Below are 126,182 nucleotides of genomic sequence, written 5' to 3'. Positions count from 1 at the left end.
AAGACATTGAGAATCATGAGTATCTGGCTACTGGTACACTGAGAGTGTCCTGCTGCCTCCTTAAACTTAAATGAAACTGTGCAGTGGCACACGCTTGTAATCCCAGCAGCTTGGGAGCTGGAGCAGGAGGATTGCAAGTTCAAAGCCAGCCTCAGCAATTTAGCAAGGCTCTAAATAACTCAGTGAGGCTCTGTCTCTAAATAAAATACAAAAAAGGGCTGGGATGTGGCTCAGTGGTTAAGCACCCCTGAGTTCAATCTGCCATACAAAAACAAACAAACAACAACAACAACAAAACACTTTTTAAATGGTACTTTCAGTTCCAACATGAGGACCATGTTGGTCCTTCCTCTTGGACCACTTCTCTCTCACCAACTCCAACTCTAATTACAAGTTATCTCACCCTTCAAGGCCCAGCTCCATGTCCCATCCTCCAGGAAGCCTTCCATCCCAAGGGAGAAAAGCATTGTGGAGTGGCCATCACAGATTTGGATAGCAAGGTGGAAAACGATGTTGGCTTGGTTGCTGATAAGATCCGCCCCCTTCCTATCACTCTGCCAAGATCCAAAGCTGATTAGGCAGCTCACCCAGGATGAGCCCGACAGCTTGACCCTTTCAGCAGCACCCCGTGGATCCCAGGGCCTTGATTCCACCACCTGCACACAGAGACCTACATGGGGAAAAAAAAAGGGAAAGAATTTGCATAATAGACCTCAAACTTAGACAAAGCACCTTAGAAGTCAGCACTGGACTTCTTGGGTCCCCAGCCAAGATTTTGAGCCTGGCTCATTTGGGGGGTGAGGAAACAGGGCAAAATAACCTGGCAAGACCTTTTCTGTGAGGTGAGGGCAGGTACGTTAAGGGGATGTGTGTAGAGGGCTGTCCACCTGCTAGACCCCCTCGAGGTCTTGTCCTGTGGGATCATCCCAGTCCCAGCTGTCTGCTGCTCCATCAAGGGGCTTTGAGGCTCATTTCCAGGGAAGGGACATGGCATAGTCAAACTGAGTGAAAGCCCCTCTCCCCCAGGGACCCGGGAGAAGATGAGTGCGGAAGGTCAGGGGTAGGAGCGGCAGGAGGTGGAGATGGTGTCCATCTGCACTCTTTGGGTGTGTTTGGAGAGGGATGCCCCAGGACTTGGGGGTGGGGGTGAAGGGAAGAGAGATCCATGGGCAACAGGAAGTGTGGCCTGGGTGGAGGGACTTGCAGATGGAGAGTATGAGACTGCCTCAGGCCTTGTAGTGTCCCCCACTTCAGATTCAGGTCCTAAAGCCTCCCCACCTGGTCTCTTCTGTCTCCCTACCCCCAGAGGAGGGCTGACTGTCCCTGTTCCACTGACCAGTGGATTCCAGAGGTCTGGCAGAGCACACAGCACCCTGTTCCCCAGCAGCCCTGTCACCAAGTTCATCTTGTCACTGCATGGATGCAAACAGTCCTCCTAGGTTACCTACCGTTCTGGGAGATCCCCCTTCCCTAACAAGGGCCTTGGTCATCCACATGGGGAGAACTGCCCACCAATGGCCCTTACCATGTCATAGACAGAGCCTCTCAGAGAACCTGACACAGGACCAGAAAATGATGAGAAGAGAGGGCAATGCAGCAGGTGCGCTGGGGGAAACTGAGGTACAGTGGAAGAGGCTTCTTCCTAGTCTCTGGATCTTACTCCTATTGTAGACAATAAGCTGAGCAAGAAATTGGGCCAGTCCCTAGAGTCAGTGTCCACTGGCTAAGTGCCCAATGTGAGGTTAAGGTGTGGGTTTAGCTGGATGCGATGGTGCACACCTGTAATTCCAGCGGCTCAGGAGGCTGAGGCAGGAGGATCACAAGTTCAAAGCCAGCTTCAACAATTTAGTGAGGCTTTAAGCAACTCAGTGAGACCCTGTCTCTAAATAAAATACAAAATAGGTCTGGGGATGTGACTCAGTTTTCAAGTGCCCCTGAGTTCAATCCCCGGGACCCCTCACCCCCCCAAAAAAATTATGGGCTTAGCCGGGCATGCACCCATAGGCCCAGCTGCTTGGGAGTTTAAGGCTAGAGGTTTGCTTGAGCCCAGGAGCTGGAGACCAGCCTGGGCAACACAGCAAGACCCTACCTCAAAGTGGGTTCCTTCTTCCCTCCCTCCCTGTGGGACTAGGGATTTAACCCAGCTGTGCTCTACCTCTGAGCTACATTGCTAGGAGCCACAAGCAAATAATATGATGCATGGCACTTTCGGTTGTAAGGCACTACATCCTCAGCCCTGTTTTTTATTTTATTTCGGGATAGGGTCTTGGCAATTTTCCCAGGCTAGCCTGCACCTGCAATCCTCCTGTCTCAGTCACCCAAGTAGCTGGGATTACAGGCATCCCACAGAGGCTTATCAAAATGTACTGATTTCTAAAGCTGGGGCCTGCAAGTTGGGTGGTGGTGATTCTGCGTCCTCATCCAGGGGAGGATGCACTTTTACCATCTGCCAGGAGGTGGCGACAGAGAGCGTGCTTTGAATTCAGCACCCTCCTGCTCAAAGTAATAAGTAAAATTTATTTCCTGCATCATGTGAGAGGTGTCTCCCTCAAACCCTGTTACAACAGAGGTACATTATCTGCTCGGCATGAACAAAAAAATGTAAATGGGAATAAATAAATCCTTTTGGGGGGCCATGCTATGTTTTCAGATTCCATGCCTGGGGACACAGGGAGGGCAGTGACACACGTTGTATGTGTGTGTAATTACATGTGTGCAACCCGAGGAGCCCTAGGCCAGGAGAGGACAGTGGGCAGAGAACCAGGTTCCAGAAATACTTCCAAGCCTAGACTCCTGCTCTTCACCTGCTGGCTCTGCGGATGTCCCCTTGTGAAGGAGAGGACAGAGGGGGATTGTGGACAGCATCTCACCAAGGAGCCGTTCTCAAGACACCCCGTGACATTACCCAGGTCCAACATTATCGTGAGGGAGGTGCCAAGTCTTGTGGGAAAGTGGCCCAGGCACAAATGCAGTAGTGGAAGTTGTTGCACTGAGAAATCTGAGAGATGCACTGGCAAATCCCCACAAATAGAGATGATGGGATTGTCAGTCTGGGCGAGAAGGCCAACCTTAATGAGGGGTAGAGGACGAAGGATGTGTAGTGTAGGAATACAGTGTCTAAGGAGGACCCAGAGTGCCCCCAGAGGGCCCACGTGTTGAAGGCTTGGTCCTCAGCCTGTGGCACTATTGAGTAGCAGTGGGACATTTAGGAGGGGAGGTATTGGAGGGGAGAAAATTAATTCACTAGGAGCCATGCCCCTGAAGGGAATATAGTCAGCCATGATGCCAAGCCCTTAATCCTCACCGAGAGGTGGAGACTGACGGTAGAGCAGCTGGAACACGGTTGGCAAGAACAGGCCTTGGCAATACAGAGCCAGCCATGCCAGGAAGGGCCTGGGGAGCTGAGAGCAGGGCACGGTCACCAGTTACCTGGTGGTGGCCTGGCTTGGCCTGTTGAGCAGTGAGAAAATGGAAGTAGGGACAGATGCGAACGGAGATCACAAGGCTAACTTATCAAGGACACTTTCCAAAACCTGATTAGCATAAATTTGAATCTGTTTCTTTCTTTCTTTTTTTTTTTTTTTTTTTTTTTTGAGGAGTGGCACTGGGGATTGAACTCAGGGGCACTCGACCACTGAGCCTATTTTGTATTTTATTTAGAGACAGGGTCTCCCTGAGTTGCTTAGGGCCTCACTAAGTTGCTGAGGCTGGCTTTGAACTCATGATCCTCCTGCCTCAGTCTCCCAAGCCTCTGGGATTATAGGCATGTGTCACTGTGCCCAGCTTGATTAGCATAAATTTGGACCAATAGGGTTCATACTTTTCCAAAACCCGATTAATGTGCATTTGGACCAACAGTGTTGACTCAAGAGCTTTATAAACCCCTTGACTGGCCCATTCAAGCAGCCACCTCTATTAGTTTCCTGCTCACCCACTAGAGTTCTTTTTCTTTCTTTCTTTTTACATATTTTGTTAGTTGTAGATGGACACAATAACTTTATTTCATTTATTTATTTTTATGTGGTGCCGAGGATCCAACCCAGTGCCTCACACATGCCAGATGAGCACGCTACCACTGAGCCACAACCCCAGCCCTTTTTTTCTTCTTCACACTTGAACAAATCCTACTCTTCCACTCACTCATCCTTGTCTGCGGATTTCCTCTTTGAATTTGTGAGACAAGAACCCAGAAAGAAATAGGCAGTGAGCTGTTGGGGTCTGTGACAACACTGGAGGGCATAGCCTGCCAGTAAGAGCTACAACCTGCCACTCTCCGCTTTGCCATCTGTGACCCTTGGAAATGGCAATGACAGACATTCCCTGCTTTGATTAGTTGATAACACTAAAACAGGCTTTCTTGGCTGCAGAGGCCTGTGATTTACTCAGACCCCACCTGCCAACAAAGTGGAGAATCTAGTTTCATCTCAAACTCCAATTTCACCAGGCCTCTTATCTTTCTGTGAGTAATCCTCCTTCACCACATGCTTGTGCCATGATGTACTGGGCCACCATCTGGCCAAAGCAACAGGGCCAAGCAGACATAGACTGACATCTCTAAAACCATGAGACAAAGAAAACCCTCATAAATTGATGGTCTCTGGCCTGTTGTTACAGTAATGGAAAACTGACCTTAACAGGGACTATGGGATGGGTTACCCAGCATAGAATAGAAAATGTGAATTTGCCCAACAAAGGATAGAAGTCAAGGAATGTCCAGTGTAGAATAACCAACAGGCACACCCATTGTAGAATAGAGATGCTGAAAAAAATTAGTGGACAGAGCACAGGCATTTCCACTTATTCAAGAGGGGTGCATTCCAAGACCCTCAGTGCCTGACTTGGATAATACTAAACCCTAGAAAGTACATATATACCTATGATCAAGTTTAATTTATAAATTAGGCACAGTAAGAGATGCAGAACAATTATAATAAAATAGAACAATTTTAGCAGTGTGCTATTATAAGTTATGTAAACATGGTCTTTTCTCTCTCAAAATACAGTATGCTACAATGAATCCTTCTTGTGATGATGTGAGATGATATAATGCCTGTGTCATGAGATGATGTAAGATGAATGACATGGAAATTGTAACATGGGGCTAGGTTACTATAAAAAGATTACTTGAACACAAGCACTGTGGAACCCATCAGTTGATCAGATAATAGATGGCCACTAAGTGACTAACGGGTGGGTAGCATATACAGCATGGATACACTGGACAAAGAGATGACTCACATTGAGGTGGGGAGAAGCATAATGAAACAATTTAAAACTTCAGAATCTTTTAATTTTGTAATTTTCTATTTATATTTTCAGACTTCAGTGCACTGCAGATAACCAAAACTTCGAAAAGAAAAACTGCAGATAGGGGGGTGAGGATTATTGTAGTATTATGCTTAGAGTCCAACAAAAGTTTTCATCTATTTAGCATTTACAAGTTAGAGAAAATCAGTTCAGCAAAGAGGGCTTGGGCTATCTCTCAGTGGTAAAGTATGTGCTTAGCCTTCATGAGGCCCTGAGTTCAATCCCAGGACCAAAACAAACAAATATAAACAAAAGAACAGCAGACAGAATAATCAAGGAGAAAATGGTCCGGGTTGGGATGGAGTGGGACAGCTCTAGCTTTCATTATTTCGCCCAGAACCAAGTGCAATTTAAAGCTTATGAATTATTTATTTCTGGAATTTTTCATTTAATATTTTCAGACCCCAGTTGACCTTGGGTAACTGAAACCAAAGAAGCAAAACCACAAATATGGGGGGGAAGGGTTGATTGTATACATGAAACTTCCAACACAGGACAGAGATGTTGAACAAACAGGGAACACTAGATTTCATGTATCTTCCAATGTCGAACTGAAAACATAGCACATCTGATATAGAATAGAGAATGAGAAATGCTGGAAATGTAGAAAAGAAATGCTGAATAGACAACGAAGAACAGAATATGTGGAAATTCCAGTGTAGAACAGAGACAAGAAAAAAATGAAGGCTGGAATATATAGAATACCCAGCGTATAAGAGAAGATGTTGGCTTTTGCTCTGACTAAGATGGCAACCCTGGAGGGTTAGGCAGAGGAGGGATGTGGTTTGGCTTAGGTATTAACAGGTGCTCTCAAGTAACTTTGGAGAAAACAGCTGTGTGGGACGTAGGTGGGGAATGGAGGCTAGAGACCAGGGAAGAAGTGACTGGAGTAAGTGAAAGATGAATAAGATGGAGGCTGTGAAGGGGCCGAGGCCAAGTGAGACTGAGGTTACACTTGGAAGGTGGAGCCGTCAGCCCCATTCAGGTGTGGGGTGAGGGAAGAGTTGAGGCCATCTTTGGAATTTGTGGCTGGACAGGTGGAGATGGAGCTGCCACTTTTGCAATGGGGAGGCAGTGAAGGGGTGAGCCCAAGGGAAGATGTTGAAGTTTGTGGGGTCTGGGGGGCCTGTGAGGTTCCTGGGGACACACACAGGAGTGCCAAGTGACACCTGGTCTCATGAGCCAATGCTCATGGAACTTTTCAGAACCTCAGTATCTGCATCAATGAAATGGAGGGACTCGTTCTACCACCCATGATGCTGGAGGCAGTGTATGAACCAATGCTCTCACCTCCAAACCTGCAGCAAATGCCCACTTCCTCCTTTCTTTGTCCCCCTTGCCTGGCACCCTTTTCCTCTTCTTTGATATTGTCCCCAAATCCCAGCTTCCTTGCATCCTACTTGCATACATAGATGCTGTAATTTGAATGTGTCCAATGTAAGAAAAAAAAAAAGAACATGTTGGGTTGTTTTGTTTTGTACCAGGGACACTTTATCACTGAGCTACTTCCCCAGCCACTTTATATTTTATTTTATTTTATTTTATTTTTTTTAAAGAGAGAGTGAGAGAGGAGAGAGAGTGAGAGAATTTTTTAATATTTATTTTTTAGTTCTCGGCGGACACAACATCTTTGTTGGTATGTGGTGCTGAGGATCGAACCCGGGCCGCACGCATGCGAGGCGAGCGCGCTACCGCTTGAGCCACATCCCCAGCCCCTATATTTTATTTTTGAGACAAGGTCTTGCTAAGTTGCTTAGGGCCTTGCTAAGTTGTTGAGTCTGGCCTTGAACTTGTGATCCTCCTGCTTCAGCCTGAGTTGCTGGGATTATAGGCATGCACCACTGCACTTGGAATGTGTTGGAAATTTAATCCCCAATGCAGTATTGCAAAGTGGGGCATCATGGGAGGTGTTTAGGGGACAAGCACTTCACTCTCATGAATGTATTAATGCTGATTAGAAAAGGGCTTGAGAACTGGGAGCAATGGACACATCTGTAATCCTAGCTACTTGGGAGGCTGAGATTGGAGGATTGCAAGTTTGTGGCCAACCTGGGCAACCGAGTGAGAACCTTTCTCAAAATGAAAAAATATGGAAATAGAAAAAAGGGCTTGAGGCTTTGAGTTCAATTTCTTGGTCTTGCTCTCACCTTTGCCCTCTCTTGACCTTCTACCTTCCACAATGGATGCTGCAGCAAAAGGCCCTCACCAGATGCAGCTCTTGAATCTTGGACATTCTGGCCTCCAGAACAGATAAATCTCTGTTTATTATAAATTACCCAGTCTCAGATTATCTGTTATAGCAGCACAGAACAGACTAATACACTGGCCTTAGGGACATATTGTGTTCCTCATTTGGGACTTGGGAAATCTCAGTGACCTTCAATGGTACAGTCACCCATCTTCTCTCAAAGGCTGATCTATGTGCAGAGGATCAAAGTCACACTGAATCCTCTGCAAACAGATATAAATGAAGACAAATTCACACAGTGACAAGATAATCAGATATATGGGGGCCTCCCTCACACTCCCATATAAGCCATCAGACACCCAGTCATATCCACAGATATGTTCTCTCAGGCAGATATTCTCAGTCATAGAAACACAGATGGCAGGGCTGGGGGTGTGGCTCAGGGTTAGAGCACTTGCCTAGCGTGTGTGAGGCACTGGGTTTGATTCTTAGCACAGCACATAAATAAATGAATAAAATAAAGATCCATCGACACCTAAAAAAGAAAGGAAGAAAGACAAGAAACACAGATGGCAATACTCAAGGTATGTACATTTGAAGCCCTTCCTTCTGAGCCATGAAAGAGACCATTAGATTCCTGAAGCTGACATTTGACATCCTTAATCCAGCCATTATGAATCTGACTTAGCTCTTGCATTTCCTATTATATAAGCCAAAAATTTCCCTGTTATGTGTCAGCCCTTTTGAGATGTATGTTTTGTAGAGCACAACTAGAGACCTGAACGAAAGAAATGAATAAGGCATTTGCTAGGTGAAAGGACTCTTGGAGGCACTACAATACAGGGGATATTTACAAAAGTCTGGCATTAGATAGCATGGTCAGTGGCCAGTTGTACTATAGCGCATACAATAGTTTGGGCGGCAAATTTAACTATGGCAGATATACATTAGATTCAGGAATCTGAGTTTAAGCACTTAAAAGTCTGGTTAGCGGGAACTACTGAATATTCTTGATCAAGGGAGTTCACCTTTAGAATTGTCCCTCACTGTCCCAACAGTGCAGGGATAAGTGAATGTTTTCACTGCAGACCTGCGACATAGGTGCAGGTGAAGAGACTGAGGTCGGTCATACTGGTGTCCGGTCCCCAATAGTCCGGACTAGGACAGTGATCCCACCTCAATCAGTGTATTAGAACTACAACTTCCAGCCTGCAACGCGAGCGACCTCTCGTTCCTTCAGGATTTGCCGGTTCTGGGCCTGCTGATTGGTTACATGAGCTGCTCGTTAGACCACAATCGGGCTCTGATTGGTCGAGTTTCTGCGGCGTGCCCAGAGCCTCAAGCTTGTGGGTTCCCCAGCTGTGCTCCCCAAGGCAACATGGTGAGTGTCCCTCGGCGTGGTGGGCCCTGAGGTACGAAGTCCCGCTAAAGAGATCCAGGGACACACCTAGGGGACAGGATCCTTTGTGGAGATTGAGACTCTGGGGGCCAATATCCTCTCTGAGGGCGCGGGTCTCACTGCCGGCCCTGGGAGTCAGCTGGGGCGGTACTGAGCGCCCCCGAATCCCTGAGCCCTCTGAGTGTTCTGGCAAGCCTCTGGGGGACGCTTTAAGGGCTTGGGTCCTGCCCAGGGGGAGTGGTCCCCAAGAGGAGGCTGGGGACCCGAGTACGTTCAGAGTCCCTCTAAGGTGGTCTGGGGTCCCACTGGAATCCACTCTGGGGACCGGAATCCTGCGAGGGAGTATGATCTGCGCAGACGGGCTCCCTCGGGGACCCCTTGGCTATGTCAGGGGCTTGGGGAGCCCCCGAGAGGTGGGTCTGAGTGGCCTCAAGGCTGGCCAGGGTCTCAAAATCCAAGACAACACAGTTGGAACCCTTAGCTTCGGGCGGCTCTGGGTCCATCCCATTGAGTGTGTGCTTTAAACTTGGCCCAGCATCTGCAGTCCAGGTTGGTGCCAGGAGGAGGGCGAGACCCCTGTGTCCCTAGCACAGAAGGGAAATGGGACTGTAGGGGCCTAGAGGGTGCCCTGGCTCTGTTTGGGGTATCCCTGAGGAGGGGCACTGTAGTGAGCCTGAAGGAGCATTGATGAAGGCGGGTGTGGGAAGTGGGGCGTGGTTCCTGGCCGGGTGCTGGACGCTGGAGGAGGTGAAGTTAAAGGAATGGAATGGAGGGAGGTCGCTTTAAGTTTGTTAGTCTTTTATTCGAGGATTGTAGATTCAGGGAAGGGCTTTGAGTAGGGGAGGGACATGGACTAGGAAGGCTCCAGAAGGTCCTTGGAGACTTCCGCAGAGCATTAACCGTGTTGACCCCATTGACCCCGAGAGACAGGGACTGCTGCAGGGTGGGGCTGTGAGAAACATCCCTGGCCAGACCTCCAAACTTAGTGAAGAGATGCGCGCCTCCTTGCCCTCTTCTCCCCTTCTTTCTGCCCCAGCTACACTAGGATGCAACGTGAACCAGGGTCCCCTGTAGGAGGGTAGTGGGTCAGCGATGAAGAGCCCTGGGGTCAGGGAGGGCCTGTGAGACCAAGTGGTTAGGCGCAGGGAGAATCAGGAAGAGAGCTGTGGGTGAGGAGGGATGGTCTCCAGATGGGTTCACCCTTCCTTGCAGGCTGCATAGCGGAATTGGGATATTGATTGTAAGACTGACACGGAAGCAGGGTCCACAGGAGTGATGGTAAGGTTACAGGCTCTCCCGCAGAGGATCTGGAGGAGACACTGATCTTTGAGCTCAGCAGAGAGGTTTGGTCTGGAGGTGTCTCTGAAAGGGGGTCGTGCTGGGTGGGGTCTATGGATAGAACCCTGTTTTGGGGTCACAGGGGAGTGCGGCAGAGAAGAAAAGATGGCTGGGGTCTCCCCAAAGCCCTAATGTTTAGATAGCATTCGGTGGGAGGTACGGGAGGATGGAGCTGGAAGGAGTGGGGGAAGAGGTACTAGGAAGGGCTGGGGGGGCTGGAGAGGTCTGGCCCACCAGGTTGAGAGCATCCGGTGGACCTGCACTTATGGTCACTGGAATAGGTTGGAGCGCGAGCAATGAGGATTTGTAGACTAGGAAAATGTAAAAAAGGTTTCGGGCTGGGGTTGTGTTTCAGTGGTAGAGCACTTGCCTAGCATGTGTGAGGCACTGGGTTCAATTCTCAGCACCGCATATAAACAAATAAAATAAAGATCCATTGACACTAAAAAATATTTTTTAAAAAAGGTTTCGTGTCTCAGCTTACCTGTGATGGAGAATATGACTATTCAATTGTTTTATTTTATTTTAAATTTTATTTATTTTTAAAATTTGGTGCAAGGATTGAAATCAGGGTTTTACTCAGCCCATGCTCTAACACTGAGCTACACCCCTAGACTCAAGTTGGTTATTTATTTATTTTAATTAATTAATTTTTTTGCAGTGCAGGAGATCAAACTCAGGACATCACACATGCTAGGCTAAGTTGGTTATTATGATGGATTTCTCAGCAGTCTTTCTGAATGATTGCTAGATCTGGTATTCCCCACACTAGAGCTTTCCCTATTGAATTCAGCTTCCTTTTCTGAGACCGTGGTGGGTAGAGAACGAAAACTAAATTTAGCTTATTTTTATCTGATCAATTAGTTTTAATATTAAGGCATCTTTATTTCATTTTAGATGTTGGTTATACCAGAATGCTAGTAGTCAGCTCTCCAGAGCACATAATTTTATATAATTACATAATTACTGATAGCAAATTAGTATTTACTGTATTCAAGGAGGAAAACTCAGCTTCAGAGTGATAGGTACAGGAAAACATGTTTTGGATTATGCTTAAAAGGTTGTCATTTAGAACATAGTAAGAAAATTCCTAATTTCAAAAAATAATAAAATTTTTTTAAAAATAAAATATTTTAAAAATTCAAAGGTGGGGGGTACGGGGGTATAACTCAATAGTACAGCCTGCCTAGCAGCATGTATGAGGCCCAGTGTCTGAGGCCTTATTTCCACCCCACCCCTCACCCCAATGAACCCAGGGGTACTCAACCATTGAGCTACATCCCCAGACTTTTTTATTTTTTATTTTATTTGGAGACAGGGTCTTGCCAAGTTGCTGAGGCTGGCCTGGAATTTGCTGTCTTCCCACCTCAGCCTTTGGAGTTGTTGGGATTATGGGCGCACCTGGCAGTATGTTATAAAAATATATATGGACATGCATATTTCTGTCACTTAAACACATAACTTAAGCAGTAACCAGAAGTGTAGAAGGCTTTCCAAGGAGGTTGATTACAAAGGGAGGGAGAGGAAGCGAGGGCGCTCGGTGGTTTAAGGTGAAGAGACATAGAGACACCGTTGGTGCCTAGCCGGGAGCCCAGAAGGCGGTGGAAGAGGAACCCCTTAAGGCCGTGAGGAATAATACATGAAGCAAAATTGGAAGTACTCCATTTCCACAGGAGCAAATGGACCCAGAGAGATTAATACCTGAAATTCATAGCAGGGGCCGAAGGCAAACCCTGAGCCAATCCATCTTCCCACCCGTGCAGCCAGGGCACTGTGGGGGCGGGGCTGTCTGCACTCAGCAGAAGCTTTCCAAGGTTGAATCTGGGTGCATCCCAGTCCTTTCCCCAAGATGCCACCTGAGCCAGGCCTCTTGCCTGGCTTTCCTATAAATAGCCTGCATTCCCTGGGAGGGAGCTTGTGACCTTCTGGCAAGCACTATCCATCATGTCCCCTCCCCCCAGGCAGTCCTCGGAGTGCAGCTGGTGGTGACCCTGCTCACAGCCACCCTCATGCACAGACTGGCACCACACTGCTCCTTCGCACGTTGGCTGCTCTGCAATGGCAGGTGAGCCCCACCCGGCACCCAGATGTGGAAGGAGCCCATAGGGTCGTGCCCCCTCTGAGTCCCCAAGCCTGGACTTTATATTCCACTGTGTTTTTTGAGGTGAAAGGTAACAGCTTTATTGAGGTACATCTGAAGTACAAGGAACAGTGCTGCTGTATCCATTTTGACAGATGGGTACACTGAGAAGCCATTGCCACACCCCACATCTCCTCTCCTTCTACCTTCCTATAATCCAGCCTTCTTTTTCCCTGAGATTAGAGTCTCTAATCCTTTCTGAGAATCTGGTGGAAACTAAATTATCTCCCTGGAGTTAACCTGTGGATTCAGGGTGTCCAGGACCACCAGGTTCACTGGGCCTGGATCTGTTATGGCACTCAGTCTGTCCTTCACCATCTTCTGGGAAGAGCCTTTTCCTAGAGCACGCCCACCCAGCCCTACAACTCTGCTCTCTCGTTTTGGGACTCTCTGCCCCAGTCTCCCCTTGAGGAGCTTTCCTGACTGCCTGTCTGCCCTCAGTCTGTTCCGATACAAGCATCCGTCAGAAGAGGAGCTTCGGGCCCTGGCTGGGAAGCAGAAGCCCAGAGGCAGAAAGGAGCGGTGAGTGAACCCATCCCCATGGTGCCCCAGCCCTGGGCAGTGGCTCCTGCCCACAGCTTCTGGCTGTGGGGACACAGGACCTCCCTGCCACACTTCCATGTACCACTATGGGCACAGGTAAATCAGTGGACTACAGCCTGGGGACAGGGTCATGGTCAACGCTGAATATTTATTAACATTTTTGCTCTTGGTCAACCCTGTGGGTGGGAGGGTCCCACACCCTGATGTGCAGAGGGGACCTAAGCTGGAGGCTTCTTCTGAGTTCTGAGGGTGGCATGATAGAGCCTTTCAGGGGCCATGTGGGATGCCACTCTCACCTGCCCTTTGCTCCCTTCTTTGTTTCCCTGTCCCCAGGTGGACCAATGGCCTTAGTGAGGATAAGCCATTGTTGGTGCCCCGAGATGCCCCATTCCAGCTGGAGACCTGCCCTCTCACCGCTGTGGATGCCCTAGGTAAGAGCCCAGTCCTGGTCCCCAAACCTCTGGGGTGTTGGGAGGGGGACTACCTGGCTGGGCTGAGCCTAGTCTCCCCACAGTCCTGCGCTTCTTCCTGGAGTACCAGTGGTTCGTGGACTTTGCGGTGTACTCGGGCGGCGTGTACCTCTTCACCGAGGCCTACTATTACCTGCTGGGCCCAGCCAAGGAGACCAACATCGCTGTGTTCTGGTGCTTGCTCACTGTGGCCTTCTCCATGTATCCTTCCTCCCAGTTCCCAGGGTGGGGGCAGGAAGGGGGCATGTGGGAGCAGGACCTGAGCTTCTCTGCTCCCGAAAATTAGTATGTCCATGATTACCTGCTGTGCCATAAACATCCCCCAAATTCAGTGACATAGAGCAGCCACCTTGTGCTGTGGTAATGCCCATCTTGCTCCATAGGCTTTACCTGTACCCAAAGTGGTACCAGAGATATCAGGAAACCAGGAGGGACATTTTGCTTGAAGTTGGTACATTCTCATCCCAGAACTTTCTACCATACTCTGTGTCAAAGCAAGTCACCAGGCCAGCTCCATTCTGCAAAGTTTGTATGAAGCTTCATAGAGAGCAAACATGGAGACCCAAGTCTGAGAAAGTACAGAGGGAATATCACTCAGTGGAGGGGGCTGTGGAGACAGAAACTAGTCTTGGAACCCAAACTGGGTCCGAATATCCCCCTGGGTTGCTATGAGGGCAGGTTGGAGACCCATCCCTCAGAACTCTGAGCTTTTCCAAGGGACATGGATGTTCCCGCTAGGAAGGATGGGTAAAGGAGGCAGGGTCACCTGGAGGGGGAACCTCACAGCCTTTGTGTGTGTGGTGCTGGGGATGGAACCAGGGCTTCCTGCATGCTCGCAAGTGCTCTACTACTGAGGCGCACCCCAACCATGTGCTGATTATTTCTAATTAGCTACAGGTAACTCTGTAGTAAGTACCCCCGCTCACATGCTGATCTGTGACCCCAAGCTCTATGCCACTCTTAAGGAGGATTTGTGGAGAGTTATTTGTGCTCTGGAGTTGGGGGACCCTGGCTGTAGTGGTGGAGCAAGGGTGCCAGCCCTGTTCAAAGCCGCCTTAGCTCCATCCCCAGCAAAGTGTTCCTGACCGTCACCCGGTTGTACTTCAGTGCCGAGGGTGGTGGTGAGCGCTCTGTCTGCTTCACCTTCGCCTTCCTCTTCCTGATCCTGTCTATGTTGGTGCAGGTGGTCCGGGAGGAGACCCTTGAGCTGGGCCTGGAGCCAGGTAGGTATAGTCAGTGGGGGCGACTGCCTCTGTCACTCTATGGAAGCTGCCCAGCCGTGTATTTAGCTGGCTTGCCCGTCCAGCACTTTGAGGATTTCCAAGGCTGGAGAAGTCTCCACCAGCGACTGCAGAGGTTCATGAGCCTCACAGGCTTGCTCCTGAGTACCCCAGTAAACTTTGGGGACCAGAGGCTGACCCTCTCACTGTCTCTGATGGAAGCACCTGACTCTAGCCCTTCACATGAGTACTTACTTTTTTGTTTTTTGGCATGTGTGGGGGTACCAGGGATTGAACTCAGGGGCACTCAACCACTTAGCCATATCCCCAGCCCTACTTTGTCTTTTATTTAGAGAAAGGGTCTTGCTTAGCACCTCACATTTGCTGAGGCTGGCTTTGAACTCTTGATCCTCCTGGCTCAGCCACACAAGCCACTGGGATTACAGGCCCAGCTCCCAGCCCTTTGTTTATATTTTATCTTTTTGAGACAGCGTCTCACTAAGTTGCTGAGACTGGCTTTGAACTTAAAATCCTCCTGCCTCAGCCTCTCAAACTGCTGGGATTACAGGCATGTGCCACTGGGCTTGGCTGGAGATTGTTCTTTTTTTTTATTTATTTTTTATTTTTTTAGAGAGAGTGAGAGAGGAGAGAGAGAGAGAATTTTTTTAATATTTATTTTTTAGTTCTCGGCGGACACAACATCTTTGTTGGTATGTGGTGCTGAGGATCGAACCTGGGCCGCACGCATGCCAGGCGAGCGCGCTACCGCTTGAGCCACATCCCCAGCCCCTGGAGATTGTTCTTTGATGCTACATTCCGTGTAGGGTTTTTTCGTTTGTTTGTTTGTTGTTTTTTTTTTTTTTTTTTTTTTTTTTTTTGCAATACTGGAGATGGAACCTAGGACCTTGCTCAGGTTAGGCAAGCATTCCACCACTGAGCTACATCCCTAGCTCTTTTTATTTATTTTGGGACAAGGGTCGCTTTGACCTGAAACTTTTGATCCTCCTGCCTCAGCCGCTGGTGTAACTGGGATTAGAGGTTTGTGTCACTGCCTGGCCTGCAATGTCATTTTTTTAAATATATATATTTTTAGTTGTTAATGGACCTTTATTTTATTTATTTGTATGTGGTGCTGAGAATCGGACTCAGTGCCTCATGCATACTATTCTAGCGCGATAACACTGAGCCACTATCAGCTACAAAGAATTTCATTTTGTTGATGTTCTGAGATTGTTTAATCAGGACTTTATTGCCTACCATGCGTGAGGCCCTGGGTTCTTTATCAGCACCATACACACAGAGAGAAGTGCATTTGGGGTTTTGATAATGTTGCAAATGCACATTGCCCTTCTGGAGAAGACGTAGGAACATGCCTGGTACCCCACATCCTCGCCACGCTGATTCCTGATTCCGTAAGCTTATTCATCTTGGGAGATCTGATGAATGAAAATACACATGAGGTTGAACAGCTTTTCATATGTTAAAGAGATACAGTAACGAGCTGCCTACAACCTTTTGACCAACAGACCACATGTATAACATTGGTCCCATAAGATTATATCATCTGGTAGTAACATGGAAGCCTTCTCAGTTTAGTAAGCACACTCCTCATGCAAACCCCAGGATAAAACCATCTAATAATGCATTTCTCAGAATGTACTCTCTGCTGATAAGCCACCCATGCCTGCTTTTGAAAAGATCTGAAATATCTGATATCCAGATATCCTGAAAAGATCTGTTCAGTTTCTTTTTGCTTAGGTTATTATTATTATTATTATTATTATTTTGTTGTTGTTTTGGAATTGCTAGGGATGGAACCCAGGGCCTGGTGCTTGCTAGGCCAGCAGTTTACCACTGAGCCCCAGCCCCAGCCCTTGCCCAGTTTTATTTACTAGGTGTTGGTCCTTTATTTGACTTGAAGGAGTGCTTTTACTCTGTGATGGTGTCTTTGGGTGCACAAAACTTTTCCATTTTCGTGAAGTCAAATCTGTCTATATTTTCTTTTGTTGTCATGCTTCTTATTTCTTATCCAAGAATCCTTGAAAAACGCAATTTTATTAGGCTGTGTGTGATCTTTTTACTCTCTTGTTGATTTGTAGAGTTTTCTTATTTATTCCAGATACTGATCCTTGGTAACATGAGTGCACATACTTCATCGTATCAAATATGACACACCACTGTTTGAAGAGTAGTGTAGATAGCTGTTGCTGGGACAAAATACCTGAGATAATCAACTTAAGGAGAGAAGCTTATTTTATTTTGATTCATGATTTCAGTCTAATAGTCATTTGTCTGTTGTTGCTTTGGGTCTGTGATGAGCGAGACATCATGGCAGAAGCACGTGGTGGGAGAAAGCTGCTCACCTTGTGGTGGCCCAGAGCAAAGTCAGAGGAACGAGTCAGGTCCCAATATCCCCTTCAAGGTCATGCCTCCAAAGAGCTAACTTCCTTACAGTAGGCCCACCTTCTTTTTTTAAAAAAAATATTTTTAGTTGTAGATGGACACAATACTTTTATTTTTTTTATTTAGTTTTTTTTTTTTTTTATGTGGTGCTGGGGCTCAAACCCAGTGCTTCACATGTGCTAGGCAAGTGTTCTACCACTGAGCCCCAGCCCCCGCCCAGTAGGCCCATCTTCTAAAGGTTCCACCATCTCCCAATAGCACCACAGGCTGGACCCACGCCTTTAATATATAGGCCTTTGAGGAAACTTCCAGATCCAAATAATAAGAATGAGGTACTTATAAAAGATCAGAAGGAGTTACTTAAACTGTTGCATGCCATCAGTTGTCATGTATATCAATTTCATAGAAGTTAAAACGTGGAAAAGAATAATATCTTGGAGTTGATTAAATTTCCAATTTATGTTGTGTCTATATCCTCTATAGTGCTTCTTTCTCTCTTAAAATATTTTTTCCTCATACATTTTATTTTGAAAAACTTCACAAATACAGAGAAACCAGACATGGTGTTGTGTACCTCTAATCTCAGCTACTCAGGAGACTGAGGCAGGAGAATCTCAAGTTCCAGGCCAGCCTAGGCAACATAGCGAGACCCTGTCTCAAAATAAACATTGAAAGGCCTGGGAATGTGGCTCAGTGGTAAAGCACCCCTGGTTTCAATCTCTAATACTGGGGTGGGGGTAGGGGGAAGAATTGTATTGTACTGAATTGTGGATCCTGTTTGCTTTCTTTTGTTCTTTCTGATTCTTCTCATTTTATATAGCTAGGATCTCTGTAGTTTAGAGCGGTCATGGTATACGTCTTCTTTTTTCTTTTTTTCTCCTGATTTCTCAGTTAACTACTGTGTTAGTTAGCTTTGTATCTCTATGACAGATTACCTGAGAGAATCAACTTTAAAAGGAGGAAAGATTTATTTTGGCTCATGGTTTTGGAGTTTTTAGTTCATGGTTGGTTGGCCTATTGCTTTGGGGCCTGAGATGAAGCAGAACATTTATATATTTGCCCAATCTGTAGAAAATCTTGGGGCCTGAACTGAAATTTTTTTGGTCTAGGAGGTTTTGGTTTTCTTCTGTGGGAGCTCTTCATCCTCCTGCAGATTCCTGCTATAATCCAGGAAGCCTGGACGTAACAGCCCCACCTCCTAACCCCAACTCAATCATGGGTATCTATCTGGTGTATTCTTTTATTTCTTGAAAGGAGCCCTGTAGAACTGGGACATAATGTTGTCTTTGCAGGGCTAGTGATATAGCTCAGTGACACAGTGCTTGCCTAGCACTGGTCCAGGGTTTGATTCCGAGCACTCCAGGAAAAGAACATTATTCTCATGCCTTCCCCAAGGCCTGGCCGCCATGGTGCATTCCTACTTGGGGAGCAAAAGAAAATCAGGGGGGAAAGCAGAGTGGGCTCATAGACTCTGGAATGCCCTCTCTTCCATCCTCTTCTTTTCTTCTCAGGCCTGGCCAGCATGACCCAGAACCTGGAGCCACTTCTGGAGAAGCAGGGCTGGGACTGGGCGTGAGTCCTGGAGACCCGGGGGTGGGGGTCAGGGGCAAGCTGGGAACCCAAAGGCTGGGTTTTGACTCGCCGCGGAGCCCCTCTGATCTGCTGTTCTCCCCAGGTTCCCTGTAGCCAAGCTGACCATCCGCGTGGGGCTGGCTGTGGTGGGCTCCGTGCTGGGTGCCTTCCTCACCTTCCCCGGCCTGCGGCTGGCCCAGACCCACCGCGATGCCCTGACCATGTCTGAGGATCGGCCCGTGTTGCAGTTATGTGAGGCACCTGTGGGTGGGAGGGACTAGGGGACCTGGGGAAGAGGTTCGTGGGATGAAGGAATGCCCAGGCCTCACTCCCCTCCACCCTCTGTGCCTGCCCCCCAGGTTCCTTCTGCACACCAGCTTCCTGTCTCCCCTCTTCATCCTGTGGCTCTGGACAAAGCCTATTGCTCGGGACTTCCTGCACCAGGCGCCCATTGGGGAAAAGCCCTTCTCCCTGTGCGTAGCGGGGGACTGAGAGAGAGGGCAGCTGGAGGAGCCACTCTGAGGCCCAGGGAGGGGCAGGGGGAAGATCTGGGGTATGGGGAGTTGCCTCATTAGGCCCCTCTCCACCTTCACCACGCCCTCCGCAGGCTGTCAGACTCGGCCTTTGACTCCATGCGTCTCTGGGTGCTGGTGGTGCTGTGCCTGCTGAGACTGGCTGTCACCCGGCCCCACCTGCAGGCCTACCTGTGCCTGGCCAAGGCCCGCGTGGAGCAGCTGCGGAGAGAGGCTGGCCGTATTGAGGCCCGTGAGATCCAGCGGCGGGTAGGGAAGCCCCGGCAGGGAGGGAACCTGAGGTTCTGGGTCCCTTGGGGGTGGCGTCACCCTGAACAGGAAAGGCCCCTCCGATTGCAGTCACCAGTTTTACCTGCCCTCCAGGTGGTCAGGGTCTACTGCTATGTGACCGTGGTGAGCTTGCAGTACCTGACTCCGCTCATCCTCACCCTCAACTGCACCCTGCTGCTCAAGACCCTGGGTGAGAGGCCCTGGGTGGGGCAGGGGCGGGACTGCTGATGTGTGGGGGCGGGGACCCAGACAGACCCCGCCTCTTTCTCCACCCATAACTCCCTCCACCCTCTGCACCCTTCTCTCACAGGTGGCTATTCCTGGGGCCTGGGCCCAGTCCCCACACTGTCGCTTGCCCAGACCCCAGCCAACACTGTCCCTGTGAGCCCTGGGGAGGACGAGGCCCAGCAGACGGCAGCCCGGATCGCGGGGGCCGTGGGCGGCCTGCTCACGCCGCTCTTCCTCCGCGGCCTTCTGACCTACCTGATCTGGTGGACCGCCGCCTGCCAGCTGCTCGCCAGTCTCTTCGGCCTCTACTTTCACCAGCAGCTGGCCGGCTCCTAGCCGCCCGCGGACTTCCCTGGACCTCTGAAGTTGGGTCCTGGCCAACCGGACATGGCCTGCCCCTCCGTGTGTGCCTCAGTGTCCCCAGCTGCCAGGTGCAACTGGGACTCCCCACAATCTCTGCAGTGCCTGGGCTGTAGCCCGCTGTGAACCCTCGAAAACTGGCTCCCTAGGGTCCTGGGGCAGGAGAGTTGGAACCCATTGTCCCCAAGTGGGGTGTGTGTGTGTGTGTGTGCGCGCGCACACACACACACACGTGAAGGGTTTGAGTGGTGGGTTGCTCTTATGAATAAATAAAGGAGCGGGCCACTTCGTACAAACAGGACACGTGGTTGGAGAGCTGGGTGTGCAGGGTGATGGCTTCCTGTGAGGCCACATGGTGCCCATCTGGGTGAAGTCATGCAGGAGGCAGTTCCCAGAGGCCTCCCAGGCCAGCTGAAGAAGGGCAGGGAAGGGCCCTGGGGTTGGTACAGCTCAGTGCCAGGCCTTGGGTTCCATCCCAGCTCCACAAAGAGAGAGAGCTGGAGGGAGTCACAGCTGTGAAGAAGGTGGCAGGGAGGGGAAAGGGGAGAGGGACCCAAGGACATGCAAAGAATACTTGGAGGAGGAGGAATGCTCAGGAGAGAGGAAGGGGAAGGGACTGGAGGGAGGAGGTCCCTGGTTCTGCCACTGCCTTCCACAGCTACAGGGGTGACTGCTTTCATATAAAGGTCACCCATAGGCAAGCAGGGATGTTGTAAGGCCACGGTGACCCAGGGGAAAGGACATGGTGCCATACTGTGACTTTGAGGCAGGGACCTGGGGTGTGCGCACTTGTGTATTATAACACGCATTTTCTGAAGCCTCTCTGTATATGTAAAAGGTGAATTAGGAATAAAAAAAAGTCTACCATTTCCTTCTCCAGAGTGACCTAGTGATCGGCTGGTGGCCCCCAGGGCTTAGTGATCGGCTCTTAGTGGGTCCTTCATGGCTCAGCCAACATCCCAAGCACACCCACCCACGGAGCATTCCTGCGCTGGGGCCGCCTGCCTGTTCACAGTCTCCGGGCTCCATTACCTGCATCAGGACTGCCACCTGAAGGGAGAAGCCACCAAAAGGGGGCATCATGCCACTGAGGAAAGTGACATCATCCCCAGGGATCCTTGAGAGGTGCTGACATGCTGTTGTTCCCAGAACAGGACCTGAGAGGAGCAGGGAACACTGCTTTCCTCCAAAATCTGATGACGTGACACTGGCAAAGTTTCAAATTTTGGAGCACTTTAGATTTTGTGAATAGGGAGGCTCACCCAGTGCAGATCTATGCAAATGTCCCCAAATCCCAAAGATTCTGAGATCTGAAACACTTCTGCTCTTGAGCATTTTGGATAAGGGAAAGCTGGGTGTGGGGGAGGGGAAGAGGAGGAGGGGCCGGAACCCTGTGGAACTTGAGTGCATCTTCCTCCCCTCCCAAGGCTGGTGTCTGGTCTGCGTGCACAGAATGACCAGGACAGGGAGGGAGCAACCTCGAGGGGCAGATGTGCATCCTGGCTGCAGATCACCAAAGAGGCAAACTAAAACTAACACATCCCCCAACCTGCAGATGACAAGATGTGTAAGCCAGGGGGTCACATAAGCCCTGATCACTTCTCGTGGGTGCCTGCGTTGAATCCCACCACTCTAGAGAGGTGACCCCACGGAAGGCAGGTCTGTGAGGGACTTGTCCCAGGGAGAATTTCACCTACACGTATAGGAGTCAGGACCAAGAGTGCGTTGTCTTTCCTCCCTCCCTCCTGTTTCCTCCTCCCTTTGCAGGGCTGGGGTGGACAGCCCAAGGCCTGGCTCTTGCTAAGCACTCCCCTAGCAGGAGCCAACAGTGGTACTTTGATGACAAAAAGTTAGAATCCCTAAACACCCAGCTTTAGGAAGTGAATAAATAAACTGGAAATCTACACTGCTAGTAACAAGAACAACTAGTAACAAGGTCAACTGTTCTTACAAGGAAAGAGCTCTAATTAAACTGGGTGAAACCAACCAACCAACCAGGTAGTGTTTTGTGTTTTGGTACCAGGGGTTGAACCCAGGGGTGTTTGACCACTGAGCAACCTCCCCAGCTCTTTTTTGTATTTTATTTAGAGACAGAGTCTCACTGAGTTGCTTAGGGCCTCGATAAATTGCTGAGGCTGGCCTTGAACTCATGATCCTCCTGCCTCAGCCTCCCAAGCTGCCCTTGTTAAACCTAAACTCTGGAGACAGAGGGATCTCCAAAGTAAAAGGTTTGAGTCGGGGAAGATGTTGGAAAAAAGGAAAAGGTCCTGGGACAAGTTCCCCAGATTTCCAGCAGCAAAACTAGGTAGCAATTGAAAAATATCTGTACTCCTACAGCTAAGGGTGTTTTTATAATGAACATTTGGGGAAAGAGAGCATACATTATTTACATTGAGTCTACATTGGCTCAGATAAGAGGGGAAGGATAATAATAAGTGTGCAAAAATTTAGGTAGGGGGTATGTTAGTAATCCTATTACTATAACAAAACACTTGAGGCAATCAACTTAAAAAGAGAAAAGGTTTAGATGGGGTGTAGCTCAATGGTAAAATGCTTGCTTAGCATAAGCAAACCCTTGGTTCCATCTCCAGTGCCACAAAAGAAAAAATAAAAACAGAAAGGTTTATTTTGGCTCACAGTTTAGAGGTTTCCAGCCACAGTCCCTTGGTTCTGTTGCCTTTGGGGCTGTGGTGAGGCAGCACACCATGGCAGGGAGCTTATGTGGAACAAGCGTCTCCCTTCCTGGCAACCAGGAAGCAAAGAGAGGAACAGGAAGAGGCTGGGGTCCCAGTTCCCACTTCATGCCATGTCTCCATCTGCAAGGACTGAATAATGCCCCAGTAGGCCCCGCCTCCTAATGGGTCCACCACCTCCCAATTAGTGTCAATGGGCTGGGACCAAGCTTTCAACACACGGGCCTCTGGGGCACCTCTATCCAGACCATAGCGGTATGGTCCATGGGGAGGTGGGCTGTGGCTTCTGGACTGCTTGGGGTCATAGGCAGCACAGGGTAGCAACACCTTGGGATTCTGGTGGAGTCTGAGTTAAGGTTTGAACCTACATTGAGGAATGTGAACTGTCCTTTTACTGTATTTAGTTCTGTTAATTAATTAACCTGCTCACGTGTTCAAGGTCTGGTCTCCAGTTGGGCAGTATTGGTAGGTGGAGCTAGTGGGTGGTCTTTAGGTCACTGGGGCGTGTCCTTGAAAGGGACTGTGGGATCACCTCTTCTCTTGCCTCTAGGCCCTAAGGTGAGTGGTGCTGCCGCAGGCCCAGGTCAACCTGGCCAACTGCTCATGGACCGAAATCTCTAATCATGAGCCAAAATAAACCTTCTCTCTTTATTAGTTGATTTATCTCATGTATTTGTTTTGGTGACGGAAAGCTGCCTGACACAGCCCTCCTCCAGGGGGACAGTGCCTGACAGCTAATGAGACCTGGAAAGCTGCAGGGCACAGCCTGCTGGGACTGCTCCCACCCCTGTCCTGTGTGGTCCCCTGCCGCCCCTCTTCTCCTGGGCATGCAGAGATCTGGCCTCTGGCTTCAGATGCACGTGCCCTGGGAGTCTCTGTGGCTGATGAAGGGCAGGTGAAGCGAGCAGTGATTGCCATGAGACCTCCTGGTGGCCTTGTCAGTCTGCCCCTGCATACTGCTGCCCTCAGACCTGAGGCCTCTGCTGACCCTGGGTCATGGATCTTGGGGATAGAGAATTGTATTCATGCCCATGAGACTGTGAGGCCATCCTGACATGCTGGTTGGCCACGTGCCTCCTAGGAGGGACAGTGTGTATGGATGGAACCGGGAGGAGATGTGAGCGACTGGTCACAGACGCTGACCTTGTGGAGGCCAACCTGCTTTTTAGTGCAAACCCTCGTGTATCGTCAGTGTTTTCTAGAAAGTCATAGTATATATTGGCAATTCAAACAACCACCATTAAGTAACAAAACTTATTCAGGACTCTTATTCAAAACTTCATTTAACAACTTGTGGGGGGGGGGCCGCTGTGGCTCAGCGAGGGAGCCCTTGCCTAAGATGCGCAAGGCCCTGGGTTCCACCCCCAGCACGCAAAACCAAACCAAAAAACAACCTGCAAAAAAAAATAAAATAAAATAAAATAACAACAAAAAAAAAACACTTGTCAAAAAATAGCTTCAGCCCCTTTGGGGTTCACTGCAGAGAGGGAGAAACCAGAGCCGAAGAGGAAGAAGAAACAGGAGCAGGAGAAGAAGTCACGTTCGTTTTTATTAAATATACTCTCTTGGCACAAATCTTTAAAATATATAAACATTATATATAAACAAAGTGTCTTCATGGCATCAAAATATAACTCCAGACCGGGACCAGCGAGCAGCAGGGAGGGGCTGACCTCAGAGACTCCATTACCCGGCTGGCTGTGTACAGGGGCAGGGGCAGCCCTGCCCAGGCCCACTGAGACAGGAGCCACCAGGACGGGGCACGCTGGGGCCAGCAGAGCCTGGGGACTCTCCTGCCCCTGATATCTCCTGTCCAGCTGTGGCCCAAAGGAGGGCACTGCCCAATTATCCATTTGGTGTCACATGCTTGGGATGGGACCCCAGCCCCTGCACTCTCCTTGGCCCAGGACCTTGCCCGCTCCCCATCTCCCTGGGAGGAGCGCTGGGCCCCTCCTGCCAAGTCTGGGGCTGGACAAGGTTAGGAAAGTGGGTGAGACGTCACTTAAGAGGACAGCCCCTCAAGGCCACCACAGGCTACCTGGGCCTCTGAGGATGAGACTGGAGATGTGATGGGGGTCGGCTGGTAGACACGTGCAGGGAAGGTCAGAGACAGGGTCTTCACACTCACAGGTACAGGAAAAATAACCAAGAGGACAGGAGGGAGGGAAGGGACGGAAGACACGATTGCAAACACATGAGGGACAAATGCGCCCGCTCAGATCCTGTGCAGGGGTGGCTGCTGAGCCAGCCGTGAGAACCCACTTCACCGTCACCCTCCACGAGCCCTGATCACCGCAGACAGGGATTTGGTGTGAATACACTCAGGGCTGGACAGATCAGAAACCAAAACCAAAACCAAACCAAACAAATCAAAAAACCCCATATGTTATTAGGAAAGGGGTGTTTCTGGGTCCCTGTGATACTAGGAGGGCCCCAGGGTGCTGTTCCATAAGACCAGCTGGCACAGGGCTCCCCGGGGTGCTCCCACTCTAGCAGCATCGAGGCCACCAGACACCTCCATGCTCTTTATGGGAATCATGGGCCTTAACTGCTGCGATTTCTAACCAAGTTCCTGCTCAAGTAAGGAGCCAGGGATCACCAATGTCACAACTGGGCAGATTGGGGTGGCTGGTGTGGCAGGAGCTTCCAGGCCTAGAGGGGGTGGCTGGGGTGCTATTGTCAGCAGATACTGCCAGGTTGGGGGTCAGACCCAAACCTCAGGTGGCTTTGTGTCATAGTCAGTGTGGGGACCCTCTTGCGATGGTTACACAGTAAGTAGGCAGCAACAGTAAGAAAGACCTGCTGGGGGCTCCACATTGACCTTGGAGTCTAAGAAGGACATGATGCTCTGGGGACAAGGCTGTGGAGACAGATGAATTGTCACCTGGGAAACAATGAAGGTGGACGGGTGGGGTGTGGTGGGGCAGGCCAGGGGCTGCATTTGTAGCCGCGGCTGAGCACCAGGCTTGTCCCATCCCCGACAGGGACCCATCCTGCTCAGTATGGAGGCCAGGCACAGCACACAGAGCTAGAGCGACACGGGACAGGCTCTGAGCTAGTGTGGACAGATGTCACTGAATAAGCAGCATGTGACGACACACAGCGCCAGGAGGCGGAGCCAGCCACTCTCCACTTTGGGCATTTGGGCAACACCTTTAGAGGCAGCGCCAGCCCCAGGGAAGAGGGGAGGGGACAGCATGGAAGCCCCGATCCACCGTCCCAACATTGCACTTTGAAGGGCCTGCCCGCTTTGCTCTTGGACCTGTGGGCGCCAAGCCCAGGTCTCCCAGGCCCACTGTCTGTTCCACAAAGCGCCACATCGTGGCTCGTGGGGTAGAACCAACCACACCCTTCTTCTGTGGGCTCAGAACACCCAAGGGGTCACTGGTCCACCATCTGAAGAGCAGCTGCCCCACAGAGTCCCCTAGCTCTGCAGGCGCCGCAGCAGGATCTGCATGAGGTCGAAGGTGGTGAAGCTGATGCCCACGGCGATGGGGCCCTTGAGCCAGTTCATGCTCAGGCCCTTGTAGAGGCCGCGCACGGCGCCCTCCTCCCGCACGATGGTGCGCAGCGTGCTCAGGATAGAGGCGTGCGGGTGGCCGGTGACGCCTGCAGTCTGCATGCGCCGCCGCACCACGTCCAGCGGGTACGAGGCCGACTGGCCGATGAGGCCGGCACAGGCCCCGAATACCATGCGCTCGAAGGGGTAGGGCTGCGGGCGGCCGCTGTACTCTGCGGGGCAAGGGGTGGGAGGGGACGTGGGACGTGAGGGCGCTGCGACCCGCAGGGGGCAGCTCGCGTCTGCGCACATCTACGCCCCACCTTCTCACTTCCTAGCCCCTCCTTTTACTTCTTCTTCTTCTTCTTCTTCTTTTTTTTTTTTTTTTTTTTTTTTTGAGGTGCTGGGGGTGGAACCCAGGGCCTTGCACATGCTGGGCAAGTGCTCTGCCACTGAGTCACAACCCCAGCCCCTACTCCTTTGGAAATCAAAACTGAGAAAAGATGTAAAAAATTGAAAAGATTGGGGCTGGGGATGTGGCTCAAGCGGTAGTGCGCTCGCCTGGCATGCGCGGGGCGCTGGGTTCGATCCTCAGCACCACATACAAATAAAATAAAGATGTTGTGTCCTCCGAAAACTGAAAAATAAATATTAAAAAGTTCTCTCTCTTAAAAAAAAGATAGTTTCTTAAAAGAAAAGCACAAATAATCATATAACAAAGTTCTAATGCCCAAAAGGAATCCCTGTTCAGTGTCTAGCAAAGAAAGAAAATGTCACCAGATGAGTCCTTCTTGGCCATCCAGCTCTGTCTGCAACGCAGAATCCCAGGTGGCAGAGAATGGAAGGGACTGTGACTATACCTAGCAGTGTCTCCTGGTCTAAACAAGATGGAGGGGAAGAAGGAACAGCAACCAAATGATAGGGTTTTTAAAATATCTGTAGTCCTGCTGGGTGTGGTGGCAGAAGCCTGTAATCCCAGATACTGGGGAGGCTGAGGCAGGAGGATCACAAGTTTGAGGCCTGCCTCAGCAACTTAGCAAGGCCCTAAGCAACTTAGTGATATCCTGTCTCAAAAATTTAAAAATAAAATAAAAAGAGTTGGAGATGTGGCTCAGTGGTTAAGCACCTCTGAGTTTAATCCCCAGTACCAACAATAACAACAAAAACTTGTTCTATATTTCCAGACCAGCATTGGCAATGGGTAATTAAAACTGTGGAAAGTAAAACCACAAATTCAACTAACCTTAGATTGAAAACATTTGAAAAAAAAGTTGTGTCTGTGTTGAACATGTACAGACTTCTTCCTTATTCCCTAAATCCTTATTTAGGATTCCCTAAACCATACAGTGTAATAACTAGATATGACATTTATGCTGTATTAGGTATTGTAAGTCACCTAGAAATGATTTAAATGCCATAGGAGGATGTGTAGGTTCGATGTAAAAACTAAACTATCTTATATAAAGGAGTTTAGCATCCTAGGATTTGGTGTCCATGGGGGATCCTGCCATCAACCTCCCACAGAAACCAAGGGACCACTGTATTTCTAAAGCAATGTCTTTTCCAAAGCTTCAGGGATGCAGGCCACATTTTTTTTTTTTTTTTGATACTAGGGATTGAGCCCAGGGGTGCTTAATCCCTGAGACACATCCCCAAGACCCCCCTTAATATACCTTTATTTTATTTATTTATTTTTATGTGGTGCTGAGGATTGAACCCTGAGCCTTGCACATGCCAGGTGAGTGTTATACCGCTGAGCCACAACCCCAACCCGAGCCCCAGCCCTTTTTATATTTTGAGATAGGGTCTCACTGAGTTGCTTAACGCAGTGCTAAGTTGCTGAGGCTGGCACTGAACTTGTGATCTTCCTGCCTTAGCCTCCCAAGCCAGTGGGATTACAGGTGTGCCCAGCTGCAGGCCACACTCTTAATGGGAGGCCAGGGAGGAAGAAGAGCAGAGGTGGGAGACACCCATCTCCACTTTACCTGAAATGTTTTATTTTTCTAACAAAAACCACCTGGGAGCACGTAAGGCAAAAATGTGAACATGGCTCACCTTGGGCAGCCCGTGTGAGTGCTGTTATTTTAATCTCTATACTTTTCTGTAATTTAGATTTTCTTGTAATTACCAAAATAAGAAAGGACACTTCCCCTCCATCTTGGTTTTACTTTGGGCCTAAGAAGTAGCCACCAGCACTCTGGGTGACACAATGGCCTTTGCAAAGCTGCTGGTTATTATTATTATGAGGCGTTAAGAGGTTTCCAGTCCCCATTCCTCAATGGTGGATGGATATAGTGTCTCCTCCTGATTTTGACTCTGGACCCCCAGACTGCCCCATCTGGAGGGGCCTTGGCTTCTCAATCCTCTGGCCTTGGCTAAGGTGCTGTCCCTAGGGATCGCTTCCTGAATGGCCCCTGACTGTCTCCAGCTCTCCTTACCTCTGTGTAGGCTCTTGAGAGTCTCATAGGTGAAGAAACTCAGCCCGGCATAGGGGATGACCCCCAGCACTGTAGGTGTAAATCCGTGGTACAGGGTCTTCAGTCCCTCTTCTCTCGAGATTCGGATGAAGACGTGAAAGATGTTGCTGTACCTGCGAGGACAGCGCAGCGAGGAAGTGGCCTCAGGGACATGGCGGGAGCCGCTGGACTCCACAAACTAATTCCTGGCCCTTCCCACAGCTGTCTGAGTCTGGGTCAAGATGATCATGCTTTCCTTCTCTCTCTTTCTCTATTGGAGATGGAACCCAGAGGTGCTTTACCACTGAGCCACATCCCTGGCCCTTTATATTTTTTATTTTGAGACAGGGTGTCACTAAGTTGCGGAGGCCTTGAACCTTCCACCTCCTGCCTCAGTCTTCTGAGTTGCTGGGATTATAGGCGTGGACCATGCATGGCCCAGCCTGCCCTTCTTTTGTTCTTAAACATTTGTCATGTATTTGTGCCCAACTCAAAAGGAAGACTCTTGGTTTGACCCAAGCAGAAAATTACGCCCAGGCTGCCTTTCTGGAACTACAGTCCTGCCCTGTTCAACTGGCTGGGTTCAGGATGGTGATGGTGATGATGATGATGATGATGATTACTTTTTAAGTACTGGGGATTGATCCCAAGAGCGACTATTGAGCCACAATTCCAGCCCCGCCCCCCTTAACAATTTTTTATTTTGAGACAGGGTCGGGCCACATTGACCAGCTGGTCTCCGACGTGCAATGCCCCTGCCTCAGCCTTTTGAGTTGCTGGAGTTCCAGGTTTGCACCCCCACGTCTGGTGAGGGTGACGATTGTCAGTGCAGCGTCCTGTATAGCTGAACACAGAGGCCCAGACCCACAGTCCAGGGGCCTGAAGGAGGAATTCCGACCTGGAAGCCCCATTGGACACAAGTACCCCTACCCTGAGGCTGGCGAGGGGGTTACTGGTTGCAGGACTCACATTTCCTTGGGAGTCACGGCCATCCTTGCTCGGACCAGGTCCAGGGGGTAGGTGAGGGAAGCCGCGGTGGTTCCAGCCAGAGCGCCAGCAAGGAGGCGAGGCCAAGGGGGCAGGGCCCTGGGGACAGGGAGGTACCACCCCAGTGAGGGGACTGTCAATGCACAGAGGCCCGGGGGTGGAGGGGAGAGGGGACAGGGGTGTGGGGGAAAGAGGAGAGGGGGAGGAGGGGAGGAACACAGGGCCCAGGCGGGTTTGGGGGTGGCTGAGTTTATGGGGTCTTTGAGGCGTTATGATTCTGAGACCCTCTCTGCTGCTTCCTCTTTCCCTTATATGAATAAATGACTATGCATCTTTCCTGAGGCTCTGGGGGTACACGATGGCGCCACCTCTGGGTTCTGAGTGGGAGGGAATGGGCAGACTCCCCCAGGGCGCCACCCAAGGGCCTGGCAGGGGCGGGGAAGGGCCTCACTCTCCGCGGAAGCCGTAGTAGCGGCCCAGGATGCGCTTGTACTCCTCGTGCGCGCTGAACTGGATGGCAGCGTAGGGCACCACGCGGACCATAGTGGCCGAGTTCCCGCGCCACAAGCTGAGGAAGCCCTCGTTGAGGTAGGTGAAGTAGAGGAGCCGGAAGGCCTCCTAGGAAACAGGGGAGAGGTCAACATCCCTCTGCCTCCTCGTGCCCTCCTTATGCACCTGCTTGTCAGGTGGAAAGTCCCTGAAGTGCAGAGGTTGGGACGCGGGTTCCCCATCCCCGTGGGAACTTAATTAACTTCTTCTTTTTTGCCCCCAGGTTTGAGGATGGAACCTAAGGCCTCTGCATGTTAGATAGAACTCCTACCATGGTGCTAAATCCCCAGCCCTTTTTTGATTTTGAATCAAGGTCTCACTAAATTGTGGAGGCTGGGCCGGAACTTGCCATCCTCCTGCCTCAGCCTCTGGATTAGCTGGGATTACAGGTGTGCCGCCATGGCACCCGGCACACAGTGTATTTTTGCTGGTGTTGGTCTGGTAGTCTGTCTGGCTGTTAAAATACGTACTTTATCTAGAAGGTAAATGTGCTTTTGCCAATAAATCACACATGAAGAGAGGAAGGGTTGGAACTATCGATCCCTGACCCCAACACCCCAAGAATAGGCCTCTCATTAAGAGGATAGGTGGCCCTGGCTCATCCCCTGAGGTTTCAGGGAGAGGCCTGACCTGGGCAGATCAGAAACTGGCCTGGGGAAGAATAGGGAAGGGAATCAAAGCGGAGAAAAGCACCTTGAGAAGCAGCTGTCCCAGACCACCTCCCTCCACCACTTCCTGCTAGCTCAAGGGGGCTCTGGTGCCCGCCCCAGAGCCATCCATGACCTAGCAACTCACCTTGGCAGAAAATCTTTTTGAAGACACTGGGGGGAAAAAAAAGGACAAAAGAGACTATGAGATGCAAAGGGCGGAACCCCCAGTCTCTGTGACCTTTCCCCTCAATACCAGGGTCTGGTTGGAGCATGGAGAGGGATATCAGCCCCTGAGAATGCTCTTCCCCTGGGGAATCCCCTAGCAGGGTCCCCCCTCTTTCTCCTTCAAGGCTTGTCCCCAGGCAGGGAAGTGGAGCCAGCACCCAGTGCCCCTGCACAGCGAGGGTCTCAGGAAGGGGCTGTGAGGATGACCCCAGGAACCACTCAGCACGGCCACCCTGGACCCCTGTGGGGAAGGCTTCAGCTGTCATGAGGGCCTCGGCCCAGCAGCCCTGGCTCTCAGAACAAGGCCGGAGGTCCTGGGTGGCATTTGCCATCTTCTCCGTGCCCCCCCCAGCCCCAGGAAGAGTGCCCCTGGCCCACCTCTCTCCTGGCCCCATGGCTGCCTGGCTGGCTTCCAACTCAATGGTGCCCTTGGCCACCGGGGTTGTGGGGATCCTGGAGCTATGGCAAGCCATGAGGACTTCTGGGAAAGATCCAGAAATACAGGCCTCAAGGGTCACCAGGGGCCTCTGGTGTGGCCTGGCAGCTTCTCTTCCCTCGTCTCCTACTCCCCGCACCTCCCCACTGTGCAAGGTGTGTGTAGCCTGCTGGTCTCAACGTCATCCCAGCTCCCTGAAGGGCAATAGGATGTCCCTGTGCCCAGGAAGCAGCAGGGCAGCAGACAGGGCCTGCCCCTCCCTCTTGTCACTCCCTCTGTCCTTACGACAGCCAGCCCAGGAGGCTGCGTCAATGCCCTCATTTTCAGACGAGGAGACTGAGGCACAGTGAGGCTAGGGGAGCAGTTGAAGGCGGTGGGGAAGGCCTGGCTCAAGTCTGCAGCCACCTCTCACTGTCCTGCCTGCTGCCTGGCCCTGGGCAGGAACTAGTAACCATTCATGGGAGAGACAGGCCTTATCTCCAGAGGACCCTGTGACTGTTTAGCTCCAAGGAGGGAAGGGGATGGTTTCCATTCTGGGTTGAACTGTGTCACCCCAAAAGTTATTTCCACTTCCAACGGCCAGTCCCTGTCAAGATGACCTTGTTGGGAAACACGGGCTTTATAAATGTGACGGAGGTAAGGTGAGGTTGTACTGATAAGGGTGGCCCTGAATCCAATGACTGATGTCCTCATAGAAGAGAAAGCAGATATAGTGACACAGAGAGGTCTTGTGAAGACAAGGCAGAGACTGGAGGGCCATGGCCACAAGCCAAGGGACCCCAGAGGCTGGAAGAGGCGAGAGGGCTCTTCCTCGGAGCTTCTAGAGGGAGCCTGTCAATACCTTGATTTCAGACTTCTGGCCTCCAGGACCGTGAGAGAATCAGTGTCTATTATTTGAAGCCACCGGAAGTGGTCCTTTGTGATGCAGCCCCAAGAAACAAACATGATTTCTAAGTGGATTTTAAAGAAGCATTTTTTGTTTTCAAAACCATTTGAAGTAGTCTGAGGGGCAGTGAAGGAAGAAGGGCAGACGGTCGCCTGGCAGCTCCATCTCACACGGACAGGTGGACGAGCATTACCTTGGAAGATGATTTTGGTTCGGTCCAGGGGAGCTACTGCCGTCTTGGCGAGAGCACCAGCCAGGGCGCCGGACAGCAGGGAGCTGAGCACTTGCCTGTGGTCTCTCTGTGACAGAACACACGATCAAGGTCAGCAATCAAGGTCAGCAGAGGGCAAGCAGGTGTAGGGTCAGCTTGGCAGGGGACCTTGCCCCAGGGAAGCTCCTTCCTTCCACCCTGTCCAGGTCTTCGGATGCGTAGCAGCCTGAGTGTGGAGGCCCTACTCCGCCCTGGGGTGGCAAGGCTGGGCCAAGGTGGTGGGTCCAGGCTACGTACGTACGACATAATGAAAGCCTCCCCGGGTGATAATGACTGTCCATGTTGGAGGCGAGCTGCTCTCTGGGCCACCTATCGAGGATCCTCATTTTCAGGCCCCCAGCATGTCTCTGTGTGTATGGTACTAGGAATTGAACCCAGAGCTCACAGATGCTAAGCAAGCAATTGCTCTATCACCAAGTGACATCCCCAGCTCATTTCATTTTATTTTGAGGCAGGGTCTTGCTGAGTTGCTGTGGCTGGCCCTGAACAATCCTCCTGCCTCAGCCTCCTGAGTAGTTGGGATGATGGGTGTGCATACCACGCCCAGCTCAACACCAACTCTATATATATAAGGAACATGGCACCTATAAACGGAAACTCTTAAGGTGACTGCTAGCTATGTTTGGGGATGCAGCGAGGTCACTTCTCATGCTCAGTGGAAGCTGCCTGCCTTTGGCCAAAGTTTCCAGCTTATTCCTGGGAAAGCTCTGAACAGGCGCTAAAAGCTTGATGTTTTAACATCCCTCATGTGGAGAGACCCTGCAAATGATAAATGAGGCAATGGAGCTGACATCTAGAAGGTAGGCAACCCACACATGGGGTCCAGATTGACCATAAATATGAGATGATGCTCAGTTTATTTTTTTGAGTTTCCTTTTTTTTTTGGGGGGGGGGAGGGTACTGGGGATTGAACTCGGGGGCACTCGGCCACTGAGCCACATCCCCAGCCCTATTTTGTATTTTATTTAGAGACAGGGTCTCACTGAGTTGCTTAGCACCTCGCTTTTGCTGAGGCTGGCTTTGAACTTGGGATCCTCCTGCCTCAGCCTCCGGAGCTGCTGGGATTACATCCTTTGTTTTTGGATTTGGAGTCTCAGTATGTTGCCACACGGCAGGATCCGTCCTGCAGACCCCTCACCTACTGTTCTTCACATTCTGTTGGGCAGTCCACTAACCACTGAGGGACAGACCTGCCCTGTGCCTCAGCCCCATGTTGGTGACTTCACAGGTGATGCTGGTGAATGAATCTTCCTGTCTGCCTGGCACTCCAAGGTGACATCTGGAATTCGGGGAAAGGTCACGACTGCAGGTGACGCCAGCTCAGCCTTTGACCCCGTGGACTTTGAGAGCTGCTGGTGCAGGTGCCTGGTCAGGCCCTGGGAATGAAGACCACGGGGGTGGGTCAGCCTGTATCTCAGGTTCAGCCAGGAGAACGCCTGATCAATGGATGCCCCCACTGCCATGCCAAACAAGCACAGGGCTGATCCAGTTTCTTTGAGAGGTGACATCTTCAATCAAAGTGCAGGCATCAAAGATGAACTTCAGAACTTGGAGCAAATCCCTCCTCCCACGCCTGTTTTCCCTCATTCTTTTTTTTTTTTTTTTTGGAACCGGGGATTGAACCCAGGGGTGCTTAACCACTGAGTCACACCCCACCCCATTCTTCTTAATGGTATGGGATTGAACCCGGGGTGCTTTTTTGCTGAACCAAATCTGCAGCCCTTTTCTCTCCTTTCTTTCCTTCTTTCTTTCTTTTTTCTTTTTCTTTTTTTTTTTTTTTCCAGAGTCTTGCCGAGTTGCTGTGGCTGGCCTTGAACTTGTGATTCTCCTGCCTCAGCCTCCTGAGCTGGTGGGATTACAGGTCTGCGATTGCCCCCTCCCATTCTTTAATGTCCATAAAGCTGAGGGTGCACAAGGGTCCCAAGGCTGCCCGGACTCCTAGGTCTCCCAGTCCACTGGGGAGAGGCTCTGGCTTCCTGCCAGAGGTGTCCGTGTCACCAATTGGGGCTTTCAGGGAAATAGAAAGCAGTCAGTGTCTTCCATCCCATGACCTTGTGGTGTCCTGGAGCAGCAAGAGCAGAGAAAGGTACCAGATGCTGCGCGGCCCTTGCTGTCTGTGAGCAAAGATGAAACCGGGCACATCTACAGGGTGGTTTGTAACGGGGCGTGGGGGCAGGAGCCCCTGCGGAGGGAGGAGGAGGGGGCCCAGCAAGAGCAGCGGGGGTGGGGCCCATCCTCTGCAGACCAGAGGGGACTGGGGCGAACACCCCTCAAGGAGTCCGGGTCACTTGCCTTTGAAGAGACGGGCGAGGACAGGGCGGCCTCGGCATCCTCACGCAGGCGCACCGAGCCTTCCTTCACACCATTACCCATCCCAGGCCTGCTTGGGACGGTGGAGACTCGGTCCTAGGGGAGAAGGAGTGAGTGGGACAAGGTGAGAAGTGGTGGGTGGGTGACCTCCCCTACCGAGGGCCAGCTGGAGCCTGCGACTCAGCCACCAGTCACCAAGGCCAGAAACATGCCGCGGTCAGTCCCAGTGGCCTTTTCCTAACCTGGTATCTGCCTCCCTGCTGGAGAGAAGATGCCCTCACCTGAATTCTGGTGTTGCCATCCCCTGGGCTGATCTCGCTTAATCATTGACAAGGTCTTTTCCTGTCAATTCTCACACGTGATCACCACAGAGTCTGATTTTTGAACTTGGTACCAGCAGAGCAGGCAGACTCAGAGAGGTTAGGCAGCTGGCTGAGGTCACACAGCTGGAGGTAGAGACTATTGGCTGTGGATCTTTGCCATCATGTCGAGGGGGTGGAGGCCAGGGGATCCACATGCCCAGAGCCACTCAGCACTAATGCCAACACCAGACCAAGCAGCTGGCTCAGGTCCACTTGGATCTGAGAGTCTTCATCCAATGAAACGTATTTAGAAAATTATTCTTTTTTGCTATGGCACCTGGTGGCATATTCTTTGTTGCCAAGTTTACAATAAAAGGCCCTAATACTTCAAGAGTTCTCCCTGGAAATTGACACTGATCTCCCCATGGAAGCCATTTCAAATAATCGCCTGTGGTTAGGATCCCAGTATCCAGTCCAGAGGATTCCAGGACAGATCCGGCCCACCCCACCTCCAGTGGACATCAGTGGCCTCTGGCTATCACCCAGTTCCACCTCCAACTCTGTGAACACTAGTGGTCTTCAGATCTGAGTGCATAGCATGGGTGGCACCTGGACTCGAGGTTCTGGGTCAGGAGACCTGGGCTGGTGATGTGGCCACGTCTGCCCATATGGCGGCATCTGTGGAGCTGCCCTCCCAAGTGGGTTCAGCCAATTGCTGTTCCCAAGCAGTGAATGTGTGTCCATGAGCTGGGTCCCAGCCAAGTGCACCTCCCTCCTGTCCCTTCCACAGACTCCTGCTCTAAGCTCTCAGAAGTGTCCAGCTGTGTGATAAATACAGTTCCCAGGCAGGTGCCCGGGCAGGCCCTGCAGCCCAGACCCTCCGCCAGCTGGGCCTGCTCCTCTGTGAGCCAGAGAAGCCACCAGTCAAGGTCAAGGGCCTGCCATGGGAACTCAGGCAGACAGCTGAGACAGGACCTCAGTGTGGTGACACAGACCAAGTCACTATGCGAACCAGTGCAGAACTACTTGACAATGCTGAGGCTGGCAGTTGGCACTTCAGGTGACAGAGAGCTGAGGCTAATGGGGGGCTCTGGAATATTCCTCAAAGGCCATGTGTTGAAGGCCTCTTCCCAGCTGCTGGCACTAATGGGAAGATGGGGCCAGATGGGAAGGAGTGAGGTCATTAGGGCCATCCCCTTGAAGGGCATATAGGGACCGTGGTCCCTCCTCTTGCTGTTTGTGGCTGCTGTGAGGGGGGTTGCTTTCTCTGTGGTTAAGAGCCCCTGAGTTCAATCCCTGGTACCAAAAAAAAAAAAAAAAAAAAAAAAAAAAAACCTTCAGCATTCTCTAAAGGCCCGTATGTTAAAGGCTTGGTCTCCATCATGGAGCTATTGGGAGATGGTAGAACCTTTAAAGATGGGGCCTAGTGGTAGGCCTACAGGATACTGGGGGGCATGCCCTTTAAAGCTGTTCTGGGAGGAAGCTCCTTCCTCTTCTTTGCACCGTGGCCATGAGGGCATCTCCTTTGCTCCGTCCTGCACTCCCGCCAGAGGCCTGAAAGCAATTTATCAGCCCCATGGTACTGAGCCTTATCTCAGCTCTTATAAGTTGACTAGTATCTGTTATCAGTATTATTTGATATCAGGTAATTAGAAAGTTGACTAACACAATTTCCAATGCAGATGAAATCACTATCGCATCAAGATAGCTGCGCAACTGCTCACCACGCACCACCAGTCATCACAGAAATGACCTGGTGTGGACCGCGGGTGAATGGATAGAGAAATTACGGTATGTAAACACAAATAAACCTAGAGGACACATGCCAAATGCAATAAGGCAGGCACCAAAAGATAAATGCCACATGATCACACTTACATGTGAAATCTTAAAAAAAGAAAAATCAAATACATAGAAAGAGAAGAACTGGTGGTTACCACTGTGGACAGTCAGGAGGAAAGCAGAAGACACAGAACAAAAGGTACAAGTCGCTGTATGTAGGATGAGTAAGTCTAGTTTCTAATGTACAGCATAAGGACTACAGTTAATATAACTAACTATCCTAATGTATACTGCTGATTTACTGAGAGAATACATTTCAGATACTCTTAAGGGACAAATGCAAAAAGTAAATGCATGGGATGAAGGATACGTTAATTTTCTTGACTGGCAGTAATCACTTCACTATATAAATAAACATCATGTTAAGCAGGACTCTGTGGCACACTCCCATAATTCCAGTCACTGGGGAGGCTGAAGCAGAAGGTTCCCAAGTTCAAGGACCAGCCTGGGCAACTTAGCCCTGTCTCCAAATTAAAACAAAAGAAACAAACAAACAAACAAAAAAGTGGGAAGGGCACATCACTCAGTGTTAAGAGTGCTTGCCTAATATGTGGAAGGCCCTGGGCTCGTCCCCAATACTGAAAACAAAAACGTTTTGGGCTGGGCGCGGTGGCACATGCCTGTAATCCCAGCGGCTCCAGAGGCTGAGGCAGGAGGATCGCAAGTTCAAAGCCTGCCTTAGTAATTTAGCGAGGCTTGAAGCATCTCAGTGAGACCCTGTCTCTAAATAAAATACAAAAAAGGGTTGGGGTGTGGCTCAGTTGTTAAGCGCCTCTGAGTTCAATCCCCAGTACCCAAAAAAAAAAAAAAATTGGGAACTGGGGGTGTAGCCCAGTGGCAGAACATGTGCTTAGTTTACGCAAGCCCTGGATTCAACCACTGGGACCAAAAATTAAAAAAAAAAAATGTTGAATTCCATAAATACATCCAATAAAAATATATTTTATTTTAGCCAGATGGGATAGAACATGCCAGTAATTCCAGTGACTCAGGAGGCTGAGGCAGGAAGGAAGATTGCAAATCTAAGGCCAGCCTGGGTAACTTATTGAGGCCCTGTCTCAAAATAAAAATATAAAAAGGACTGGGGATGTAGCACAGTGGTTAAGCGCCCTAGGTCCCATCCCTAGTAGCAGGGAAAAAATTTTATCTGAAACAGAGAAACTAGCAGACCCCCACCTTGACCAAATGATCAAGGTCAACAGCACCAGGGGTAGACAGACAGATGGCATGGACTCCAACACCATGAGGACACAGCTTCACTTCTCTGGGATTCCTGCCCAAGAAGCATCTTACTATAACCATGAAGAAACAGTCAGCAAGCCCAAGGTGGCATGTGCTTCTGAGCAACTGAGCCCTCCTCCCACACAGTCACAGCTGTGGTCAAGGAAGAACTGAGCTATGGTCCCAGGTTGGGGGAGACTGTGGAGACAGGGGGCATGCCGGACCAGGGCCAATACGGGGGAAACGGGGCAGATCCAGGTGAGGTCAGGAGGGCTGTCCTTAGTATCATATCAGTGCTGGTTTTCTGGCTCCAATCATGAAATCGTGGTGATGTGAGATGTTACCCCTACGAGCAGCTGGTCAAGGGCACACAGGGACTCTCAATTCTTTTTGCAGCTTTTCTTACTGTCTTTGTTTGTTTGTTTGCATGCTGGGGACTTTACCCCTGGATACATCCCCAGTTCAATTTTTTAAAATTTGAGACAGGATCTCATTAAATTGCCTAGAGTAGCTGGGAACCAGCCATCCTCCTGCCTCAGCCTTCCAAGTTGCTAGGATTACTGGCGTGCATTACCGTGCCCTGCTCTTATTCATTTATTTATTTTGCAGGGGTATGATGTACTGGGGATTGAACTCAGGGACACTCAACCACTGAGCCACATCCCCAGCCCTATTTTGTATTTTATTTAGAGACAGGGTCTCACTGAGTTGTATAGGGCCTCGCTAAGTTGCTGAGGCTGGCTTTGAACTCACAATCCATCTGCCTCAGCCTCCTGAGCTGCTGGGATTACAAGTGTGCACCACTGTGCCTGGTTTCTTTTTTCTTCTTCTCCTTCTCCTTCTCCTCCTTCTTTTTTTTAAAGAGATGGGGTCTCAGCCAGGCATTGTGGCCCATGCCTATAATCCCAGAGAGTCAGAGGCTGAGACAGAAGGATCACAAGTTTGAGACCAGCCTGGGCAACCTAGTGAGAATTTGTTTTAAAATACAAAGGCCCACTACTGTCATGTATAACTAATTAGAACAAATTAAAAAAATAAAAAGATGCAGGGGTATGGCCTAATGGTAAAGTGTCTGGGGTTCAACTTACAATGCCCAGGTTGGTCTTGAACTCCTGGCCCAACTCCACCCCCTCCATCTCCTGAATACCTGGGAATGCAGAAGCATGCCACCCTGGCCAACTTAGAGCTTTCCTTTGATGCTAGAATTATTTCCAAATAAAAAGTTAAGGAAAAAAAAAAAAAGAACACTTGGAGAAAACTGGCAGTTTCAGGCCATGCCAAGAGTTTTGGGGATACACATTTCAGATATCTCTGGCCACCCAAGGACTGGCCTGCTGACCTGACTCCTGTTGGTCCAGTTGGTTTCTCCAGAGTGCAGTCCGAGGGCCACTGGGTGGTGACTCTGAGTCTGCATGTCTATGACCAGGCCGAGCGCAGAGGGTTAGGGGTGGATGCCAGTCACTGTGGGCAGCTCCTTAACAGGGGCTGAGCGCTGCTTGGTTTCTGAGACCATTACCTTCTTTGGTAGGGTGCCCATTCCCCGTGGCCAGCTCCTCTCCTTGACTGGATTTCCGGAGCCACACAGCTGCCAGGCCTGGGGCAAAAGCCCTCATCGAGGGCCTCTCTCAGCCTCTGCGGGTGGGGTGAGACCAGGTAAAGACATGCTTCTTTTTTAAACATGTTTTTTTTTAGTTGTAGATGGACATAATACCTTTATTTTGTTTATTTACTTTTATGTGGTGCCGAGGATCGAACCTAGTGCCTCACATGCGCTACGTGAGCGCTCTACCACTGAGCCACAACTTAGCCCCAAAGACACACTGTTGACACAGAGCACAATAGCATCTATTGTTTTTTAAGTCCCTGTGTCCCTGCACTCTCATTTCTCCCAGGCCTTAACTAAGGAGGGTCCTGGAACCAATCTCTGCAGATACCCAAGGACAGTGGTGTTATTTTTATCCCATCAGGATTGTCAACATAGCTCCAGTCTCTGGGCTTTGCCAGTTATTCCCCTAATCTCCTTTGCTGCCCCAGGACCCGGTCCAGGACCCCACATTGCATTTAGGAGTCATATTGCCAGTACAGTAGCGACACAGAGGGGGAGTCAGAGGGACTGCAAATTTGAGACTAGCCTAGGCAACTTAGCGAGACCCAATATCCAAAAAAAAGAAAAAGAAAAAATAACTAAGAAAGAAAAAAGGGGTGTCACTCATTGTCAGTACACCCTTGGGTTCAATCCCCAGCACACACAAAAAAAGTCATATTGCCTGGCTTCTGCAGTCCGTTACATCTTGCAGGCCTTCCCTCATTACTGTTTTACAGGTGGGGAAAATGAGGCAGCTGAGGGGCTTGCCGGAGGTCAGAGTGTCCAGTTCGTGCTGGCCAAGCTGGACTGAGGACAGTGGTGATCATGACCACAGCTGAAGATCGGGGTACCCTGGCTGCTCGTTTCTCTCTCATGGTGAAGTCCTGTCTCCCTGCTTTGCGGATGAGACACAGAGAAGTTTGGCCCAGTCCAAGGGCAGAGAGAGCTCAGGTCCCAGTGCCAGGCTCCAAAGCCATGGCTGCGTCCTTCTCCGAGCCCTGCCCCTGCCAGCAGTTCACAGCCACCAAAGCCAGGCTCAACAGGCCATTCCTCCTGAGTTGCTCTCCCAGAGAACTGTGTGCCCCTTAATCAAGGCTGCATTTAACTTAGAGGAAGAGCCAGTTAGGGGAGATGGAAGTCTGGCTGCACTCGGATGGCAACTCGCAAAGTTAGGTAGACACGGACACGTTCAGGGAAGCATCTCTAAGCAGAAAGCATGGCACAGCCTCCGGGCTGAGATGGAGGGTCTGGGAGCCCTGGGTGCCGAGTCTGGCACCAGGGGAGGCTCTGTCCCAGCACAAAGCCTGAAAGAGGTGAGCTGAACATTTGGCAACAGCAGCATCAAGGGACAGGGACAGAAGTCAGTGTCTGGACCATGAAGGTGGAGACTCTGGTCAACTAGTCCCTGCTGACACCCAAGGCTGCCCGCTAGAAGGAGGGTGGCAGAGGAAGCCAGCTCCTGAGGAGCTGCAGCCTGGGAAGAACTTGGAAGGAGGCAGCCCCAGGCTACGGCTCCCGAGAAGCTAGAAGAAGCCAATGGAAACCACACCTGGGAAAGGACGATGTTCTGGGCCTTGCAGGACGCAATGTCCTGGCCTCAACCTAGGATACTGAGGCACAGGAGGAGACCAGACCACGTGCCAGGGAGAGACACACTGCAGACGAGGAAAAACAGCCCTGGGGCTCCCAGGCGCCATGTTGCCAGACACAGGCTGGGTTGGCATAAGCTAAAAATGCCGACAGGACCTCAGATTGGGAAGAGCTGGACCTGGCTTGAGGCCTGGTCATATCACCTGCGCCTCACTTTTTGGACATGAGGCCTGTGGAATGTTCCCCAGCATCTTTGAGGCTCCGATACCCCGGCAACAGTGTATTAGGTCCAGTGGACAGTGACACATGGTGAGATTTGATAAAGTAAGTAAAAACTGCACCTGGGTGCTGGGTGTCTAGCTCAGTGGTAAAGTGCTTACCTCGTGAGTACAAGGCCAAAAACATCAATTTGCATGGACTTTTTCTTTCTTTCTTTTTTTTTTCCCCAGTGCTGGGGATTGAACCCAAGATCTTATGCATGCTAGGCGAATGCTCTACCACTGAGCTGCACCCCCAGCCCTTTTTATTTTATTTTGACTTGCTAAGTTGCTAAGGCTGGCCCCAACTTGGAATCCTCCTGCCTCAGCCTCCTATGTAGCTAGGTTTATGTGCACCACTACACCCAACCTGATGCGCTTAAATGTTAATGAAAAACAGAGCCAGTCAATTCACATTGGAAACTGTCTGCCACACGTCCTATTGTGGGGGCGTTGCTTCCTCTCACTTTGTTACCCCACACACTCCTTCAGCACCTGCTGCCAGGTTGACCATACCCGTCATCCCTCTGTTTCCTTGCAGGTCCATGCAAGTGGAAAGGCACAGCCTGGCCACCTACAGAATGTGCCCAAATGACAAGTCTGAGTGGCCCTGTTTCCCCAGGAGGCCTCTGAGTCTTGAGCATGGTCACAGAGAGGGAAGGAAGAAGGACCTGCTGTCCCTCCTCCTGCTCCCTTCCCCACTGTAGTCACTGTGAGTCACCCCGCGGGTGAGGCCCTTCTCATCCCCAAACCCTGAGCCTTGGAGTGCAGTCAGTGACTCCTACCCCTCAATCACCTGCCATGGGAGCAGCCAAGATTGGCTCTGTCCTTCAACAGGTGGGTGCCCTCAGGCAGGTGCCCCCGTTCCCAGGAGCCTCAGCTTCCTGTGAGTCGGACCTGCAGTGGCCACCTGAGGACCAATAAACCTGTACACAGACCACGCCTTCTCCAGACCCCAAGCAGCAGAGTGTTACCTAAAATTTTCTGGGACAAGGGATGTGGACACACTGGAGCCCTCGGGCACTGGGGAGGTCAAATGGGGAAGACACTTGGAACTCAGTCTGGAGGGTCTTCAACAAGTTCAATTCCACTCCTAGGTAGAAAGCTAAGAGGGACACACAAAACTTGTACATGAGCGTTCACAGGAGCATGATGCACAACAGCCTGAGTGCTAGTGTTCTGGCCTAGCATGTGCAAAGCCTGGGTTTAAACCTCAGTCCTGGGAAAAGAAAAAAACAACACCTCAAACACGGGGCTGTGACTCGGTGGTGCTGTGCTTGTCTTGTATGTTCGAGGCCCTGGGTTCTCTCTCCAGCACTGGAAAAATAAAGATTTATTTCACTTTACAGAGTGTAAGTTATACTTCAAGAAAAGACATTTAAACAGTGGAAACAAAAGAGACAAAAAACACTGCCCGGCCAGGTACAGTGGTACATGCCTATAAGCCCATCTACTCGAGAGGCTGAGGCAGGAGAATCTAAGTTCAAGGCCAGCATTGGCAATTTAGTGAGACCTTGCCTCAAATAAAAAATAACAACTATTGCTGAATGCGGTGGTGCATGCCTATAATCCCAGCGGCTCAGGAGGCTGAGGCAGGAGGATCCTGAGTTCAAAGCCAGCCTCAGCAATGGCGAGGCGCTAAGCAACTTGGCGAGACCCTGTCTCTAAATAAAATACAAAATAGGGCTGGGGATGTGGCTCAGTGGTTGAGTGCCCCTGGTTCAATCCCTGATACACCTCCCCCAAAATAAAAAAATAATAAGTACTGGGGATGAAGCTCAGTGGTACAGCACTCCTAGTACCAATAATGCGAAAACAAAACAAACAAACAACAACAACAACAAAAATCCCTGCCCAGTCCCTCCCAGGACAGCTGACCCTGAGCCTGGGGGTGGGTCAGGCCTTAACAATGGTAATTCCCAGGGGACTGGGATGAATGGGCTTCAGGTGACTGACTTGCTCATATTGGTGGAGGATACCATCCCAGGCTCTCTCTACTCCACTCTCTCCACTGTCACCAGGAAGATGATGGAGCTGACCCTTGATTTGAGGGTGGCTCAGATGACCCTCACTGGGTAGTGAGATCTCACACTTTTCTGGTTTCAGGGTGCTGGACCCAAAGACAAATCTGGAGGGGTTTTTTTTAATATTTATTTTTTAGTTTTCGGAGGACACAGCATCGTTGTTTGTATGTGGTGCTGAGGATCGAACCCGGGCCGCACGCATGCCAGGCGAGCGCGCTACCGCTTGAGCCACATCCCCAGCCCAGATCTGGAGTTTTGAGGAGACCACCAAGCCAGAGAGGCCCTCTCTCTCCAGGACAAGGGCAGCGGGGAGAGTTCTGAGGTAGGGTCCACATAGAGCTCAATGTAGAGCAAGGCCAGAAGGGGAAGGTGAGCACCAACAGACGGGGGCATTCACAACCCAGTGGTGCTGGAAGAATCTTGGAGGGTACCAGAAGCACCTGGACTCTTCCATCACGGAACCTGAATGAGCTTCCACTTGCACCTCCCAGAGTCCTAACTCACATGCTGCGCCAGGGTGCCTACTTCCCTTATTCTCCTGTACACATCCTGTACTGTACCTCTAACCATATATGACAATGTCCTTTGTCCCAGGAGGCCCAGCTTCAAGACCTCACTGGGGCTAGGCGTGGTGGTATACGTCCGTGATCCCAGTTGGCTCAGGAGGCTGAGGCAGGAAGATCACAAGTTCAAAGCCAGCCTCAGTAATTTAGAGAGGCCCTAAGCAACTCGGTGAGACTGTCTCTAAATAAAATACAAAAAAGGGCTGGGGGTGTGGCTCAGTGGGTAAGCACCCCTGGGTTCAATCCCTAGTACCAAAAAACAAACAAGTAACAAAAACTTCACTAATTATCTGACTACAGCACCAGAGCTTTCTGGACTAGAATTCAGATGTCAGGTCTTCCTGGGAAGTTAGATGAGAATTAGGGACCAGGTGCACAGGGGCCCCTTGGCAGATCACAAGAGTGCCATTCAGAGAAAGACCCCGAATAACAAACTTTGATCTTTTCTCATGCTATTTTCTGTTCGGGTGACCCTAGATGGAAATGTCTACAATATTTGGGATCTCTGGATCAGCTGTGGCATGAAAACTTCCCAAGTTCTAGTAACACTGATCGGAAGCAAGTTCACGGCGTCAGATGAAGCAGGACAGAGCTGCTTCTTGTTCAGGATCGGGTGTTTTTCTACAAGCCCCAGACTGCAGCGGCTGCACGTGGTTGGCCATCCTAACACGCACACACCCCACACATGTGTATCCTACTCCCTGGGGAGCTCCCAGACCAATGATGGTGGGGGCAACTGCACAGCTGCAGGCCCCACCCTCTGGGACACAGGAAATGTTTGCACAACCCGGAGGATGCAGTTACTTGTGAGTGGAGTTAACAAGCACCTATAATCTGTGTAAACAGAAGCCAATTAACATCCTATCTGGGGTCAATAAAAGCTGTTTTCTTTTCAGTTAATAGTCATTAACTTCAACTAAGTGATCCTGGTGCATCTTACATAATGGTTGTTCCCTGATAACCCAGGTGATTGGCTGCCTCGCAGCTTCTCCATGATGCGTGTGCCTTTCAGACCCACCTCAGTTACTGAAACCCTGGCTGCCATCTCTATGGGGTAATCGCACAGACGTCCAAGTCCTGAAAGAGCTAGATGATTCTGCGGTCAATCACTGTCCTCTGTTCTTGCAGACCGCCACCCATACCTGTCACCAGACGCCCTTGGATGTTTATCTGAAACAAAACAGGGCACCCGATGGTACTCAGACCCTCTGCTCAGAAGGTGCACTTCAGTACCTGGTCCTCATCCCAAAAGCCCTCTCTTCTTCAGGGCGCTCTGCATCTGGTTGGCCTTCAACTATTATTTGCCAGATGAGGGAGTCAACTCCCTGGACATGCTGAAGTCTGCTCTGGCTGGACTCCCCCGGGGCTGCACTTCCTCTGTGTCCTTCAAAGCCTGCCTTAAGTGTTCCCTTCTTACCTCCCCCAAAGTTAGCCACTCAGCCCAGCATGGAGCACTCAGTGGTTCTCTGCTGCACTGTGATAGACTTTGATCTGTCTCCCCACTAGGCTGGGGTCCCGGGAAGTCAAGGGCCTGAGTCATGTCGAGCCTAGAAAGATTCATGACACCAACCTCCAGCCTTTATAGTCATGTCCTCCTGCCCTCACTTGTCCTTACATGGTGCAAGAATGTTCCTCTTAGCTGGCTACAGTGGCACACACCTGGCATCCCAGCTACTCAGGAGGCTGAGGCAGGAGGATCGCCAAGTTTGAGGCCAGCCTAGGTAACTTCATGAGACCCCACCTCAAAATAAAATAAAGGGCTGGGGATGCAGTCCAGTGGTAGAGCACGTGCCGAGCATGTGTGAGGTCATCGGTTCAAGCCCCAGAGCCATAAAAACAAAACAAAAAAGAAAACAACAAAAACCTACTGCTCACCAAATATTTCAAAATTGTCACTGCTGTTCACTGTAACCTCTGACCCTGCCATCTGAGGTTCAGTGTCCTTCGGCTGTGATCAATGTGCTCTGGGCAACTGGAGCTGTTGGTAGCTCTCAAACACGCATCTGTCCACTTTGTAGCCTGGCCACCAAGACCTGACTGTTCTTCAAAGCCTCATTCAAAAGCACAATACCCCCTTCCCAGCCTGAGGTTTCCCCACATTCTTCTTCTTCTTCTTCTTTTTTTTTTTTTTTTGTGTGTGGTACTGGGGATTGAACTCTGAGGCACTCGACCACCAAGTCACACCCTCAGACCTATTTTGTGTTTTATTTAGAGACAGGGTCTCACTGAGTTGCTTAGCACCTCGATTTTGCTAAGGCTGGTTTCGAACTTGCAATCCTCCTGCCTCAGCCTCCTGAGCCCCCCTGGGATTATAGGCACGTGTGCCACTGTGCCCGGCTCTTTTTTTTTTTTTTTTGGTATTAGGGATATTTAACTCAGGGCACTTTACCAATGAGGTCTTTTCATTTTTTATTTTGAGATAGGGTCTTACTAAATTGTTTAGGGCCTCTCTAAGTTGCTGAGGCTGGTCTTGAACTTGTGATCCTCTTACCTCAGTCTCCCAAGTTGCTAGAATTATAGACATAAACCATGTGCCTGGCTCCCCATTATTTTTCATCTATATCATCTAAGGCCTTGTTGGCAAAGGGCCATGCACACAGATCATGCCAGAAGTTGGGTACCCCAATCTATGCTCTTCTCCTCTCTGAGGCCCTGTGAGGGGACAATGCTGCAGAGAAGAGGCTTGTCCTCAGCAGGGGAGGTGCAAGATCTCCTTTGTTTCTACAGCCATGAGCTGCTCCAGCGGCAGGTGTTTCCAGAACCATATACACCAGAATCCTCCAAGACGTCTGTACAGGACTCTTGAGCCCCAGCCTAGACTAACTACATCTGAACTGCCTTTCAGATAGGATAGGGATAAGGCTTGCTGCACCAACAAAAACTATCAGCTCTCCATATCTGCAGGTTCCACATCTGGAAACATTGCGTCTGTGCAGATTTTGATTTTTCTTGTCCTTATTCCCTTAACAATACAGAATAACAATTACACACACAACATTTAATTTGTACTAGATATTCTTACGTCATCCAGAGATGATTTAAAGTACATAGGAAGATACCTTATACTTATGAGGATGGAAAATAACAATTTGGGATGATGCCTGAATCCTCACTGCTAATTTGAGACAAATTTTTGAGCAAGTAAAGGCTGCTCTTAAAGCGACACCTTTACTTTGCAGGATTCATGGGAGTTGTGATCTGCCTGACTCCTGGACATTTAAAAAGTAGACCCATCAGCCTGGTGCCAAGGCTCACACCTGTAATCCTAGCAACTCAGAAAGCTGAGGCAGGAGATCACAAGTTCAAGACCAGTCTCAGCAATATATTGAGACCCTCAGCAACTTAGCAAGGGCCTAAGCAATTTAGTGAGATGCTGTCTCAAAATAAAAACTAACAGTGGCTTGGAAGTCTGAGGTGGAAGGATCAGGAGTTCAAAGCCAGCCTCAGCAACTTAGCGAGGCACTAAGCAACTCAGTGAGACCCTGTCTCGAAATAAAATACAAAATAGGGTTGGGGATGTTGCTCAGTGGTCGAGTGCCCCTGAGTTCAATCCTGGTACCCCCCAAAATAAATAAATAAAATAAAAAATAAAAAGGTCTGGCCCAGTGGTAAGGTGCCCCTGGGTTCAATTCCTGGTGCCAAAAACAAACAACAAACAACACTCATCCCCAACAAAAAAAAAAAGGCTGGGGTTCCAGTACAGAGCAAGCAAGCAACCAAACCAACCAACCAACCCAGCAGAAATGTAGTCTGTCAGTTGTGGAGAAGTTCACAATCAAGGTGAGGCAGGGCTGGTCTCTTGTGGCTGTGAAGAAAAATCTGTTCCACGCCTCTTCTGGTTTCTTGCAGCTGCCAGCAATTCTCGGCAGTTCCTAGGTTTTTGACTGATCTCTCCAGTCTCTGTCTCATGGCCTTCTCCCTCTTGTGCATCTCTGTGTCTCCTCCTATCTATCTATCTGTCTGTCTATCTATCTATCTATCTATCTATTGAGATCCTGAGGGTTGAAGCCAGGGCTTTATGGATGCTAGGCAAGCATACTATCACTGAGTTGCATCCCCAGGTCTTTATTTTATTTGAAACAGGGTCTCACTAAGTTGCTGAGGCTAGCCTCAAACTTTCAATTCTCTTGCCTCAGCCTCCTGAGTCACTGAGATTGTAGGCATGCACCACTACCATTCGGTCTCCGCTTCCTCTTCTTACAATGACAGTAGTCATTGAATGTAGGACACTCTTAGATACCTACCAAGACTCCCAGTGGATGTCTGAAACCACAGATAGAACCAAATCCTATATGTACTGTTGTTCCCTATACATATACGTCTATAATAAAGTTTAATTTATAAATTAGGCACAGTAAGAGATTAACAATAACAACTAATTATAAAATAGAATAACTATAGCAATTACTATAATGAAGTTATGTGAATATGGTCTTCCCCCCCCTCCTCTTCCTTGTCTCTCTCTCTCTCTCTCTCTCTCTCTCTCCTTTTCTTTCCCTCTCTCTTTATTTCTCTACCCACTTCCAGAGAACTCTGTTTGGCCCCTGGGATCTGAGCACTCAGCACAAGATGGTCAAGACAGTCCCAGCAAAAGGTGCTCAGTGAGGAAAGCAAACATTGACAAGCATATTTTAAAAATAGCCCAGTGGGGCTGGGGATGTGGCTCAAGCGGTAGCACCTGGCATGCGTGCGGCCCGGGTTCGATCCTCAGCACCACATACCAACAAAGATGTTGTGTCCGCCGAGAACTAAAAAATAAATATTAAAAATTCTCTCTCTCTCTCCTCTCTCTCTCTTTAAAAAAAAAAAAGGAGATACAAATTTGACTCCTATCTAAAAAAAAAAAATAAATAAAAATAGCCCAGTGACCAGGGAGGGGTCACTGGGGGACAATGCTCTACTTTTTGAGCTGGGTGTTAGTTTCGTTATTCTATACCTTTTTTCTTTTCACAGGTACATGATATACGTTTTATAAAGTATTTCACACATAAAATTAAAAATGCAGAGTTTTTTTGTTTTGTTTTTGCAGCACTTTGTCACCCTAAGCCTCACATAGGCTGGGCAAGCACCCTACCACTGAGCTACACCCCTACCCCTAAATGCAATGCATGTTTTCAAGAGCTGACTTGCAAAACTCAAAAAAAGCAAACAGTTCTGATGCACTCAATCCTCTCCTAGTGTCTAACTGCTAAAAGCTGATTGATACTCAGGAATGGGCCTGACCTCAGTATGATGACTCCTTCAAACTGGCACAGATGGTGAGAAATCTCAGACTCTGAATAGAATCTCAAAATAGCTCCCCAAATACCTGACTCGTTTTATGATCCCCCCCTTTTTTTTTGCTAGACCCAAGTGGGAAAAAAGAAGAAAGCAGGACTGGGAGTACAGTTCAGTGGTAGAGTGCTTGTCTAACATGTGCAAGGCCCTGGGTTCCATCCCAGTACCACAAAAATAAAACTAAATTTTAAAAAATTAGCAACAAGGGCTGGGGTTGTGGCTCAGTGGCAGAGCTCTTGCCTAGCACTGTGAGGCCCTGGGTTCGATCCTCAGCACCATATAAAAATAAATAAACAAAAATAAGGTATTGTGTCCATCTACAACTAAAAATAATTTTTTAAAATTAACAACAACTAAAAGTTTCTTGCCCCCACCCCCATGCTCTCAGTACTAGGGACTGAACACAGTTCCTTGCATATGTGAAATGAGCAGATACCACTGAGCTACATCCCAAGTTCTTTTTTTTTTTAATATTTATTTTTCAGTTTTCGGTGGACACATCTTTGTTTGTATGTGGTGCTGAGGATCAAACCCGGGCCACACGCATGCCAGGCAAGCGCACTACCGCTTGAGCCACATCCCCAGCCCCCCCCCCCGTTCTTTTTTTTAAAAAAAATATATTTTAAATTTTTTATTCTAATTTGTTATATATGACAGCAAAATGCATTACAATTCATATTACACAAATAGAGCACAATCTCTGGTTGTATACAAAGTATATTCACACCATTTGTGTCTTCATAGATGTACTTTGGATAATAATGTCCATCCCCAGTTCTTTATTGAATGGGTCTCACTGAGTTGCCAAAGCTGGCCTCAAACTTGTGATCCTCCTGCCTCATCCTCCCAAATAGCAAACTGTTCTGCTTAAGGTACCTTATGCCCAAATCTCTCAGCAACCCCATCTCCACTCCCAGCCTCAGGGACTACTAGTAATGCCTTGTCTCCCAATCTTGTAAGGAACCTCAAATGCAGGGTTTCCTCCAAGTTTGCAGAGGAGGAACTCAAATATTTCCTGAACTTTACTCTTATTGTGGAAGAAAAACAGTAGTCTAATGTTTAACCCTACCCCAGGGGCCAGAGCATCTAAGAAAGGGGAAGATCAAAAGCACCTCCTGTGCTGTTTTGCACCAATCGGACAAGACAGATCAGAACACTTGATGATATCTGAGTTGGACTGGGAGGAGGAAACAGGCCTTCCCGCTGAACAGCTCAGAGAAGAAAGACTGATCATTTAGAGAGACGTGCCCTTTAACCAAGCCACTCCTAAGAAGTACAAGTAGTTGGACCTAAATGCCATGCAGACTGAGGTTTTGAAGTGCCTGAGCACAGCTGAAGCCCGCCCACATTCACACCAGATTTGCTGATACAGGAATCTATCTATTCACTGCAGCTCAATTTATAACAGCAAAAGATGGGTGACAGCTTAAACAGCCATCAATAAGGGCCTGGCTCCTCAGTCACAGACTACTTCTAGAAAGAAATATTAGAAATTATTAACAGCACAGGTGCATCCAGAGGGTCTGGGTACAGATAGAGACCTGCTTGGTTTTTAATTATATGCACCTCTGTGCTGGTTTTCTAAAAACTATATATATCAATTACATTGTCAAAGTTTAATTATATATATATATATATATATATATATATATATATATACACACACACACACACATATATATATATATACATATATATATAAAACATATAAATGTATACATATACACACAAGTACAAGTATGTATGTACAGTACACACCTATATGCACATACATATTTACAAACATAAACGCCCAAACCCATATGTTTTATTTTTTATGAAATTAATTTTTTTTGTAGTCCTGGGGATCAAACCCAAGCTAGCAAGGGCTCTGCCACTGAGCTGCATCCCCAGCTGCTGCAGGCCCCCAATATATGATTACATGATCCCTTTAGCAATTGGATGGAAAATCCCAATGGCCTCAGTTTCCCCAGAAGAAGCTGAAGGTGACGTGGCCCTGAGGAACATTCTGGCATCCTGGTTGCAGGGAGACAGGCAGGAGTAAGAAACACTATGCAAGCCCTACAGGAAATGGCATGTTGCTGCTTTTCAACAACAAAGCCACCGACCTCCTTCTATGCTGCACACATGCAAATGAGACTCAAGGGAACTTGAAAAGTTCCAGAAGAATCATTATTCCCAGCACCACACAGACTCCAGTTTTGCAGTTTAGCTTTAAATGGCTGCAACATTAGCTCGCCTGACTCTGGAAAGTATTTCCTTACTCTCAGTTTAGTGGCTTCAAGAGCTTGCACAGATCAGAGGGCCTGGGTCTGTGCCCTCGCCAACAGCTCCCCAAAGGATGAGCTATCCCACTCCTATATGCCTCTGCACCGGGCCCCAGGGCTTGGAGACACAAGCTCGGATGCCACGGATAGGCTGCCCCTTTCAGCTAAGCCTTTCCGGATTCAAAGTCACCATTCCTGAGAGGAGCATGGGGGTGGGGTGGTATTTCCCTCCCGGTCAGAGTAGGAGGCCCCACACCCCTGGAGATCAACACAACAGATGGGCAAAAACGGGGGAAGTAATCGATGAAGAAGGTGGGCAATGCTCCGGAAGAGATGGGCTCTGTCTCCAGCATTCTAGTGGCTTTAGGTTTGTCGCTGCCAAAATGGGGATGATTCTGGTTTTGTCTGGCTGATGGGATTATTCTAAAGCCTGGAATTACCTTATTTCTGTCAGCACTGTTATAAACTGAAAGATAAAAATTGGGTGGGCTTTTGTTTGGGAAGGGTACAGTAATCTTGAGACCCAAGGCCTGGGTGAATGTTGGAGGACCTGGGGGATCCAGGGAGGATAAACACAGAGGTGCACTTGTGAAAAAGCATAAGAGATGGGGTGGGATAAGAGGGAGGGAGAGATGGGGCTGCTAGAAGCATAAGGACAGGTGGGGTGATACACAGGGCACCCACTCAGGTTTCTGAAGGTGTGTTGGGGAGAGGGGTAGCACAGACCTGAATATGAGGAGTCTGTGAAAGGAGAGGCACAGGCCCGGGTGACGGAGTGGGAGACGTAAGAGAGGGGTGGAAGGCTCAGCTGTTGGTGTGGAGGTTGCTGCCGCAGTTGTGGAAACTCCTGTGGGGTTGGGAGGGTCACAACATCAACTGTGAGGTTGTCATATACAGGGACAGTCTCAGGGTGTCCATGAGTGGGGGCCTGGTGTCAGATTGTGAAGCGGGATGTCAGACTCAACTGTGCAAGACAGGGGATGGAGATCAAGGAGGTGGGCACGAGTCAAGAGGAGAGGAGCATGTCAAGGAGGCCAGTCTCAGGTGTTTGGGGGGGTGTCAAGAGAAGGGACGTGGTCAGGTGTGCGTGGGCTGTGAGTGAGCGGGCTCAGATCTGGCTCTGGAGACTCCCGGACGGCATCAGATGTGGGATCGGGGTCGGGGGGGTCTTTAACCTCTGTCCCCGGGACGCTGCTGTCACGCTCCGCCTCCCCCGCCTCCGCCCTAGGGTCCATGACAGGACCCGTGCAGTGCCTCAGTTCGGTCTGGCAAGCGCGGGCCCCCTGACGCCTGCGCCGCCCCGCGCCCCCCGCGTCCAGCTCACCTGCTCGGACGCGTCGCCGCCGCCACCGCCGCCACCTCCAGCCGCCACAGCCCCGCCTCGCGCACCCCCAGTGCGCGCCACGGGAGGGGTACACGCTGGGTTTCGATTGGCTGCTCTGTGACTAATCAGCGCTGGAGACGGTAGGAATTGGCGGGCATGAAGCGGACAGACAGCCCGTGAAGCCAATCGCTGAAGAATAGAGGCAGGGCTACTGGGAGAGGCTCTGGTCCCCCGGAGCGTTCCTGCGGGGTGCGAGGTCCTGGGAGGCAGGGCCCTGGAGCAGGCGAGGATTGGAGCCTTGGCAGAAAATCGGCAGTCCTAACTACCAATCACTGAGCATCGAGGGCGGGGCTCCAAGTAAACTGGCGCGACTGGCGGGGCAGAGGTGAGAGGGACGGAGGGAGTAGCCTGAAGAGCAACAGTGATTGGCTGCTACGGCGAAGACGGGCAGGCCCCGCGGCTAATCGTAGCAGCCATGGGCGGTGCGCCAAAGGATTCGGGGGGGGGGTGTGTGTGTGTGTGGGGGGGGGGGTAGTGTAAGGTGCAGTTTGACCCGCCGTGCTGCTGCAGGAGGTGGCCTTGGACGCCCCGCACTGTCTCCTGAGGCTCCGGCGAAGAGTCTGCCCTCTGGCTACCCAGCGCAGAAGTGGGGCCTCCTACTCTGACCGTGAACTTGGACCTTAAAAGCTGAAGGATTCTTGGATAATCCTTCAGCCCTTTCCTACCCACTACTCCCCTGCAAATGACAGAGGGCAGAAACTCGCTGGAGGTCACCCAGAGCCGCCCTTTGCAGCTCGGGGTGGTGTGCAGACGTGGAATAAAGAAGGAGAGGCCTACTGAAAAGCTCTGTGTGATTCCTGAAAGTGCCTTAAAAAAATTATATATATATATATATATATATATATATATATATATATATATATATACACACACACACACACACACACACACACACACACCAATGGACCTTTATTTTTATTTATATGCGGTGCTGAAAATCGAACCCAGGGCCTCATTCATGCTAGGCAATAGCTCTACCACTGAGTCACAATCCCAGCCCTGAAAGTGCCTGACTTTTGAGTTCAAGCTTTCTCCTCCGTGGGATCCAATGACATCCCTGTTGGGCCTCCTCCCGCTAAGCCTAACGTTTCAAATTGGAAGGATGTGACAGATGTGAATTAACTCAGTCTTAACCACAACCCCAAGATGTCGAAGCGACCACTTGACAGAAACCAAAACACAGGTCAAGCTCCTTGTGCAAGACTGCACAGCACTTTAGTTATCCCATCTAGACATGAATTTCCAAAAAGCAGGTTTTCACAGAGTAAGACAATACCAGAGAACTGCCACTGGGGACCTGAATTACCTAGGTTAGAATCCTCTTCCAGTCACTGGTCCACTGGATAACCTTGGGCAAACACTTGTGAGCCTCAGATTTTCTCATTTGAAAAATAGGAAAATGTGCTGAGCCTGCAGGTTGCTTAGTATACCTAAGACCCCAGGTCTTCTGTTCTCTTGTCAGCAGGCTGGCAACAGCCAACCTCCCTACCACCCTCCAACAATGGCAGAACTGGAGGAAAAAAAAATTGATGATTTCTACACCTTGATCTTTCCTCTTTGGAATTGCTTTCCTTGGGGAATTTATAAGCCAGCTTTTGCTTTTGTCTTCTGGCGAAAGCCTTTGACCCTCAACAGGTCATGTCTGGCCTGTGAGCCTCACTCTGTCTGTGAAGTGAGTTCATGGCATTTTTTTTGCACTTGCCAGCAGTTTAGAGAGACACCTGCCACCCTGTGCTCTCAACTGTTAGCTAGCAACACCTTCCCCAAGCCCTCTCTGTTCTTTGAATCACCAAGTGTACTCCTTTAATCTTCAGGGCAGAGAGGTTACCACATTGGCTCTTATTTCCTCCAAGTGCAGGCTGGGCTTGGTGGAGATCAAGTTCAGAACAAGAGAATCTTGGGAGGAAGCAAGGTTGAGGTTAATAAGGGTTCACATTTCAGAGCTATGTAAACCCCTTGCTCAATGCTTGATCCACAAGTTTCAAACTGGAAGGATGTTTCAGAAGTTCACACTGTGAACGTCACTGGCCCAAGGCTACCATCTAACTCCTGATAGTCCCATGATTTTCCCACCTGGGCTTCTTCTCCCACCTGTGGTTTGCTTTCCTGAAGTCTCCAGGCCCTGTTCCTCATTCTGTCCTCTGGGGGAAGACAAGGAAGCTGAGGTTTATTAAACACCTCCTGGTGTCAGGTCCCAGTTGGGTTAGGATAGGGTCTTCCCCAACACCATTTCCCAACCTTCTCTTCCAGGTGTAGGTGACGGCACCCACTTTGCAGATGACTAAACTGAGTCTCTCATGGCCAGTGTTCCTTGGTGAAAGGGCTGGGTTCAAATCCTTGATCTTTTTGCCATGCTGGGGACTGAACCCAGGGCCTTCCAAGTAAGGCAAGAGCTCTACTGCTGAGCTATGTACCCAGTTCTGTTCTTTTCTACTTATGGGTCACAGGAATTTTAGTAAGAGACTCAAGCTCCCTGCCTCAGTTTCCCAGCGCAACATTAATGAAAGGGAAGCAAAACATTTACAATGGTTTTGTCCTCAATAAGTGCTGGCTGAATGCTAGAGATAGATACATTGTCATTCTCTAGTGCTTTATGGACATGGACCAGCTACAGGGGTAGGTTGCCAACCAACGAAGATATCTATGTTGGAAGAACCCCAGCTCTCAGCACCCAGCCTGCCAGACCTTGCGAGGGAGGTAACAAAGCTCCTGGAAGGTCCCATGGCACCCCTGGGGACAGTGCCAACGGAGGCAAGGGTCAGGCAGCAAGCCAGCACCATGCTGCCTCTGCTGATGTGCCAGAGGCACTAGCTGGGCTCTGGCTTCTGTTCCCTTGTCAGCAGGCTGGCAACAGCCAACCTCCCTGCCACCCTCCAACCATGGCAGGCAATGCCCCTTGGCTCCAGCAAATGACACCCTCATCATAGGCACCTCAGCGGAGTCCAGCTAGGATGTCTAGGATCCCAGATCTTCTGCCTGCATGGCCCTGGGCAAGACACTGCCTACCTGCTTCCCAGTTTCCTCTACCTTCAGGGATCCCAGGAATCATCTTATATGACAGTTATGGGTCAGGGCCAGGCCCAGGATCAACTGAGGCCAGAAAGTCATTTGCCCAAGTTCAGCTTAGCAAGGTTGATAAAGGAGGGGCACGGAGGAGGGCCAAACTGGGGTCTCAATCTTGTATGGCCCTTTGAATGGGGGTGAGACTACTTCTTATACAGAAAATGGGATTCACACTCCAAGAATCTCAAAGGCCGGGAAGGCAATGATGTTCTGTCCCAGGACCCTAGGCCCTTCCCTGGCTGGAGGGAAGCATCCTGAACATAGTACTGATGGCTGTGAGGCCAGTCCCAGGTCAAGGTGGTCCCACTCAAGTCTCCCAAGGCTCAGTCAGGCCACTTATCCACAGTGCACAGAAGCAGAGGTGGTCGAATATGCTCACCCCTGTAGCAAGGTCCCCCTCAGCCCATGTCTCTATGTTGTCAACAAGGACAGCAAGTGCCGTGTGCTGGGTGGGTCCTCTGAACCAGGTCTTACTGGAGGCTGTGACCATGCAGTGACAGATCCAGCCTGTGTTCACATAGGGAGCTGAGAATCATGGAGTAGAGGTGACATGTCTAAGGCTGCTGAGCAGGGATGGGGACACTGGCCTGCTGACTCCAGGAAAATATGGGGTTTTCAGCCCCTTGTGTGACCTCACCCAACGTGTCTATCCAAAGTGCTCTGAGCCACACTCACTGAAGACTCCCATTTCCTAAGGCCCCAGGTGAAACAGACTGATAAGGTGAAGCCAGCTCCTCCCAAAGAAGCTGGCCAGGGGCCCAGTGGAGCCGCTGGTAGGGCCTTCCCTCCAACCACACAGTGTTCTTCTCTAGTTTATTCAGGTGCAGTTCAAAAATATGTATAGGAAGCTGGAGCGCAGCGGGGAGGGGAGCCTGCCCACAGCAAGCAGCAGGGGGCCATGGGAGACAAATGGAAGGGTTTACACAGGAGGTGACCTTGGACAGGGTCAGAGGCCAGAGGTGGAACACATGGGGTGATTGACAGGGGTCTCCCTGAAAAGGCAACATAGGAACTGAAACCTGGTGGCAGGTGGAGCCAGTCAAGGGAGAGCTGCAGAGGCCATGGGCTGAGGCAGCCAGTGCGGCTGGCACAGAGTGAGGAGCTGGTGGCGCAGAGTGTGGCGCAGGGTAAGGAGCTGTGGGAAGACAGAGCGGGCAGTGGGCCAGGCCTGGGTCAGGCTGGCCTGTGGGCCACCAAAGACTAGTTGGTTTTATGTGGGGGGCACCTGGAAGCCACAGGCAGATTGGGAGAAAGACTGGGGCATGACAGATGAACAGTGCTGAGGACTGTCCAAGGTCACACACATGTCTGTTCCAAAAGCCAAGCCAGGGTAGCCTAGGGCAGGCACAAGATCCTTCACACAGATCCTGGTGAGTCCCCTGAGGAAGGGGGGCAGGGCAGAGTGGCCCAGTCTGAGGCTCAGGTCTGCCCCTCTGGGCTGCCTGGGGCTCTTCCATGCTGGGGGTGGGGATGTTGACACTACAAGGAGATGGAACCAGGGTGACTTCCCCCTCCCACCCTACCCCAGCTATTTGCATTGACTGGTTTCCATGAAAACCAAGGTTCCTCTGGTCAGGGACTGAGGGAATTCAGGCCTGCCCAGGCAGGGTAGGGGTGTGGCAAGGCTGCGGGTGGGCTGGGAGAGGTGGGGGGCAGAGGGGGGGAGGGAGGGAGGGGAGAGGCCTGGGCAGGAGGTGGGGTGGCACCCACTGGAGAGCCCCAGGTTGTTCTCACCTCCATTGAACTACTGGGGTGACCTCAGTGTGACCTCTAAGCTGGCTTCAGAGCAGGAAAATTAGGGTCTACAATATTTTGGGGGATCCCAGAACACCTGGGATGAAGGATGAGCACTGGGGGCAACAATAATGTCCATCCTACAGATGGAAAACCGAGGGTCAGAGAGGAGAAACAGGCTGCCAGAGACACCCTGCCAGTCCTCCTGGAGTGACGGGGTGAGGCTGGCAATGCCTGGGAGCAACCCCAAACATTCCCACCCTGAATCTGTAACAGGGGTTCCCTTGAAGCTTTGACTATGTCCCTGTGGCTTTGAAACTAATGTTTTTTTTTCTTTTTCCCAACCTTCTTTTCCCTAAACTTCTCCTTCCTGATCTCTCTCTCCTCCCTAATCTCATTTTCTCTGAATCACCTCTATAAAAACCCCTCTGTTCCTGGTGATGGGCAGAATCACAGCCTTTGGGACAAGAGTCCCCTGTGTTTCTCCTTTGTTGGCAAAGCAATAACCCTTTTTCCTTCTTCTCAAAACTGTGTCCTCGTTAATGGATTGGCATCGGGGACTCCAACACCCCTCAGAAGGGATCTATCACCTCCAATTCCCATTTTTTTTTTCTTTTTGTCAGTGCTAGGGTTAGAACCCAGGATTTCTTTTATAAGTACTATGCAAGTGCTCTAACAATGAGCTACATCCCCAATCTTTTTTTTTAACTTTGCTGAGGATGAAACCCAGTGCCTCACATGTGCCAGGCAAGTGCTCTACCACTGAGCCACAACCCCAGCCCCACCTCCAATCTTTTATAAATTTGGAGACATGGTCTAAGTTGTCCAGGCTGGCATCAAATCTGTGATCTTCCTGCCCTGGCCTCTATAGGTGCTAGGATTATAGGTGTGTACCACCATGCCACTCCTCATTTTAAGAGGATCAAAACTGAAGCTCAGCCAGGTGCAGTGGCACACACCTGAATCTCAGCAACTTGGGAGGCTGAGACAAGAGGATCACAAGTTCAAAGCCAGCCTTAGCAACTTAGTGAGAACCTAAGCAACTTAGCAAGACCCTGTCTCAAAATGAAAAATAAAAAGGGCTGGGAATGTGGCTCAGTGATAAACTGCCCCTGGCTTCAATCCCCAGTACCCCTCCCCACTAAAAGAAACTCTGAAGTTCAGAGATGTCATGTCACTTGCTCAAGGCCACAGAGCTGAGGTTAGGGTAGGAAGGCGATCTCTGTAACCCCCCAGAAACAGTACATGCTCATAAATAGTGAACTTGATCATGGACTCAGGAACCTTCCTGATTCAGGACAACATGTGACAATATATCATATATTCCAAGCTGCTCCCAAAACCTCGAGGCCTCTCCAAAGGACCTTCCCTCTCCAAGTTGTTGAGATCAGTGCTGCAGTCCCCACATTCAGCTGAGTTACAAAAGAGACCCCTCCAGTGGTCTTTTATTATCAGGCACCACAGCTGGCCAGATCCTCAAGACAGATGAGCCTTGATCCCCGCCCCTAGCCAGCAGAGGGAAGTGTCCAAGACCCACTAGACAGGTGAGAAGAAAGAGGAAGAGTTCTGAAGGAACTTATCAGAGCAGGTGTGAGAATCTCAACCCAAGGAGCCAGTTCAGAGACTGGTTCACAGCGCTAACTTCAGATAGGACAGTGGGCAGTAGAATGTGCCCTTTGCCCCCAAGAAATGCTGAGAAGGAACTTCTGATAGGCAAGGGCATGGGGGAGGGGCAGGACTGTGGCTGCTAGCTGGCCTGAGGACACAAGATCCCAGGAGCTGCTTTCTGCCTGGTCCATGCTTCCTCAGCCCTGCAGCCTTTACCTGGCACCCGAGAGAGGACAGTGTTTGCCCTAGGGGAACAGAATATGGGGGGCAGAGTGGTGGGACACAGATCTCCCCTCATTTCTATGTCATTTGACTCACCCAAGGTCACAGCCTAGACTGAGCCTGGGTTCATGGTGCCAGGTTACCCTTCTGGCCTGTCCACAATTCTTTCAGCTCAACTCTGCAGCCCAGGTCCCGCAGGGCGGCCTTGGCCACGTCCTCACAGTCTCGGTGGGCCGCTCGGGCCTGTGAAATGAGTGCCTCAGCCCCCAAGTCCAGGATGGGCTTGGAGAAGTCTTGGCTGCGGGACACCAGGTTGCGGATCAGCATGCAGGCCTGTTTCTGGAGGAGAGACACTATGAGTTTCTGGGAAAGATGGATACCTATTATATATGCTGTGTAAAGAGTTATTCTATTTTTTGAGGGGTACTAGGGATTGAACCCAGGGTGCTTTACCACTGAGCTATACCCAGCACTATCTAGTTCTCTAGCTATTTTGAAAAGGGGTCTCATGAAGTCGCTGAGGCTAGCCTCAAACTTGTAGTCCTCTTGCCTCAGCCTCCACAAGTCACTGAGATTATAGGTATGCACCTCTGTACCCAGTCAGATGTGATTATTTAAAAACATATGTTTTCAATCCTCAGTTAAATCCCTGAATATAAAAACCAGAGAAACAGGGCCAGCTGTATATTGTTACTCATTTGGTGGGCATCTGTGGCCTGCGTTTTCTGTGCATAGGTGTGAGGGACTGCCCTAAAGCATCCCAGTGTGGTGGGGCTCCTGTCACTAACAGAAGAGCAGATGGGAAGCAGGGAGCAGGAGGGTCTGCCAGTCAGAGTGAGAAGGAGTAGACAAGGTGATGGGCCAACCCAGAGGATGGAGCCCCAGAGTGGGGATCAGTGAGAACAAAGTCCCCGTGGGACCCAGCCTGGTATGGTTTTTATTTTTTATTTTTTGGTATTGGGGATTGAACCCAGGAGCATTTACCACTGAACCACTTCCTCAGCCCTTTTTTAAATTTTGAGACAGGGTCTCACAAAGTTGCTTAGGGCCTCTCTAAGTTGCCGACTCTGGCCTTGAACTTATAGTCCTCCCGTCGCAGCCTCCCAAGTTGCTGGGGTTACAGGTATGCACCATGGCACCCCACCTAGCCTGGTGTGTTTAAGGCCCCTGTGCTGGGAAGAGGAGAAGTGGGGAGGGGCCCAGGACCACAGGGAGGCGTCTAGTTCAAGCAGGAGTGAAAACGATGGTGAGGTATAGGTGGTGGGTCCCACAGCCAGCAATAAGATTGGTAGTCCAAGGAGGGGCTGGTAGCCTCCCAAAATCCCAGGCAGAGTCCCCTTTGTGCTACCCCCTTCTCCTCCCCAGGTCTCCCTAAGAGATTTTCAAGAAAGTAGAAGAGTAAATGTACAAAGAGCAAAGGGAAGCTAGACTTGATGGCACATGGCTGTAATCCCAGCTACTCAGGAGGCTGAGGCAGGAGGAACCTAAGTTTGAGGCCAGCCTGGGCAACTTAGCAAGACTCTGTCTCAAGAAATAAAAAAGGTTGAGGATGTAAATCAGTGGCAGAGCATTTTTGTAGCATGATTAAGGCTCGGGGTTCCACCCACAGTACAAAAAAAAAAAAAGAACAAATGAACAAACAAATGGTTAGGAGAAAAGATGCCCCGGGAAGAGTTCAGCATTGGTTAGAAGATGGAAAGGAAGGGTTGGGTGCGTGGCGTGCACCTGTAATCCTAGTGGCTTAGGAGGCTGAGACAGGAGGATCATTAGTTCCATGCCAGCCTCAGCAACTTAGTAAGACACATCCAAAAGGGCTGGGGATGTGCCTCAGTAGGTGAGTGCCCCTGAGTTCAATCCTCAGTTCCCCCCCCAAAAAAAAAAGATGGAAAGGAAGAGGCCTTGAGGGTTCAGGCTGTGGTGGAGACATGAGCAGGGAGGGTGTGCTCTCACCTGTATGTTGGCCTCGTGACCCACACCACTGCCTGCCCACCAGCTTCCTGTCCCCCCAACACAGTCCACCTACACACAGATCTCCTGCCTCTGCCCCCATGCCACTGCAAGTCAGCCTCCTGCTTGCCCCTCACATGCCCCCACCTTCCTTCCTCAACCACCCCCCACCCAATCCACCCCTGTCACCTGCACGCCAGCCTCCTGTGGGTGTGCCTTCATGGCCTGCAATGCGGCCAGGGCCCCGCCCTCCTCCATGATGACCCGGCTGTTCTCTGGCTTTCGCAGGGCCAGGACACACAGGGCCGCACAGCTCTGCTCACATACCTGTGGGATCATTCATGGGTGAGAGGCGGCGGAGACAAGGCAGATGGACTCCCTCCTTCCCCCAGCCCTCATGGTCACCACCACCACCGAGGGCACTTGCCCTGGCTGGATCTCAGGTAGCCTGGTGCTCACCCCAGGACACTCAGGCCAGTATCTGAGACAGAGTCCAGGCCCCTTGCTCACCTCCCTTGGCCATGGCCCTGCTGAGAAGTGAGGAAGAGCAGAGCTCCAGGTGGACATGGAAACAGCGGGCCTCCAGCCGCCAACCCCACCCCACGTGCCCCTGAGGTGGATACCTGGGGGTTGGCCAGGTGCTGGGTCATGGCGGCCACAATGGACTCTGTCCCACCGGTGCGGACAATGGCATCCTTCACATCATCGTTGCCCGCGATGGCCCGCAGGGCGCTCAGCACTTGCTTGACAAGGTCCTGCACAGAAGGCAAGGCCTGGATGCACCCAGCCAGATCCTCCTCCTGAGCTGGGCCAGGCGTGAGCCTCTGGGTTGCTAGACTGTGGGTGGGGTCTTGAGGAAGGGCCTGGGGCTGTGTAGCTGTCCCGGGGAATGTGGGTAGCCTTAATGGCACAGAGAAGGGAAGGGAGGCTTCTAGAGGCAGACACCTGGGCTTAGGCCACTTGGGTCCAGGTAGGACATCTGGCTTACTTGATCACCCCTCCCTTCTAGGGATAGTGAACATGTGACTTGGGCCCTGGGTTCCATCCTCAGCACTATTAAAAATAATAATAATAATAATAATAATAACTGGGACTGCCAACTGCTGGGACAGAGTTGAGAGAAAACCGAGGCCCCATCCTGGGACTGTCAAGTAAAATGCCTTCCCTCCTTTGCTGGGGCCAGTTCTAACTGGGCTCTTTGCCACTGCACAGAACAAGTCTGGCTGTCACAGCCAGGTGCCCCAGGGGCTTTTCTGTCAGCCTGCCTTGGACAGATGCATGCTGGCTGCATCCTGGGCCAAGCACAGGGAGAGAGGCTGATAAGCAGCTGCTAAATGATGGAGCGATGGTAGAGGACTCCCCTCCTGTCCCACGGAAGGAAACAGAGGCAAGCACCACATGCCATGACCGGGCCCTGCCCTGGTGAGCAGATTCCCCCATCCTCTTCCTCCCATTCCTTCCAGAACATAAAATGCTGCAAAAGGACAGCAAGGTAATCTCAGTAACTTGGGAGGCTAAGGCAGGAGAATCACAAGCCCGATGCCAGCCAGGACAACTTAGTGAGACCCTGTCTTAAAATAAAAAATAAACACGGGCTGGGGGTGTGGCTCAGTGGTAGTGCATTTGCCTAGCATGTGTGAGGCCGTGGGTTCCATTCCTAGTACTGCCAATAAAAAAAGGCGGGGGCGCAGGTTTGTTTTGCTCTGCAACTTTAGTTCCTATACTTGGGTTAGTAAAAAGAAAACTGTACCATGGTTTCCAGGTTGGCAGATAGCACCAACTTATTCTGACGGTGGCCTATCCTGCTGGCTGGGACTCAGAGGGGCAGGAACCTTCGTTGCAGGAAACAATAAATCAAACCCAAGCCAGGGGCCGTGCATCCTCAAGGTTCTAGGCTCCTACCTGGTGGTTATTACAGTTGGCTAGCAGGGTCACCAGGATGCCGAGGCCCCCAAGGTCAACTATTTCCTGACAGAACTCATTACGGACAGCCAGGCGAGACAGGGTGCTGAAGAGCTCACTCAGGACACTGGGATTGTCGGAAAAGCCTGGAGGGAGACAAAAAAATGCACTGTTGGCTTTGGGAGAGACCCTAGGAAGAGGGAAAGGGACCTCGGCTTGGTGAGGTCCTTATCCACTAGTGGAACCCAGTCCCTCGGCCTCAGAGGATAGCTGCCTGCACCAGAAAGGCCCCAGGAGTAGACAGGAGGGGCATCTCAGGCTGGCGCTGCCCCCTGCTGGTCGCTGATGGAGGAGAGGGGAGAGCGCCCCTCCTCCACCCTTCCACCCCGGTGCTCTAAATAAATTCCAGACCAACTGATGGTCTCAACTAAAAAAAGAAAACCATAATAGCACCAAAATAAAACATCCGAGACTATTTTTATGATCCTGGGGTGGGAATGACAGAATAAGTGCAACAGAAAACCACAGAGGGACACACAGACTGAGCTGACAGGCAAAACACCAGTGTCCCAGACGAAGTTTGAGGTTCAACATGGGGAGCAGATGCCTGCCCTGGCGCCCACAGTGCAAATGATTCTCATTTTTCCTCCTGCAGCACTGGGGACTAAACCAGGGCACTCTATCATCGAGCTACATTCCCCAGCCCTTCTTTTTTATTTGAGAGAGGGTTTCCCGAAGTTGCTCAAACTGGCCTCAAACTTGCAATCCTACTAGGATAACAGGCAGGTGCCAGCAAGCTCAGCAAATATTTATTTATTTTCTTATTTTAAAAAAATTCATTCTACTTAGTGACACATGACAGTAGAATGTATCTTGACATATCCTACATAGATGGAGTGTAACTTCCCATTCTTGTGGTTGTACGTGATGTGGAGTTACACTGGTCGTGTATTCATATGTGAACACAGAACAGTTATGTTCAATTCATTCTACTGTCTTTCCCATCTGGCAAATATTTATAACTGATACAGAGGAGCTGGGCGTGGTGGTATACACCTGTCACTCCAATGACTCGGGAGGTTGAGGCAAGAGGATCTTATGTTCAAAGCCAGCCTTAGCAACTTAGCAAGGCTCTAAGCAACTTAGCAAGACCCTGTCTTAAAATAAAAAATAAAAAACAGGTTTGGGATGTGGCTCGGTGGTTACGCACCCCTGGGTTCAATTCCTAGTACCACACACAAAAGAATAACAATAATTGATACAGAGCTCTGGGATGGCCAGTGCATGTGTCTACTGGGTCTGGGTCCCAGAGATCCCTCCAAGGCTGATGTGGAGGTATTCTGTGGATGTGGTCACCAGCCACAACCAATTGCTGTTAAGTAAGGATCTGAGATGACCCTAGACCATGTGGATGGGCCTCATCCAATCAGAAGAATGCTTTAAGAGGGAAACCGGATTATCTGAGGAGAAAGACATGGCCCTGGGGCTGCCTGGCAGTCTCTACCCTGTCCTAAGAATTGCAGCTCACAATACATGAGCCCTTTTTTTTTACACAAAGTAACTTCAGAGATTGGGGGTGCAGCTCAGTGGTAGAGCATGTGCTCAGCATGTGTGAGGCCCTGGTTCCATTCCCAGCACCAAAAATAGAAAGGCTTCATATATACATATGCTACATGTCCTTCTCTCTGGTGCCAGCCTAATTCAAGCTCCCATAAACAGACAGGAAAGATGAAACCTACCCAGAAAAGCAGCTCAATATGTAGTCAGGACCCATTCTCAGCTTCTCTGGAGGTGTGCAGGGGACTGAAGCAGGCCTGGCTCCCTGGCCGACAGGCTTGGCTGCAGAGCCAGAGCTACAGGGCAGGCAGGAGAAGAGAACTCATTCTTCCAGCACCTCCAGTGTGCTGGACCTCTGTCAGGCCTTTGCTGGTAGGTGTGGTGGACATGGTGGAGGACAGAGGCTTTAGGGTCCAAAGTCAGGGTATGGCTTCCTATGGCCAGCTCCCTGGTCACCCTGCACAATAATCTACAGCCAAATATGAACAAGAAAATGTCAACTTTCATCTTGGACTGACTCGGGAAGGCCGGCAAGACTCCCCGACTCCTGCTCTTTAGGGAATTCCTCTTCCTCATCTTCTTCCATGTGGCTGGGCACAGTGGGCCACCTCCGTAAACATTTCCAGGGATGGGCAACGGACCCACTCCTGGCCAATGAATGCTTGCCTGGAACTCTCCAGGAGCCACCAGGAAGCATAAATCCACTTCTATTACTAGGGTAGCCATGTGAGTGGGACTAGGCCAATAGAGAAGAGGAGCCTGGACCTAGCCATACCTGAAGCAGTCTGAAACCCTGATTTTTTCTCTTTCTTTCTTTGTTTCTTTTTGTTAGTTTGGTGCAGGGACTGAATCCAGGCTCTTGCTCATGCTGAGCACAACTCACCCTGGCCACAGCCTGCCTGCTGCTGTACTGTCACTGATCACATCAGCTGGGGCTCCTACCTTTGGCAGCCTCAATGAGCACCTTCAAGCCTCTGTTTTCCTGCACGATCATCTTGGCATGGTTGTGGGCGTTGCTGTAGGGCACACGAATGTCATCATCAAAGGTCATGATGCGGAGGGCCCAGCATGCCTCCCTCACCACATCAGCATGCTGGCCATGCTGGGCAATGGCACTGGTCAGCAGGGGTAGCACACCAGCCTTCACCAGGCCCTGCCGATTCTGCTCATGCTTTAGAGAGGCATGTCGCACACAGCGGATCCCAGAGCAGGTCAGGTTGGCTTCATTAGCACTCTGGGCCAGTGTGTCCACCAGCAGCTGTAGGCCTTGGGCATCTAGAAGGTCAGGCTGGCCATCAGTCAGCATTGACAGGGCGTTGAGGGCCTGGAGCAGAAGGTTCTGGTCTCCTGCAGCAGCCAGCTTCCAGGCAGCCAGGATAATGGGGTAGGCTCCTTTCTGGGCCGCCAGGAAGCGGCAGGCTTTGTGCTGTTTGCACTGGTCACAGAAGCGGGTAAGGTGGGTCGACACCTCTTCGGGGCTAGAGGAGGCCACAGATTTCTGCAGGTCACCCAGGGCCTGGGAGATAAAGAAGAAACTAGTGTCAGCTCAGCCCAGAGATGGGAACCCAGGGCCATGGTGACAGTGTCTGCATCCCTGCAGGGTCCCCTCCTCCAGGATCTGGGTGGAAGATGGAAATAATGTAGGGTCAAAATTTGCAATCTTCCCTCCTCAGACTTCTGCATGGGGGACCACAAGCACGGGGCCACCACTCCTGGCCATACTTATACTTTTTAGTGAGAAGGAAGGCCTCAGCTGTCTCAGGGTCCCTGCTAAGGAACTGCACACCTGTGTGTGGACATATTAAACATCCCACTCCTAGTTGACTTGGAGAAGCCGTAAGTGAACCCAGAAGTGAGGCCAGCCAAATAAAACTGACACAACTGCCATCGGTCCACCCTTAGAGGGAAAAAGAAGAAAGTCACCTTCATCAGATCTGCCCATTAAGATGTCTCTTTGCTGTACCTCTCATTCACTCCCCAAATATTTACAGAGTACTTGCCAAATATACACGGTTGATTTACCCAAATATAGCTCTAAGTCATGTGGGAAACATGATGAAAGAAAACAATTTGAACAGGGCAGACCAGTCTCGCTGCCATTCAGCAACCCAATCTCAGGACATGCCTCAGCATGAGCTCAAGAGGAATCTGTGTGCTTAGAGCTGATGAGATCATTGGCACCAGCTCAGGCAAAGGCAACTGGACAGAAACCATCAGCTCAAAGGGCTTTGATTTGATCTTAACACTCATAAAGGTCAAAGATACCTATGAGCCAGCCCTCCCTAACTGTGAACCTAAATTGAGGATATGTTACCACACAAGAGAATACTTAAAAAAATGAGTCTGGGGGCTGGGGTTGTGGTTCAGTGGTAAAGTGCTCGCCTAGAACGTGCAAGGCCCTGGGTTCAATCCTCAACATCACATAAATGTAAAAAAAAAAAAAAAAAAAAGATATTGTGCCCACCTAAAACCGAAAAATAAATATTAAAAAAAAAATGAGTCTGGGAACCTGGGTGTGGTGGTACGTGCCTGTAATCACAGCAACTTGGGAGGCAGAGGTAGGAGGATCGATCGCAAGTTTGAGGCCAGCCTCAGCAACTCAGTGAGACCCTCAGTGACTTAGTGAGATCTTGTCTCAGAACAAAAAAATTAAAAAGGGCTGGGGATGTAGCTTGGTGGTAAGGCACCAGAGTTCAACCCCCAGTACAAAAAAAAAAAAAAAAAAAAAGTTAGGAGCTGATGATGTAGCTCAGTGGTAGAGCTTTTGCCTACTGTAAGGTTTTGGGTGCCATTCCCAGCATTGCAAAAAAATAAAAATAAGGGGCTGTGGATATACCTCAGTTGGTAGACTGCTAGCCTTGCATGCACAAGGCCCTGGGTTGAATCCCCAGCACCACAAAAATAAATAAATAAATAAAAAATAAATAAAATTCAACCTTACTAGCAAAGGGGGATGGTGGTGGGGACAACAAGGAGGCCATTTTCACAAGACCTCTGCAAGGTTGGAGCCAGAAGGATCCTTATGTAAGGACACATTGCCCTTATGCAGAGTTGGGTTTGCACCCAAGGTGTCTCCTCCAACTTCCTCTTTTTTTTGGATACGTGGTCTCACCATGTTGCCTAGACTAGCCTTGAATTTGCAATCCTCCTGCCTCAGCCTCCTGAGTCACTGGGATTACAGGCCTATGCCACCATGCCCAGCTTCAACAAGTGAGTTTAAATGTTTAATAGACTGGCTGTAAAGTGCTAATAAATGGTTGGTGTTCAATAAAGACTGCCTTACATCCTCCTCTTGCAATTTTCTTTCTCTCTGGGAGGCCAGAAATGCTGTCCTATGCCACCCTCAACCCCAGGCTCCTTGAACCAGGGACAACCAAGAGCATGCTGTGGATTCTGATTTCAGATCATGGGCTCCATGTGGAGCTCAGCAGCCCCCCAAAGGCTGTGCTGCCCTCAGACTGGGACTCAGGGAGAGATGTGGCTGCAAACTCAAGCTGGCCTAGGCACACCAGGCAGGTCACTGACCTTCAGAGCCTGCCTTCTGCCATGAGGAAAGGGAAGAGCTATCCACCAAGATTATTCCAAAGTGATAAGGGACCTCTCACATGGGCTCCATGCTCCTACCTGTAAGATATCATGTGTGGGCTCCTGGGGTCCATCTGCAGAGACTTTAGGCACACTCTTTACAATGTTGCTCAGATCAACGCCTGTAAAGAGGAAGATAGGAACACTGAAAAAAAGAAGTGACAACTGTCATCCTCTGGCCTACCAGTGGAAGTCACACCTCATGTCCCTTCTGCTGAGATACCCCCTTCAGGAGGTCTTTCAGGGGTCTTCCCAGTGCTTCTTTCTGCCCGACTCCTCCCCAGGTCAGCCAAAGGGAGCAGAGTGGTAGCCAGGCCATGGCCAAGTGGGGCCACATCACTACTGCCATCTCTGTGCAGTGAGATGGCACTTCCTGCCTGGGAGAGGACAGGGGATCCCTCCGCCATTTCTCTCAGAGATCCCATTCTCCCTGGCCTTGTGCTGCCCCTACAGGAAGCACTCACTGGGCCAGACACTTCCAATCACCCTGCCAGCCCTTGTCCATTGTGTATACTTTACTCTATGTCCAAGAGGCTGACCTATGAGACTGGACCCCAGATCCCTTGCCCACTGGCTTTTGGTTGGGGGTAGTGGGGATTGAGCCCAGAGCCATGCTCAGTGCCATCTGGCTCTTCAATGAGCCTGTCCAATGGGAGCTAGAGTCAAGACTGGGGGCAGGAGGAGGGGAATGGTCAGTGGTGTTCATTTCTAGCAATCCGCCCTGCCTCTACCCAAAGACCTGATGCTTATCAGAAGACTCCTGCCCAGAGCCCCTACTCCCTGCTGTGACCATCAAGGGTCCTGCCCTGGCTGTCAGGGGCTCTAAATCCTGCCTACACCATTACAAATGGTCCCTTAATAACTACTCTCCTCTAAGGCTTGGTTTGGGCACACTATTTCCATGGCTGATGACTGCCATCACTTTCTTCCACTCTGAGCCCAAGTGGGGGTGCAGTGGGGCAGGTAGCCCTGCTTACCAGGGCCAGGTTAGGGAAAGCCATTTCAGGGAAGTGACAGTGAAAATGAGATCCACAAAGAGGATCCAGCCTCATAAATGACTCAGTGAGATGGAAGAAAAGAGAGGGTAGGCATGATCACGGCCGGACCAGAGGGCCTGGCCTAACCGGGGCACCAGTTTCTCTGCCAGGCATCATGGGGTTATGGCAGTCCAGGCGGGATCCCAACACTCTTGTGTCTAAGAGCCGTGGACCAAGCCATAATGCCCTAACCTTGTGATTCAAACTGCTCCATGGCCTCCTTCACTGCTTCCTCTGGCCCCATCTCAAACTCCTCGATGTTCTCCTGCACAGCTGCATCAAAGGTCTCCTGGGTGATGCGCTTGGAGGTCATCTCTGTCTGCTGAGCAAAGTCAAGAGGAAAGCTTGTCAAGAGAGAGCAGGCAAAACACCACTTTGGGGGAGCACCTAGCCTTGGGATCAACCCTGGAAAAATTCTTATCACTAGATCATGGGTAAAGGGAACATCGCAATTTCCAAAGAGCTTTGAAAAACGCAAAAGAGAACAGGGCACAGTGGCCCACATGTGTCATCCCAGCTACTAAGGAGGCTGAGGCAGGAGGATTGCAACTTCAAGGCCAGCCTCAGAAACTAGTAAAGCCCTATCTTATAATAAAATTTTTAAAAAGGCTGTGGATATAGCTCAGAAGTAGAGAGCCCCTGAGTTAAAGCCTTAATGCCATTCAAAAAATAAATATATATATGAACATACACACACACACACACACACAGACACATATACACATATATGTATAAAATGTCATTCTAATACTAAATACGTAATAATCATACTTTATTATACTTACACACATAATCTTATATATAATTATGCAATAAGATACCATTATATTACAGTGTACCATTATATTACAGGTTGACTATCCCTTATCTGAAATACTTGGGACCTAAGTAGCACATAATTTGGGGGATTTTAGAATATTTGCATATAAATTATGAGCTATCTTGGGGATGAGACCCAAATCCAAACAGAAAATTCTTTATACATCATATATACCTTACACACATAGTCACAGCCTGCAGGTAATTTTATACAATATTTTTAGTGTGTCAGTTTTGACTGCAACCCATTATATGAGATCAGGTGTGGAATTTTCCAATGTGGCCATGACAGAGCTGAAAGTTTAAAAATTTGGAGAATTTCAGAACGCAGATTAGGGATGCTCAACCTGTTATATAAAATTTAAAAATAACAATTAATAGTAATAACTAATAAAAAGGAGGACTAAAAAAGAAACTAATAAAAATAGTTACCTGGTAGGGAAGGGAAAGGAACAGAAGCTGGATTATTCACTCTGAGTGTATCTTCTGGAATGGGATGAATTTGGAAGCCATATAAATCCTTTATATGACTAGAAAATGAAATAAACCAAAATAAAAATAAAAGCAATCCCTAAAAACCAAGAATGAAATTATGCCAACTAATCTGGGCTGGGGATGAGGCTTAGTGGTAGAGTTCTTGCCAATAATATGCAATAATATTGCAGGCCCAGCACTGCAAAAGACAAAAACCCTCAATGAGCCAGATATGGTAACGGGCATACCTGGCACTCCAACTCTCAGGATCCTGCTAAAGCAGGAGGATCTAGGCCAGCCTGGGCAACTTAGTGAGACCCGGTTTCAAAATAAAATAAAAAGAACTGTGGTTGAAGCTTGGTGGTAGAGTTCTTGCCTAGCATACTAGACTCTGGGTTCCATTCCCAGTACTGCAAACAAAGGAAAAAAGATTGTAAGATCATAGGATGAAATAAGTAAAACCTCATAACTCCATCTAATTAACAATACTGTATATTGCATACTTGAAATTTGCTAGGAGTCGAGGATTTTATGTTGTTGTTTGCTTTTGTTTTTCCTCTGGCAGTACTACAGATGGAACCCAGTGCTTCACACAGGGCAGATCTTAAGAGTTCTGACCCCATCATACACAAAAGATCTTTTTTTAAAACTTCTTTTTATTTAAAAAAAATTTTTTTCTATTGTAGATGGACACAATACCTTTATTTTTTATTTATTTTGTATGTGGTGCTGAGGCTCGAACCCAGTGCCTCACACATGCTAGGCAAGCACTCTACCACTGAGCCACAACCTCAGCCCCACAAAAGATCTTTATGTTAATTAGCATGACTGTGATGAATATTTCACAATGTATACATATGTAATTCTGACGATGTACAACAAATATACACAATATACTTATATATAACACAACGTATATCTCTAAACTGAACCTCTATAAAGTTGGGGGAGGATCTCAGATCTCTTCCCCTTGTTTTGTATGTGGTACTGGGTATTAAACCCAGGAATGGCACATGTGAGGCAAGCCCTCTACCACTGAGCTATATATCCAGCACTCTTCTAAATTTTATTTTGAAACAGAGTTTGGTTCTGTTGCTCAGGTTGGCCTGGAACTTGCAATACTCCTGCCTTTAGCTTCTGAGTACCTGAGATGACAGGTGTGCACTACTGTGCTTGGCTCAGAGCTCCTAAATTTGAACTGAAATTTTCAATATGAACTCTTGATATATTTTCTTTTAAGCAAACAAACCTCTAATGTTCTAATGATAAGAACAGAAAATGCCTAAAGGAAATGATATCATAGTAGCATTGAGCATCCTTAACACCATCTATGGTCTCTAAATACCATTTCTCATAGAATAGAATCCGGGGCCCCTGGAAGAATGGCTAATTCCATGTTTTGGCAGGTCATAGGTCTTAGGAGCTAGGGCATCTGGTAAGATCAGAAAGCAAGGAAGGAAGCAAATCCTAAGAGGCACCTATTAGCTAAAGATGAGACAAGCAAGCTCTTAAAAAAAAAAAAAAATCCAGGGTTGGTAGTGTTGCTCAATGGTATAGTACGGGCATGCACAAGGCCCCCGGTCAGATCCCCACAAAAATAAACAAATAAAAGGATCCAGTGTTTATCCTGCCTGTCTTATACAAGGGGGTCCCAGGTTAAAAAGGAAGGATGAGGAAAAGTTCTGCTTCCCATCCCAGCTGATCAGCCAAGCCAGGACAAATCTAGAGAATGCTCCCTACAGGCTGGCAAAACCATCAGGTACAAAACCAGTGAGGATGGACCCTGACAAGGGCTAGACAGGAAGTGAGTCTATGACTTGATCTCACTTCCTCAAAAGAAAAAACAACATCTGTTTCCTGGCAAAGAGCAAAATTCACCTGTGAAATCATTGGTCCCAAACTTCAATCTAACTATCTGTCCAGTGGAACTTTGTGTAATGATGGAATATTCTATATTTGTGTGGTCCAGTAAGGTAGCCACCAACCCCAGGTTTGGGAGTGGGTGGTGCTATGGAGCAGTTAGTAGTGTGGCTGAGGAACTGTATGTAATGTCAATTCATTTTAATAAAAATAGGGAGGGGTAGAGAGATAGCTCAGTAGTAGAGAATTTTCCTAGAGTGCCTGAGGCCCACACTAGCAATTCCCTTTGCAATGCTTGGTGGCAGGCACACCTGGCTTCCACAATGACAATGATGTCTTCACAGGCACAACTGGGTCATTAACTCCTGCCATAATCCCTTTGTAATTAAGTAATTAAGGGAGGGCAGGTCTCAGTTCCAGAACCTTAACAGAGTTTAATAACTTTCTTCATTTTAATTGTTTTAATTTATCTGCCTTGTTTATTATAATAATACTGTTTCCATCTCAAACTGGTATCAAGTTTCCATTTAAAATAGATCTCTTTTTAAACCTACAGTAAAGTTGCAAGGAACACCTTATATCCTTCACTTAGCTTCATCAATTGTTAACCTGTGAGTGTGTGTGTGCATGTGCACACAGCTACTATCTGAATATGTTCCAAACATCAGGACCTCTTTCCTTCTAAAGACCAGTATGACCTCCCCAGTAAAGACCTCTTATGCAATTACAGCATATATGAATTTAACATGAGAAATCTAACATTGATAAAATACATGTGCACGCAAGCGATGGGGATGGAACCCTCATGAGTGGTCTATCTCCTTCCTGCCACACCCTCTCCCTCTACTCTCCACACAGAATCCAGAGAGGACCTTCAAAGCACACAAATATTACTTCATTCATTTGCTCAAAACCCTGCAATGGCTTCCTATGCCACTTAGAAAAAAGACAGTCTCCTTATGAGCACTTTCTCTATGCATACTTTACCAAACTGCTTTCCCTGCCTGATTTTCATCCTTCCAGCTACACACTTCAAACCCACTCCGGTTAAAACAGCCCCCCTCTCCTATCCCATTATTCTCTTTTATTATTTGCATAGCATTACTTATATCTAGAGCGACAAGGTTCATTTATTTATTTGCTTATACCTTCTAGTCTCCTTGCCCCTACTGCCTAAGACGGAGCCCGACACGTTGCTGGCACTCAGTACGTAGGTGTTGAATGAATTTTTTAAAAAAATGCAAAGAAAGCGGACGCCAGGAAGGCAGATTCGGTGCCCTAGCGGCTTCAGTAAGATTCCTTCCTTCCCCAAAATCAAATTCTGAGGGCTTTGCAGCAGTCACCAGCCCGACCCCACAGCATCCACTCCCTAGTCCGCGCGCAACAGGGTTCTTGGCCGCTGCTCACCCGGTCTTCGAAGCCACGTGGGGCAAGGGTGGGGCTCGCAGCTGTCACTGAAGGCACCAACTCTGGCCCGTTCCGGCCGCCGTACGAGCGCAGGCGCAGTGGCGCCGCCTCACCTAGGCCGTCTTTAGCTTGGCAGATAACTCCCGGAGTAACTAAGGATGGCCACGATTGCAGGTAAAGTAAAAAGGACCACCTGGTGCGTGTCGGCACAGTGTCTGTCGACTTGTCCGGAACGCTCAACGTAGTCGCCACCCCCACCAGGCTCTAAAAAAAGCGAGCAGCGCGCCTGCGCAGAAAGGCTCGCCAGCGGCGGCCTGCGCTTGCGCTCAAGGACTCGACAGCACCCTGCGCCTGCGCGGCGCGGCGCTGCGGAGACCGTTGGCTCATTTGCATGTCCCCGCCTCGCGCGGCGGCGGGTGAGGAGCCTGAGGCGGCGGCGGGGGCGGCTCCGCGCGCAGTGGGCTCGGGGTGAGGCCCGGGCCCCGGCGTCGTCGGTGGGTGGGCCCCGGGGTGGGGGGGCTCGGACTTGGTCCGGGTGGCCCCGGACTACATGATGGCGCCGAGGGCTTGGCCCTCGGGCTTCGTCCGCGGCCCGGTCCTGAGGGGCGGTCGGTGGCCTCCGGGAACCGACTCCCCCTTTTCGTCGTCCTCGGAGGCTGGGCGGAGGCGGGCCGTACTGGAAGGGTTCACTGGGTCACTTGTTCATTCATTCCACCCGAGCCCGGAGCAGCACCGGCTCGCGGGGCGATAACGGCCACCGGTGCTGCGTTCGGCCCTTTACCTCTTTTAGACTGGTTCAGTCCCCATAGCAACCCCAATATTAGCTGCTCATTCCATAGATGGGAAACCAAGGCGTAGAAAGGTTAGGACACTTGTTTTAAACCCAGGCCACCTGACCCGGAGACCCGGCCCTTCGCTATTCAGAGAACAAGGGACACCGGGAAGGGAGTCAGAGGATGGGAACATGGGGTGATGGTTGTGAAAAAACAACTGTAAGTCAGGTGTGCGTCTTGAAGTTGGAGGTGTCTTTAGGCCAGGACATCTTGATGATTAAGGACGTTGAACTCCTAAATGTTGCTTAATTTTTTTCCTACTCCTTCTAAAGGGCTTTGTTTCCACTAATGCTCTAAACAGCAGGTTCAAGTCTGGGCTGTCTGACCTTGGGTGGGTCACTTAGCCTAGGTCTGCCTTTTCCTCTTCTATGTAATGTCATTCATAAAAGGACCCACCTCGTCGGTAGGCTATTGCAAGAAGCAAAAGAGATCGTGCTGGTACCTAGTACACAGCAACCTCTGTCACTAGCTCATTGTCATTTGGTAGAGATTCTTCCACGCACTTCTCCAGAGGCTTCTCTCAGAGTAAGCTCTGGTTGCCTCTTGGTGAAATGGGAAAATAGTGGTCACATCTTTCCTACATTTGTGAGGGTTGTGTTCCTGTTCTTCTGACCACGTTATATTCTTTTGTGTGTTGAGTTGTGCTATCCTCTAGCAACCCCAAGAAATGGGATTGCTCTGTGTGCCTCTTGTAACCCATTGCAAGGAAACGGGCTCAGACAAGGCTCTTCTTGCTCCTTTTCCTGACACACATGTGAGCCTCACCTGGAGAGAGATCCCCTTAAAAGACTCCAACCTGCCTTTTGAAGTACCATGGCAGGATTATGGATTACTACGTGATTTTTTTTTCCTTTTGATTTTTTGTTTTGAAACTGAGTATCCCTTAAGTTGCTGAGTTTGGCCTTGAACTTGTGATCCTCCTATCTCAACCTCTCAAGTCACTGGGATTACAGGCATGGACCATTGTGCCCAGCACTGCCTGGTGACTGAGGATTGGGTAAAATAGAGCAGGCTCTGTGAGAGAGTTGTTATTCTTAATATGTCTTTTTCTTTCACTATAGGGCAAGGAAATATGGCAGCAAGGAGAATTGCACAAGAGACTTTTGATGCTGTATTACAAGAAAAAGCTAAACGATATCATGTGGACCCCACTGCTGAGACTGTAGGAGAAACTCTTCAGTTTAAAGCTCAAGGTAAATTTTTTTTTTTTTTTTTTTTTTTTTTTTGAGAGGGAGTGTAGTATCTAGAGTCTGGGGCAGGATTTCAGTGTCTTAGACAAGTTCAGAATTGCTCTGATCCTTGCTCTCCTTATTTAAGAGAAAATAATATTTTCACATTGCCCACTGGGCAGCCAAATCATTATGCAGAAGGTGATGTTGTCATTAACTGGAGCTTCTTATTAGATACTATCTTTTGAAGAACATAATTTTGGTGCTGTGAATGGTATCCAGGGCCTTACTCATGCTAAGCAAATGCTTTCATTGATCTATGTCTCCAACCCCTAAAGAAGGATTTGGGGAGGTGGGGTACTGGGGTGCATAACCACTGAGCCACATTCCTAGCCCTTTTTATTTTTCATTTTGAGACTGGGCCTTACTAAGTTGCTTAGGGCCTCATCCTCTGGAGCTGCTGATATTATAGGCTTGTATTGCCATGCCCAGCAAGGATTCTTGAATCAATCTAGTAGCATCCCCTGCCATTCCTGCTCTGGTTTAAGCTCTTATCAGTTCTTGCTTACATTATTGCAATGTCCTGCAGGGTCTGTCTGCTTCTGACTTCATTTCCTTCATATCAGCCCTTAAAATAGTTGCCCCTCAGATCTATTAGTGCCAACCTCCTTAGGCCACTGTCCTGCTTAGGCTCTTGGGGCTCCCCAATTGCAGTGTTATATCTTCTTCAAGTGCAGGAATAGCCACTTAACATCTGCAGAGAGGGTCTCTAGCTGCCAGGTGTTGGTTCTGCTTGAAAACATTTCCTTTGAATTCCTTTATGTCAGGTCTGCCTGGTTAATTCTCACAAGACTCGGCTCACAGGTGCCTTCCCCTAGGAAGCCTAAGCAGGCCTTGAGGTTGATTTTGTTACCATCCCTACTCCAGGAAGTACATGCCCTGGGCCTATTTCCCCTGGGCTGCTCACAGTTATATCATCCTTAGGGTGAAGAAAAGGCCCCTCCTATTGTTTAAGTCTAAGTCTTTGGGATAGGAATAACAAATGTGCTTTGGACTGGAGAATTGAAGCTCAGTGGACTGGAGAATTGAAGCTCAGAGGTTATCTCTAGGTTCTGAGATTTCAGAATTTACAGGGATGTTTGCTGAAGTACCAGCTCAGTGGTAGAGCACTTGCTTAGCACATGTGAGGCATTGGCTTTAATCTTCAGCACCATGTAAAAACAAATAAATAAAGGCACTGTGTCCGTCTACAACTAAAAAAAATTTTTTAAATAAAAATTTACAGGGATATGGTTGAGGATGTGGCTCAGTGGTAGAGTGTGTTCTTTTTTTTTTTTTTTAAAGATGGACACAATATCTTTATTTATTTTATTTATTTATTTTTGAGAGAGAGAATTTTAATATTTATTTTTTAGTTATCGGCAGACACAGCATCTTTGTTTGTGGTGCTGAGGATCGAACCCGGGCCGCACGCATGCCAGGCGAGCGCGCTACCGCTTGAGCCACATCCCCAGCCCCTGTTATTTATTTTTTATGTGGTGCTGAGGATCAAACCCAGTACCTCACAAGTATGAGGCAAGCTCTCTACCTCTGAGCTATAACCCCAGCCCCTAGAGTGTGTTCTTAATATGTGTATGATCTTGGTTTCATCCCAGTACTGCCAAAACACAAAGTTATGTGAGATGTACACAAAACCATTGCAGTTATAAAAGATCGGAACAGTTTAATAAAAAGAGGGATGAAAATCCTCCTAGCTACTTCCTTATCCCTCAGAGGTAACTATTTATGGTGTTTTATACATCCTTCAGTTCTTTTAGTGAGATATTATAGTACTCAATACTTTGTGTTTACATCTGGAGAATTAAATCTTGGTTCTTTATCTATAGACTCAAGCACCAGTACATCTTAGTTACCACAAGAAAGATTGGAGAAGGCTGGTTTTAGCTGAGTGACAGAATACTTGCCTAGCATGTGCAGGGAACTAAGTTCCATCTCCAGTATTGCACCACCCCCTCAAAAAAAAAAAAAAACTATGGAGGATGGGGACTAGAAATACAGCAAGATGATGGTTTTAGAACAAAGTTCATGATTCATTGGTCAGCCTTTCTCTCTCTCTCTCTCTCTCTCTTATCTTTTTCTTTCTTTCTTTCTTTTTTTTTTTTTTTTTTTTTTTTTTTTTTGGCAGTACTGGGGATTGAGCCCAGAGGCACTCTACCACTGAGCTATGTCCCAGCCCTTTTCCAGGGTCTCACTAAGTTGCTAGTGCTGGTCTCAAACTTTGGATCCTCCTGCCTCAGCCTCTTGGGTTGCTGGGATTATAGGTATACACCACGCATAGCTGGTCAGCCTTAGTTCTATGTCTCTGCTTTACTCTGAACTCTTCCCATTCCTTATAAACCAGGACATGGAAAATGTGTAGCATCCAGCCACCACTCTCCCTCTAATTCTCCTTCCCTAATTGTGCCATCAATACCATAATCAATGCCTGGATTATTATAGTAGATTCCTTTCTGGAACATTCATGTCCCCTTTTGTCCACTATAATATATTCCGTGAATAGCAGCCAGTGAGGTTATTCCTCTGCTCAGAACCCTTTGGTAGCTTTTGGTTTCACCCAGAATAAAAATTGAGCCCTATCTAGGGCCTGACTTCTGGATAATCCCTCCCCCCATTGTATCCTATTATAGTGGGTCCGTAATTTTGTTGCACTTTAGAATAGTTTGAGAGCCTTTTCAAAATCCTAATGCTCATGTCAGACTGTATTCTCATTAATTAAATAAGGATGTTTAGGGATGAAGGGCCCCTGCAGACTTCAATGTGCAGCACAGTTTGGGAGCCACCTTTCTATCACTTTGCTTCTGGTTTCCTCTGTTCCCTTTTGCCTGCATTGCCCCCCGCCCCCATCCCATTGCAGGGGTTTATCCTGTCCCCTCTATCTGGAAGCCTTCCTCCTCTTAACTGTATTATCTAGCCCCTCATACAGGCTTCTGCTTCTATATACATTGCTGTCAAAGCTGCCCTCTTGGACCAGCCTGTCTAAAAATGACATTTCCTCTTTGCATTCTTGCTTCCTTGAGTTTCATTCTTGGCATTTACTTTTACCTGCTATATTTTTGTTTGTTGTCTGGCTCCCTCAACTGGTAAGTGTGGTAGAAGCCTCCTTTCTCTACAGTAACTTTGGTGCTTAGTGCAGTACCTACACATAATAGGTGCTCAATAAGTGCTTGTTGAACATGTTAACTTGGATATAGACTTTTTGTGGCTTCTCAGCCCATCATTACCTCTTGGCGTACTCATACCTGTTTCTGCCTCCCTCCTTCTCTCTCTCTCTTCCATATATATATATATATATATATATATATATATATATATATATATATATATATATTTAACTAGATTGTAGATTGATTGAAAAATTCAAATATCAGAAAGATAATCCATGAAAAGGCCTAAAGCCGGATGCAGTGACACACACTATAATCCCAACTGCTTACAACACTGAGGCAGGTTCAGGGTCAGCCTGGGCAACTTAGTGAGACCTTGTCTCAAAATAAAAAATAAAAAGGACTGGCACCCCTGGGTTCAGTCCTAGTACTGTTTAAAAGAAAGTGTGCCTGAGGCCCACCAATCCCATATACCCATTGTCCATAATTCATTTCTGTTTCTAGCTTCTCAGAGTTCTTTTATGTGTGAATAAGCAACTGTAAATATATGTTTCCACTTTTCTATGCTGTTCACTTTCCATCTTGATGTGGCTTCTTTTCTTCCTTCCTCTCTCCTTGCCTCAGTCTCTGGTTTTTCAGCTCCATAGAGAGGATTAGCCAGGCAGACCTTTTATTTCAATCAGCCTTGGATCAGGTGCTTGTCTTGGGCCTGGACAACTGTGATGAGCATTGTGTCAGCTAAGGCTTCTACCTCATGGTGGCACTGTGGGCTTATATTTTCCCCTAGGAGGCAGCTAGAGTTGGCAGCCTCTATAAAATCTGGCTGCTATGAGTTAAAAGTAGAAACACAGAAGTGTTTGGTTGCATTAAAGAAGTCCAGGTTTGCCTGGTGTGATGGTGCATGCTTGTAATCCTAGCAGCTTGGTAGGCTGAGGCAGGAGGATCACAAGTTTGAGGCTAGCCTCAGCAATTTACTGAGGCCCTAACTAACTTAGTGAGACCCTGCCTTTAAAAAAAAAAAATGAAAAAAAAAAAAAAAGGACTGGGGATGTAGGTCAGTGGTAAAGTACCTCTGGATTCAGTCCCTAGTACCCACCCCCACCCCACCCCCCAAAAAAAGAAAAGTCCAGGGTAAGATGGGCATAGTGGTGTGTGCCTGTAATCCCAGCTACTCAGGTTGAGGCAGGAGGTTTACTTGAGCCCAGGAGTTCAAGGCTAGCATAGGCAATATAGCAAGATCCTGTCTATTTTTTTCTTTTCTTTTTTGCCATAATGGGATTGAACTCAAGGATACTTGACCACTGAGCTACATTACCAACCTCTTTCAGTTTTTTATTTTATTTATTTATTTGCAGGGCTGGGGATTGAACCCAGAGCCTATATGTGCTAGACAGGTACGCTACCACTGAGACACATCCCTAGCCCCTTTTTTTAATTTTGAGATAGTCTTGCTAAGTCACCAAGACTGGCCTAAAACTCAATCCTCTTGCCTCAGCCTTCCAAATTACTAGGATTAACAGACATATACCACTGTGCCCATAAGATCCTGTACTTAAAAGAAGCAGATACCAGCTAGGTTGGTGGCACACATCTGTAATCCCAGCAACTCAGGAAGCCAAGATAGGATCACAAGTTCAAGGCTAGTCTCAGTGACTTAATAAGACCCTATCTCAAAAAATGAAAGGGCTAGGGATGTAGCTCAGTAGTAAAGTACCCCTGTATTCAATCCTCAGGACCACTCTTTCCCCTCCCCCAAAAAAGTAAGGGCTGGGAATTTTAAATCATCTCTTGATGATTTATGATACCTAATACAATGTAAATGCTGTGGAAATAGTTGCTACACTGTATTGTATAGGGAAGGTGTCAAGGAAAAAGTCTGTACATATTTAGTACAAATGCAGTTTTTCTGGATATTTTCAATCTGAGGTTAGCTAAATCCACAGGTGCAGAACCTGCAAGTATAGAGGACAAACTACTATCAACCCAGACTTTTGTGTGGGAGTAGGGGGAGTACTGGGCATTAATCCCAGGCTCTTGTGCATACTAGGCAAATGCTGTACCACTAAGCTACATTTTGTTTATTTGTTTAAAGTTGATATTTTTTTTAAGTATATATACCTTTATTTATTTTTATGTAGTGCTGAGGATAGAACCCAGTGCTTCACATGTGCTAGGCAAGCACTCTACCACTGCCTCACATATGCTAGGCAACTGCTTTACCACTGAGCTACATTTTAAACTTTGACAACACATCTAAATTTGCAAAAAAATACTCAGGTATAAACACTTCTTGGCTGGTGGTCCATGGGCTTCTGTTTGTAGTCTCTGGTCTAAAGTGCTTTTTTGTTTGTTTCTTTTTTTTTTTTTTTGGATTATTTATTTCAGATCTCTTAAGGACAGTCCCAAGATCCAGAGCGGATATGTATGATGATGTTCACAGTGACAGCAGATACTCCCTCAGTGGATCTGTAGCTCACTCTCGAGATGCTGGGAGAGAAGGCCTGAGAAGTGATGTGTTTCCAGGACCCTCCTTCAGATCAAGCAACCCTTCCATTGGTGATGACAACTACTTTCGCAAAGAATGTGGTCGGGATCTGGAATTTGCCCATACTGACACCCGGGACCAGGTCTTTGGCCACCGGAAATTGGGGCATTTCCATTCTCAAGACTGGAAATTCGCACTCCGTGGCTCTTGGGAGCAAGACTTTGGCCGCCCAGTTTCTCAAGAATCCTCCTGGTCACAAGAGTATAGTTTTGGTCCTTCTGCTGTGTTGGGGGACTTGGCCTCCTCCAGGCTGATTGAGAAAGAGTGTTTGGAAAAAGAGAGTCAAGATTATGATGTGGACCATCCAGGGGAGGCTGACTCTGTTTCCAGAAGCACTGGTCAAGTTCAGGCCAGAGGCCGAGCTCTAAACATCATTGATCAGGAAGGCACCCTTCTAGGAAAGGGGGACACTCAGGGCCTGCTTACAGCAAAGGGTGGTGTTGGGAAACTTGTCACACTGAGAGGTGTGACCACAAAAAAAGTACCTGTTATAAATCGTATTACTTCCAAAACTCAGGGCACTAACCAAATCCAGAAAGCCACCCCAAGTCCTGATGTGACCCTGGGGACAAACCTAAGGACAGAAGACATCCAGTTCCCCACTCAGAAAATCCCTTTGGGGCTTGATCTAAAGAACATTCGGTTCCCTAGAAGAAAGATGAGCTTTGACGTTATAGATAAGTCTGATGTGTTTTCAAGATTTGGGATAGAAATAATTAAATGGGCAGGATTCCATACTATAAAAGATGATGTTAAATTTTCCCAACTTTTCCAGACTCTCTTTGAACTTGAAACTGAAACCTGTGCTAAAATGCTTGCCTCATTCAAATGCTCCTTAAAACCAGAGCACAGAGATTTTTGCTTTTTTACTATCAAATTTTTAAAGCATTCTGCTTTGAAAACACCCAGAGTTGATAATGAGTTTTTAAACATGCTTTTAGACAAAGGTGCTGTGAAGACCAAAAATTGCTTTTTTGAAATCATAAAGCCCTTTGACAAATACATAATGAGGCTTCAAGATCGACTTCTGAAGAGTGTCACACCCTTGCTCATGGCCTGCAATGCCTATGAGCTCAGTGTCAAGATGAAGACCCTAACTAACCCTCTGGACTTGGCTATTGCCCTAGAGACCACCAATTCTCTTTGCCGGAAATCTTTAGCCCTTTTGGGACAGACATTCTCATTGGCTTCTTCTTTCCGGCAAGAGAAAATCTTAGAAGCTGTTGGCCTCCAAGATATAGCTCCCTCTCCTGCTTCCTTTCCAAACTTCGAGGACTCCACTTTGTTTGGGAGAGAGTATATAGACCATCTGAAAGCATGGCTGATCACCAGTGGGTGTCCCTTACAGGTCAAGAAAACTGAAGCAGAGCCAGCACGAAAGGAGGAGAAAATGATTGCTCCTATGAAACCAGAAATTCAGGCCAGGGCTCCAAGTGGTCTGAATGATGGTGAGGAAAGCAGTGGAAGTTTCTATGTGTTGTGGCTTATTTTCCTGATTTTTGATAATGTCTCCTATTCTCTTTGAGATTTTTACACAACAGTTCTTTAGTTAACTAAAACCAGTCAGGATTTTAGTAGAAAATCACACTGGTCAATACACATGTCTGCCATTCTTCTGTGAATGTGTGTTAAGAGTTTTCTACCACATAAGCCCTTAAAAATTTTGGGATCATAGATCTCTTTGACATTCTCATGGAAAGCTGTGGCCCTTGCCAGGACAAAAGGACATGTATATTTACATAAATTTTACCTATACTTTTTCATCAGAGATCAAAATTAAGATCCCCTGTTCAACATGCCCACCTTTCCCCAGGTATTACTAGAAGGAAGGGGAAAGAAAAACAAAAAACCGCTAGATGCCATCTCTAAGGAGTCCCTGGCTCCAGAGGTAAGGAGATCTCAAAATATAGTCACTCCCGTGCTAGGTTGAAAGGGTCACAGTAGAGGCCCCAGCCCAGCCTGGGGAATCAGGGAGGCTGTGGTTGAGTTGTGTTGAAGGATGCACAAGGACCAGCTAGGGTATTTCAGTTGGTGGCAGCACCTTTCCTCCACCCAACTTCCTTTTCTAGATTTGTGTGTGTGTGTGGTGCTGGCAGTTGAACCCAGGGCCTTGTGCATGTGAGGCAAGCACTCTACCAACTGAACCGTATCCCCAGCCCCCTTTTCTAAATTTGCTAAAGGTACTTAAGTTTTTTTTTTTGTTTGTTTTTTTTTTTTTGGTACTTAAGTTTTCTTAATTACACTTGATAACCAGCAGTTAATGTAGTGACCAAGAAATAGGAATAGAAATGACTATTTGCTTTCCATCTTCCCTCTTCTTACTCCCAGAATGGATGCTCTCACTGCTCAGAGGTCATAAGCATGTATCTATGTTCTCTTGGCTACTGTGACCAGTGAGAAAGCACTTTGACCCTGACATGGTTTTCAGTTTTCATTGTCCTCAGCCCAGTGGGGACTTTCATTTGTACCTGATTTTTTTGCGGTTCCATACCACCCTCATGAAGCCCTGATTACATGAGGCAATGGATAAGTCCTACCATGTGTGGGTAGTCACAGCTACTCCTAGAGAGGGAACCTGAGGTAGTGGGTTCAGGACTGAAGCATTACCCTCCCTCAACCCTAAAATGCTGAATGGAAAGTCAGTGTAATAGGGTTACTCAAGAATATAGCAGAAAGGAAGGGTCACCTATAACCTAACTAAAAGTGGCTCACCACCCACTTGTGGTACTTTTGCAGCTGCACACATGCTGGAGGTAAATGTTACCATCTGCTCTTTTATGCAATTGTCTCTGCAGCGTTTGCTACATCATGCTGACCTGATGAAAATTATTGCACCTTTGGCTTGATGTCAAACTCATGGAGCCTTTTACTAGAGGTTTCTGAAGCCAAACAGTGGTGGGGTCACATGTAATTGGCATCCACCAGCCTTGGTTCTCTGCATGCACATCTGGATAGCCAATGAGAGGGCCCATATCTCACAGGAACTGCTGAATAGCATCAGGCAGTGTCACTGCCCAACGTTGCACCTGTTCTTGTTGGAAATGCTGAGATGATATCTTTCATTGAATGTGTTGATTATTAATTATTTTTAATTTTTTCTTTTTAATCCTTCCTTCAAAGTATATGTTCTCAGTGGTAGGGTTGCTGGGCCAAAGCTGTGGCCCTGTTCTGGCCATTTCATGGTCAGCCTAGCTAGAAATGACCAAATTTGCAGCAATCTACAAATTTCATTTGCCTATAAAAGCTTTTGGTTTGTACTTCATATTCTTTTGTAAAATAAGCAGTTTTAAAACGAGAGCCAACAAAGAAGAAAATGCAGTTTCATAAGGGAAGTATTTTGTAATAACATGACAGTCGAAGGATTTATCCTGTGCGAGGAGCACACAGTAATGTTTAAAATAAGCCCAGCAATGTATCTAAAAAGAACAAATAAAAAAATATGTAGGCTCACTTGGGCCCTGGAGTTCAGGGCCACTTAGGAAACAGCAAGTTCCCATTTCAAAAAAAAATAAATATAAGCCCAGAGAGGCTGGGAGTACCACTCTGTGGTGGAACACTTACCTAGCATGTAGAAGGGTCTGGGTTTGATCCCAGTGCCACACCCAAATTCAGAGCTCCAACGCAAAGACAGCATTGTGCAGTCATTTACAGAACAAACTGGGAAACCACTCCAGTTCAAGGGTAACTTTAATTAAATGACTGAACAAACAGACCATTCTGTGCTATTAAAACTACAAATATCAGGAAGCTAAACAATCATTATTTGAAGAAGCAAGCTATTCTGCATTGCTGATAGCACTGTAAATTTACAGAGTCATATTGGAAGAAGCTTACACTTTAAAAAAATGATTTACTTTTCATTTGGCATGCTCACACACACAGGATTTTAGCCTAAGGATGGCTGCTTTACATCCCCATCCCCTTGTTTTTAATTTTGAGAGGGTCTTACTAAGTTGCCAAGGCTGACCTAAACTTGTGGTCCTCCCACCTCAGCCTCTTTAGTAGCTGGGATTACAGGTATGCGCCACCACACCCAGCCTAACAAATAGTTTTTGTGAACTAACTTGGGGCCATTGACTTGTGTTGGGGGGTTTTGTTGTTGTTTTGGTGCTGGAGATGGAACCGGAGCCTTGTGCAAGCTAGGCAAATGCTCTACCATTGAGTTACTTGACTTTTTTTTTTTAAGTAGGGAATTTTTCTTTGTGAACTTATTTTTTTCCTCTTACAAAACACATATATGCTTCCCTCCACTCTCACAGTACTGGGGATTGAACCCAGGGTCTTATACATGCTAGGCAAACAGTCTACCGCTGAGCTATTCTCCCATCACTTTTTAAAATTTATTTTGATACAGGATCTTCCTAAGTTGCCCAGGCTGGCCTTGTACTTGGTTCACTTTGCCTGCACTTTTTTTTTTACTTGTAGTTGGACATAATACCTTATTTTAATCTATCATGTGCTAGGCAAGCATTCTGCTGAGCCACAACCCCAGCCCCTGTGCCTGTACTTTTAAGAATATTTTATGTCTTTACAGCTCTACTTTAATATTATGGACATTCAAGTTAAGTGATACATAAACAATAGTAGGGAATTGCTATATATCCTTTCCTTTTCTAGACTGTATGCATAAATTGCTCCATACAGTTAAGTCTGTGACATTTCAGTTCTAGTAGTTATGCTGTTCTATCATTTGGGGAGGACTTCTTGTACATTGGTAAGCCAATGTCTTATGTATGAGGATTTCAGTTTCTGGTGCCTGCTTAGGTTTCAGACGAAGCCCTGTGACTCACTGTCCTGGTCTTTCCAGGACACACATGGTCTAGTGTGTTTCTCAGAAAAGCCATTCTCTATGTTCCAGCAGTTCCCCAGCGAGCAGATCACAAGGTGGTGGACACCATTGACCAGCTTGTCACACGCATTGTGGAAGGCACCCTCTCTCCCAAAGAGAGATCTGTTCTCAAGGAAGACCCTGCTTACTGGTAAGTCTTTAAAAGTTGACCCTACAGACCCCTCCACATTGTGTTCTGCTGGTGTTGAAAGAAGCAGCTGAGATGTCTGTTTTGAACAGCATTGTTGTTCAATGGAAAGAACACGGGGCTGGGTCAGATTCACATGGGTTTAGCAAGCCACAGCTCTGCTGAGACCAGCCATGGGGCCTTTTCTTGTCTATGAATGAAACCTAGAGTTCCTTTTTTAAGGGTACAGTGAGATATGTGTGTGTCAAGAGCACATAATGGGATAAATAATGTCATAGCAGTTTGCAATTTATTTCTATTTATGACACTATCCTCTCCTTTTGCCTTACTGCTGCTCCTTAGGCTTAGAACAGTTTTTTAACATTATGAATGGATTATATGATAAATATAATACTTGCTCATTAGAGGAAGTACCAAAGAATAGAATGTAGAAGGAGCCCACCTGTGTGCTGACTGACATCCATTGATGTTTTCGTTTATAGATGTTCCTTGGCTTACCATGGGTTACATCTCAGTAAACACCCAATAAACATGTTGGAAGTTGAAAATATCACAGATGATTGGGTGCAGTGGTGCACACTCCAAACACCTAACCTCCCACACATTACAGCCTAGTAACATAGGACACTATAGAGTGTCAGCTGTTCCTTCATTATCCTGTGGCTGACTGGGAACTGGCTTACTGCTGTGCCCAGCATTAGGAGTATTGCACAACATATCACTAGCCTGGGAAAAGATCCAAATTCAAAATTTGAAATCTGATTTCTACTGAATGCTTATCACTTTTGCACCATTGTATATTTAAAGGCCAATTTAGTGAGACCCTGTCTCGAAATAAAAAGAATGATAGAGTGTCATTGTGTTCAATCCCAGCCCACTCCCCACCCCACCCACTAGCCTGCAAAAAAAAAAAAAAAAGATAGGGGGTTTTGCTCAGTGGTCAGGTCAGATGAGTCCCTGGGTCTGATCTCCAGCACCACAAAAAAGAGAAAAAATATACAGAGGCACCTTTTAGAAGTAATTTGAGAAATTGAAAATCACTGCCTTCAAGGTATGGAGCAAACATGGGAATAGGTCATGACAGTAACATTTTGCTTTTCTTTATATGTTCAATTATTTTTCTGATAAACTAATACAAGTACCACTTGGAAGAGTTCATGCATACACACCAGAAACATAAGCTTAACAATTTTTCATTTTTTATACCACTTTCCTTCCATGTATAATCTCCAGATAATTCTGCCTGAAGGAGTTTAAGGGTCATAACATTTCTAGGACCAGCTTTTGAATTTGTCCTTCATCAGAATCTAGTCTATCAACCAACCACTAAGACAGACCTTCCTTCCTTTTTCTCTTTTTTTAAAATTTTCTTCTTCCTTTTTTTCTTTCTTTTTATTTTTTCTTTATTTGACAGGACTATGATTTAACCCAGGGGTGCTCTACCACTGAGTTACATCACCAGCTCTTTCTTTTTGAATAGGGTCTCAACAAGTTGCACAGGCTGGCCTTGAACCTGTGTTCCTCCTACCTCAGTTCCTGAGTAGCTAGGATTAGAGTCATGAACCACCATACCTAGCTATTTCTAAGGGCATAGATTTCACTTTCAACACCCCTAAGAGGTTCTTTTAATGGCCAGTTCCTGTTTCATGGATATAATATATACCTTTATCCTCCTTAGAACTGTTCATTACATATACATATTTTTAGACTAAATCTCCTGGTTTAGTCTAAAAATCTGTATAGGCATGCTTAACCACTGAGCCACATCCCCAACCCTTTTTAAATATTTTATTTAGATACAGGGTCTCACTAAGTTGCTTAGGGCCTCTCTAAGTTGTTGAGGCTGGCTGTGAACTCACAATCCTCCTGCCTTAGCCTCCTGAGCCCTGGGGATTACAGGAATGCGCCATCATGCCTGGCTCCTCTTTCTCATAGTAACTTTCTTCACCAGTGTTAGCTCTGTTTGTTGAGATTGGTGCCTCTCCTTCATTATGTTGGTTTTCCTTAACTATTAGATCCCTAGTTCAATATTTATTTCTGATTTTACACCCTACCCTGAATTAAGGATTGTAGCAGATCTGCCTCAAAAAATAGTTTATAAGTATTCAACCAGCTAGTGTTTATTGGTAATATGCATAGAATAATACAAAGTATACAGGGGCCTAAGTGTTTATTTAATTAAAAAATATTTTCTGGGTACAGTGGCATGTGCTTATGTTCCAGCTACTCAGGAGTCTGAGGCAGAAGGATTGAACCTGGGGTGCTTTACCACTGAGCTACATCCTTGGTCCTTTTAATTTTTATTTTGAGACAGGATCTCACTAAATTGAGGCTAGCCTTGAATTTATGATCCTCCTGCCTCAACTTTTTGAGTCACTGGGATTATAGGCATATGCCACTATGCCTATAATTCTTAAATTTAAAAACAGTAACAAAAAAAAAATCAATTCATGATACTGGGACAATTAGGTTATTTGGGGATTTTTAACTTTTAAATTATATGCTTATCTCACTCAATACATGAGGTCATGCCCATCCTGTATTTCTGTTGCTCTTTCTTGACTTATTACAAATGGGATTTTGCTTGCTCTCCTCTCAGCATTTGTTTGCAGAATTCTTTTTGAGGAATTTCTTTTCATTTTTTTCTTTTTTTTGTTATTTTGAGATAGAGTCTTGCTAAGTGCCCCAGGTTGGTGTCAAACTTGTGATACTCCTGCCTCAGCCTCCCAACTAGCTGGGATTACAGGCATGTATCACCACAACCAGCTTGTTTGAGGAATTCTTAGCCTCTGATCAGAGAATTCCCTTGTTGTTAGGTCTCAAATCAATTACAGTCATCCTTCAGTATCCACAAGGAACTGGTTCCAAGATCCCACATGCATACCAAAATCTGGGAAGATTAAGTCCCTCGTATACAATGGTATATTTGCGTGGTATCTGTACACATCTTCCCATATACTTTAAATCATTTTTAAATGACTTTTATTGTCTAATGCAGTATAAATGCTGTGCGCATAGTTGTCATATTCTGTTGTTTAGGTATTGACAAGAAAAAGTTTGTTCATGTATAGTAAGGACACGATTGCTTTTTCTTTTTTTGAATATTTTTGATCCACCATTGGTTGAAACCAAGGATGAAGGTTACTGGCTATGATTGGTTCTTTTTATTGGTTAGGGTATGAAAGGGTCAGATTCCAGGAAACAGGCTACCATTCATTATCTCTGTCTCTGAGGGCCAACAGAGATTTGACACATCCTTTCTAATGGGGAAGGGGCAAGCATGTTTTTTCTTGGTGGATCCTTATGGACAGATCTGGCTACTGCATTCCTATGAGGTACCCTACCTCAATCTGGTACAATAAAGTGCAGATACTCAGTGCAACTTTGCTTTTTCTTTTTTTTTTTTTTTTTTAAAGAGAGTGAGAGAGGAGAGAGAGAGAGAGAGAGAGAGAATTTTTAATATTTATTTTTTAGTTCTCGGCGGACACAACATCTTTGTTGGTATGTGGTGCTGAGGATCGAACCCGGGCCGCACGCATGCCAGGCGAGCGCACTACCGCTTGAGCCACATCCCCAGCCCCCAGCTTTGCTTTTTCATTTGGAATATCAAGTAGCAAACTTCCCTCTTTTTTTTTAATATTTATTTTTTAGTTTTAGGTGGACACAATATCTCCATTCCATTTCTATGTGGTGTTGAGGATCGAACCCAGCGCCCTGCGCGTGCCAGGCAAGCGCGCTACTGCTTAGCCACATCCCAGCCCAGACTTCCTTCTCTTATGAGAGAAATTGCAAAACTATAAGCCAGGAAAATGATCCCAAAGTGCAAGAGATAGAGATGAAGGCACACATCACAGCTGGTTTTCTCTCATCTTCTAAATTGTCCTCTGATGGGGGGCAGCCCTGACTTGTATTCTCCAGAGGCAGCCCACTAGGTCTGCATATTTACATGCTTGGGAAAGAGCAAGTGGCTAAAAGATCTTCTTGGCTAGCTTCTGCAGTATTGTCCAAGGTCCCCAAAATTAATATAAAATATAAATAATTGATACTTGGTGGGGGGGAAATTAATCTCAGATATCTAAACAATTCAGGCAGTGCAGAGAAGGAGAAGGAGTATGTGCCCAGTCCATTTTCTTATTCAGAATAACGATAGTGTTAGGTGGTGGTGGTGTTGTTGTTTTGCAGTACTGGGGGTGTAATCCAGGGCCTCACATATGCTAGCCAAGCACTCTATACACAGCTATAGCCCCCAGGCCTAATTGTGATTCTGGATGCACAAAATACATAGCTTTGAACTATGTAAATAAACAATATTGAGAAATTGTTTAAAACCAAAACTATAATAAAAAGAAATAGATAAATTTAAAACCTTGATAGGAGATGTGTATCTATTTCTCTGGAAAGGGCAGATGATGTAATTCAAAGAAGGATGTAGAAGATTTACTAACATAGTGAACAAGCATAAACAAGATAATCTGCTAATGTTTGTTGAGCAATTAATGGTATTCAGTGTTCACAGCTTTGCTGCATAACAAAAGGTGTGTGATTCAAGCCTCAACAACAAAATGAAGTAGTTTTTTATCTCTCTTTATCCTCCCCACTTTAGGGTTGGAGAAACTAAAGCACAAAAAGACTCATAGCTAATTGCTGTTTGAACCCAGTGCCAGCTTACAAGTTTTGTGTTCTTATTTTTTTTTTTCCTTTTGTGGTACTAGGGCTGGAACCCCAAGGCCTTGCATGTTAGGCAAGTACTGTACCACTGAGCCACATCCATAGCCCTTTTTATTTTGAGACAGGGACTGGCTAAGTTTCCCAAGCTGCCCTTGAATCTGCAATCCTCCTGCCTTAGATTCCTAAGTGGCTGGGGCTTACAGATATGCACCACTGTGGCCTGCTTGACTTTTGTGTGTGTGTGTGTGTGTGTGTGTGTGTGTGTGTTGCCAGGGATTGAACCTAGGGCCTTGTGCATTCAAGGCAGGCACTCTACCAACTGAGCTGTATCCTTAGCCCTAAAATAGGCTTTGTGTTAGATGATTTCGCCCAACTTTACACTAGTAGAAGCTATGATGTTCAGTAGGTGGGGGAGGGTATTAAATGCATTTTCGGGCTGGGGATGTGGCTCAAGCGGTAGCGCGCTCGCCTGGTATGCGTGCGGCCCGGGTTCGATCCTCAGCACCACATACCAACAAAGATGTTGTGTCCGCCGAGAACTAAAAAATAAATATTAAAAATTCTCTTCTCTCTCTCTCTCTCTCTCTCTCCTCTCTCACTCTCTCTTTAAAAAAAAATTAAATGCATTTTCATCTTATGATATTTTCAACTTAATGGATTAATTGGGGTGTAACTCGCACATAAGTCTCTAGAAGCATCCTAAGAAAGAGAACTCACACAGGCCACATTGGGACAAAGTAGAAACTTTGAGACCAGCAACAACTGAAATAGGCATCTAAGTAACTTTTTTTTTATATTGTGGATTGAATCTAAGGGCACTTTACTGAATGACATACTCAACCCTTTTCCTTCCTTCCTTCCTTCCTTCCTTTCCTTATTTAATTTTTTTTTCCTTTTGGTAATGAGGATTGAATCCAGGGCCTTGTGCATGGTATAGCTCTACTAACTGAGCTATACTCCCAGCCCACCTTTTTTTTTTTTTTTTTAATAGGATCATACTAGGTTGCTGAGGCTGGCCTCGAACTTGCAATCCTCCTGCCTTAGCCTCCTGAGTAGCTGGGATTATAGTTGTACACACCACATCCAGCTTTGAAGTAACTTTTGAGTGAGGAAGTATTCAGAACTGAAATGAGAGACAGTTTAGCAGGAAGCAGCAGAGGAAGCACACTAAATGTAGCCACAATGCTTAGCAGAAATTGACTTTAGGTGTGTTTATTAGAAATAAGGAGTAGACATAAAAAGCATTCAGCCAATGGAGCTAGAAGGAAAATGATTAAACAAACTGAGACACTAAAGAGGAAGGATTGGGCTGGGGATGTGGCTCAAGCGGTAGCGCGCTCGTCTGGCATGCGTGCAGCCCGGGTTCGATCCTCAGCACCACATACAAACAAAGATGTTGTGTCCGCCAAATACTAAAAAATAAATATTAAAATTCTCTCTCTCCCTCTCTCACTGTCTCTCACTCTTTAAAAAAAAAAATAAAATAAAGAGGAAGGATTAACAGAGGTAAGATGCTAATGAATGAAAAACAGTATATAATGCTTTAAAAAATACATACATATAGCCAGGCAGCATGCTGGCTCACATCTATAATCCAGCTACTCAGGAGGCTGAGGCAGGAGGATTGAAAGTTTGAGACCTGCCTGGGCAATTTAGTGAGACCCTGTCTCAAAATAAAAACAAGAAGGGATAGGAATGTAGTTCACTGATAAAGAGTGCTTGCCTAGCATGCACAAGACCCTGGGTTCAATCCCCACTACTGCAAATGAAAGAAAAAAATTATACATGATACCTGAGGGTTCCACATTCACAAATGCAAGTAACTGCTGATCAGCTATATTCAGAAAAAAACAACACATGGTGTCTGTCTAGAACATACGCAGATTTTGTTTTCTTGTTATTCTTCCATATATAATACAGTTATAATAACCATTTGCACAGCATTTACTTTGCATTAGATAGATAGTCTAGGTCATCTAGATATGATTTAAAATCTACAGGAGGATTGTGTGTAGGTTCTATGCTAATTCTGTCATTTTATAGAAGGGGCTTGGACATCCAGAGGTGTCTGTGGAGGTTCAGGAGCCAATCCCCTGTGCATATTAAAGGACAAAGCATATCAAATGTGAAAATCCCTCTCAATACCCTCTTCTGTCCTTCAGAGCTCATTATTAAATTTGCTTTATATTCTTTCAAACTATATGACAAAAGCAAATTTACACGGGCATGGGTATGTGCACACAGCAGTTTCAGATGACATAGCTATTCTTTAGCTTGCCATTCTCATTGACATATTACAGGTATCTTTCTGTCAGTACACATAGCTAGGCCTCCTCTCTTCCCCCCCTCCCCCCATCCCCACTTTTTTTTTTTTTCCAGTACTGTGGATGGAACTCAGGGCCTAATACATGCTAGGTCAGTACTCTACCCCTGAGCCACACCCCAGCCCCAGCCTTCTGATTTCCATACTATTCTCAGCATTATGACCCTGCCATATGATTTCGTAGCGGGGCACATGCTTCCTTGTTAGTTCTCTCATAGGTCTTGTCATACCTGCCTTACTGGTATAGTTGAAAGCTCACCAAGCACTCTGCCTGGCTAGACCACTGCTGCCACAGTGCTGGTAGCATAGTGTGGTGTCAGCCCCACAGTTTCTGTGGCTCCAGGGTGACTGGTTTGTATTGCAAAACCCTATAAGCTGTGAGAGTCTTCAGATGACAGAAATTAAGAAAAACTCAACCAGTGCTCATCAAGACTCCTCTGACTGTTCAGTGATCACTCTGGGCAGGGCAGGGGCCCCAGGCCCTTTTCTGGGTCCTCAGTGAAGCCACAACGAGGTCCTCAGAAAACAGGACAGCAGGGAGGCTGCCACTTAGAAAGGCTTTGCAGAAATGTGTGGTGTTTTCACAAATGTCTTGCTGTGCCTGTCTTGTTGCATAGGTTTTTGTCTGATGAAAATAGTCTGGAATATAAGTATTATAAGCTGAAGTTAGCAGAGACCCAGCGGATGAGCCAGACCTTGCAAGGAACCGACCGGAAGCCAACATCTGCTGAGTGTGCAGTGCGGGCCATGCTGTATGCCCAGGCAGTACGGAACCTCAAAAAAAGACTGCTTCCCTGGCAGCGTCGGCGGATCCTTCGTGCTCAGGGACTCCGGGGCTGGAAGGCAAGGAGAGCAACCACTGGGACTCAGACCCTCCTGTCGTCAGGCACCAGGCTAAAACATCATGGTCGGCAGGCTGCAGGCTCCTCACAGGCAAAGTCATCCCTGCCAGATGGAAACAATGCTGCCAAGGACTGCCCACCAGACCCAGCCAGACACTCTCCTCAGGACCCCAGCCCAGAAGCCTCAGGCCCATCCCCTAAACCAGCAGAAATGGATGTCTCTGAAACCCCTCACACCTCCTCTCCCAGCCCATCTGCTGACGGTGGGTATTCATTCACTCCTGATCCCCTTCTGTAGACCCCAATCCCTACTCTCATCTTCAGGGGTCTTCCTAGAACTAGGGGCAATGTAGATTGCTCAGTGGCCTGGACAATGTGGGAAGCAATGGCTATAGGGATCTGGACAGGACAGGCACACATGGAGGCACTTTCTTCTCTGCTTCTCTAGAGGGCCCAGAGTGAGTCTGTCATCATCTTCTCTTCCTCTCCTGAGGGTGGAACTTTGGTGCTCCCCAGCAGGGTCCTGATACTGGGTCCTCTATACCTGTGATTCCATTTCTTTGTTTTCTTTTTTTTTTTTTTTGGTACCAGAGATTGAACTCAGGGGCACTCGACCACTGAGCCACATCCCCAGCCCTATTTAGAGATAGGGTCTCACTGAGTTGCTGTGGCTGAATTGCTGAGGCTGGCTTTGAACCTTTGATCCTCCTGCCTCAGCCTCCTGAGCCGCTGGGATTACAGGCGTGTGCCACCATACCCAGCTTGTGATTCCATTTCTTCCTCTGTTTCTTTCTCTTCTTCTTCTTCTTTTTTTTTTTTTTTTTTTTTGTGTGTGTGTGTGTGAGTGTGTAGTGCTGAGCATTGAACCCAGGACCTTGTGCATGTGAGGCAAGCACTCTACCAACTCTACCACAGCCCTCTGTGACTCCATTTCTTACTACTGTCGTCCCTCAGTTCCTCTCGGGGAATTGGTTCCCAGGCCTCCTAAAGAAACCAAAATCCAATGTTGTTCAAGTCTCTTTTATAAAACAGTAGTATTTGCATAGAATCTGTGCACATCCTCTCACAGACTTTAAATCATCCCTGGATTACTTGTAGTAATTAATACACCATAAATGCTACATAAATAGTTGTTACATTATTTATGGAACATGAAAAAGAAAAATCAGTAATTTCTTCAGTACAGAAGCAGTTTTTTTCTGAGTATTTTGGTTGATTTTTTTTTTTTTTTAACTCCCATGGTACATTTATTTAGTTAATTAATTATTGCCAGGGATTGAACCCAGAGGCACTTAGCCACGGAGCCACATCCCTAGCCCTTTTTGTATTTTGAGTCAGGGTCTAAGTGCTTAGCTAAGGTCTTGCTAATTTGCCAAGGTTGGCTTTGAACTTGATCCTGCTTCAGCCTCCCAAGCCATTGGGGATGATAGGCATGCGTCACCATACCTGGCTCTTTTTATTTTATTTATTTATCTATCTATCTATTTATTTATTTATTTATTTTAGAGAGTGAGAGAGGAGAGAGAGAGAGAATGAGAATTTTTAATATTTATTTTTTAGTTCTCGGCAGACACAACATCTTTGTTGGTATGTGGTGCTGAGGATTGAACCCGGGCCGCACGCATGCCAGGCGAGCGCGCTACCACTTGAGCCACATCCCCAGCCCCCTTTTTATTTTTTTATTTATTTATTTTTAATATATTTTTTTAGGTATTGATGGACCTTTATTTTTCCATGCGGATTGAAGATTGAACCCAGGGGCTCGCACATGCTAGGCGAACGCTCTACCACTGAACCACAACCCCAGCCCTTTTTTATTTTTTTTATATTGAGACAGGGTCTTGTTAAGTTGCCAGGGCTGATCTTGAACTTGCAATCCTTCTGCCTCAAATTTCCAAGCATCTTGGATTACAGACATGTGCCCCATGTCCAACTTGAGTATTTTTAATCTGCATTTGGTTAAATCCTTAGAAGCAGAACCAACAGGGGCCATCTGTATATCCTTGACTCCCTTGATATTCTGGACTGCCTTTGTCTCTCATTCTGCCTCTTCCTCACCAAGACCTCTGTAGTACTGTGCTGAGGGCTAGTTGACATCCCTGGCTTCTGAGTTGAGTAACCCCTTCTGTTTCTCTTAGTCCCCTTTAAGCCTTACTGTCTCTCTGTATAATGAGGCTTAATTGCAGGTAGTAATACTCTAATCTCTTATATTCTCTGCCTATCGCTTTGTCACAATAAAACTATACTGTGGCTGTACACATGAGGCTTCTGTTATTCCTTAGTATCTGGTAAACTGGGCCTGCATATGTGACTGTGGTCAGTATTAGGATTGTCTGGGGCTGGGGACTGAAGTATCAGGGGTGTCTGGGCCACATACCCACAGCAGCCAGACCCAGGTGTGCTACCTGATTGACAGGGCAGGGCTCCAGGAGAGACAGTGGATGCTTGAGGCCTCCAAGGCCTAGATTGTAATTGGCAGGTGACACTTCTGCCATATCTTGTCAACCATTTCTAAAATGGGGGGGTGGGTGGGAATCTCCTGTTCAACAGAGTTGCAGAGTCACTTGGCAAAGGGCAGAGTACAGGGAGGGACATAGGGCCATCTTTACAGTCAGTTTTCACTGCTCCACAATGTTTATGTGGGAAGTAGCAGCAGCTCAGAAGCCATGACAGGTCCCTTATGTTTTGTAGTTGACATGAAGACCATGGAGACTGCAGAGAAACTGGCCAGATTTGTTGCTCAGGTGGGACCAGAGATTGAGCAATTCAGCATAGAAAACAGCACCGATAATCCTGACCTGTGGTATGTACCCCCAATCTCATTACCACCCAAGGATTGAACCTAGGGCTTTGCACAGGCTAGGCATGTGTTTACTACCACTGAACTACATCTATAGCCCTTTTTATTTTGAGACAGTGTCTCACTAAGTTGCCCAAGCTGGCTTCAAATTTGTGATCCTCCTGTCTCAGCCTCTTCAGTCACTGGGGATATAGGCATGTGCCACTATACCTAGGCCTAAATTTTTTTCTAGAAAGCTGTCTGGTTGTTCCACACCATTCACTGAAAACACTACCTTTATTACAGTAATTTTAGAGGCCATATTCATCAGATCCCATGTTTCAGGGCTTTCTAGTATATTCTGTTGGTCTGCCATATGGACTACTTGGCTCTTTCACCCTCACAAAGGCAGTTATGACATCTTATAGTATTTGATGAGGTACCCTTGTTGGTATTGTATTTTCCCAGATAGTCTAATGTATTTATTTATTTTTAATGAATATTAAAATCCTCTTGTCCTAATCCAGGGAAACTTGTTTTTATTGGGATGTTTATACATTAATTAGGGGAGAACTGGCATCTTTTTAGAGTTGAGTTATCCTATCCAGAAAAAAGAGTTGTCTTTCCTTTGATCCAGGTGGACTTTTGTTCCTTTGGAGTGTTACATTTTCATATCAGCCACAGCCCCACAACTATGATTAAGGTCAGAGGTGACCACTAGACTGTGAAGCCTCATGGCAATGTCCATCTGCTGTGCTGCAGGAGTCATTGGAGGAGCTTCTGCAATGATAAGCCCTCTCTGAGGCCTGCCTCACAGCTCTTTAGAGCTTGGATCTCTGCAGTAGCTGTGTAGTGTTTCTTGGCACATTTCCACGTCTCATAGCTCAAGAGTGTGAGAAGAACCAGAGATCAGAATGCATATGTGGAGGCCGAGAGAGGCCAGTTAAGTAACCAGAAAGGATGAGGTGTTGCCCATGTCAGATCTCCTGGCTGCAGCATCAAAGCTGGTTCTATCATCCTCCTTGGTTGTCTACAAATTCCTTGTTCCTTCACCTCCTTCCCCTGAAAAGCAGTTAGGCCTCTTAGGTTTTTGGTTCCTTTGCTAAGTTACTAGTTCTTATCACTTTATCTCATTGAGAAGCTGTACCATCAAACCACAGCTGTGACAGAAGAGGCCTGGTAGTTCATTCTGTTTTCTCACCCCCAGCTTCATTGTATTCATCCCAGAATGTTTTAGCAAATAAAAATGTTTAAAGGTATCCTCTGGTTAATAGTGTATTTCATCTGTGTCCCAGGTTCCTACATGACCAAAATAGTTCTGCTTTCAAATTCTACCGGAAGAAAGTGTTTGAACTGTGCCCATCTATTTGTTTTACATCATCACCCCTCAGCCTTCAGGCCAGCATGGGTGGCGAGAGTGCAGACTCTCAGGAGAGCCCCTTAGACCATGCGGAAAGGGAAGGAGAGTTAGAGGATGAGCACCCTCAGCAGGAGGCTGAGCTGGAGAGCCCAGAGGTGATTCCCGAGGAGGAAGAAGAAGAGGAGGATGAGGAGGAAGAGGATGAGGAGGATGAAGGGGGAGAGGAGGCCCTTGCTCACAGAGCCTCCAGGCCGGGAGTAAGAGCTGACAAGTCTGAGGGCTCTGAGGGAAGCCCCCCTGCTGATGGCCTCCCTGGCGAAGGTGCTGAGGATGACCCAGCCGGAACTCCTGGCTTGTCACAGGCCACCTCCAGCACCTGCTTTCCGCGGAAGAGGATCAGCAGCAAATCACTGAAAGTTGGCATGATTCCAGCTCCCAAGAGGGTGTGTCTCATACAGGAGCCACAAGGTGAGTGCCTCCCTATGACAGCACAGTTCTTGCTTTAGAGACCGTGAAAGGTAGTGGAGATATTGCCTGACCATTTCTGAAGAATCTACTGGCCCTCAGCCATAGCTCAGCTGCATAATTGACCCATACTTACCACCTTTATGGTGACCTCAGTAGGACACCACCTCCCAAATATCCACCCTCAGAGGCCTGTGTGAGAGCTCCAAAGTGTCCAACACTGCATGGAGTTCTCTGATTATGTTTTTTTATGTTTTGTTTTTTTCCAATGCTGGGAATCAAACCCAGGGCCTCATGAATGCTGAGAGCACGCCCTGCTACTGAACTTTAACCCCAGCCCTTGTCTTGTGATTTTAATCTAAAATAATTTCATCAATTTTGAACACCGTTCCATAATGCCAACGCAAAACCTGTTTCCAAGTTCATCTGAAGTTATTGTTTCTTCATTAGGCTATGGCTTCCAGCACTCCATGAACTGCTAGCTATCTCTGTTAATGCCCAGAGTCCATTGGGAGGAGCCCTGACTTTGGGCCTGGGTCTTCCAGCCTTTGTGGACTCCCTTGGGGAGTAGCCTGCCTTCTGGTTCCCAGAAGTCCTGGGGTAGTGATATCTGCTCCCTGAAGTGACAGTGATGCGGGAGGGCAGAGGATACTGTTCACAGCTAGCTATCACAGCTACCTCTGTGTGAGACCATCACATTCACAGCAGCAGTGCCCTTTGGGAGAGTCCTGGTATTTGTTTGACATTGCAGAAACATTGGGAAACTTTGACATTGCAGTGGATTGCTAATTGTTCCACCATAACCCTTCCATCCTGTAGAACTTCTGTAGATGGCGACCCAGCATCAGAATGCTTGTCAAATATGTCTCACCTGGGGGAAGGTGGCATTCTTTGTTTTTCTTTTGGATGCTGTCTGTTCTTTGGGAGGTCAATGAAATAAAACTGGCTTGCTGATCTTCCCTTTATCAAAAATAGTAATAGTGTAATTAATAGTCCATATGAAAAGCATGATTTTTATTAGAAAGTTTTAGATGGACTTTAAATCCTTACCAGTGGAATAGTTGCAGAGAAATTGAGAGGGCAGTGTTGCAAATAGTTCATTTGCTGAAGGAAAGCATTCCTGTGATGTTTAGGGGTGGGGCTCAGTGGTAGAGTACTTGCCTACCATGCAAGTACCATCCCCAGCACTGCCAAACAAAAATTTAAAAATGTCCTGTGGTCATGGAAGATAATCTACATAGCAAGTCATTTGTTAGAAATGTGGGAGCTTTTATGTTTGAGTAGACTTTTTCAAAGTGATACACCTCTTAGTTGAGCCTTTTGCTATGGGCCAAGTTGCTGACTCTGGACACATCTAGCCTCTACACTTGCTATATGGGTCATGGCCATTGGTGAAAGGAGCCAAGATGCAGCAGCCACTATCGGGGTAGAGTGTAGGGCATCTTCTATTATCAGAGAAGCTGGGAGCCAAAACTCCATAACAAATTGTCTCCTTATAAGGTAATTGGGGAAAGTGTATGTATGTATGTATGTACATATATCTTTCTTTTGTCTTTCAGTCCATGAACCAGTTCGAATTGCCTATGATAGGCCTCGAGGTCGTCCCATGTCCAAAAAGAAGGTGAGCTTAACCATTAACAAGTCCTCACTCAGGCAAAACCAAGTACAGTGATAAACTGATAGTCCCAGCTACTCAGGAAGCTAAGAAAGGAGGATTCCTTGAATCCAAGAGTTTGATACCAACCTGAGCAATATAGTGAGATCCCATCTCAAAAAAGAAGTGAGGTAGGCACATGGGCACATATCTATAATCCTGATGATTGAGGAGACTAAGGCAGGAGGATCCCAAGTTTAAGGACAGCCTCTGCATCTTAGCAAGACCCTGGTCCCCCGCCAAAAAAAAAAAAAAAAGGCAGGGGAAGTAGCTCAGTGGTAATGCTCCCCTGGGTTCAATCCCAAGTAGCGAAGAGAAAAAAAGTAACCAATAGCCATATTTCACACTGAGATGTTACTAGACAAAATACAACAGAGACTTCTCAGGGGACTTTTTAAACCACCCAAAGTATAGGAGGGTGGTTCTTAGTTTGACAAATGAGACCTGATGGGTATAGTAAGACTTGAGAAATGAGCAAGATAATGGCCATTGAGAAGTTAAAGCTTCATAGAATGTGGCTGTGATGAAGAGTGTGTGTGTATCTTCTGGAGGGAAAAAAAAAAAGTGGGTGTGTGCTCAGAAACAGCTTCCACGCGACAGGTTCCTTCTAGCTATCAGAGGCTAGGCTGCAGCAGGGAGGTCAGCAAGTGACAGACATGGGTGTGACTCAGTTGAGGTGGTGCTGTAGGTAGAGAAGCAGGTAGGAGGAGATGGGGAATAAAGAGAGATTGGGCCTGTGTCACTGAATCAGAGAAGCCAGGGAAAGTCTCCCTGGCAGGTGTCACTGGCCCAGACCTGGAGGAGGTGAGGAAGAGCCTTCAGAGATCTTAAGAATACACAGTCTGGACAGAGACCCAGGACAGTCCCAGGCCAGCAATGTATCAGGAGTGGAGTGACAGGGTGGGGGGACCCAGGTCACACAGGGTCACAAACAGATGTGACCCTATGGCTGGACCTGAGGTCCTGTGCCTGCCTCCTTTTGGTAGGATGTTGGGACCCCTGGTCCATCCTTTTCTGCTTTGGCTCATGCTCTTAGCATTACCCCGGGGATAGCCTAGAGGGCCTCTCCAGAACCGCACACTCCCACGCTATGGCCCTTCTCTGAGGGAGGCCCTTGGGACTTGAGCAGAGTTTTGGGTAGAGACATGCAACTCTGTGGAGAGCAGCCTATGGCATGGGATCCAGGCAGAGCAGAGGCCCCAGGAGGAGGCTCAGACTTAGGACAGTGGGACCAGGTATGAGGTGAGGGAGTGATGAAAAGGTGACAGTGGAGCTGGCAGGACTCTCTGGTGTCTAAATATCGAAGAGCAAAAACCCAGGCGTCTAGGTAACCCCAGGGAAATTGGCCTGGGCAGTAAGGAGAATAAAGCTGCCATTTACTGATGCTCTGGGGCAGAGCATGGGAAAAGGGATATGTTCTCCAGATGGAGAGGAGACACATTGCATTGTGTGTGGGTTAGGCAGGTCACCTGGGATGCATGTGGAGTGACTTTGCAGGTTTTTAGCCATCAGAGAGGCAGCGCTTTAAGCAGAGCTGAGTGGGCACCTGATGCCTGTTTGTGTTACCTGGGTTAAGGGTACCAACCCAGTGTAGGCACAACCAGGCCTTGGATGCAGGCATAGCTGGATTCAAGCTCAGTCTCACCACCTATTCTTTGGTAACCTTAGCATGTAACTCCTGAGCCTCAGGCTTACTTCTGTAAAATGGGATGGCTACACCTGCCCTCCAGGTAGGAGGTACCGAAAAGTTTAAACAGACCCTGTGCCTGCTGGGTATCCTGCAATCACTGCTCTCTGCTGGGTCTCCCACTGGTGATGGCAGGTGGCCAATAACCACCCCTGCATCTCTTCTCTGTGGCACCTTAGTCCAGCCCCAGGGCGCAGCTTTCTTCCAGCTCTGCAGAAAACTGACCAATATGATTGTTAAACACAAATTAAATGTTCACAAAGATACATCCAGACTAAGCCCACCCTGTTCCTCCCACCAAACCCTCCACCCTCCAGCAGCTTTTCCTAAAGGGGTATAGGCAGGGCTGGATAGACCCCCATTTCTCATCCCAGCAGCTGTATTCTACCTCCTCCATTCTTCAGGTCACATCCTGGTGGTGAGGGACTTCCCAGTGCTGGCAGCTCCCACCTGGTGTCTTTGCCATACTGTTTGCCACCCTCTTCATGTCCCAGCTCATCTCTCCTGCCTCCCCTCCTTGACACCCTGCAGAGACTTCCTTGCAGTGTGGAAATGCAGCCTGCATAGCATCACTTGAGCTCACACACATATGCCAACCCTGCTGCTTGATATCTTAGGGATATACCTTGGTGTCTGTGAACTCAGCTCCTCTCCAGGTTGTTTTGTCCCCTCTAGGATGAGAGCACTACACACCGTACTCCTTGCCTGGCTCTCCTCTCCCTCTTTCCCTGACCTGAGGTCCTGTGCCTGCCTTCTTTTGGTAGGATGTTCGGACCCCTGGTCCAGCCTTTTCTGCTTTGGCTCATGCTCTTAGCTTTACCCCAGGGATGGCCAGAGGGCCTCTCCAGAACTCCATAGTCCCAATATTGGGGAAGCTGATATTCCTGGGCACCTCGATGCACATGACTAGTGGTGACTTGGTCTTTGAATCGAGCCTCCTGAGGCCTGTGTTATAGGTAGATAAACTATTGAGGGCTGACCACCCGCTAGGCCCTAAGATCACAGGACTCAACCTGTCACCCAGGATCATCCAGCCCTCTCCTAGTTGCTCCCATACCTGTTCCAAAATCAGATCTTCTCTGCTATCCCCAGTATCAGTTGCCTCTATCTTCCTCATAATCATTGAGGATACTACTTAATGTAGCTTGCTACCTCCTCCTTCCTTCTATCTTTCCTTCTCTTCCCTCCTTCTTTCCCTCCCTCTCCAGAGCAGTCTCTCCAGTTAATTCAGTGAATATCTTTAAAGAGGGAGAAAGGGGAATAGCACACACAGGGTAATGTCCTAAGCTACCCATCTAGGTTACTTTAATAAGAGTGATTAGAAATTCCTTCTTCACCCTCACTGGCTCCTCCTCCAGAGGGAGGGGCTGGTCTGGGGGCTTTTAACCTCCCCAGGTCTCTACCCTGTGGCCTGAGGGTACTCAACCTCCCCACCATCCATAATGCACTTCTTAGGCCCTGTTCTTCACAGTGCCAGCTCTTGGTAAGTTCTGTTTAATGCTAGACGTGGACCTTGGCACCCAAGTAGAAACAGCCCTGGGAAAGACAGACAGGGAAGGTGGGGTAGCAAGTAAATGAAGCCAAGGGTGGCAGGTGGAAAGGGGCAGAAGAGCTGATTTCCCCACTGCCTCTCTGGCCCCCTCTTGTGTCAAGGCCTATCCCTTGGTGCCCCTTGCTCTGCAGTGTGCTTTCTGATCCCTTAACCCCAGGACCTGACATCTGTTTCTGTGGTTTTCCTCAGTCTTAGCAGTGGCCAGGCCCCAGAGCCAGATGCCAGTTCTGTCTCACAAGGGCATGTCCCCTTAGGCCCCTACCCTTTAGAAGTCCCACCTGTTGTGGATGTTGCAGGAAGCCAGGAGATGACTGGGGTTTGATCATCCTGGGAAGTGACAAAGGAGTAGGGAGGACACTGGGAGTGTCAGGTCCAACTCAGAATGGACTCTGGCTCCAGGCACTTCCCTGCAGTCCACATGCCCAGCTCTTTCTTTTTCCTCAGAAACCCAAAGACTTGGACTTCGCCCAGCAGAAGCTGACTGACAAGAATCTGGGCTTTCAGATGCTGCAAAAGATGGGCTGGAAGGAGGGCCATGGTCTGGGCTCCTGCGGAAAGGGCATCCGGGAGCCCGTCAGCATGTACGTGGCACAGACTCGCAGCCCCCACAGGCGGACAAGGTCAAGCCCTAAAGCCTTTGGCCTGCAGCCTGAGTCTTGGTTCCTCTCATGTTGAAAATGGCTTAAAGTTGGCAGCTGGGTTTTTGGTTTGGGGGTTTGTTTGGTTTTGGTTTTGATTACTTTGTTTTTTGTTTTGTTTTGTTTTGAAACAAAAGGAGCCTTCAAATGAGAATTAACTATTTATATACATACCTTCACATGGCTCCTTCCTGTATCTGTGTAGACCATTCAGCTGCTTCTTGGCCCTAGTCATTTCAGCCCCGTTTATTATGGTCATAAAAGCTGAGTGGTGTTTTGGGGTACATATGCCTTAGAATCACACTCCCTTCCAAGGGAAACAGGTCCACCAGGATGGGAAAACGTAGACCCAGAGTTTATGAGACCCTCCTCATAACATCCAGAGGTCATCTCATTTACTGCTGAGATAGCTTCTGTGGGGTAAGGTGATTTACTGGGACCAGAGTTTCCGGGCACCTTGAGGTGGCTAGTGCTCTTGACAATGAGTGAGTGCTCCTGGTTTTCCATTCTTTGTTATTTTGATTTTCCTTTTCTTTTGATGTCTTTGTATGTGTCCTGCATTTCTGTGTCCCACTACCACTCCAGCCCATATTCCAGTCTCTGCATCCCAAGCTCTGGGCTCAGGTGCACAACTAATCCTCCATTTTACTTCTTAGGGGAACTGCCTCAGAAGGGGAGGGCTTGGGTGCCGAAGGGCAGGAGCATAAAGAAGACACATTTGACGTGTTCCGTCAGAGAATGATGCAGATGTACAGACACAAACGGGCCAACAAATAGGTATGTGTGAGAGCCGGTGCATGAGGACTTCTGCCCACGCTCACATCCTGGTGTGTAACATTTCCCCCAGAAAGGCTGATGTTCCCCACTTCCTCAAAAGCGGACAATCATAAAATTCTGTGAAGGAAATAAAAGGGTCTTTGGATGTGGATATGTCCCACTTCTTCCCTTCCAGGTTTGCTGGAGCAACGAGCTTCACACTAGCTAAGGTGTGGCCAGCCTGCCTCATGGACTGTGCCTCATGGCCTGACCACCCTGGCAGTAGCTTCTGTGCTGGGCTCTGAGGACGTGCATGCAGGCTGTTCCTTGCCAGTTGACATGGGACCAGGCTGCCTCTGGCCTCTCTCTTGCTCTACTTTTCTCTCACAGATGACAGCCACCTGCCACATAATGCAGCCAGGACACGGACTGTTCCCTAGTCAGGAGTGGCCTTGCTATCCGGAAGTATAAGGACGGACGTGGAAGCCAAAACCACAGGGAGCAGCGGTTGGCCACATCCTTTTTTGAGGGTCTTCAAATCCTTTCTCTTCCAAAGGGCCTTGGGCCTTTAAATCTCATACTCTTTCTTTAGTTACCCTTCACCCATGACTTCCCAACTCTCAGTTTTGAACAAAATCGTTCTCTTCCTGACTAGATCAGAACCACTGATGAGAAAGATAAACCTTGAAGCCGCAATTACTCTTAAACCATCATCCTGCCCTGGATCTACCTGGAGCCCAAGTATGGTGTGGTGTGTACGTGAAAACCAACATCTGCAGTCTCTGGGGTGGAGGTTTCCAACGCCAGTCTGCCTTTCTCTTAAAGAAAAACAGAATGACCATTCTCAATATACTTTTTGCCTTTCCTCTCTCTTCCAAATGCTTTCCGCATCAAGTCCTCTCCAAGTCTGTCTTGGTTCCTCTCCAAAAGATGGCACTGCCCAAAAGTACTTTGGCCTATTAAGTGCAGTGGACCCAGCTCCATGGTTAAGTTTCTGGCACAGGGGTCATTGCTGTCCTGGAGCACCAAAGGCCATGCAGACACAAGTGCAGATTGTGCTTTCCTGCCCCCCAGAATTTTATCTAGGGATACAGATTGGTAATCTCCAGGTCTACACTCTGATACTAAAGCTGAATGGAGATCTCTGAACAGTTCAGATACTTGCTTTATTGAACATATTAATGGCATTTTATCTCTTTAAAAATCCTGAGACTTCACCAGTTTTTAGCAACAGTCTAATATAGCTGTATTCAGTGGGGAGTAACATTAAACAGATATGAAATTTCTCCCAAATGTATGTGTGACTAGAATCCACAAAGGAAACAGGATATACTTGGTATTTTTGGATTTGATTTTTCCTCTCATGCTGAGAATGGAAACCAGGGCTTTGCACATGCTAGGCAAGTGTACTACCATCAAGCTACATCTCCCAACCTTATAATTTTTATATTAAGACAGGGTCTCACTGAGTTGCCCAGGCTGGCCTTGAATTTGTGATCTTCCTGCCTCAGCCTCCCAAGTAGCTGAGATTACAGGTGTGCACCACTGCACCTAAGCCACTGGATTTTTTTTAAGTGCATATGGAGTCTTCCCTACAAAGGGCCAAGAGGCTATAAATTCTCCAAGACTTCATTTGTTACGTGTGCAGCAATGTAAAGAATTGTTGTCTTAGAGCTTTTGTAAAGAACAGAAAGGCTGCTCTCAGAAGATTGGCTCTGCAGCTGTTTGCTATTTCAAGAAGGTAATTGCAGAACTTTCCAGATTCCTCAACACTCCTACTTTGTAACTCCATGTGGAATGCTCAGACTGGGGGCATCTCAACCCTTCTTCATAAAGCAGCAGTGTTGAACTTTTAAATGTGTGCTAAAATCTGGAAAATTTGGAATCCTGCTGACACCCAGCGATTGGGTTACCCAGCAACAATTAGGGTGTCAGCCACAGAGCCGAGTGAGATTCAGGACTGTGAGGAATCCTTGCTTTCTGAAAGCCACAGCCCTCCCAGGCTGTGCTCCTACCTCTGGGTTCTGTCTGGCCCTACTGTCCCCACTCCATGCTGCTTCTCTTCGTGGCAGGTGCGGTCCCTGGGGCCTGCTTGCTTCTGGTCACTTCTGTTGCTTTGGCAACTGGCAGATCTTTATGGCTGAGGAGGTGCCAGCACTGAGGATGAGCTTCAGTCCAACTCTCAAATAAGCCAGCCTGCAGGGGGGGCGGGAGGACAGATTTGGGAGACCCCATGTATGGAGGTTCATCTTCTCTTTTCTATCCTCACCTTTCCAGCAACTTCCATGTTGACCATGGGTCAGGTGAACAGATGGAATTCAAAGCAGGCACTAGTCCATAGAGGCCTCTTGAGAAGTGCTCATTGTCCCTTAGCAGGGCACATTCCCCCACCCCCAGCATGGATATCTAGCTCTTTCTTTCCAGCTTAGCTTTGACTGTTGTGCACACTTTGTCCTAACCTGTTAATTTTAATTTATTAAAAAGCAAAATACTGAGGAATTGCTGGTATGTGAGCTCTGGTCCCGAGCTTCCTGCCACTCCTAGACACATCTCAGTATGACCTGAGATTATTTCAGTGAGCCTTTGACTAATGTCACAGTAACAACCATTTCTTGAACCTAAAAAGTCCCATAAATGCTGGGAGGATGCTTTTCCTATAGTTTCATGTCAAGGCTGTGAATATGTCCCAGGGAACTTGGGGAATGTGGCTGTGTGTCCTGGTGCTGGGCCAGGGCTAATGCCACTGGACCTCTATTCCTTCCTCTCTCCTCTTCCTCCACCCAGGCTACCATTGCTCTCAGGTCAAGGCCATTCTACAGGGAGGGAGCATTATGTGCAAGCGGGATGTGCAAGTGTGTGACCTTGTCAAAGTCACTGTTTTTTCTGTCATTCTAGTTCCAGGGTCTCTTCCACGAGGACGACAGGCATCCGGAAAGTGCTAACCTGCCACTTTGGGTGCTTACCGTCTCTGACTTGTTTCCATCACTGGAAATCCCATAGACAATGTTAGTGATTTTGGTTCTTGGTAAAATCTAGAAGATGTTTGTGATGTTACCAAATGAAAGTTTTGTTTTTTAAGAACCTAAGAAGTTGTGAATGTTGTCAATCATTTAGCAGTTGCAATAAATGTAGAGGAAACCCAGTTTCCTGTGATCTCAATTGATGTGTTTTTAATCAGACCTATCAGAAGATGGTAATGCGGACATGCTACTGAAGGTATGCTGCTGCCCAGGACCTGCTCTCTGCTGCCCCAGGACTCTTCCCTCGTGTCTCTCAGGCTTGCCCCAGTGAGGGGTCCTTGCATCACCAGGGAAGCAGAGAGATGCCATAGAGCTAGTGGCCAAGCTCTGGGAAGGGGGATCCTGGTCTGTGTGGGGAATTAATTGCAGACAGCACAAGCCTTCTGTTGAGGGTGTCAAGGAGTGACAGCTTATGACTCATCAGCCTCACCTAATCCTGGCTTGGGGTTTCAGCTGCAAGAGGTACATTTGGGCCTTCCTTCTATTGAGGAGTGACTTATAGGGCATGATCAAAGCTACCCATTGTTCCCGGTGCCTCCTGATCAGGTGGTATGCATTTAGGTCCCTGCCAGCAGGTTAGAGACAGACAACAGGGCCATAGGGAGCTGGTGCAGGACCGCCCCCCCCATCATTGAGGACAAGCAAGACCCACAATACGATGAGTGTGGTGAATGAGCAGGCCCTTTCCAGGCACCTCTACCCTATCTTGCCTTCAACTCAGACCACCCCATTCAATAGAGAAGCAGAGGTAGACGGTCCAGGGAAGGAGGGGTAAGTTGTCCCCCCCCCCCCGTGCTTGTAGGGGGTTTAAGGGCTTGTGAGTGTCTGATGAGTCCCTACTGAGGCTGGAGCCACACTGTTGCCCAACTACCATTCTGCCAGCTGCACAACCCCATAGTATAGATGGGGAAACAGGCCCGGGAAGAAGAAGAGCTGGGTCCCAGGCTACACAGTTGGGGGCCCCTTGATCCTTCAAAACCGTCTTTTGAAGACAGAACCTGCCTCAGTCTCCCATCTGGGTGTGGGCTGGCACCTTGTCACAGCAGGGAGCAACTCCTTGAGAAGAACCACTTCCTACTCCTGAATGTCAAGTGTGGAAGAGCCCTTGTGCTTCCAGGTCAAGAAGGAGCTGCACCCCACCCTGCCCCTTGCCCCCTCTCTGCCTGTGGACCTTTGTCCAATCTTCAAGGCCCTTCTTCCATGACCCTCCAGAAAGGCCCAACTGCCCTTCTGGTTTCTCCAGTCCTATTCTCGGCCACTCTGAGCTGGAGCTGTTGACATCCCACTGCCACATGCAGGCTAAAGGCTTCTCTTCTGGGGCTTGAACCTTCAGATCCCCCCAGTGCTACATTCATGTTTGATGAAAAGACAGTGAACAATATATTCCAGTGTCTGAAGTCCCATCCTAATGGGTGGGTCCCAGTTTTGGACAGGCAAACTCAGTCCAAGTCCCAGATGAGGCACAATAAGTGAACTCTGATAAGTCACTCCCCGCCCGCACTGGATTTGATTTCCTTCATCTATGACATCAGCTGATAAAGGATGATGTATGTGGGCCTAGAAGGAGAAATCCACAGGGTACTGTCAAAAGACAACATTTCAACAAATGGAATTAAGTGATCTTACATTATTTGTGACTCTGGATTGACTAGTATCTCATTCAAAAATAGGAAGGGGCTGGGCATGGCGGTACACAGGCACACACCTGTAATCCCGGCAACCTGGAAGGCAGAAACAGGAGGATCACATGCTCAAAGCCAGCCTGAGTAATTTAGCAAGACTCTGTCTCAAAATAATAGAAAGGACCAGGGCTGTAGCTCAGTGGTAAAGCACCCCGGGTTCAATCTTCAGTACGTATGTACATATGGGGAAGTAAAGAGATGTAACTCTGGCACAGCATTTACCTAGCATGCTCAAGCCCTGGGCTCAATACCCAGCACTGGGGTGGGGGGAAGTCCTTAAGAGTAAGATTCTCTGCCCCAGAGCTCCCTAAATGTTATTTTGTTCCACCTCATGGCCAGTTTGATGCAGCCCAAGGTCACTGTTGATTACCAAATTCAAAGTCCTTCTGCCTCTAACCAGCTTTGTCAAATCAAAGAACACAGCTCACTAGTCTCAGGGAGGCATCTGGACAAGGTGGGATAGTAACACCATCAAAGCCACAGCCATGAAGTAAAATACCTTCAGCAAAAATTGAATCACTTCAGATAGGCGAGGTGGTGCACTCCTGTAATCCCAGTGACGTGGGAGACTGAGGCAGGAGGATTGCACTTTCAAGGCCAGCCTGAGCAACTTAATGAGACAGTTGTCTCAACAAAAAAAGGCTGTGATGTACCTCAGTGGTAGAGTGCCTGCCTAGCATGTGTGAAGCCCAAATACCACAAAAAAAGAAAAGAAAGCATATTGTTTTGATTGATATGGAGTTAATTCAGGTTATTTTTCCTTCCAAGGGTTAAACCAAAGGAATCTTGTTTATCACAACAGCTAAAACTGCCTGTGTGGGAATTTGGCTATTATCTCTCCTGATTTTTTGGAAGGTCAGATAAACACTTCCATTTATGGTGAAGTGGAACATTGGCATGAGGACTCCATTTTGATTTGGTTTGTTGGTACCTAGTTCGGTAATCAGTCATAATCAGTGTCCTCCTATAATTTCATTTATAGTATTGCAATTTAAAAATCACTTTTCAAAAAAAAGTCACTTTTCTATAGTGTTACATTGCTGTTTTAATATAATTTATTATGCTATATAGAAACAGAAGTACATTGGGAGACTGGGGCAGGAAGATCACTTGAGCTCAGGAGTTTGAGCTCAGCCTGGGCAATATAGTAAGACAGGTGAAGGAAGGAGGGATGAAAGTTAAGTCATTCAAATACACAAACACCCAATAACAAATTCTGGAAAATTCCACAATTACCTATTACAAAGCGGACTGGGTTGCAGGATGGAATTTTTAATTTATCTCATACATTTCTGCATGGTTTGAAATCTTTGCTGACGTGGTGACTTTAGTACAACAAAAAGTTGATTGAGTTCTATGCAAACCAGGATGAAAACCTCAGCCTTGGATTCATTTTAAAAATTAAAGATCACGGGGCTGGGGATGTGGCTCAAGCGGTAGCGCGCTTGTCTGGCATGCGTGCGGCCGGGTTCGATCCTCAGCACCACATACAAACAAAGATGTTGTGTCCGCCAAATACTAAAAAATAAATATTAAAAAAAATTCTCTCTCTCTCCCTCTCTCTCACTGTCTCTCACTCTCTCTTAAAAAAAAAAAATTAAAGATCACAAAACGTGGACTCCAGGCCAACCAACTGTGACCAATTTTCTGATGAGGGGTGGCTTTTCTCGACTCAAAACCTTCCCCATCCAGGACTGGGGTTGTGGCTCGGTGGTAGAGCCCTTACCTAGCATGCGTGAGGCTCTGGGTTCGATCCTCAGCACCACATAAAAATAAAATAAAGGTATTTTGTCCACCTACAACTAAAAAAAAACAACTTTCCCATCCAGTGAAAGCCAGCCCATTTCCCAAAGCAGAAACTGAGACCTAGCACCATCTCAGGAAGTCTCATCTGGTTTTTGCAGAGCTGGGATGGAACCCAGGGCCTCATGCATGCTGGACAAGGGCTGTGCCACTCAGCCACATTCCTGGCCCCCTCATCTGGTGTTTGTTTTTCTGGTACTGGGGATTGAACCCAGAGTCTCTCTGCCATTAAGCTACATCCCCACCTGCCCTTTATGTTTTAAGAGGGTCTCACTGTTAGAGAATGGCCCTGAACTTTCGATCCTCCTGCTTCAGCCTCTCAAATTGCTGAGATGACAGGTACCACTCACTGCACCTGTTTCCCTCATCTGGTTTTGAAGCTCCTCATACACACATACGCGCCATCGTGCAAGGCTCACTTCACCCCTTCATGTGTCATGTTAGAGTAAGGATGCTCCTCCTTCCCGGGGATCAGATGAGATGCAGACACACAAGGGATTCATAGCAAAACAATACAGGCAGACAGTGAACACAGTTGGCCTTCAATTTACAGTGAGGTTATGGGCTGGGAGTGGGTGCAGCTCAACTATACAGTGTTTGGCAAGCACACACGAAGACTTCGGTTCCATCCCCGGTTTTGCAAAAAAAGAAAATCCAGTTGCAAAACGTGGGATGGTTTAGGGGGAAAAATGTATTAAATATGGGCAAACCCTTTGTATAAGAAATGTTTGGCTGTGTTTGAGCACAAAGAAGATGGGTCTGCTCCAAACTGTCCACATTATGGGGAAATGGGTGGTGTCCAGGAGGGGACTTTTCCTGGTCCACCCTCCTCCCCAGCCGTGTGCCTCAGCGGAACCAGAATGCATGCCTATAAAGGAAAATCCATTGAAGAATGTTTAAAAAGGAAGTAAAAATGACGAAGCACGTGCTGACAGCGATTGTTGCTCTTTGTTTTCAGAGGCAGCTGTGGTCTTAGGAGAATAATTATCAGATCTGAGCCAAGACAGTCTCTTCCTGTGTCAAATGGATGAGTAAGCATTGCTTCCGCCCAGGGCCATTGTCCAAAGTCTGCTGAAATTCCCTCTGCCATTTCACTGGCAGTTTCTCCTCAGGTCTCTTCACTCACTCACTCATTCCTTCACCACACAGCTTATTCCTGGAAGACCTCTCTAGCCAACATCTAAAACCACAGTTAAATTATAAACTGCAGTCAGTACTGGAAGAAAACACCCAAAGGACAAAGTAAAGGCAACATTGAGGCTGGCGGGGTGGTGCACATCATTCCAGTTACTCAAGAAACTGAGGCAGGAGGATTGAAAATTGGAGTCCAGCCTGGGTAATTTAGCAAGATCCTGTCTCAAGGGGGGGAAAAAAAAGGTTGGGGGTGTAGCTCCATGTTAGAGCACTTGCTAGCATGTATGAGGCTGGCCCTGGGTTCCCTCCCTGGTTCTGAAAAGAGGGGAAAGGAAAGGAAAGGAAAGGAAGGGCAACACTAGGGACCAGACTGATATTTTCACTGGAAACTTGAAGGTGAATCAGAGCATGCCAAGTAGCAGAAATGGCATGTGTAAAGATCCTGAGGCAAGAATGATCTTGGCTGGCTGAGGAGCAGCTGCTTCCAGAGGCCAGGGTGGGAGGAATAATGTGGGAGAGGAGACAGGGCTACAAGGATGGGGAATTCCAGTAGTGTGGCCGCCAGGGGCTCCTGGGCATCAGGCGGAGTGTGCATCTTGCCCTTTGAGGCAATGGGGAGCCATGGGAAGCTTCAGAGCATACTAGAGGCTTATAGTTCTATGGACACTTCTTTTTTTGTGTGGTAAAACTTATCTAACATAAAAATGTCCATTTTGCAGGGTGCAATTCAGTGGCATTTAGAACACAATATTGTATAACCATCACCTTTTTATAGTTCAGAACATTTTCATCACCCCTAAAGGAAACCTCACATCCATTAGCAGTCACTCCCCATTCCTCCCACCATCATCCCCAGCCCCTGGCAGCCATCATCATCATCATCATCATCTCCTCCTCCTCCTCCTCCTCCTCCTCCTCCTCCTCCTCCCAGTGCTAGGATGGAACCGAGGGCCTCATACATGGTAGGTGAGCACTCCACCATTGAATGACACACCCAGCCTCCTGATTTGTACCTTTAACAGAGTAGCCAGGAAGGACCGGAACAGAAGCAGGCTCCCAGATGCTCCATCCATGGCCCCCCACTTCCCTTTTTAACACCAAGCACCTGTGATGATTGTCAGGGCAGCTGGGGGCCCTTTGCTGGAATGCCCACTGAGGGCCAGAATTTCCCGGAATTGCCATTCCCCAGGCAGCCCTGACCAATCGGTGACAGGGATGGAGTAAAGCCACCTTAGCCAAAAGACACAGAGAAACAGACCCCATGCACTAGGCAGCTGTTTGGCGTCTTCCCCACAATTACATAAACGTAATCATTGGGTCTTACGAGGGCCTGGGGCACATGTCCATCTCTGAACCAATCACACAGGCCAAAGGGTCATAATACATTGATTGGCAGAGTCTGGATGGGCGGGGCCAAAAGCGGAAGCCTGGTTTTCATCCCTGAGCTATACTGATCTGTTTTAGGTTGGCCACTTCAGGCACCTACCACTGCAAAAATCACCATCAATCAGCCCTGGAGATGACCCCGGGAACTTGCCACCCCTAAGTCTCGGTCCTTGCTCTGTGCAAACCTTAATTTCTTCATCTGTAAAATGGGTCATCAGGAGCCTCTGGTACTCGGTGAACAGGTGCAGGGGTTACAGAAAGCGTGATCAGATGAAGAGAGCAAGGAAAAGACTTTCTGAATGACACTGGGGCCCGCGTTGAGACATATTGCACCCAGCAGTAAGTACTCAGCAGGAAAGGGGCACAGGGTACCTGGCTCCAGGGAGCAGCCGGGGACACAGCGGAAGCCGAGCACGTGGCTTCGGTGCCAGCCCCAGAGGCCAGCCTCTGAGGCCCCATTCATCTTCACGGAAGAGCCATCATTCTCACTTGCCCTCCACCGGGCCCGGCCCCTCCTCTGCCCCAGTTTTTTGTTTACCCATTCAGGGCCACAATTTATTTTCGGATGAGAATGTCTCTACTCCTGACTGTCTGTGGCCACCAGCCAGAGCCCTGGGGCTGGCCACAAGGAGGGAAGGAAAGCTAGGAATAATTCACCCTAGGTTTGAGAAGTGAGGTCCTGGGGAAGGGTCTCAGGTTTGGGGTTGAAGATTTAGCACTTCTTCATTCACCCAAATGAGGATGCACTTGTTTGTTCTCTTTTTTAAACATTTTTTTTTTTTTTTAGTTATAGATAGACACAATAGCTTTGGTTTATTTATTTATTTTATGTGGTGCTGAGGATTGAACTCAGTGCCTCACACGTGCTGGGCAAGTACTCACCACTGAGTCCCAGCCCCAGTCCCTGCACTTATTTTTAAACTTAAACTTAGTTTTCAGTTTAAGTTTCAAAATCAGATTTATTTTATTATTGTTGATTAGATCATATAAAGTTAAGTTCATGGTCAGCCCCCTCCCGCATCTTCAACTCAGCAAATTTCTATTCATCCTTCAAAACCCAACACCCACTGGGCCCAGGGTGGTGCACGCCTATATTCCTAGCAGTTTAGGAGGCTGAGGCAGGAGGATTTTGAGTTCAAAGCCAGCCTCAGCAAAAGCAAGGTGCTAAGCAACTCAGTGAGACCCTGTCTCTAAATAAAATACAAAATAGGGCTGGGGAGGTGGCTCAGTGGTCGAGTGCCATGGAAGTCAATCCCTGGTATTCCCACCGCCCTCAGAAGAAAACAGCCAACACCCATGCAGTGCCTTCCACCCTTCACATATCCACACCATGCCATGCTGTTCCCTTCTCTGTGCCTAAGAGAGGAATCCCCTGGCACCGTGGTCATCTGTTCATGACTCTTTCTCCCACCCTGGGCTCTGTTCTAGCACCCATATCAGGGCCACAATGGACACCAGTAAATATGTTTTTTTTTTAATATACAAGAAATTTTAGAAAGTATAAAATAGTATGCAAATTACATTAAAATATAATTTGCATGGTATTCAAGCCACCCTTTTAAAGTCGACTTCAAGGACTAGAGATGCAGCTCACTGGTAAGGCACTTGCCTAATGTGTGAGGCCCTTGTTCCGTCCCCACTACCGGAGGGGAAAAAAACAAGGGTCAGTGCCCTGGATGAAAGCCAGGGCCTCGGCCTCTGCCACTGGGCTGCACCCCAGCCCTAGGGGGTTTTACCCCATGTAGTCACAGCCGGGTGAAGCCAGCCCTGCAGTCAGTTTTAGACATTTTCATCCCCCAAAAAGAGACCCTGCCCCCTTCAAGGTCACTCCCCACTCCCCTCCCCCAGCCCCTGGCAGCCACTGATCCACTTTCTCGTCCTGTGGATCTCCCTGATCTGAGCATTTCATAGCAATGGAATCACGTTACTTGGCCTTTGGTGTCTGACTTTCACCTGGCGTCAAGGTTTCCAGGATCACCCGCATTTTAGCCTGTGGTGCTTCATTTCTTTTGGCCAAATGATGGATAATCCCTTGCCCCTTCATCCACTGATGGGCGTCTCATTATCTCCACCTTTGGCTGTTGTGATAAAGTCGCTAAGAACTTAAGTGCACAAGTGTCGGCATAGACGTAGGCGCTCTCTCTCTCTCTCTCTCTCTCTCTCTCTCTCTCTCTCTCTCTCTCTCTCTCTTTCTCTCTCTCTCTCGTTATACCAAGGAGTGACAGTAAATGTTTAATGGTTATTTTGGACCCTCTAAACTGTAGCCCAAGTCACCTGGCTTGTGTAGACTAAACATCAAATCCTACAGCTTTGAACTCAGTCTCCACTCGCTCCTGTGGGAAGAGGACCAGCGCAGCCCAGAGATGACCAGATTCCCTTTAAGGACAAGAGGGTTCTATGAGGAGGGAGTGCTGTTTTCCTGAGAGCTGCTGTAATCACCCCTCTGGCCTGGATCTTGAACTTGCTGGCAATCCTCCTGCCTCAGCCTCCTAAGTCACTGAGATCACAGGCCACTGCACCCTGTCCAAAGTGAAATTGTTGCTTCTCAAATGCAATGTGGTCACCTCTCAGGCCTTTCAGGCCACACCCAGATGTGTGACCAGGGGGCTTTGGTGGTAGTGGATCTGGCGACTCCCTGCCCTGGGTTTATTTTGGTCCAGAGTGGCCGGCTTGGTCAGCACCTCTGGCCTGCCTCTGCCCAGGACTGTGAAACCAGAGTCCTCTGAGCCTCATGTCCTTGGCCTGCAGGTGTCCTGGGATACATCCAGGGCTGGGAACCTGGCCTCTAACCAACTGTTAAAGGCCAAGGTAAGTGGCTGAGGCCTGGCAGCTGGAAGCCCTCATTTTTTATGTCAGGAATTCCCCTTCTGAAAATCAAAGACCTCCCTGGCTCCCATCTTCCTCCAGGCCTCTGGGTGCTTGTATAATCAGGGTTCACCAGAGAAACAGAACAGATAGGATATGTGGATATTATATTATATATGTTTAGTGAGATTTATTTTAAGCAATTGCCTTATGCAATTGTGGGTCTGATAAGTCAAAAATCCACAGGGCACTTTGGCAGGCTGATGATTTCTTTGTTGTACTCTTAAGAATTCCTTCTTCCCCAAGAAACTCTACTTTGGTCCCAAAAGGCTTCAGCTGATTAGATAAGGACCACCTGGGGTATCCAGGACAAATTCCTTTACTTCAGGTCACCTGAGAAGCCTTTTGTGATGTGTCCCACCCTAAGTGAGAGAACACGGTGGCATATTGACCAGCTACATCTGGGCAGAGAGCACTGGCATGTGCAAAGGCCCTGGAGCCAGATGAGGAGCATCAGGGCAGACATGAGGGGTACCTGTGGGACAGAGGGAAGATATCAGCGGGGATAAAAGATACAACACCAGCCACAGAATTCACCTTTGCACCAGAGTGATGGGGAGTGACAGTAGGTGTTAGGAGAGGAGAGGACAATGGTTAAGCTTACAAACTAATGGGGTGTTACATCCAGATGTAGGGCAGAGGGGTTCAGTCTGAGCAGGAGATGGCAGGGCCTGGACTAAGGGCTGAAGGAAGGTAGGAAGATTTGAAAGGCTCTAGAGTGGGCCAGCCTGGGACGTCTGTCAATTCCTACTTCACGCACTGAGCCCTCAGCCCAGGAGATGCAGGACTCTGGTCTCTCCCAGGCGCTGCCAGGCCCAATGTTCCCCCTGCCCTGTGTGACCACCCAGGAGTGCTGAGGGACTGCTGCCCCGCTCCCTGCTCCTGGTGGAGACCCCACTCCCTGGTCTGGGCAGACAATTTGGCAGGGACCCTCGGGCTCCGTCTTTCCATTTCTCAAATGTGCCAAGCTCCTCCCGACCCTAACGCCTTTGCTCTGTGGATCCCTCTGCCCGGAATGCCCTCCCTCCGTCCCTGCTCCTCCGACTCCCTGCTCAGTGTGGCCGGGCTTCCTCCATGCAGCTCTCTCCACCTTCCAGCCCCTGTTTTACCCACCGTGATCTGCAATGGGTTTCTTTCCTTCTGCGAGTGGTGAATAGGCGGCTGCCGTGTGTCCCCTCTGGGTCTCGCCTTGAAGCCATGAGTCTGGATGTGCGGATTCCTCCCCCGGCACCTGGAGTTTCCCTGCCTCTTACCTTCTTTGGCCTCCAAGTGGTCACCTGGACCATTGTCCCTGCAGCCTCCACCTCCATCCCCTCAGGACACCCCTCATAACAGCCTCCAGGGGTGTCTTTTAAACACCCGATTCTAGCCGCAGGCCCTCCCTGCTCTCACGTTCTGTGGCTCCATCTTCCCTTTGGACAGCCCCTCAGCCCTCTGCCCACTGGGCAGGGGGCTTCAGCATGGTCTTGTCTCATATTTTTCCAAATACAAGTTCTTCCCTTGCCTGGATTGGCCTCCCACCACCTTTCTCCTTGATGAATTCCTACTCATCCTTCAAAACCCCACCCAAACGGCCCCTTCCTTCAAAGTCCTTCCTATCCACCAGAGAGAGCTCTCACTCCCCTCTGGGGCTGTTTTGATCTAGTTTGGTCACCTTGGCTTCGGTTATTGGGGCTTCTGGCCTTTCCTGAGAAGGAGACCACGTTTTTATCATTTATTTAACAAAAATACCAGTGCCTGTCTTACCACTGCTGCTGGCGATTGTGCAGTCAGATGTTTCCACGCTGGCTGTCGGTTCTGACTGTCAACCATGTGGACACGATATCAGGCCAGCAGCCCTGGAGAGCGGGGCAGGCGCCTTTCCACCCCTTTCCAACTGTGCAGGACAGTTGTCTGTTTTCTCATATGACAGTTTTTGCATTTCAACCCATATTTGAGAATGTCTGTCGCCCCTTGAGACCCTCTGGGTACTGATTCAAGGACCCCTGCGGTGCCCAAATCTGCAGATGTTCCAGTCTCCTTTAGAAAATAGCTCAGTATTTGCATAGAAACTGTGCGCTCCTCCAGTGGAATTAAATCATCTCTAGATGAAATAACACCTGATACAATGTAAGCGCTGTGTGAATGTTGTTACCCTGTATTGTTTATGGAATAATGAGAAGGAAAAAAAATGTCTAGACATGTTCAAGTTGTTCTGAGGGGTTTTTGTTTTTGCTTTTTTTTTTTTTTTTTTTTTTGCTTTTTTTCCCTTGTTCGGTTTTTGTGGTGTTGGGGGTGGAATCCAGGGCCTCATGGCCTCCGGCATGCTAGGGGCAAGCACTTGACTTTGGAGCCACATCCCAGCCATTGAATATATTTTACCCACAGTAGTTGAATCTGTGGATTCAGAATCAACCAGCTGGGCGAAGTGGCCCACGCCTTTCATCCCAGCAGCTCAGGAGACTGAGGCAGGAGGATCCTGAGCTCAAAGCCCTGAGCAACTCAGTGAGACCCTGTCTCTAAATAAAATACAAAATAGGGCTGGGGGTGGGGCTCAGGGGTCCAGTGCCCCTGAATTCAACCCCCGGTACCATCCCCCAATAAAAAGAATCCACGGGTCTGGGGTCGACTTTCTGTCTTCCACAGCTGCTGCACTTCCCAAGCGCATCTCTGTCGTTTTGAGTTGGCTTTAGAGTCCTGCAGCGGCACCTCTGAAGGAGTTTCCCAATTCTCCTAGGACTTGTGATTCTGGGATTCGGCAACTCTCCCCTAGGGCATGCAAAAAAGCTTAAAGGCCGTCCTGGGTGGAGGACGAGATGTCCTGTTGGCTCCTCCTCCTCCCCTTGGGGACGTTCCTTTGACGTCACTGCTCTGTGGGGAGAGTGGTGATGGGAGGCCTGGGGCTCCCGCAGGAGCTTGCACCTGAAAGGAGGATCTTGCCCGAGTACCCGGGCACCCTGCTGAGGGCTTCCTAGATGCCCTCTGTATCTTACAGCAAGAGGTCCTTCCTTAAGGCGTCACAGCTGCCCCTTCCCCGAGGCCAGCGTCCACTCCCACACGCTCCAGGAAGATGTCTTAGGGCTGAAGACCCAGGGAGACCCTCTCTCATGGGATCCTGGTGGCGTGATGGTAAGACCTGTGTGCTTCCGGGAGCAGTAATTTAGCACCTAATGCATACCAGCCTCAAGCCAGCAGCAGACACAGAAATAGCAACTCGAGCAGGTTCAGGATTTGGGACTTGGTTCTTTAGCTGCAGGTGGGGTGGCTCTTTCTTGCTTCCGGACAGGCGGCCCTGCCCCTCTGGGACCACTTCCTTCTGTCCCCACTGCAGCCCGTGGGGAAGGGAGACTAGAGCATCTGGGAGGGTGGAAGCTGGCTCCAGGACTCAGCGTGGGACCCTCTGAGGAAAGGCAGAGCGGTGGCTTCTCCACCTGCTCCAGGGCCTGGGGCCGCCACAGATGGCCCGGGACCCTGGGAAACTGTCGCTTGGAAGCTCAGACTAGGTGGAGATCTGAGACCCAATCTGTGGGTGAACCCAGGGGAGCTGCTCCGCCCGGGTTTCACATTATCATTTTCTCCTAATTAGAAAACTATTGGGCAATTCCCTGATGGAGAACTGAAAAGGCAGAAAAGAAAACAAATGAAAACCACAGCCGCGGCCAGCAGCGCATGCGGAATCTCCCCTGCCCTCCGCCATTCCTTCGCCTATATGTCTTAAAAAATCGTTTTATTTTATTTTTGTTGTTAGCTTAGTAATGTGACTCTATGGGAGAAAAAAAGAGTCAACAAGATAAGCCGGAAAAGGGAGTGACCTGTCACCCTCCACACAAGAACTGCTAATCTTTTAGAAAAAAAAAAAAAAGAGTTCTTTTTCTTGGTATGCAACTATTTCCAAGTATGGTGGTGCATGCCTGTTATCCCAGCTATTTGGAAAGCTGAGGCAGGAGGATCTCTTGAGCCCAGGACTCTGGGGTCAGCACTTGCCTAGCACATTCAAGACACTGGGTTTGATCCTAAGCACTGCATAAAAAATAAATAAATAAAATAATGGTATTGTGTCCATCTTCAATTTTTAAAAAAATTTAAAATGACAAAAAACCTACCACAATTTAATATTTATACTTCTTTCCTCTGCTTACAAAAATATAATAAACTTTCCCTTTTCACTTAAATGAAGCATTTTGCACCTCCCCTTTGGTACAACCAAAGGATGTGCATAGATTCCCCACAAATACTACACCATGTCATATAAAGTGTCAGTATTGCTACTCTTGCACTTTGGACTGTTATTTAGTAAAATAAGGGTTACTTGAATATAAGCACTGCAATACTTTGAGTGTACCTAATAATTGAGATAGCAACAAAGTGATTACAGGGGGAATAGCATATACTGTATGGATACACTGGATAAAGGAAAGATTCATGTCCCATCCAGGATGGAGTAGGATGGCTTGAGATTTTATCACACTACTCAGAATGACTATTTGAAACATAAATTTTTTTCTTGGAATCTACTATTTAAAATTTTCAGACCACTGTTGACTGTGGAGAATGAAACCTTGGATAACTGGGGACTACTGTAATGTACTTACTGTGTCCAGGACAATTTTAAAATGTGACGTTGAGCCAGGAGTGGTGATGCACACCTGTAGTTCCAGCTGTTCAGAGGCTAAGTCAGGAGGCTCCCTTGAACCCAGCAGTTCAAGACCACCCTGGACAACAGAGTTGAGAGCCTGTCTTTATACACACACACACACACACACACACACACCCCACAAAACTTAATGTTTATACTTCTTTGCTTACAAAAATATGACATGCCTCACACATACACACAGAGCAGCTGCTAATATAGGAGGAAAGGCTGTTAGTCCCACCCAGCAGAGCTCTGTCTGGGACAGTTTAGGATAGGAGACAAAGTTCAGCCTCAGCCTGGAGCCCTGAAGCATGAACAGCTCTGATCCTGTCCTGTCAGAGGTGAGGACTGGGCTACTACAACCAGCCCTCCATATCTGTGGTTCCAAGTTCATGGATTCAACCAAACTCATATTGAAAATATTTGGGGCTGAGGCTGTAGCTCAGTGGAAAAGTGCTTTCCTCGCATGCATGAGGCACTGAGTTCGATCCTCAGCACCACATAAAAATAAATAAAGATGCTGTGTGTTCATCTACAACTAAAAAATATTTAAAATTTTTTTTTTTGGAAAAAATTGTGTTTGTACAGAACACATAGCCTTTTTTCTTTTCTTTATTCTCTAATCTATATAACAACGGTGTCCATAGCATTAAGATCATTTAGAGATGATCTAAAGTCTATGAGAGGATGTGCATAGATTCCCCACAAATACTACACCGTGTCATAGAAGATGTGAGCATCTGTGGACTTCAGTATCCATGGGAGGTCCTGGAATGCCCTCCAGATACCCATGGGCAGCCATGTGTCCAAATCAACCCTCACAGGGTGTATTATTCTCTAGTTTAACACAAGAAGAAACCGAGGCACAGAAAGGGAACAGTGACTACTACACAGTCCAGACTCAACCCACGACATGGACGAAGGTGTTGGGTTATTAGGACAAACTAATTCTTGTTAAGACTTTTATTTTTCCTTTTGCTATTTTGTCTCATTATTTTTTTATTTGTCAAACAAGGTCGTGCTCTGGTGCACTGGTTGGCCCCATACTCCTGGGCTCTAGCGATCCTCTTGCCTCTGCCTCCTGAGTGGCTGGGATTACCTGCATGCACCACTGTGCCTGGCCTCAACATGCAGTTTAATCCCTCAGTTTAGCAAGTCATGTTTCCCTTTTATTAACCTGGTTTATTTTGAAATACAGATTCACATGAAGTTGTAAGAAATGATAGAGATCCCAGGTATCCTTCACCCTGCCTTCCCCAATGGGAACATCTTGCATGGTTATAGTATATCATCACCACCAGCAAATTAGCATCAACATAGTCTACAGCCTTTGTTCAGATTTCTCAAGTTATACACACACTCATGTGCATGCTATAGGATTTTAAAGAATTTTGGATGTGGATTGTCCCCCAAAGATTCATGTGTTAGAGACTTGGTCTTTCATGTGGTGGTGGGACCTTTAAGAGGTGGAGCCTAATGAAAGATAAGTATTTAAGTCATTGAGGGCTCTGCCCTTGGAAGGAATTAAGGTAGTTCTCATGAGACCCCAAGTTCTCTTGAAAGTTGTTATAAGAACAAACTCAACTCCTAAATGACTCTCTAGCATTCTTGTTTGGTGATGTGATTTCTCTTTCTTTCTCCCTCCCTCTTGTATACTTCCACCATCTGCTGAAGTCCTCACTGGAGTTAAGCTGATGTCAGAAACTTTCCATTGCATCTCTAGAGCTGGAAGTCAAACAAATTTCTTTTGTTTATAATGTTAGACCAATTCAGGTATTTCATTATAGTAATCAAAAATGGACTAATGAAAATCACAACAATAGAAGTTGTTTTCCAGGCATTGGGCAGGTCTTCTGGGACCGAATCCCACAAAGCTTTGAGAATTAAGGCTCAGGGTAAGAGAAGACTTTCTCCCCAGGATTGGATTTCTGTATATGGTGTGAGGTAAGGATCAAGTTGGTTTTATCCCATGTGGATATCCAGTTGTTCCAGAAATGAAAAAGCCCATCTTGGCTGGGCCTCACCCAGGTAACCAGAGACAGATCAGGGATTCCAACTCGTGTCCATCTAACCCAATCAGGAACATTCTCCAGGTCTCCAGTGAGCTGTCCTTAGGGTCAGCTAAACAAGCTTTGCCCTGTCAGCAAACTGGAGTACTTTTTAAGGTCACAAGCATTTACCAAAGGAAGCAGGGTGGAGAGATTCGGGCCGGCTCCCCTGAGCTTCCTTCCTACAGGGACAGTGAAGTGTCCCCTTCTGCCTGCTGCCCACCCTGACCTCACCTTGTTGTATTTTTTCCTTTTCCTGCCCTCTTCCCAGAAGCCATGGGTACACTGCCCATGCAGAACATCTCCACTGAGGGGAAGTTCAAGCTCGTGCTCAAGGCCAGCACCTTGACAACCGCCAGTCATTCCAAGCAGAACTGCCCCAACATGAGGTCCATGCTGCAATCCCTGCCTGCCACCAAGGGTCAGGATCATCGCAGGGTGTGGCCGGGCCCCCAGCCACCCTCAAACTCGCCCAGTTAACTCAAATCTCCCAAATGAGGGAGAGGCTCTGTGATGCAGGAAATTCAGGAATCTCCCTAGACTCCTCCCTAAGCCTCCAGAACATTTTCTCACTTGACCAACTTCTCGGGCCCCAACCACCACGCAGGCAGGCCATCTTCCCCTGGAGGCTGTCCCAGGTCGTTCTTGGCCTCCCCGATACCACTCTCCCACAGTGCTTTCTCCCTATGGCAGCCCCAGGGAGCATTCCAGAATTTAAAATTCCAGCTAAGTTCAAAATGGGCCTGTGGCTCCCATCATCCTCTAAGATAATCTGACCCTATCTTCTTGCAGCCCTGAGACCCTCTCATTCCCCCATTGCATACCTACCACCTCTTCATTTTTTTCAAATACACACAGTTCCTTCCCACCTCAGGGCCTTGGTACATGCTGTACCCTCTACCTAGGATGTGCTTCCGCCAGATCTCTATGTGCCTGCTCTTTGGGATCTCAGCTCAAGTATCCCCTCCCAGTGTCTCCACCCACCCAGAGACAGGAGCCTCCCAGCCATGTTATTCAGGCCAACCCAGTTTCCTGTTTGATTTCCTTCTGCGTTCAAATTGCCCTCCAGCTTCTGCTTGGTCCTCTGGATTGCGGGCTCCATATCTGTGGATTCAGTCAACGGTGGTTCAAAAACTTGGGGAAAAAAAAATTGTGTCTATACTGAACGTGTACTAACTTTTTTTCCTTTTCACTATTTCCTAAACAATTGAAGAGAAGAAGGCAGTCTGGGCCTCAGGACCCTCATCATTCCCATTAAAGGAGCACCCACCAGACCCTGAGCCTCACAGTGGCCTTAGATGGGGAAACTGAGGCAGGGAGAAGGGAGCTGAGGCCGGGGTCTCCGGAGCCATGCCCTGGTCTCAGGTGGACCTCCCTGGAATGGACTGAGGAGGTGCTGAGGAGGTGAGGCTCCAGGAGGTGGTTCTGCCACAGAGCGAGGAGGGGTCCCTCTGGGGCCAGGCAGGCCAGACTGGCTCTGCACCCTACAGGACAACAGCAAGGGGCCCCTCGCTCCTCTTCTGAAAGCTTCCAAGCGCCAGGCACCGCTGGCCCGTTTTCTCATTCTTTCCTCCCTTCAAGCATCAACACACAGAACCAATCAATGTGCTTTCAGGGTCATGCCTTCTCCCTCCCTGTTCCCTGCCCCCTCTTTGGTCAGAGGGCCTCTTAGGATCTGCTCTGGAGACCTTCACCGTGACCTTATTTTCTGGTCCCACCAGATGCCCGCGGCTTGTCTGGCCTGGGTCCTGCTCAGAC

At 48.2% G+C, this 126,182-nt stretch overlaps 4 protein-coding genes and 1 long non-coding RNA gene across 34 annotated transcripts; 3 read left to right on the top strand and 2 right to left on the bottom strand.

Moving 5' to 3' along the window:
* Nucleotides 1-8,794: 8,794 nt before the first annotated feature.
* TMEM161A (transmembrane protein 161A) lies at nucleotides 8,795-21,280 on the top strand. 9 transcript variants are annotated; one of them, XM_081284082.1, is made up of 12 exons: nucleotides 8,795-8,876; nucleotides 12,194-12,297; nucleotides 12,772-12,894; nucleotides 13,249-13,346; nucleotides 13,430-13,586; nucleotides 14,457-14,608; nucleotides 18,520-18,580; nucleotides 18,684-18,827; nucleotides 18,940-19,053; nucleotides 19,188-19,362; nucleotides 19,477-19,573; nucleotides 19,694-21,270. In XM_081284082.1, exons 1-12 carry the CDS (start codon nucleotides 8,874-8,876, stop codon nucleotides 19,945-19,947), a joined length of 1,482 nt encoding a protein of 493 aa, XP_081140208.1. In that variant the 5' UTR covers nucleotides 8,795-8,873; the 3' UTR covers nucleotides 19,948-21,270. The 9 variants fall into 9 exon arrangements, with proteins under 9 accessions (XP_081140208.1, XP_081140204.1, XP_081140209.1 ...); XM_081284083.1 differs by having other exon boundaries at nucleotides 8,799-8,876; nucleotides 12,198-12,297; XM_081284085.1 differs by having other exon boundaries at nucleotides 8,799-8,876; nucleotides 12,198-12,297; nucleotides 12,814-12,894; nucleotides 19,694-21,266.
* Nucleotides 21,281-24,194: 2,914 nt separating this feature from the next.
* On the bottom strand, nucleotides 24,195-53,310 carry SLC25A42 (solute carrier family 25 member 42). 4 transcript variants are annotated; one of them, XM_081285297.1, is made up of 9 exons: nucleotides 53,186-53,255; nucleotides 45,336-45,487; nucleotides 34,912-35,029; nucleotides 32,546-32,647; nucleotides 30,951-30,976; nucleotides 30,058-30,224; nucleotides 29,589-29,705; nucleotides 28,602-28,753; nucleotides 24,195-26,396 (listed from the first exon to the last, which is right to left on the bottom strand). In XM_081285297.1, the coding sequence occupies exons 2-9, from the start codon at nucleotides 45,360-45,362 to the stop codon at nucleotides 26,089-26,091; spliced, it is 1,017 nt and encodes a 338-aa protein (XP_081141423.1). In that variant the 5' UTR covers nucleotides 45,363-45,487; nucleotides 53,186-53,255; the 3' UTR covers nucleotides 24,195-26,088. The 4 variants fall into 4 exon arrangements, with proteins under 4 accessions (XP_081141423.1, XP_081141424.1, XP_081141426.1 ...); XM_081285298.1 differs by lacking the exon at nucleotides 45,336-45,487 and adding an exon at nucleotides 39,815-39,930 and having other exon boundaries at nucleotides 53,186-53,251; XM_081285300.1 differs by lacking the exon at nucleotides 45,336-45,487 and adding an exon at nucleotides 52,588-52,708 and having other exon boundaries at nucleotides 53,186-53,223.
* Nucleotides 53,311-57,918: 4,608 nt separating this feature from the next.
* Nucleotides 57,919-74,785, bottom strand: ARMC6 (armadillo repeat containing 6). Of its 13 annotated transcripts, none has more exons than XM_081287093.1 (10): nucleotides 74,461-74,599; nucleotides 71,152-71,249; nucleotides 70,093-70,222; nucleotides 68,903-68,985; nucleotides 66,221-66,794; nucleotides 63,722-63,867; nucleotides 62,443-62,574; nucleotides 62,009-62,146; nucleotides 59,969-60,211; nucleotides 57,919-58,182 (listed from the first exon to the last, which is right to left on the bottom strand). In XM_081287093.1, exons 3-9 carry the CDS (start codon nucleotides 70,211-70,213, stop codon nucleotides 59,999-60,001), a joined length of 1,407 nt encoding a protein of 468 aa, XP_081143219.1. In that variant the 5' UTR covers nucleotides 70,214-70,222; nucleotides 71,152-71,249; nucleotides 74,461-74,599; the 3' UTR covers nucleotides 57,919-58,182; nucleotides 59,969-59,998. The 13 variants fall into 13 exon arrangements, with proteins under 13 accessions (XP_081143219.1, XP_081143220.1, XP_081143224.1 ...); XM_081287094.1 differs by lacking the exon at nucleotides 57,919-58,182 and adding an exon at nucleotides 58,239-59,578; XM_081287098.1 differs by lacking the exons at nucleotides 57,919-58,182; nucleotides 74,461-74,599 and adding an exon at nucleotides 74,654-74,785 and having other exon boundaries at nucleotides 59,585-60,211.
* Nucleotides 74,508-109,014, top strand: SUGP2 (SURP and G-patch domain containing 2). Of its 7 annotated transcripts, XR_014021156.1 has the most exons (12): nucleotides 74,508-74,634; nucleotides 76,355-76,486; nucleotides 82,012-83,619; nucleotides 87,030-87,150; nucleotides 94,756-95,243; nucleotides 97,672-97,783; nucleotides 99,055-99,587; nucleotides 101,144-101,205; nucleotides 104,922-105,058; nucleotides 105,772-105,892; nucleotides 106,527-106,626; nucleotides 108,767-109,014. XR_014021156.1 is itself a non-coding variant. In XM_081287082.1 (11 exons), the coding sequence occupies exons 1-10, from the start codon at nucleotides 74,619-74,621 to the stop codon at nucleotides 105,890-105,892; spliced, it is 3,330 nt and encodes a 1,109-aa protein (XP_081143208.1). In that variant the 5' UTR covers nucleotides 74,508-74,618; the 3' UTR covers nucleotides 108,767-109,014. The 7 variants fall into 7 exon arrangements, 6 of the variants coding, with proteins under 6 accessions (XP_081143208.1, XP_081143209.1, XP_081143211.1 ...); XM_081287082.1 differs by lacking the exon at nucleotides 106,527-106,626; XM_081287083.1 differs by having other exon boundaries at nucleotides 106,527-109,014.
* An 8,557-nt stretch (nucleotides 109,015-117,571) lies between these two features.
* Nucleotides 117,572-121,689, top strand: LOC308645526. Its single transcript, XR_014021230.1, has 3 exons — nucleotides 117,572-117,704; nucleotides 120,653-120,869; nucleotides 121,327-121,689. It is a non-coding gene; the product is annotated as an uncharacterized lncRNA (long non-coding RNA).
* The last annotated feature ends 4,493 nt before the right edge of the window (nucleotides 121,690-126,182 follow it).

The sequence above is a fragment of the Spermophilus citellus genome (assembly GCF_964194105.1).
Source record: "Spermophilus citellus genome assembly, chromosome: 3".
Classification (NCBI taxonomy): Eukaryota; Metazoa; Chordata; class Mammalia; order Rodentia; family Sciuridae; genus Spermophilus; species Spermophilus citellus.
Note: the sequence above shows the minus strand (reverse complement) of the source record. Positions and strands in the feature narration are given on the sequence as shown.

Excerpts from the sequence above, each read along its gene's own strand:
- TMEM161A (XM_081284086.1), top strand. The coding sequence starts at position 9,239 with ATGATCTGCGCAGACGGGCTCCCTCGGGGACCCCTTGGCTATGTCAGG. Across the intron at positions 13,347-13,429 it reads CACCGCTGTGGATGCCCTAG|TCCTGCGCTTCTTCCTGGAG; the intron begins GTAAGAGCCCAG and ends GTCTCCCCACAG. Across the intron at positions 19,054-19,187 it reads GGGGAAAAGCCCTTCTCCCT|GCTGTCAGACTCGGCCTTTG; the intron begins GTGCGTAGCGGG and ends CGCCCTCCGCAG.
- SLC25A42 (XM_081285297.1), bottom strand. The coding sequence starts at position 45,362 with ATGGCAGCCAGGGTTTCAGTAACTGAG. Across the intron at positions 30,977-32,545 it reads AACCAAAATCATCTTCCAAG|TGTCTTCAAAAAGATTTTCT; the intron begins GTAATGCTCGTC and ends TTTTCCCCCCAG. Across the intron at positions 29,706-30,057 it reads TACTACGGCTTCCGCGGAGA|GGCCCTGCCCCCTTGGCCTC; the intron begins GTGAGGCCCTTC and ends CCCTGTCCCCAG.
- SUGP2 (XM_081287082.1), top strand. Across the intron at positions 83,620-87,029 it reads TCCAAGTGGTCTGAATGATG|CAGTTCCCCAGCGAGCAGAT; the intron begins GTGAGGAAAGCA and ends TCTATGTTCCAG. Across the intron at positions 99,588-101,143 it reads TCTCATACAGGAGCCACAAG|TCCATGAACCAGTTCGAATT; the intron begins GTGAGTGCCTCC and ends TTTGTCTTTCAG.
- ARMC6 (XM_081287098.1), bottom strand. The coding sequence starts at position 70,213 with ATGACCTCCAAGCGCATCACCCAGGAGACCTTTGATGCAGCTGTGCAG. Across the intron at positions 66,795-68,902 it reads CCACACATGATATCTTACAG|GCCCTGGGTGACCTGCAGAA; the intron begins GTAGGAGCATGG and ends TTTATCTCCCAG. Across the intron at positions 60,212-62,008 it reads CACAGGAGGCTGGCGTGCAG|AAACAGGCCTGCATGCTGAT; the intron begins GTGACAGGGGTG and ends TCTCTCCTCCAG.